This window comes from Myodes glareolus, chromosome 1, assembly GCF_982192425.1.
Source record: "Myodes glareolus chromosome 1, mMyoGla1.1, whole genome shotgun sequence".
NCBI lineage: Eukaryota > Metazoa > Chordata > Mammalia > Rodentia > Cricetidae > Myodes > Myodes glareolus.
In genome coordinates, this window is record NC_142026.1 from 127,052,005 (window position 1) to 127,173,900 (window position 121,896).

The 121,896-nt window shown below is 41.8% G+C and overlaps 2 protein-coding genes and 1 long non-coding RNA gene across 4 annotated transcripts in view; 1 reads left to right on the top strand and 2 right to left on the bottom strand.

Moving 5' to 3' along the window:
• LOC125390609 (retinoic acid early-inducible protein 1-epsilon-like) overlaps positions 1 to 4,623 on the bottom strand; it is a 15,578-nt gene extending 10,955 nt beyond the window's left edge. Inside the window, exon 1 of the mRNA XM_048419673.3 lies at positions 4,498 to 4,623. Within this exon, the coding sequence (XP_048275630.3) occupies positions 4,498 to 4,579 (82 nt within the window). The 5' untranslated portion in view covers positions 4,580 to 4,623. The remainder of the gene's footprint in view (positions 1 to 4,497) is intronic.
• A 43,870-nt stretch (positions 4,624 to 48,493) lies between these two features.
• LOC148123571 (UL16-binding protein 1-like) lies at positions 48,494 to 55,342 on the bottom strand. The gene is made up of 4 exons (XM_087899981.1): positions 55,243 to 55,342; positions 50,112 to 50,366; positions 49,490 to 49,790; positions 48,494 to 48,665 (listed from the first exon to the last, which is right to left on the bottom strand). Exons 1-4 carry the CDS (start codon positions 55,340 to 55,342, stop codon positions 48,494 to 48,496), a joined length of 828 nt encoding a protein of 275 aa, XP_087756107.1.
• An 8,216-nt stretch (positions 55,343 to 63,558) lies between these two features.
• Positions 63,559 to 116,264, top strand: LOC146895797 (uncharacterized). Of its 2 annotated transcripts, none has more exons than XR_015739368.1 (3): positions 63,559 to 63,704; positions 81,215 to 81,368; positions 112,562 to 116,264. It is a non-coding gene; the product is annotated as an uncharacterized LOC146895797 (long non-coding RNA). The 2 variants fall into 2 exon arrangements; XR_015739367.1 differs by lacking the exon at positions 112,562 to 116,264 and adding an exon at positions 81,845 to 82,570.
• The last annotated feature ends 5,632 nt before the right edge of the window (positions 116,265 to 121,896 follow it).

Here is a 121,896-nt window from a genome sequence, read left to right on the forward strand (position 1 = left end):
AGCAACAGCTGCTAAAAGATATTTGTTTATAAATGCTGCTGAACTAATCCAAGATAGATATTTTGAAAATACCTTGACTTCAGAATTTGGATCTAAGGATATGATACTTTGGAAAGGAGGTTCTTCTTTTGTTTTCACAGAGGATGAGACCCTGTGGATTGCTTCTATCCCAATATGGTATGATAGACCACGCCCTCCTGAAAGGTTTCTGTGAACACCCTCAAAAAATTATTTCACTCAACTGCCGACTGAGATGAACCTGGCAGACAGGTTATACCATGAAAGACCTGATTAACTGCGCCCATATACAGCAGGAAGAAGTTTGGAGAGAAATAACTACGCCCATATTCCCAAATATTGTTTATAAATGTTCTTTTACATTAAAAGGGGGATATGATATAGATATGAATAATTTCATTGGTATGGATTTTAAGGTCAATTTTGTTATATGTATATATATTTCTGATCTTGATTGATGTATTGTGATTGTATAGTTCATTTAAAAATGCAATGTATAATTAAAAATATAGGTTGTTAATGGATAATCATCGATAATAGTCAAGCTTGTAGTAATGTTAGTTTGATTTTGTAGATGTGCATAGATATATTTCAGAGAGACATTCTTCATATCTTTCAAAGACTACAGAACATAGCATTTAATGTTTTAATAACTTAGGACAATGAGACATGTCTGCTCCTGGCAGCACCAATCTACTTCAAGAGGAAGATGGGCATCGAAGAGGCTCCTTATGGAGTTGGTTAGCCATTTGGGCAGGAAACTGCTCTTGCCTGGACTGTTATATAAACTGGACACAGAGAACCCGCAGAGAGAGGACTGCTGAACTTGCCTAAAGGTGAGATGATCTTTCGGGGTTCCTGATTCATGAAAGAGTCTGCGAGACATTCTGCAGGACACAGCAGATAGTGATTGAATTGCCTTTGAAATTTCCTGCTTCATGGAAATGTCTCTGGATATTATGGGCCTGAAGGCCGAAGATGGGTGCCCCAACGATACAGAGGAACTTTGGGTGACTGTCCAGGCAGCGAGATGTCTCTGTCATTTCTAGAGTTTTGGAAGTTGCTTACTTCATGCTTACTTAGGTAATATATCCTTCTGGAGTCTTTGATGGAGTTAAAGAATGGATAGTCGTAGTTATAGTTTTCCATTATTATGATAAAGATATAGTTATAAATATTGTGACTGTAATTCTTGCTTGATAACTGTTTTGTTATGTGTAATTTTACTATGTTAAAATGAAAGCCTTTCTTTTTTGTTTAAACAGAAAAAGGGGAAATGATGGAGGAGGGTTATCTGTCTATTGTGTTATTTTCATTGGTCAATAAAGAGACTGCCTTGGCCCCTTGATAGGACAGAAAATTAGGTAGGCGGAGTAAACAGAACAAAATGCTGGGAAGAGGGCTATGAGCCAGACGCCATGGAGCCAGCCACCAGGTCAGACATGCTGAATCTTTCCTGGTAAGCCACACCTCGTGGTGCTACCACGAGATTGTTAGAAATGGGTTAATATCAAGATATGAGAGTTAGTCAGTAACTAACTCTCTAGAGATAATGGGCCAGGCAGTGCTTAAATGAATACAATTTGTGTGTTGTTATTTCTGGGACTAAGCTAGCCATGCGGGAGCCGGGTGAGGCGAAAAGCAGGCCTGCCCGCAGCCCCTTACTACACACACACACATACAAACACACACACATACACACAAACACACACACATACACACACAAACACACACACATACACACAAACACACACACATACACACACACAAACACACATACACACAAACACACACACATACACACACACAAACACATACACACACAAACACACACATATACACATACACACAAACACACACACATACACACACACAAACACAGACAAACACACACACAAACACACACACACATATACAGAAACACACACACACATACACACACACATACACACACACACACACACCACTGTGGCCACAACTACCACCACCACCAATAGCAACAACAAAATAACAGGAATCAACAATCATAGGTAACTAATATCTCCAATATCAAAGATGTCAATTCCCCAATTAAAAGACACAAATTAATTTAATGGATGTGAAAACAGGATTTATTCTTCTGCTGTACCCAAGAAATATGCCTCAACATCAAGCATCAAGCAAAGACGTTAACTCATGGTAAGTGGTTAGAAAAGATATTATAAGAAAATGGACCTAAAACGTTAGTGGGTATAACTATTTTAATATCTAACAAAATAGGTTTCAAACCAAAACTAATCAAAAGAGATAGACACTAAGTTTTCATCAAAGGCAAAATCCACCAAGATAACATTTCAATTCTTAACATTTATGCCCCAAACATAAGGGCACTCAAGTTTGTAAAAGAAACACCACTACAGTTTAAATCACAAATTGACCTTCACACACTGATAATGGGAGACTCCAATACCACAAACTTTTACCAATGGCAGGTCAAACAGATCTAGAGATGTCAAACAGACATAGAGATGCTGGAGCTAACAGACGCTATCAACCAAATGGACCTACCAGAAATTACAGAACATTTCACCCAAACACAAAGGAATGAACCTTCTTCACTGGACCTCTTGAAACTTTCACCAAAATTAACCACATACTTGGACATAAATTGAGTCTCAACAGATGTAAGAAAATTGAAATAACTCCCTGTATCTTATCAGACCATCACAGATTAAAGTGAGTTATCATCAAAAACAGAAACAAGACAAAACTTGGAAACCCAGTTAGAAAACTGAACTGCTCTCTACTGGATCACAATCCTAGACCTGGAAGGAGTGGGGAGGGACTTGAATTTCCCACAGGGCAGGAAACCCTGACTGCTCTTAGGACTGGAGAGGGAGGAGGAGAGGGAGGAGGGGGAGTGGGAGGGTATTGGGAGGAGGGGAGGAAGAGGAAATTTTTATAAAGAAAATATAAAAAATAAAAATAAATAAAAATAAAAAACCTACTGCTGTTAAAAAAAAAAAGTGGGCCAAGGCAGAAATAAGAAAGAATTTAAAGACTTCCTAGAATCCAATGAAAGTGAATACATGCCCAAATGCACAGGACAAAATAAAAGAAGTAAAAAGAGAAAAGGTCATAGCACCAAAGGCCTACATAAAGAAATTGGGGAGATCCCAAAACAGCAATTTAACAGTACACCAGAAAGTTCTAGAACATAAAGAAGCAAACTCACCCAAGAAAAGTAAACTACAAGAAAAAGACAAACTGGGAGCTCAAATCAATAAAACAGAGACAAAGAGAACAATATAAAGAATCAATGAAAGAAAGAGTTGGCTCTTTGAGAAAATCAGCAAGATAGACAAACTTTATCCAAACTAAAAGTCAAAGAAGGAATTTCCAAACTAACAAAATTAGAAATGAAAAGGGGGACATAACAACAAACACCAGAGAAATCCAGAGAATCGTAGAGGTATACTTAAAAAACTGTGCTCCACCAAGTTGGAAAATCTAAAAGAAATGATTAACCTTCTCCATAGGGACCACTTACCAAAGTTAAATCAAGATCAGATAAACAATTTAAATAGACCTACAACCTCTAGTGAAAGAGAAGCAATCTCTAAAAGTCTCCTAAACAAACAAACAAGCAAGCAAGCAAAAAAGTTCAGGGTCATGTTGTTTTAGTTCAGAATTCTACCAGTCTTTTCAAGAAGAGTTAGAGCAATAATCTTCAAATTATTCCACAAAATAGAAACAAAAGGAACATTGCCCAATTCATTTTATCCTGATACTCAAATCATATAAAAACCCAGCAAAGAAAATCACAGACGAATGCCCCTTTGAACATAGATGCAAAAATACCTAATAAAATATTTGTAGACTGAATTCAAGAGCACAACAAAAATATCATCCACCACAATCAAGTAGGCTTCATACTAGAGATGCAGGAATGATTCAATATACAAAAATAAATAATTGTAATCCACTGTATAAACAAAGTGAATGAAAAATGTCATGTACTTGATCATCTCATTAGAGACAGGAAAAACTCTGACAAAATCCAACACCCCTTCATGAGAACAGTCCTGGACAGTTTAGAAATATAAGGGACTAAGCTAAACATAATCAAAGCAATAAAAAAGCTGGTTGCATGTGCTGTGATCTTTTATTAAAGCACACCGAGAAGTTCAAAAGCAAAGAGCCCAGAGAATGCCTGAGAGTTAGTTTGGGGACAGAAGGAAAGGGCTAGGGGGAGGGCAAGAAGGAACTTTGGGACTCTATAAGGAGTCTTGAGCTGAGGAAACCCTGTCTTCCCACACTGTGCCTCTGTGATTCCCCTCCCAATCTGATCCTGGAACTCACTGGCTAGCCCAAAACACAGTTAACTCGCTGCCACCCCGTTCTCCAATGTCGGAAGGAACCCAGAAACTCACAAACTACATGCGCCCCTCAGCCAAGTTAAACTCTAGGCGCTGTTCCCATTGAATCCCCAGAACTCACCACCCAGTTCTGCACACAGACAGAAAGGCAGCAGAGTGAGAAGCAGGATCAGGTGGAGCTTGGTGGCTGCCGCCAGCTCCATGGTTTCTTCCCTAGACTCAGGTGCGATGCAATGCGAACTCTCTGGAACGCTGTGATGAAGTGAGCTGTCTCGACAAAGGCTCAGTCACTCTCTTCTGATTGCCCCGCCCACAGGAAGTTTTCGAAACTTCTGGCAGTGAGGTATTTCTCTTCTTAGGGGTGGCCAAATCAAGTTCTTGGTTTCCACTTTCTGAGTCACTCCACAGTCTGTGTTGGCTGGTCCTATGCCCTTGTCTGCTGCAGTGTAACCCCTCCCTTGGTTCAAGTCAGGAGTGCTGGGGGTGGAGCAGCAAGAGGGCCTGGGGTGAGGTGAGGAACTAGCAGCAGGGGCTCCAGGCTTCTGAGTTCCTAACACCCAGATTCCTCAAAGAGCTCACTCAGCAGCCATGTCCTGGGGGACCCTCTGCAGTAAACCTGGACAGAAGGCAAAGAAAGTGGCCACTTGGGGTGCATCCAGAAATGGAAGTAACCCAGGCCAAACAAGTTTTGTCTTTGTGGGGGTTTCCCCGAACCCCTCCCCCTGCACCTTATGTTCATGCCTCTTGCCCCTGGCCTAGGAATCCTTTCTACTCCTCTCTGGCTGCAGCAATGCACCTTCCTGCCCCCTCCCTGCTCCCATCTCCTCTCTCTCTCTAACTGCATCTCCTCCTTCAGATTCCCTAGAGAAACAGAAGTTAGAAAATGAACCTCTCTATATAAAGGAGATTTATTGGTAATTTATTAATAAATCTCTATTTAAGGAGATTTATTGGAAAAGAAGATTTATTCAGCTAATCCAACAATGGCTGGCTGTGAATGCTAAATACTAGAACCCGGCAGTTGCTCAGTTCTCAAGGCTGAATGTCTCAGCTGGTCTCCAGTGTGTGCTGGATTCCTGTAGAACCAGGCTCTAGTGCTAGAGAAGGGACTGATGTGCTGGCAAGGTGAAGGCGAGCAGGCAAAGAGCCAACGCCTCCCTCTTCTATGTCCCTCTATAAACTTCCCGCATAAGGTAGATTCCAGGTAAAGGTGAGTCTTTGTGCCTCAGGAATCGAATTAAAGACATGTATCTTCCTGTTTCAAAGGTCCCGACTCACCCACCTGAAACCAAGCAAAACATCTCTTACAGGTGTACCCTCCATTTCTGAATTGTACTTCATTCCAGATATAGCCAAGCGGACAGAAAATGGCCACCACATCACTCTGGACTTTTCTTTCTGTATATCCTTTAAAACACGTAACAGGTTTGTTCCCCTCTGAAATCAGGGTTGTTAGTCCTCCTAACTGCAGGCTGTGCTTTCCTAGTCAGTTCTGTGACCCCTGTGATATTGCATAGGAAAGTCTGAAGTCACTACTGGGTTTCCACAGGTTTTGAGGTACACCTAGTTTTTTGAGGCAGGGTCTCCCTCTGAAGTTGGGAAGTTACGGATTTGGCTACACTGGCCAGTCTCCAAGACCAAGATCATCCTATGTCCAGGATTACAGGCACAAACCATCTCTTCTGGAGGTTTTGTGTTTGTTCTAGAGAGTGAAATTCAAGTCCTGGTGCTTACATTGCTGAGATTTTGTAAATGAAAGCAACATCTTAGCTGCTCTTAGTGGCACACGCCTTTTATCCCAGCCTTGGGAAGCAGAGGCGGGCAGCAGATCTCTGTTGATTTAAAGGCCAGGCAGAATTATATGGTGAGAAACTTTCTTAAAAACTAAACAACAATAGCAAAGAACACTTTCATAGAAAACATTACCAGTAGGGCAGAAATTGCGAAACTGTGGACACTTGGTACTTCTGCTTATTTTCCTGTGTGGGTGGTGAAGGCAGGGCTGGGTGCTCACGGACAGAGGTAGTACCCACAAACTCTGCGCTTGTGTCTGTGCACGGGATGCCAGAGAACTATCAAGACTCTAGTTCTCTAGCTGGTTTCCATCTTTTGTTTGGGGAGTTCACTGACACAGGGATTGCCAAGCAGGAAGTCTAGGCTGGCTCACCTGTGAGTCCCAAGAATCCACTTGTTGTCTGTACCTCAGCACTTCTGAGATGGCCAGCATGCTCTACCACCCCTCCCTCTACAACTTGGGTCCTAAGGCTCAAACTTGGGTCTTGATGCCTACAGGACAAGCACTGTATGACTCAACTATCTCTCCACACTGCAGCATTCTTTTATGTTGCATTTGTTTAACTGTCTGAAGCTCTGTTACTTTACCCGTCTAAAAATCTTGATTGGTCTCTAATAGAGAGCTTGCAGAACAGAGACCCTGTCTTTCCCCATAGACTACCTGAGTTTCCAGTGCCCCTTCTCCCCTACCTTCAATATACCCCCACCAATTGACTCCACAAGCTTTAGGGTAGGCCGTTACAGACATCGCAGAGGGATGGTTGTTGACGTCCTACAAAAAAAGCTTTTGGTATAGCTGACATCATTCTTGCCCGCAGCCTGAATTGGAGTTGAAGAACACAGGATGTGAATCAGGAGGGGTGGGCTAACATCTCAGCTGTTCTTTGGGGGTGACTTCCCCATTTGTGTCTCAGGTTGCTCATCTGGGACTTTCCTAACTCTTCCCTTTCCCTGCAGACTCTTATTTCTGCAGTTCCTTAGACTTGGCTCTTACTCAGATCTTTAGGAGTCTGGCTTCACCTGAAGGTCTTGACTGAGAACAGGTCCAGTGGAGTCAGCAGTGAGAACTGGGAGTGCAAACCTGGACTCGGGGTCCAAGGCTGAACTGCACATGGCACATCCCAGTGCTCAGGAGTGTCATGTCCTTAGAGACCTCACAGGTCCCTCCTAACACAGGCTGCTGCTACATCTAGCACAGCAGGACAGGGTGAGGATCCAGGCAGCCACCTAGAGACACTCATGTTGCTGTCTTCTAAGCACAGTGCCTACTGCTCAGTCTGAGACAGAGAGTTTGAAGTCTCATGCTACCTCCAGAATGACAGCAAACATCTTTTCTATGGGCAAATATTTCATTTTTGTTTTTGTTTTTATTTGTTTTGTTTGTTTTTTTTCTTTGATCCTTTAGGGAGCCTGCGACCCAGCTCCCAAATAAATCACATGGAAAAGTAGTCTTAGTTATGAGTTTCTGGCCTTAGCTTGACTTATTTCTAGACAGCTTTACTTAAATTATCCTCTCTACCTTTCGTGTCTGAATTTTTATCTTCCCTATTTCTGAATACCTTTTTTTTTCTTTTTTACTTCTTACTCTGTGGCTTGCTGTGTAGCTGGGTGGCTGTCCCTTTGCATCCTCTTCTCTTCCTTTCCTTATTGTGTGATCTTTTCTTCCCATATTTCCTCTCCTCTTTGTTCTCACTGCCTGCCAGCCCTGCCTATCCTTTCTCCTGCCTCACTATTGGCCGTTTTGCTCTTTATTAGACCAATCAGGTGTTTGAGACAGGGACAATAACACAGCATCATCGAGTCAACAAATGAAGCACAAAAGTATGCAACTCATCTTTACATTATTAAACAAATGCTCCACAGCATAAACAAATGTGACACATCTTAAAATAAATACTACACAGCAGGCAGCCAAGTCATGTGTCATTACTCAAGAAACATTCATGTTAGGAGCTTCAGGCATGTGTGTTTTCTCTCTGTCTGCTGCATTCCATGTCTTCCAGGCAGAGAGAGACAGAATAGAAAGATCCATCGAAACCATAACTGTTGTGGTTTGAATAGGTATGGTTCAAATAGACACATGTGTTTGAATGCTTGGCCCATACATGACTTTGTTAGAAAAGATGTGGCCTTGTTGGAGGAAGTGTTTTGGAGGTGGATTTTGAGTTATTTGTAGCATGAATTCTAATTGGTATTAATAATAACTGAGAATCAGATATTAAGGGGGAAAAACTGAGAGATCAGAGAGGCAGTGTGGCCAGCCATTAGAGATACCTTTTACCTATACCTTTTACCTATTTATCAATGCTCAGACAGAAGGAGCAATCCTGTCTTCAGACTGCCTCCTCAGATTTCATCCTCAGACTGCAAGAGCAATCTGCAGACTGCAACACTCTCAAGCAAACCCCAGACTGCCTGAGCTCCTGTCTTTTTCTGCCTTTTATCCTTCTCTCCACCCAGACATGTCACTCCTGTCTCCACCTCCCTAGTGCTGGGATTAAAGGAGTGTGAGCTCTGTTTTAAACAGATTCAATGTTGTGTAACCCAGGGTGGCCTTGAACTAATAAAGATCCATCTGCCTGTCTCTGGAGTCCCAGGATTAAAAATGTGCGCCACCACTCCCTGGCGTAGCTCTGCACTGATTTCCAGGCAAGCTTTATTTGTTAAAATATAAACAAAATATCACTACAGTTCTTAGAGGGTCAATTTTGCTATGTGCAACTCGGTTTCTTCCTGCTATCTGTGGATCAAGATGTAGAAATCTCAGTTCTCCAACACTAACTACCTGCAAGTTGCCATGTCGTGCCATGATGGTAATTGACAAACCCTCTGAAACTGTGGGCCAATAAAATATCCTCTCTAAGCGTTGCTCTAATCATGGTAGTCACAGCAACAGAAGTCCTAACAGTCTCAAAGTTGGTTCAGCTACTGAATTGAAGTCTTTTTCTGCTGTCAAAGAGATCTCCAACTGCCTTTGAACTTGTGTGTTCCCTGGGAGGTGGATAAAGTCACTCAAGACAGGTTTTCAGACTAGAGAGCATCAGGCAAGAAAAAGAGAGTCCTCTGTTAAGATACTGAGCTAGCTGGGTCCTTGGTGGTCAGTTGAGGACAATGGCAGGTGACAGAACACACCATGCAGAGAGAGCTTGAGTGTGGAGCTTATTGAGAAGAGGATTTTGGGAGGGTAGGATGAGGGGGAGAAAGGAGAGACACAGATAGATAGATAGATAGATAGATAGATAGATAGATAGATAGATAGGCAGAAAGCAAGGGAGGAAAGAAAGGAGAGGGAGAGGCAGAGATCTGCTTCAGAAGATAGGTGGGGAGAGAGAGAGAGCGAGAGAGAGAGAGAGCAAGAGAGGTCAGGAGTGGGCAGAACTTATCTCTTAAAGGGATATTTGCACCTGCCTACAGTTAAGGAACTACTTGCCATACATAGAGGGGTGTCAGCTTCCCCGAAGGGTAAAGGCAGAGTGTGCCTAGATACTAACATCCTCATTGTGCTCAGCTAACATTTTAATAGCACTTACAGCAATGGTCTCTCTTAAAACTGCCATGCTTCTCTGGACACACATGGCTTTGGGGCTGACCTGACTTGGGTTGGAAGTAATGAATAGACAGCAGAGACCTGTTCATAAAAGCTGGGATATATAGGATGTGACCTAAGGTTTGCTTCTTTCTTTCTTTCTTCCTTCCTTCCTTCCTTCCTTCCTTCCTTCCTTCCTTCCTTCCTTTCTTTCTTTCTTTCTTTCTTTCTTTCTTTCTTTCTTTCTTTTCTGCTTTGTTTCTTACTTAATTTCCCTAAACAATTCCATATAACTTGGGACCCTTCTCAGAGGAGGCTATGGGCCTGCACAGTTCTCTCACCTTTGACTCTTTATTTACCTGGTGGCTCCCCTCATTCTAGCCATGGGTTACCTGAATACTGTAAGATTACACTATGGTATGCAGTAAGCCTTGTGTCAACAGAGCAAGTTTAGTGTCTGTTCATGCGTCTCTGGCAAGGCTTATGAATTTTATTTACATAACCAAGTGGTTTAACTTGAGAGAAAAAAATTGTGTATATCTGATTACTTTGTTAAAGGCCTGTTTACTCATTGGATTTTCTCAACAAATGGGAATCCTGCCATAAACATGCTATGTTAGAAATGTGTGTATCTACAATATTGGTATTTGTTGAATAGTAATAAATCCATAATCCTACATCAGTTTCTTTGGCTACAATTTATCAAGGAATTCCAATTATTTTTGATAAGTGGCCACTGGCCAATATGGCTTTTTTTATATCAATATTTGTTACTAATTTTAACTCTCAGATCTTATATTACATATCACAAATATACATATATACATGTGTGCACACATGCACACGCATGTATAGTGTGTGTGCACACATACATGTATGTGATGTGCGTATGCAGGTTAGGGAATGACTGAAGAAGGTGTGTGTATATATATATCTTGTGTGTGCATGTATGTGATTTGTGTGTGTATCCTTGTATGTGATGTCATGTGTGTCCATGTATGTGATGTATGTGTGTAGGTCACGGAATGGCGATAGAAAGATTAAGGAATCTACAAATAGAAGCTTCACTCAGCACAGAGGTAGCGATTGTTTCAGATGCAGTTGTCCAGAGAAGATATTAAGGAGCCAGCTGGAGAGCTGCAGACTAACAGGGCTTAGCCTGGTTCAGGGTTGAATGGCTGCAGGGGGTGAAGTCAGGACCATGGGATGGGGAGGGGAGGGGAGGGACAGAGTCAGGATGTCTAGAGTACATGGGTAGGAACAGAAGCATGTGATAACACTGAGCTGAAGCACAGGAGACAATCAGTTTCTCCTTGTTTGTCTCTTGATACACACATGGGAATCTATGGTGAGGTTGGTGGTGAACATCAACATTGTGTTAGGTTGTGTTGTGGAATAAAATTTTAACTACATAAAGATATGTTACATTTGTTTATGTTGGGAAATATTATTAAATATGTGAACGTGTGTTACATTTGCTTATGCTACATTGGTTTAAGAATGTAAAGATGTGTTGCTCTTTCACCTTGCCTGCCTAAGGCAACTTACTAGTCTAATAAAAAGTTGAATATCCAATTGCATGGCAGAAGAGGGATTAGCAGGATGGTGAGCAGAGAGAATAACTAGGAGGAGAAATTAAGGTTCAGAGAAGAGAAGAGAAGATGAGGGGAAAAGAGAGGGACTCACTGAGAGTCAGAAGTCAGGCAACCACCAGCTAGCCAGATGTGGAGAAAGCAGCAAAATAAGATATACAGAAAGAAAGAAAGAAAGAAAGAAAGAAAGAAAGAAAGAGAGAGAGAGAGAGAGAGAGAGAGAGAGAGAGAGAGAGAGAAAGGAAGGAAGGAAGGAAGGAAGGAAGGAAGGAAGGAAGGAGATGGAGGGAGGGAGGGAGGGAAGGAGGGAGGGAGGGAAGGAGGGAGGGAGGGAGGGAGGAAGAGAGAAAGGTAAAAAGCACCAAGGCAAAGTATAGATGAAGAGAAACAAGGTGTTTTAAGTTAAAAGGCTAGCAAGAAACAGGCATAAGATCTTGTAAAGTACTCATAACTAATAACACGTTTCTGTATCATAATTTGGGAGCTGGTTGGTGCCCCCCAAAAAACCTGTTACAAGTGTGCTCTTTTTGTGGGTTCAGGTGAGGGTGTTGGTCCTCCTTCAGTTTGGGATGTTTGAAAATATCTCAGGTCTGACTTTTCAGATGTTGTCCTATTTAGAGTTTCTATTGCTGTGAATAAACACTGTGACCGAAAACATGTTGCAGAGGAAAGAGTTTATTTGGTTTACACTCTAATATTATATCCATCAGAGAAGGAAACTAGAATAGAAACTGAAAGAGGGCAGGAACCTGGATGCAAGAGCTGATGCACAGGCCATGAAAGTGTGCAGCTTACTGACTTACTCACCATGACGTGTTCTGTTGCTTTCTTATAGAGCCCAGGGCCACCCAACCAGGAATGGGTCTGCCAACAATGGCCTGGGCTGGGCTCTCTGCCATCAACCACTAATTAAGAAAATGCCCTATAACTAGATCATATAGAGACATTTTCTTAATTGAGGCTCCCTCCTTGCAGTTACTTCTGGCTTTGTCAAGTTGACATAAAACTATCCACCACAGATATGATTTTGATATATCCTCCTTCTCATGTTTCTAATTGATTCTGATACGTACATAAGTGACATCTTTTCACTTTTAGACATACAACATCTATCTGACTTTTATTGATACTAAAAGGAAGGTATGGCTATTTGCACAGGAGATGCTCAATCATCATCTTTTTGCATGTAAAATGGAGCCACCTTGGGCAAGACCCAGCCTGAAAGCCATCATTTCACACCAAAAGGAGTATCTAAGAGCAGAGCAAAACCTGATATCCCCAAGGTCATACAATCTAAGAATGAGAAAGAGAACAAAGCAAGATGGAGCCACTGGTGACAATGACCTGTTCCACCTTGATGAAGTGATAAAGGAGGCATGGAGACATCCAACCTTAATCTGTCACAACATGCTTGTTCAGATGTGAAATGGCACAGATGATCAATACCATCAGACAGTTTTATTTCTGGCTGTGAAGCAGAAGAGAAGTACCAGAGGCAGCTGTTGACAATGACTTCAGATTAGATTACAGACGAGGGAGCTGAGGAGCTGCGTGGAGAATCACCTAGTGATGAAAAGGGGGTGTCAATTACAGTGGGCTCCTGCACATCTGCATCCCACTCTACTTCATTTCACAAGGACACTTCTCCCCACTCATAGACTCTAACTCAGCTTTCTAGGGATTTTTCCCCCTTTTGATATATTTACTTCAAACCATTCTTCCATTTTCTCCTTCAAATGAAAATGAGGCTTTGAAATATATTTTTCAAAAGACTGAATAAAACCAAAACAGGTGAAAAGTCAGCCAAATACTATACTTCTGGTTCAGTTGGCATTTTAGTTTACTTTTAATGTGTTTTTGTGGTTCTTTTGAGAAAAGGTTATTCATTGTGGCTTGAGCTTGCTTGGAACTTCCTGTGTACCACAGGCTCTTATCTCAGCTTCTCAAGTTCTGTGATTACACATGTGTGCAACCATACCCTGAGTTCACAGTGCTATAAAAGTGTTATCTTGAAATAATTATACTTACTCAAAAACACAGAACTTTGTATTGACTGATATTAGATGTAATTTTTTTTTACTAAGCAGGATTGTAGGGAATTTTTGAAATAATAGAAAATAAGAGTCTTGGCCATCTTCTTTATCATTCTCTGTGTTTGCTCTAGACTGCATATGACAAAAATCTAACCATGATAGTGCTGAGAATGAGCTTCGCTTTTCTTCAGTAAACAGGTCATTTCAGTTCCAAAGGACACAAATATTAGCTTCATAGTTCTCTGTGCACAAAGGTCTAGCAAAGGACATTGATCAAATTAGACTAGGGTTTTATTTTTTTGATTAATTGGCTGTTTGATTTGTCAGGATCTCACCATGTATTCCAGGGTGGCCTTGAGATTGGTAATACTTTTGCCCTATACTTCTGAGTGTTGGAATTCTAGGTATGTACTGCTGTGCCACCTCTTAAATAATCTTTCTCTATTCTGTTTTTGTCTTAAAGACTATCATAAGCCTATAGTTACTAATGCACAGAGTATGACACAGGAACAATATTTGCTGCTCTTCTACAATAAGCTTTTTATCTGGACAGAAGCCCATGCAATAACATTTGTAAAAGGCGCAGTGGGTTGCATTCCCACCGCCCGGCTCACAGCTAGCTTTACCTGAAATAATTACACGGAAACTGTATTCTTTTAAACACTGCCTGGCCCATTAGTTATAACCTCTTATCAGCTAGCTCTTACATATTGATTCAACCCATTTCTTTTAATGTGTATTGCCACTTGACTGTGGCTTACCGGTATGAGTCTAACCAGGGTACATCTTGGAGCGGAGAGCTATGGCGACTGCCTGCCTCTGTTCTGTTCTGTCTACTCCACCCACCAAAGGGCTGGCCTATCAAAAAGGCCAAGGCAGTTTCTTTATTAACCAATGAAAGTAACACAGACAGTTAACCCTCCTCCATCAAACAATGATGATGATGATGATGATGATGATAATGAATGACAATAATAATTCCTCATCTTCCTCTTTCTTACTTTGAGATCAGGTCTCCTTCTGTAGCTTGAACTGACCTCAAACTCACTATGTAATCAAAGATAGACTTTTATTTCTTATTCTCTATAATAGTCAAGTTTGTAGTCATACTAGTTAGGTTTTCTAGATATATAGAGATATATTTCAATTGGAAAGGTATTCTTCAGATCTTTCAGAGGCCTTCAGAATATGGCATTTAAAATGTTTGATGAACTTAGGACTTTTCATGTCATGAGACACATCTGCTCCTAGCAGCACCAATCTACTTCAAGAGGGTGATGGGCATCAAAGAGGCTCTTTATGGAATTTGCTAGCCATTTGGGCAAGAAACTGCTCTTGCCTGGACTGCTTGATGTTGTATTATATGAACTGGACATGCAGAACTCACAGAAAAATGACTGCTGAACTTGCCTAAAGGTGAGATTGTCCTTCAGAGTTCTTGCTTCATGAAAGAGTCTGACAGATATTGGGCAGGACATAGAAAAAAAGTGACTGATAAACTGACAATATAGGTGGAACTGTCTTTGAAATTTCCTGCTTCATGGAAAAGTCTGAATACTATGGACTTGTAGGCTGAAGATGGATGTCCCAATGATACAGAAGAACTTTGGATGACTGTCCAGGCAGCAAGATATGTCTCTGTCAATTCTAGAGTTTTGGAAGATGCTTACAATGTACTTCCTGTTTACTTAGGTAATATTATATCCTTCTGGAGTCTTTGATGGAGTTAAAGAATTTATAGTTATAATTATAGTTTCCTTAGTTATGATAAAAGCTAAAGTAGATGTAAATTTTGCAACTGTAATTCTTGCTTGATTACTGTTTTGTTATATGCAATTTTTACTATGTTAAAGTTAACACCTTCCTTTTTATTTAAACAGAAAAGAGGGATGTGTTGTGGGATTCCCCTCTGTATGCTGTGAATACTATTGGTTAATAAAGGACTGTCTTGGGCCTGCACAGGGCAGAATAGAGGTAGGCAGGGAAAACTAAACTGAATGCTGGGAGAAAGAAGGTGGAGTCAGTTAGAAGCTATGTAGCCACCACTGGGAACAGACAAGCTGGAACCTTGCTTGTAAGCTACAGACACATGGTGATACACAGATTAATAGAGATGGGTTAAATTAAGATGTAAGAGATCACCAGTAAGAAGCTAGAGCTAATGGGCCAAGCAATTATTTAATTAATACAGTTCCTGTGTGGTTATTTCAGAGCTGAGCAGCTGGGAACAAACAAGCAGGCTCCTATTACAATCCTCCTGCCTCCACTTCCCAAGTGCTGGGATCCTAGCTATATGCCCCAATATTAATCAGACACTATACCAGAAATTTAAAATGAATTGCACTAATAGAATCTTGTCTAAATTATATGGTATTGCAATAGAAATGTTAGAGCAAGGAACAGAGTCTTGTAGATCTTTAAATGACTACCATCAAATATGAATTCTAAATTCCAAATAGTCTATATTCTGAGAAGTTTTTATATGCCTCCTCCTCTAGGTCCTCACTGCTTATACTAGCATGACCATGTTTTTAGAGAAAGAAAACTGAATTTTAAATGTTTGAGGACAAATTAGGTAAACTGAGTTGAGAAATGTCTTTATTAAGCATCTCCTGGGTGTCTTCCTAGTGGACAGAACTGTCGAGCAGTGTCCCCATGGACACTCTGCTGTGCCATAGCACACCACAACTTGTGGTCACTCCTTGTCCTAGGGTCAGTGACTAGGGTTATGACTTCGTGGCTAAAGAGCTGATGGTACCAACATGGTAACATGAGTCAAATCTCTAGAACAAGTAAAAATGGAAGAACTGACTCCACACACTCTTGTTCCTTTGCTGTGACGTGAATAGGTTCCAAACACGAGAAGTTTTCTAGAACAATTGCAATGCCCAGGACGCATACTGGGAGAGGATTTCATGCCATATATGTGGGTCACTTCCTGAGCCTAAGTTCAATGGGCCTTGCCAGGTGCCAATGGCCTGTCTGTTCCTCGCCTCCTGTAGTGGTTAACTTTTTCACAGTGATGGGGACACTATAATGACTGGGTCAATGACTCTTCAGATGACAAATTTTTCTTTTATGCAAACTGAATGGTAGCTAGAAACTGTGTAACCCTGAGGTTGTGATTCTGATCTTGGGGCAGTACTTTCCATTTCTGTCTACAGTTATATCTCATTGCATCCTCTCTGCTGGGCAGGTGCCTGGCATATACTACTCTCCATGAGAATCCACATGTGTCTTCAAGCTGAGGCTTGTGTTGTGGTATTTAGTGACTCAGCACAGTCAGCTTGTGGTTCCTCCTTGTCAGTATTAACTGTATGCAAAAGAATTTGAATACAGATGTAAATCTCACTAAGCCACTATGAATACATTCCTAGCTCACTTTCCCCTTAAATCAAAATAAAAATATCAACAGCCCTTCAACTGCATGCTTCATGGAGGGAAGAGAGACAGAAAGAGTAAAATGGGGGAGTCCTAGAGATTGTGTGAAAATACCTTTCCAAATGCTTCTGAAATGAGAACACAGAAAGTATCACGGTGGTGGCCCGTGCACGTGAGGCATTCGGGAGCTTGTTTCATTCAGTTATCACTGTCTGCACAGAAGACAGTTGGGGGAACTGATAACCAGACTGTCAATGGGTCAGTATTGGGGGCTGGGAAGATGGCTCAGTGGGTAAGGCCAATTCTATGGAAGCATGAACACCAGAATTCGCATCCCCAATACCCAGTGGGACACCTGTTCCATGTCCTCAGCAGACCAACCCTACCAAGAACCAGAGAGAGATCCCAGCCTGCTCCTTACCTCCTTGGGGATGAGGTTTCACAACTATTCCAGCAATTAAAAGTAAGATGATGGCAATGACTGCTACCATGAGGACAATTCTTCCTCATATTGAGGCTTGGTGGTAGTTGGACGCTGTGTGGCAAATGCAGATGTAAGCAGGGTCATACCTGCGGCCCTTGATGGTGATCCTTTAAAAAAAAATAAGGAAAATTCTGGATAAAGCTAAAACACACCTCTGTCAGCATCTTTTTTTTCCCCCCCAGGAAGCCAAAGGAACTCACACTAATTATAAGGTCCTGGGGAGAGAGAGGAGTAGAGTTGGGTGTACAATGTCCTTTCAGAGTTTATTTCATTACCAAAGAAAGCAAATGTGTATTAAGCCATCACAATGTGACATAATTACCGTGTGCAGAATTTTCTGTATATTGTCATGACTGGTGATGTTTAATTATTTCAGTGAAAGATAACAAACACTTTTAAAGGAATGTGGACCTGGTGGAAGGACAGATACAAATGAGGAAGAAAAGGCTGGAAGTTTACATGAATGATTACAGATTTGGGGTCCGTTAGTAGCCCATGTTGTAGCTCATTAGTAGGGAATGAGAAACACTGGGAGATAAGATGAGATAGAGGAATCCTCATGGTCATCACTGGATTTCAGACAGGAAGACCACCAGGAAATCTCCCACCCAGTCTATCAAATGTGATGGAGTTGCCCCCTGATAATCTAGATAATGCCTACTTTGACTTTCCTTCTGGTGCCTTAAGAGTTCCTTCTAGCAACTGCAGTCTGCTGTGGAGATTATCTTGAGGTCTTTCATTAGTTGTTCATCATTCATGATATCTCTGGCTTCAAGACTAATCTGTTTAAAGCTCATATTCATTGTGTTGAAGATGAAGGAGTACTCTCCACTGATGTTAAATCTCCAGGAGGCAACAACACTTTGGCCGTGTTCATACTGAGAAAGCATGGTGGCCTGTAAAGTGGGCTGACCTGCAAACCACACACAACACCATCCTGCTTCATTCTCATAGACCCATCACTTCTCCAAAGGTCAGGACTTTCCCACTGGCTTATGAGCCAGGATCATTTCCACATGACTTGCCCTTTGTTACCCATTGGGTACCACATGCTTCCAAGGCTGAACCAGTGCTCAGCTCTCTCACACAGACACACTCTCCACCTCATTCCCACACATGCTCTGCCCTTCCTCTCTCTTGCCACCTGTCTCTGCCTCAGTACTCAATCCCACACTTACCACTGGTCTTGGTCATCTCTTGCATGGAGTTAGCCAACATCTTCCTGAGCTCTTGCCCCAAGTATTCCAGCTTTTGCATCTGTCCACACAGGAGTGACATCTGCCACCTTCCCCAGGTCTCTCAAAGCTGTGGCTCTGTTGTTGTTATCATACTGCAGGAAAAGCTCTCCATCCAAGGAGCACTGCCCTTCACACCAGGACTGTCCAGGTGTGGTATGAGCCTTCATAATGAAGAGAACAACTAAGAGAGTGTGTATCTGTGAGAGAAACAAGATGAGGTACAAAAAGGGAGCAGAAAGTCACAGGACTCATGGTTCTGTGAAACTAGATGACACCCATAATCCATCTGAAGGGCATGAGGGCAGGGAGGGAAACCTCTAGTCAAGATGTACACCAGCTTCTGGAACCTCATTTCCATGCCATTCTTGACTGTCTGAGGGTTGTAGGACTCTCAACTGCACACTGTGTCACCAGAGGATTTATCTCACAACTGCTTTTAGTGACTTTTATCATTTGTTGAGGAATAAAATATATCAGATAGTATCTTTCCTAGGACTGAAAATCTATTACTACACAAGGAAAAGAGGTTTCATAGAACACGTGGTAAATTCAACATGGAACCTGGAGTTCCTGGACTATGCTGTAACTTGTCATGGTAGGGGAGCTGTCACCTGTGAGCACAGCACTCACCGTGTTCCCACTGGGCCGCTTTACACATCAATGTTGGGAATCAGATTCTCACATGTTAAACCACACCCCTAACTCATTCTCAAGAAGAGATCTCTGTCTGACCTGCTCTAAGCCCTGATCTCTCTCCCCATCCTCAGGCCGTTGCTCCCCAGCACACTTATGGCCCCTGGTCCCCCAGACTTTCCCTAGCAGCAACAGAAGACACCACACCCTCGAGCTGTTCTGTTCAGCAGACTGCACAAAACAAGCAGGCAAGACCTAGTGAGGATGAACATGTGTACACTCCTGTGTGTGTGTGAGCACTGAAATATAAAATAAACAGTATGTTTAAAGAATATTTTCAAGAAGTTTGCAATATAATTAAACTAAAAAATTTAAAAGATGTTAAAAAGTCCCTCTTTCCCTCCACCCTCCCCAAAACTTCTCCTGTGAGGTGGGCTGCTGCAGGTTGAGGATATCCTTTCCTGTCCCCTTCAACCAGATTCCTTGTCCTTCTCCTCTCTGTGTTTTCTTCCACCTGTTTCTTCCCCTGTCCCCAACTCTCTCTCTCTCTCTCTCCCTCTCCTTTGCCTTCCTGTTATTTTTAATACTCGAATTTTTTCTTGAATGGCTGGTATTCTTTCTCACTCAATGCACCCTGCTGAAGTAGAGAACTGGCTTTGTAATTTTGAACTAAAGTTCACAAACTTGGCACGTTAATGGATCATACAGAATAAGAATCAGTTATCGGTAAGAAAAATCCACTTAGAAGTTTGGTAAAAGGAAACTGTTTTGCTACAGCAGGAATAGGGAATTATGAAGGTGATTTAAAGAAAGCATGCCTGAAACAATAACTTCAAAATATGCATATATAGATGCTCAATATGCAGATTCCCAAGGATGAAAACTACACTAGGGCTGAGTTGTGGTGGTTTGAATAAGAATAGCTGCAATAGTATCTTTTATTTGAATGCTTGGTCATCAGGGAGTATCATTTCCTAAGAGGAATTAGGGTTGTGGTCTTGTTTGAGTGAGTGTGGTATTACTGGGGGAAGTATGTTATTGGCGGTGGAATTTGACATTTTAGAAAGCCCATTACAAGTCCAGATACCTTTTGATCTGGATGTAGAACTCTCAGCTACCATATCTGACTGTGTACCAGCATGCTCCTCACCATGATGATAATAAACTATACTTCTGAAAGCAAGCCCCAATTAAAGGCTTTTTTTAAATAAGAAGTACCATGGTTATGGTGTCTCTTCACAGCAATAAAACTCTGAGCAAAACCATGTTTCTCCATTAAGTTGCATTTGGTAGAGCATTTACCATAGCAACAGAATGAAACCAGAACAACACACTCCAGATTTCCTTAATACTGCAGATTGTTTTCTGGGCCTGGTCAGAAGCTAGATCACACTACAGGACACAGAAAATCTAGGCTGGTTAAATCTGGCTGTAGAAGAATGAGGATCAAAAAACTCAGAGAAGTGCATGTGCTAGACTGGATGGAGCAGCAAACATTTCCAGGGGAAGTGTGCAGAGTCCATGTTGTCTGTGGATGCTGGAGCATCCCTGTTGAGAAGTACAGTGAGAAGGACCAGGGAGAAGGGCACCAGCATTGCTGCAAGCTCAGGGATGATGATGATGTTTTGAGGCTGGGGTAGGGTTCGGAAATGGTATTCCCGAATTACAGTAAATATGGTACAGAAAAATCCCATCATGTAGAATGGTCATGTGGCAGTAACAACAAGCACAGTGGTCCATTGATGACCCACTGTAGGTACCCAGGTCTTTTTCCCTTTTCTTCCTTGGCATTTTGCAGGGCTGTTTGATCTCTGGCCCCTGGAGATTCTGCAGTAGCACTGGCTTGAGGGTAGCTTAGAAAGAACTTGGCTGTCTTTGTTATGGTAATTCCACCTGTAAACAAGGCTGCAGCTGCTGGCCCTACACGCCTCCCTCCCACATAGCTGATTCTGCCTGAGGCGCTGGGAATGTATCAATCTATTCTACTGCTCCTGATGGGAGGGGGCCTTGCCTCCTTGTATAAATACCCGACTTGAGTTTAATAAAGGGCTTTTTTACTCTCTGGCAAGCGAGCAGGTCTCCTGTGTCTTTGTCTACTTAAACCCTTAGGACAATCGTCCATTCTCGTGGCCCTGGTTCAGGAAAGCGCTCCTGGATTAGGCCTGGGTATCCACAGAAAAGTGCAGAAGCTAACAACCCACCTTGAAGCCTCACTGCTGAAGGGAGTCATGGCTAACAGAACACAAAAATTCTAAATATAGAGAGATGATTACCAAACCCAGATATGGTTGGGTTTTAATAGTTAAAGACAAGACAGATGATCAAAAAACTGAAAGCTGCTGTCCTATGAAAACCCCAACTCCTGTGCCCACTGTTTAAACTAAACAATTGGGGAAGTGGTTAAGGGCGCTTGTTCTTGTAGCTGATACAGGTTTGATTCTCAGCAATCACACATGGTGACTCACCACTGCCTGTAACTTGAGTTCCAGGGGATCAAATGTCCTCTTTTGCCCTCCAAATGCACCAGGAACACATGTGGTGCAGAAACATACATGCAGTCAAAACAAAATAAATCTTAAAAACAATTAAAACTAAACTACCTCAAAGATAGATTTAGATTGCCTTTCTGGGGGACAGATCAGATCCCATGAGAGCTACCATTCAGGCCTGCATCGAGTGCAGGTATTTTTTCTGCATTACTTCATTACTCAGGGATGAACTCCTAGATGCCCCTGTGAGTGTCTAGTGTGGTTATTTGAACGAACCTGTCCTTTGGAGAGCAGGATGTTGGAATACTTGAAACCCAGTTGGCAGCAGCTGTTTGAGTAGGTTCAGGAGATAAGGCCTGGCTGAAGGAAGTACTTCACTAGGGGTGTGGCTTTAAAACTCATTTCCATTTCCTCATCTCTGGGCCTTGCTTGAGGTTTGAGATGTGTGTTCTCAGCTAGCCTTGGTGTCTGTCACATGGCTCTCATGCCAGCACTTGAAAGGCAGAGGAAGGTGGATCTTTATGAGTCAGCCTGTTTTATATAGCAAGTTGTATGATAGCCGTAAGCATATAGTGAGACTTTATTTCAGAAACCCAAACCAAATCATATCAAACCAAAAAAAAAAAAATATGTGGGCTGTAAGTTTGCTGCTCTAGTCACCCTGATTTCCTGCTGCCATGCTTCTCTGGTGTGAGATAAGCCCTTGTCCCTCTGAAACTACACTCTTCCCCAAACCCTTCCTTCAGTTTGTTACTGTGGCCTTGGTGTTTATCACAGTACAGAAAAGTGACGAACACCACTACTTTGTAAGTACAGAAGTCTTCATAGGACAGACGGTCTCTGTTACACCTGCCCAGCTCTGCTCTTGGAGCTTGAAAGTAGCCAGAGACAATATATCCATGAAGATCATGGCTGGACCTGCCCCTAGGGCCGTCTGACCCAGGACAATCTGTCAGACTGAGGTTTCAGTGCTAGGAATTGGCCCTGGGTGGAGTTCATGGCAGTGTCTAATTGGAGAATCGTCTTGCTAGGGCAGAAGTCAGCCTGACCCACCTGCATAGAAAACACATTCCATTTCACTGTGGTTGGCTCCTGGCATGGTCCTGGACCCTGGCAGAGAGCAGCCTGTGGACCTGGGCTATCAGAAGATCCATCAGGCCTCAGGCAGACATCATGAGGTGAGCTCTTTCCCACTAGGTTTTTAAGTGGTCAGGTCACAGTCAGACAGGATGTCCCAACAAGTTACTTGTGCGTTAAGAGCTGCCTAACAGGGAGAGATAAGGACATGTCTGACAGAACATTTCCTGTTCCCCAGATGGTTGTGGAAATCTTATCTCATATAGATAAAGTGACTGAGGTAAATTTTCAAGTAAGTTGCAATGCTCCCACAGAAAGCACCACAAGTCTCAAGGAATGTCCTCTATGGCCATGAGATCCAAAGAATCCCACAGCAATGAAGAGAGGAAGTTCGATAGCAAAGAGGTTCAGGAGTGGTCGAGAGCTTGTGAGGAATCCCCCTGGAAGATTGTCTTCAGAGTATTTATTGCCTTAAGTCCATGGGAGCTGTCCCAGTCTGTTGATGAAGTCTGGCACTGTGCCCATCACCCTAGTCCTCCTGACTCCGTTTAGGCTTCCTGTGGACCCCAGTAGGGCTGAATACTGATGGCGTCACCAGTGATTCCCCTCTGGCATCTTGCCCTCCTCATTCTTGCCAGCCAGCACCTCTCTAGCTCCACCCCTGAGCATGGTAGGGTGGGGTGAGGGACCATGCACTTCATGGAGCAGTGCCGCATTCCAGAGGGCCCAGGAGGACTGCTACTGTGTGATTCAATAGCCTGGGGTCCAGTCCCTCCCCCAATACACGCACACTACTCACGCCCCTCCAGCGAGATCATAGCAACTCACCCGCCAGCAGCATTGACCACAGACAGATCAGTAGAACTGAAAAGCACACAGGTAGGATAGAAAGACAGTGCTGGGCAGCTGCATTCTTTGTCAAACCCTGAGCAACAGGTTTAGTAACTGGAGCTGCAAAGAAAAGCAATGACAGTGTCCCTTTGCAGAGCACCCACACAATTCACAAAGGGCTGGTAATTGACACCTTAGGCATGGCTCAGTTTGAACTGACCACTGTGGTTCCTCCAGGGAGGCAGAGACTATGATCTGAATGGTGCAGCATTACCGTTGTTGTTCAATCCCCAGGCTCCAAAATCTCCTGCTCCCACCCAGGCAATCAACCACAGCTCCGCCCTCTGGGAGACTTGGTAACTGGAGCTGCATCCTATTGGAAGTTACTTTAGTCGTGTGACCTGACAACAGAATGCTCCCAGGAACTTGGGAGTCTTTTCTGAGAATATATTTACCCATATGTTTAAGGATAAGTGTTTAGAGATTGTTGTTAGAGATTATGCTGGTTTAGTAAATTAGTGGTTGTGGATTCTCCTCCAGTAATCATGAGTTCAGCACTGATTAGTTAGCTAGGTTCTCAGTACCAGGCATGATGTCCCTCTTGCTGAGCAGGTCTTAAGTTCAGTGACAGAGCTGCTGGTTACCACCAAGGTATGTGTGCCAGTTCTGTACCTATAAGAGTTACTGTGGCATTCTGCTCATTGATGTGGGACTGTTGGATGCCCCCCTCCTTTGGAAGCTTGCATGGTACCTTTTGGAACAATGAAATGTAGTCCCTCAGGGAGGTGAGTTCAGGTCAGTTCTAGTTCAGTGGCCCCTGGACCCTGTTTCTAAAGTGCATGGCATCTTCAGCAATAAGGACTTACTTTCCACCTCTATTGTATGTAGAAGGGCAACAGAAATAGGCTGCATGTTTTGGGAGTTTTTAGTAGCCCTGATCAACAACTCAGAAGAGGGCTTCTCTTGTCTAGTATTAAGATTTTGTTAGGTAGTCTTTTGAAGGGCGTGCCATCAGCCTCCATGAAAAAAAGTTTATTAAAAGTATGTATGTATGTATAGTTATTTACATTTACATAAATAACATACAGTTATTTACTGGTTTACATTTGTTATTTTTTAGGTAAATAGTTAATAGTAAGACTCCTTGTGGCCTTTCCAGCTATCACGCTGTTATTTTCCCTCCCTTCCTCCTTCTTTAGTATTTATCTCCCTCCACCTCCAACTTCATTTTCTATATTACCCTATCACCTCAATTGTATCAATTCTGATAATCCCCTTTACCTTCCTCCTGCCTTCTTCTGCACTGCCCTCCCTTTCCCTCTCTGAGCCCCTCTTTTCTTTTCCCTATCATATTCTCTAATACTTAGAAAATATTCTTAAGCTCACAATCAAGAGTAATTTTTCCCACTCTCATCCATATTATACTTTTGGGATCCTCGGAGTCTGCAGCCCTTCTTCGACATGGACCCTCACTAGATAGATCCTGAGACTCATTATCTGTCTCATGTTTTATCACGGTGACAATCAAGGGAATCTGGAGTTCCTAGACAAACAAGCCTTTTCAGTCACCTCCTCACACTAAAATAGGAGATTATATCTATATTAACATCCTCCCACAGGACAAAGGGCCACTAGAACCTGTCTGCATTGGCCCCCGTCAAGCTCTCACAAGTCCAGCAGCAGTCAGCTACAAGGCCTGCCACTGTGGATCCATCTGTCCAGAGTTAAGAAGCTCTGTCCGCAGAATCTCCACTGCTCTGTTCTTTTGAGCCTTTTGCAGATCTGTTTCCTCTTCCAGTGAGACCTAATTCCCCCAGTGGGTTCTGGGGCTTACACTCAGTTGTCTTGTGTCTTAGTTAGGGTTTCTATTGCAATGATGAAACACCATGAACAAAGCAATGTCCAGTTCATACATTGTACCATCAAGCAGTCCAGGCAAGAGCAGTTTCTTGCCCAAATGGCTAACAAACTCCAGAAACATCCTCTACAATGCCCATCATACTCTTGAAGTAGATTGGTACTGCCAGGAACAGATGTGTCTCATTGTCAAGAAAAGTATAAGTTCTTAAAATATTAATAATTTTTATATAAGCATTTATTATTTTACATCTCTTTTTAACCATATTTTTACTTGTGTATGGAAGACTCTTTTAGAAAGCTAATTTTTAATGTCTGTTTTAAGTAAATAACATTTACACACAAGAACACACAATTAGCTTTAGATTTACTGATTTTGCTCAGGAGAAATGCAAATTTTTATTTTATTTATTTTATTTTCATTTAAATTTTTATTATTATTATATGCATATGGGTACGGTTTAGTCTGAATATATGTGGGTGCATCATGAACCTCCTGGTTGCCCCTGGAGGCCAAAAAAGGTGTCAGAACCACTGGAACTGGAATTACAGGTGATTGTGAATACCATACTGGGTTGGTAATTGAATGTGGACCTTCTGGAAGAGTATCCAAAGTACTTAATCACTGAGACATCTCTCCAGCCTACCCATAGTTTGTTTATTGTTTATATTTTAAAAAATCTCAATATTTCATTCTTACTTAGGTTATCCAGAAGAATCTTACCTGGGTCAGCACACAGTACATTTTGACTTCAATTTCTAGCATTCCTAAGAGATCTATGCACAGCCTCTGATGCTTACCCATTTTTGAGATTCAGCAATGAACTCCTTACTTATTTGAAAACTGCATCAGTGTAGTTATTCAAATGACTGGGAGGTTTGATTCATGGGGTCTGACTCAGAACATGAATGAGAGAATTGTTTAAAATGTATTTTCGGAGTGTGTGTGTAAACAGACACTGCACTTTAGTTTCCTGGCTGCCCAGGCATAAATAATCACACAGAAACTACATTAATTACAATGCTGGCCAATAGCTTAAGTGGTATAGGAGGTACTTCTGTTTATGTGTTGCTATCATTGGTTAATGAATAACGAAACTGCCGTGGCCTAGTTGATAGGGCGGAACTTAGGTAGGTGGAGAAGACAGAACTGACTTCTGGGAGGAAGAAAGCAGAGTCAGAGAGAAGCCATGGATCCTTTGCCTGAGACAGACACTGGTTAGAATCTTTGCCAGTAAGCCACTACCACATGGCTATACACAGATTAATAGAGATGGGTTAAACTGAGATGCAAGAGTTAGCCAATAAGAAGTTAGAGCTAATGGCCAAGCAGTGTTTTAATTAATACAGTTTCTATGTGGTTATTTTGGGTGTAAGCTAGCCGGGTGGCTGGGACGAACAAACTGGCCCCTCCTTCTTACACTTAAACATATTGCTAGCTAGCTTTTACATCTTAAATTAACCCATTTCTATTCATCTGTTTGTCACCACAAGGCTGTGGCCTATGGACAAGGCATTGGCATCTTTCTCCATTGGCAGCAACATGGCGTCTTCGTGAGTCTGCCTTCTTTCTCCCAACATTCAGTTTAGCTTTCCCCACCTAGATCTATTCTGCCCTGCCATAGGTCAAAGCAACTTTTTTTCTTAACCGATGGTAATAAAACATATTCACAGCATACAGAGGGGAATACCACATCATCTCCCCTTTTCCATTTCAATAAAAACAAAAGTTTTAATTTAACATAACAAAATGATATATAACAAAACAGATATCAAGTAAGAATTACAGTTACACTATATTGTCTGTTTCTCTCTGGCAAAATTAAAGAAAATATTTTATAAAGAAAATATTTTATCTTTGTGAGTCTAAAGTTTCATATCTAATCTATCTTTTATCATAACTAAGGAAAACTATAATTGTAACTATCTGTATTCAACTCCATCAAAGACTCCAGAAGGAGATAATATTATCTAAGTAAACAGGAAGTACCTTGTAAGCAGCTTTGAAAACTCTAGAATTAACAGAGATATCTCGCTGCCTAGACAGGCACTTACAGTTCTTTCGTAACTTTGGGGTATCCATCTTTAACCTATAGGCCCAAAGTCTTTTTCAGATAATCAGGAAATTTGAAAGACTGTCTGACCTATATTGGCAGTTTGTCAGTTACTTTCTTCTGTGTCCTGCAGAATGTTTGGCAGACTCTTTCATGAAGCAGGAACCCTGAAGGACTGCCTCACCATTTTTAGGTTAGTTCAGCAGTCATTTTTCTGTGGGTCCTGCATGTCCAGTTTATATAGCACATCATCAAGCAGTCCAGGAAAAAAACAGTTTCTTGCCCAATGGCTAGTCTTTTCACATTGAAAGCAAATTTCAAAGCATGTTTCTTCAATGCCTATCAGCCTCACTGAAGTAATTGATGTTGCCAGAAGCAGACATGTCTCACTGTTGAGAAAAGTCTAAGTTCTTCAAACCTTTTTTAAAATTATTTATTTATTTATTTATTTATTAAAAATTTCCACCTCTTCCCCACCTCCCTTTTTCTTCCCCCTCCCCACCTCCCCCTCTCCACCTCCCTCTCCCTCTCTAGTCTTAAGAGCAGTCAGGGTTCCCTGCCATGTAGGAAGTCCAAGTTCCTCCCTCTTCCATACAGGTCTATAAAGGTGAGCATCCAAACAAACCAGGCTCCCACAAAGTCAGTCCATGCAGTAGAATCAAAACCCAGTGCCATTGTCCTTGGCTTCTCAGTCAGCCTTCATTGGCAGCCACGTTCAGAGTGCCCATTTTGATCACATGCTCCATCACTCCCAGTCCAGCTGGCCTTGGTGAGCTCCCATTAGATCAGTCCCACCATCTCAGTGGGTGGACATACCCCTCGTGATCCTGACTTCCTTGCTCATGTTCTCCCTCCTTCTGCTCCTCATTTGGACCTTGGAAGCTAAGTCCAGTACTCCAATGTGGGTCTCTGTCTCTATCTCCATCCTTCGCCAGATGAAGGTTCTATGGTGATATACAAAATATTCATCAGTATGGCTATGGAACAAGGCCAGTTCAGGCACCCTCTCCTCTGCTGCCCAGGGAACAATCTGGGGATCTCTCCTTGGACCTGGGAACCCCTCTAGAATCAAGTCTCTTGCAAACCCTAAACCTTTCAAAAGCCATGTTCTGTCGGTCTTTGAAGTGCTGAAGATTATTTATCTAACTGAAATATATCTTTGTATACCCAGAAAAACTAACTGTTACTACAAATTTGACTATTATAAATGACTATCTATTAACTTATAATTTTAATTATACATTACATTTTTAAACGAGCTGCACAAGCATGATACCTTAATCAAGAGCAGAAATACATATACACAGTGTACCAAAATCAACCTAAAATTTGTATCAATAGACCAAGATCTTACCAATGCAAATTATTCACTTTTCAATGAAAACAAACATTTATAAAGAATCATTTGAGAATTTTGGCATAGTTTCCTCCAAACTGCTTTCTGCTGTTTGTTAGACCAAGTATTTGGGGGGTTTATGGAGACCTTTGGGGGTTGTCTTGATCTAACAAACCACATTAGCCTGGAAGTAATCCACAGGTTCTTATCCTCTGTGCAAATAGAAGCAGAATCTCTTCCAGTGTAACATATCTTTAGACACTGCCTCCTTTTTTTGGGGGGGGGCTCAAATTTTGAAGTCAAGCTATCTTTAAATATATATAAGTTGGTTTAGCTTAGCAGCCTGTATAATGAAATGTCTCTCTGTAGTTAGCTCATTAACAGTTAAAAAACTTCAAGAAAACACAATAATATACATAATCCAGACCCTCTGTGTATTTTCCACATTACTTTTACTTTCTCTTTAAAGATGTTGTTTTATTTTCTTAAACTATTTTTCTTTTTATTACTGTCCATACTCTTTTCCATCTCTCTCCCAAGCCTCCATACATTTTTAAAACACACTGTCTTGTTAAGAGCTCTTTTATGTCTGAATCTGTTCTATTGTGTATCTGAAACCCTTTTCTGACTAGGAACACTTTTAAAAATGGTAAGCAGTGTGGTTGCTGCAGCATTGGATGCTGGCTGTGTCTTTCTTAGCTTTTCAATATGGCAGGGTTATGTTTACCACCTGCTCTGGGACCCATGCTCACTGACCCAGTTCCAAGGATGCAGCGGGTCTGTGTCACTGCCATTAAGCAGCTTGCCACATGTTGATCACAAACTCCATTCAAGTGCTCCAAAACAAGACCTCCTGAAAGACCCAGAGCTGTTTATGCTGCCAGTATGAACCAGGAAGCCATCTCTTAAAGAAGCTGTGCCTCTGCTGGCCACCAGCAAAAAAAGATTATCTAAAAATAATGCAGCTATCATGAAACTGTGTTTGGCTCCTGTTTTTGTGAGGCTAGAAGTGCTTGCTTTTTTTCTTAAGCTTTTTTTAGGATCCATGCCCCAGACGGTGGGCACCATTTTATAAACGAAGACTGCTGATTCATTTCCTGGCCTCCTGGACTCAAATAATCACACAGAAAATCTATTAATTGCAACACTGTTTAGCCTATAACTTAGGCATATTCCTAGCTAGCGCAAACATTTTAAATCAGCCTATTTCTATTCATCTGTGTATCACCATGAGACTGTGGCCTACCAGTAAGTTTCCAGTGATTTTCTCTTTCAGCAGCTACATGACATCTCCCTGATTCTGCCTTCTTTCTCCCCACATTCAGTTTAGTTTTCTCCACCTAGCTCTATTTGGCCCTGCTATAGGCCAAAGCAGCTTCTTTATTAAACAATGGTAATAGAACATATTACAGCACACAGAGGGAAGCCCCACATCACGTGTAGAAAGAACATGTGACAGCTAGAGTGGGTGCTGCACCGTCAGGACTGGCCAACCTGTGTGCCTGTGTGCTCTCTGCCAAAAACGATTACCTCTGGCACATGGACAAACAGACAGAGAGACGGGCATGCACTCAAACTTTCACAATACATCATTTGTCTTTGTGAGTTGCGCTGTCTAGCAATTCTCTTGGGCCTCAGAGACGTTCACTGTGTAACAAGGAGGAATATGGGAAGAGAATGGGCCTCGTCCTTGCCAGAAATCCCACATTTCAATCAACTCCCTTCAGTCATGACACACATACCCAGAACAGAGTTCTTGGCATCTGCATGGGAACCACTACTGTATCTGTCCACCCCTGGGGAATTCTGCCTGCACAAGTATGTGCACAATATGTGTGCACAACTGCCTCTTTTCATGTTCACCTTCATCTGAGTAGTATAACATTTTATAGGTGCTTCTCTAGCAGGAAATTCAGTTTGTTGAGGTGAGAAAATGATTTTTTTCATTTTTCCCTAGATCATACATGATGTGGGATTTCCCACTGTATGCTGTGATTACCATTGATAAATAAAAAAACTGCTTTGGGCCTATAGTACAGATATAGGGGAACAGAGCTAGGTGGGAAAAACTAAGCTGAATTCTGGGAGAAATGAGGAAGAGTCAGACAGAAGCCATGGATCCACCACCAGAGTCAGACATGCTATAACTTTGCTGGTAAGCCACTGGTGCATGGTGATACACAGATTAATGGAGATGGGTTAAAGAAATATGAAAGAGTTAGCTAATAAGAAGCTAGAACCAGTGGGCCCAAGCAGTGATTTAATTAATAAAGTTTCTGTGTGCTTATTTTCGAGCCCAAACTGCCAGGTGGCTGGAAGGACAAAGTGGCCTTCCTCCAACAGATAGTGTTCATGCTTCTCCTGAATCTCTAAAATTGTAAAATATATTACAATTGTAATATATTATTATGCATAATAATATATACTAATAAATCGATAAATACATTATGTATTAGTATAATAATACAAATTATATAAAATGGTGTAATGTATTATAGTTGGTTTCTCTATCAGAAATTTCAGTTTGTTGAGGTAAGAAAATGATTTTTCCATCTTTCCCTACATCATAGTGTTCATGTGTCTCCTGAGTCTCCCAGTGTCAAATCATTAGTTTCAAATACATTTGTCTCTGGGCTGTCACCTCTGTGTTTTCTTAACTTTACCTAGTCTACATTTGAAATGACAATATCAACACGACTTTTAGATTTAGAAAATGCTGTCTAAGCTTCCACCAATGTGCGTCTGTGGTTACATTATTGTCACCCTAACATAGAAGGCTCCTGTCACTTTGTTCCTCTGCTCTTTTCCCACCCAGGAAGAAGTGAGTTCTCATGGCGTGTCAGGTCAGTTAGAGCCAGAATATCAGGTTCCTGATGGAGGAGGGTCATCTGTCTATTGTTACTTTCATTGGTTAATAAAGAGACTGCCTTGGCCTTTTTGATAGGACAGCCCTTAGATAAGAGGATAGACAGAACAGAATTGTGGGAGAAAGAAAGCAGAGGCAGGCAGTCGCTATGACTCTCCTCTCCGAGACGGATGCAGGTTAGAATCCTCCCGGTGGGTGCTACACAGATTATTAGAAATGGGTTAGATCAATAAGTAAGAGTTAGCCAATAAGAGGCTACAGATAATTGGCCAGGCAGTGCTTAAAAGAATACAGTTTCCGTGTAATTATTTCGGGTAAAGCTAGCTGGGCGGGTGGCGGGAAGCGGCCCGCCATTCTTTTTACAGGTTCCAAGAAATGTTCAACTTGAAAACTTTTCTCCATTGCAGAAATTTCCTGCTCATCTATTTATTGGAAGCCTGGGTTACTAGAATTGGTGCAAGACACCTGGTAAGATACTCTACACTGTTGCTATAGGATTAAGGTTTTCATTGTGATTTTAAAACCCGGTGTTTATTTTTTCTCATGTTGAAACATTTTCTAGTTTTCCTACTTTTTTTTTACTCAACATACAGCTATACAGAAGCTTGCTGTTCAACACTTAAATGTTGGAGTATTTCCCACACATCTTCCTGTTAATTGACTTCACATTTCCTACTGTTATAGCTAGATAGCATGATTTTTATAATGTCTAGCCTTTATATATTTTTTGGTATATATGATGACTTTAAAGAAGATGCTTCTTGCTAGGCATGGTGGCACATGTCTTTAAATCTACTATTTGGGAAGCAGAGACAGGTGTATCTCTGTGAGTTCAAGACACCCTGGTGAGTGAATGTAAGCTCACCGAAAAGTCCCATCAACATTACGGTCCATGCCATGATTGGTCTTACAGTTAATGGCACAAATTCTGAAGACACTGTCAGAAGTAGTTTTTGTTGCGTTTAAGAAACCATAGATCATGTCCAGCAGAGGTCACAAAGGCAGTCGCTCTGGATCACAGGAGATCAAGTTATAGATAAGGAAGTTAAGGAGCAGCATGGGGAAGTACCAAAGGACAAAAATGTCATGTTGATTCCAGTGGCCTCCTGCACATTTAAGTACAGCATCCTAGTCTACTTCATAGACTTTTTTTTTTAAAAAAAAAGTTTCTTTTTTCTTCTTTTTGTATTTATTTCAGGCCTTCCTGCAAATTTGAGTTCGTATGACTTCCAATGGGAATGAAATTGTGAAGGGTACTGAGAAAGACACCGTGAATAAATGTCAACTCTTGAGCAAGGCCAGCCAAATATTTCTGTAGTCCTGGCTTCTCTGGTCTTTAACTACTTTTGCTCTCCTTTGAGACAGTGCTTCACTCCATAGCCCAAGCTGACCTAAAACTCACTATATGTCTCAAACTGGCCTCCAACTTGGGGCAATTCTCCTGCCTCAACTTCCAAGGGGAGGTCATGAGTCACCATACTAGCAGCCTTAGAAAGTTTTATGTCACAAAAATAATTACACTGACAAAAAAAAGGGGGGGGCAAAAGAAAACAGAACTTTATGTTAACTGATGGCGGATGCCTAAGTGGAAAATCTAAAACCCATAACAAAAATCATATCTTTATCATTATTCTGTGTTTACTCTAGATTGTATAAGGGAAAAGCTAACAATGACAGTCACCCTTTGTGTAACCTGATTGAACAAACCAAAACCAGGTGACCTCAGTTCCAAAGGTCAAAAGCACCCGAATAGCAGTTCTATATGCACCAATGCCTAACAAAGGGATTGATCAAGTTAAATCAAATGCTGTTGTTTGTTTGCTGCTGTATATTGTCAGAATCTCAGTGTGTAGCTGGCTGTCTTTGATCTTGGTGCTCCTAAAGGCCCATCCTTTCGAGTGTGGGGATTATAGGTCTGCACTGCGATGCCAGCTCCTCCAATAGTCTTTGAGTATTCCATTGTTGAATTTTAATGTATATATTAAGCTATTCAGGTTATGAATGTACAGAGTCGGTTACATGTATAATATTTTAATCCTTACATATGCCCATGCTACAGTTATTGTTCTTATTATTGTGTTGCTTTTTAAAGTAAGAGTTTTATGTCACCCAGAGTGGTGTCACATTCGTTATGTAATTAAGGATGACTTTGAATTTCTGGTGCTCCTGCTCCTACTTCCCAAGCACTGGGATTATAGACTTGTGCCCCCTAACCATGGAATGCAAATGCCATTGCATTCTTGTGAAAAAGAACGAACACAGTGGGAATTCACTTCTCTCCTTTCACTGTGAGTCCCTGCAATCTAACCTAGGTCGTCAGGGGTACATGACCAGTACCTTTGCCTCCTGAACCTTCATCCTAGCTTAATACTTGAAACTTTAATGAATTTTTTTTGGATTTATTTTTATTTTATTTTATGTGCATTAGTGTTTTGTCTGTCTGTATGTTTGTACAACCCATGTATGCTGATGCCCTTGGAGGCCAAATGAGGCATGGAATCCCCTGGAACTGGAGTTACCAATGCTTGTTACTTACTGTGTGGGTGATGGGCACAGCTAACACGTGGGTCATGATTTATCTGCAAGAGGAAAGAGTTCTTAACCTTTGGATCACTGTTACAGTCCAACCTGGGAATACCTCTACCTCTTGCCTTGGAAGTGAAGTACCTCAACCGCTGCCTCTGCTTCTGCCTCTGCCCTGGCAAGGGAACATTTTCCAGTGGAAATATAATAGCTTTGCTTCACTTGGCAAAAGTCATTGGAACACTGCTCAGCTAGGCTCTAGAGAAAGGAAGTCCTTATGACAAACCTCATTCAGGAAATTTATTGGAAGGGAAAAATCCAGGAGAGTGGGTACCTCTGCTAGGGTGAAAAGCAGTGGCAAACTAAACAGGATACAGGGCTTATACAAGTTTTCTTGGGGACGTATCTTTCCAGGGTGAAGATTCCAGTGTGGAGATTGGTAGGATTATGAGTCCTGAGGTTGGAACAAGCTCAGAGATTGTTGGAATTTCAAATCCTAAGCTTGGTGGGATTCTGTGGTCAGACTCTGGCCCAAGATCAGTGATTGACTGGATTTTGTGCTCCAGGATTAGTTGTATTCTGTGCTCGGGGATTGGTTGGAATTTGAGTTTAGGGATTGGTGGGATTCTGTGGACTAATCTTGGGGCAAGTCTAGGGGTTTGGTGGGATTTCAAGTCCTGAATTTGCTTAGGGTAAAGGTGTGGTTCCTTGGCTCTGGTCTCAGGGCCAGATTGCTCTTTCACTGGCCTTTTTTACCCTACAGATAGCATGTGTGTTCCTGGGACTGAACATCTACTGGACACACAGGGAAAGGAGGTGTCATAGAACACATGGTAAATTCAATATGGAGCCTGGAGTTAAGGAAAGGCTTCCTGGACTATGCTGTAACTTGTCATGGGAGGGGAGCTGTCACTTGTGAGCACAGTACTCACCGTGTTCCTACTTGACCACTTCACACATCAATGTTGGGCATCAGATGCCAGATTCTTCCTGTTAAGTTGGGAGAGTAACCCCAGTCCCTGGCATCCATCCCAACCCCCTGACCAGGGAGTTGCATTGGTCTGGATTCCAAATCCCAGCATGCCAGGTCCTAATTCCTGGAGTCGGGGTGGGGGGGTAGTGGGTCAGGACCACTCCCGCAGGATATTTAAGTGTGCTCCCAGAGGAAGAACACGTGATTTCCGGTTTGCATGTGCTCCCCACTTTTCTTTCTCCCCACCATGCACTTGGCCACCTGAGGGCGCTGTATTTAAGAAAACAATGGACATTTTAATTCGGTTTAATATGACCTAATTGAATTTCTTTACACTGTCGGGGCAGCTAGTCTTAGGATATTTTTCCTAACACTTCTATGTTAAATCACTTCTCTAACTCATTTTCAATAAGACATTTTTGTCTGTGACCTTCTCGAAGCCCTGATCTCTCTTCTTTTCCTCAAGCATTTCCCAACACACTTATGGCCCCTGTTCTCAAAGACTTTCCCTAGCAGCACCAGAAGACACGATATCCTAGAGCTGTTCTTTTCAGCAGACTGCACAAACAAGCAGGCAAAGCCTAGTGAGGATGAACATGTGTACTCTCCTGTGGGTGTGAGCACTACAATCTAAAATAAATAATATTTAAAAGGATCTTTTAGCAAGTTTGCAAAATAGTTATAAAAAAATGAAAAGGGGGATGTTAATGAGACAAACTCTTTCTCTTCTCCCTCCCAGACCTAATCCTAAGAGGTGGACTGCTGGAGGGTGGGACCTACTTTGGTTTCTGTGGCCAAGAGGGCACAAGATTGGTATGATGCAACCTCAGGCCCCAGGAAGGGAGAGTTAAAGCCCTTTCCTGGGTAAAATGGTGTGGAAGTTCATGCTGGGTAGAGCCTGGAGGTGAGCTCAATGTTTTTTCAGGAAATCAAGTGGGAAATGAAACTTGGCTTCATGACAAATCTCAGACCTCAGGATCCTGAGGAAAGGGACTGCTGTATATTAAAGCCAGCCTGGGTTACAGAAAGTGATTCTGCCACAATAAATAAATAAACACATAAATAAATGAAATGAAAATTAAACATGCAGCGTGTGTACCAGTGCATGTGCTGTGGTCTGCTGGAAGATGGGAAAGGAGGGTAAGGGCTGAGTGACCAGGGAAAGCTGGAGAGGCTGTGATCTGAGTTTGGGGAGGGTTAGATGGCTTGTAGAGGGGAGTAGGGTGGAATAGTCTGCTGTCCTGCCCTGCTTTCCTCTAGACCCTGTGTGTTCTACAGCAATACCTTTTCCTCTTTGTGGTCTGGAAAGGGAAAGGGTAGGGCGCTATTTTGAAAGTGCCATGGCCCAGAGACATGCTGGAGAGAACCCTAGACTTGGGACAGGGCACTACATAGAGCCATTATGGCCAACCAGAATTCAGGGTCCTCCATGCTGGGTCCCAATATCCAGGCTTCCCTGGTCAGATCACCTGCCAGGCACCCTCACAGGCCGACCAGTAGAAGAACCAAGTGGAGCTGCAGAGCCTGGGTGCTGTGAGTGAGCTTGGTAACTCCTGCTCAGGCCATGGCTCCTTTCTTCAGGCCCCGCAGGAAGGAGCCCGGGTTGATTTAAGCAGCAAAAAAATAAAAGCCTGCTTGCTCAAACTGAAACAGCTCTTGTTCACTCAGAGTTTCCAGTTTTGCTCCAGGGCAAACCCAAACAGACCACTCCCCAGCCTCACAGCCTAAACTATTACCATTCCAATCTTCAGTTTTTCTAAGTCTGTCCGAGGTCACTCACCTGGATCCATGTGGCTCTGGTCCTCATCTGGTGAGACCCTGGTCCTCTTTCATCCCACATGGCCATGGTCCCCTCCCTGCACTCACCCTCAGGGTTGAGGCAGGAGAAATGGGTGAAGAATACTGAAAGCCAAGTGGAGATTCCTGTTGCCAACTGTGTGGACTCCTCCCACATTCTTCCTCTTCACCCTGCCTCCAGCTTAACCAGTCTTTACAGGAGAAATGTGTCTTGGCACAACTATTGTTTGTTGCCTCTAAGTCACTCTAGTGGCCTTGCTTCACCAGGGAACTTAGAGAAAAATCACAGCTTCCATTTTTGTGATTGAATGCCCCCCCGCCCCACATCTCCCCAGGAAAGCCCTGATTAAACACAGTTATCTCCTATGTCCTTTAAGTTTCTTACTAGAGCTGTCCTGATTCTTTTCAAGTAATTGCTTATGTGCCATTTAGTCTTCAGGTCTTGCTGCTGGCTATGACTATGATGTGATGTATTTGTCTTCCACTTTTGGATAATATTTTGTGCTCTGTGTATTTACATGGTAAATTCCCCAAAGATTATAAGAGACTATGTCAGTTTTGTTCTGCTTTTAATTCAAAGGACTTTAACAAAACTAACAATTTTGTTATTATAAATTTGACTTTATATACACTTGACCTAACACAAATCTCATAAAACAATGTCACCAGATAATTTATTTGTTGTGTTGAGTGCAGGTGCCCTCCACACCCTAAGAGAATCCACAAGAACTGGAGTTACAGGCAATCCTGAAACACAAGCGGTTGCTGAGAATTAACTGAACCCTGGTGCTCTGCAAGTTCAGCCAGTGCTCTTTAGCCAGTGAGTCATCTCTCTAGCCCCTAAATTACAGCTGAAATTAATTAACTGATAACAGTATGAAATTTAATAACATTCTCCAACTAAATAAAAATTAATAATCAGGATGGTTATGCTAACTGTATAGACTCAAACTAAGATTATGTCATCTGTCTTTTGAGTTTTCTGTTAGAATGCTTGTGAACTTTGAGTCTTAATTTGGCTGTGTGACTTCTTTTGCAAGTTTTGTTTTTCAAGATGTAATTTCTTGGAAGTAATGGTTGTTATGAAATTAGCTCTGTAGACCAGGCTGACATCAAAACTCTGAGATCTGCCTGCCTCTACCTTTCAAGTGCTATGGTTAAAGGTGTGTACCCTCACACATGTCTATTTGTAAATTCTTTATAATGAAGTTTTAGTAAGCTTACATCTGTTCATAAAAGACAAAAAGCGATCAGATGTGGCCTGTGCCAAGGGCTTTGTGACTTTATAGGAAAATCCTAAACCACATCAAGAATTTTGAAAATGAAAGTATGACAGAAAGTAATGCGGAAATATAGAGAAAGAGATCAGAAAACACACACACAAACACAAAACCAGGGCACAAGCACAAAAATGTGTGAAAGTTTACTTTGAAAAGCATAGGGGGTTGAATGTGGTAGTTTATGCCGTTAACCCCAGCACTTGAGAGAAAAGCAGGCAGATCTTTGTGAATCTGTAGCAGCCTGGTCTACACAGAAAATTCCAGGTCAACCAGAGACACAAGGAGAGAGAGTCTGCTTTTCAAAAAACAAAACAAACAACAGCATAAAATGAGAACAAATTAAAGAAAAAGAAAGGTAGAGGTTAAAAAACAAATACCCTGTTGGTGAAGACCATTGCTTTTGTTTTCACTGAGTTTGTTAGACTCTTAACTACTTAAGAAATGGAGTCTAAACTAGAGTCAAGCTAATTTTGCTCAAGGTTTAAGTGTCCTAAGAGAACTGAACTCCAAAGGATGATCTGTTCTTCAATACTAGTGTAACTGTCCTTCTGTTCCTTCAGTCCACACTTGGAAGCTGATGTGGGTGAGATAGTGGGGCTAATAGTCAAGATTTTGTCCCTTGTTCCCAGGTCCTCTAGGTCTCAGGTGAGCAGGGAACCCCTCTAAAACACCTATGGTACTGATGAGCTATCAGTAAGAGCAGGAGTTATCACAGAGGGAAATGGTTTCAATGCTTGCAAGGAAGCCACACAGACAGTAATATCCTAACCCGTTCCAGCAGAGAGGGCTGTCAAGTGAGGAAAACTAATGGAGGCAATGGTGTTTGCCTAAATCCCCAAATAACAAATAAGGGACCTCAATTGATTATATCAAAAAGGTGCTAATTTGTGGCACCTACATTGTCTTAAACATATCACAGGCATATTAGTCAAGTTCTCTAGAGTAACAGAACTTATAGAATGAACATTTCTCTCTATATATAAGGGGATTTTTTAGAATGACCTACAGGCTGTGGTTCAGCTGTTCAAACAATGGCTGCCTATTTATGGAAAGTCCAAGAATCCAATAATTGTCCAGCCCATGAGGCCGAGTTTCTTAGCTGCTCTTCAGTATATGTCAGATCCTGAAGAAGTGGGCTCTAATGCCAGTGAAGGAATGGACTTGTTAGCAAGGATGGTAGGAAGCAGGCAAGGATACAGCTTTCTTCTTTCATGTTGTTTTATATAGACTGCCACCAGAAGATGTGGCCTTGATTAGAGATATGTCTTTCCACCTCATAGAAAGTGTGGCTCAGATTAGATGTGGGCCTTCTCACCTCAAAATAGCTAGATAAGATGTTTGTTTCCCCCCTCAAAAATCTAGATTAGATGTGAATCTTCCCACTTCAAATGATCCAGTTAACCAAGGAATCCCTCATACGGGATTCAGCCATTTTTGTGGTTTGGTTAATTCAGAATGTACTCAGGTTGATTACCAAGAATAGCCATCAGAAGACCATCCCTTTTCAGCTTGACACACAATCATATCTTATTTAGTCATGCGTAACTTCTAAATGGAACAATAGTGAGGTCATAATTATGCATAACATAATATAGCTATCATTCATACAATCACAAATACCTTATTAATTTAGAATTCGGGGCAATGTCCCTTGAGGGACATTCTCTTTGTATCTCAAACTTAAATATGACAAGCATTGATATTCTCTTAATTGATGTTGTGTCACATGATAGAGATATCAAGGGAATAAAACACAAATATCTGTATCAAAACATTCTTAGAAAAATATGAAGGAACACTCACGTCAATTATGTTCAGCTGGAATCTCCAGCTCACGTCCACTCCTCTCTTTCCAAACCCTACCCTCTCAGAAAAACCATTAAACAGTGGCTCCTCCTCTGAGGCTGCCAGCTCCACAATCCCTGCCCAAAGCTTGTGGAGGACACACCATCATCATCACCCATGCAGCGCATACAGGGTATTTAAGTCCCTTCCTTCAGAAAGGCCATGTGATTTCTCTCCTGCTCTGTTCCCCTGCTTCATCCCTGGGGCTGGAGCATCACCCTGGAGTGCTTTGCTCAAATATACCTGGTGTTTTACTTTTAAATTCAGGTTTATCTGGCTTACTGCATCAGTAGAAAAACTTATTACTGGGGTCTGGAAACCTTTCTAATTATAATTCTGTTTCTGCAACTGGCCATGTTCCTTAGTGGGTATTTATAACTACTTTCCTCTACAAGCCTTCTGAATTTCCTTTACCCCCAGCAGCCACCTCAGCAGGTCTTCCTGGAGGAGGGACCCATACCTTCATCCCTTTCCATTCTGCCAGGATTAGGCTGTTGTTATTTCCATTTGATTTTAATCACAGAACATGGTAGCAGCAAGAGATGCCCTAAAGGATCTCCTGCACTCCAGAAATAATCTTTCTTACCTCTACTGTGGAGAAGCAGTGCAATTTTCTCTTGGTTATCTAGAGCAATCATCTCTCCTTACACTGTTATTCCTTTCTTAGCCTGTAGCCTTAAGGGAATCAGAAGCTAAAAGTGGCCAGAGGGGAGTCTATGCTTTCAGTTGAATGGAATGTTTGTTTTGGCTCCTGGCATGAGCATTCCCAGTATGAAACTGAAACTTCTAGGCCAGCAGAACTTACGATTGTAGGAGCAGAAAGCAAAAATTTCCCAAGTACATCAATAAGGGTGATAGTGAGTGGAACTATTCCCTTTTCTGCCCCTTGGTACCTGAACCCATGGATCCTGGCTATGGGAGAAACTGTACCATAAATTGGTAGCTGATTCAAAGCATAGACCACCTTCTGGAGATCCTACCCCAGCCCTCCAGGCTGCTGCCATCTAGTTGGCACTATAGCTGTGTCTTTAAAAGGCAATTCCATCCTTTTATTAGACCAGCTGCTTCAGGATGGTGAGAAACATGGTAAGACTGTCAGGGTCGTTGGGAAGTCCCCAAAAGGCCTTGATGCAATCAGCAAGCGTTTATTATATCATAAGAATGTGGGGTTGCACACCTATACAAAATGGTGACGACCTCAAGACGGACATGTAAGCTCCCTTTAAAAACACAGCTATAGGAATTTTAAAGGCAATTGGACCAATCTATTTAGGATTGGTTTCCACGAGTGGTAATTATATTAGTACATTTGTAATTGGCTAGGGCTAGTGGGGTAGTCTAAGGCTATAGTTTTTCCATTCTTAGACAAGTTCAAGGCTTTGTCCTTATTCAGTTATCACGTGTGTCAGGAGGAGGGGTGCTGACCCAGGTGTACACACATGCCTCATCCAGTGTCAGGACATTGGTGATTGGTTGCCCTCTGTTTGTGGTTGGCATAGATCTTAACTGACCCACTCAAAGACAACTGGATTCCATGATTGTCGGTCTTCTGTTGTACTTTTCTATCTGTGAATTGACTTTCTTGGTCAGAAACAATACTGTGTGGAATAACATAATGACGAATAAGGCATTTCTGTAAGTCCACAGATGGTCATTTTGACAGAAGCATTGCATGCAGGAAAGGCAAATTCATAACCAGAATATTCATCTACTCCATCAAGGACAAAGCACTGTCTGTTCCGTAGATGCAGTGCTCTAATGAAGTCAGCCTGCCACCAGATTGCTGGCTGGTCACCCTGGGGAATGGTGACCAGTTTGGGTCTCTGCTGTTAAATCAGAGTGTAGGACAGCACCATTGAGGGACAATAGGAAAGCATTTCCCCAGATTCAGCACATAGAAATCTGAATCAGTAGGGCCAGGTGGCATCTTGACCGGACATCTGAACTTGGGAATGTGTAAGCATCGCAAGTTGTGTTACTAGCTTTGAAGACATGAAACATACAAGATTGACACCTGGTATCCATAGGAAATTCCAGTCCAGACAGAGCTTTCTTATCAAATGCTGTCTCAAAAACAACAGCAACAAAACCAACCACAGTACACGAGACATACCATTCCTTCAGATTCTTAAGGGTATTTATTTAGTAGTCGTCACCCTAACACATAAGAAGTGCCTGTCTCACTGCTGTCTTGAGTGCCACCACTACCCAGCAAGTTATATTTTCTAGTGCTAACAATTGGTAAATGTTTTCAGATGCTTATTGGTCATTTGCATATCATGTTAAGGTAAATATCCTTTCAAGACCTTTTCATACTTTTGTTGTACTATTTGCTTTATGTTGTTAGCTTGAGATCTCAAGAGATAAAGACATTGCATAATGGCAAAGGATACACTTCACAGCTGCATGTCACAGTTGTAAGTATTTGCTCATTTACTATCAGAGCAATAAAGCAAATGTTTATAACTGAAGGGAGAAATCCATAGCAGCATGGTAACTGAGGAAATTCCTTGCTTTCGTTAATTTTATTTATTTAGTTAGTTTTCTTTGATACAGTTCAAGGTCAACTTTGAACTCACAGAGATCCACCTGCCCCTGCTTCTCTAGTGCTGGGATTAAAGCTGTGTGCCACCACACCTGGCTCAATTCCTCACTTTCAATAATGGATAAAAGATACAGAATCAGTAAGGAAATAGGACTTGGACCTCTGCTGTAGACCGTTCAGGCCCCAAAGAACGCAGAGAACAATATACCACCTGTATTATTTTTCAAATGTATGTAGAATATTTCCTAGGATAGACCTTACTAAAGTAAAGTATACAATGCACAAATAAAGTTAAGAGTAATAAATATAAAATATCTTCTCCAGTAAAAAACGGACCAAACCAGAAATCAATAAACAGAAATAAAATAGAGAAAGCCCTAAGAACAAAATTAAACATCACATTTAAAAATCTGTCATTTCTGCCACTGAACAGCTTTATTGGAATTGCATTGTTTTGTCTCAAAATGAGAAGCCCATCCAAGACCCTATAGGTGCAGGTACTCACTGCCCCTGGTGAGGAGAAGAGGCAATGGCTCAGAAAAAGAGCATTAGAGCAGCACTCATGGGGATCTGGGAGGAGAGGAAAGGAGGGCCCTTTATTTCTCAAGCAGTAGATATAATGAATGACACTCTATGAGTTTATAATTGTAAGTAGTTTTTTTCATACATTTTATTACTTAAAACCACTGTTTTACTTATTTTTTCATTTATTGTTTATATTTTTGAATCACAGTTTCTTTAAACAACCCTGGCTGTCCTGGAACTCACTCTGTAGGCCAGGCTGGCCTCGAACTCATAAAGATCCCCCTGCCTCTGTCTCCCGAGTGCTGGGATTAAAGATGTGCAACATCATTACTTTGCTTAAAATCGTTTTCAAATTTACACATATTCTGAGCGTGTTCTTTACCTCCACTCCTCCCTACCCACCCAATTTTAAGTTATTTTTCAGAAAACAACCCAAAATGTTAATGCAGCTACAAATGCCCCAAATCCTAGAAAACAAAATGCAATATATCCTAAAAAGAAAAAAAAATAAAACAAAGACAAAAAGGAAAAACCACCCAACTGTAACTAAATAAAAGTATCCACATACAAAAGCTGTTGCATCCTTTCTTTGTTGGTCAACTACTCCTGATCATGTGATCTGCTCTAGAGTGCTTGATATATCCAGTGTCATTTCCATTAGAGAAAACCAATTATCCCTCTCTCAACAGATAAACATGACAGGTTTATTGTCAATCCTTCTCCTAGTGGCTAGGTTTACATTCATTCATTCATTCACTTATATATTCATTCACTCACTTTTTAAAATTGTAGCAAATGAAACAAAAACTACTGCAACAAAGTAAGACAATACAGACAAAGAGAAAGAAAATAGCCCAAGAGAGAGCACAAGAGCCAAAGACAACCTTGTTTCCATGGCCTGGAATCTCATAGAAACACTGAACAGAAAGCCATGAACTGGTGCAGACCGGTGCAGGCCCTGTGCATGCTTCTTCAGTCCCTGTGAGTTCCTGTGGGCTTTGCTCATGCTGATGTAGAAGACCTTGTTTTCTTGGTGTTGGTGTCCTCCATACCTCCCTGGCTCTTATGCTCTTTCTATCTACACTTTCCAGAGGGTTTCCTGAGCTCTAAGAGTGGGGTTTATTGGAGATATCCAATTTAGGGCTGAGTGTTCCAAGGGCCTTCATTTTCTGCATAGTGTCTGGCTGTAGGTTTTTATTTTTAAATACCTTATTTTTATTCATTGAGATCATCACACCTGCACACATGTATTTTGGTCATATTTATGACCAACAGGTTCCTCTTACTCCTCATCACTTCCCAATTTTGTGTCTCTGTAAAAAACAAAACAAAACAAAAAACAAAACAAAAAAACCCCTTTATTTTAGGGGCTTGAGATGTGACTCAGTGATTAAGAGCACTGGCTGCTCTTCCATAGGACCTGGGTTGAAACCTACATGGTGGCTCACAGCTGTCTATAACCCCAGTTTTAGGGGATCAGATGCCTCTTCTGCCTTCTGCCAGCAATGCACATACAGAGTGCACATTCCAATGTGCAGGAAAACATCACAAACAATTGATAGTAGTAAACAATGGAGATGAACACATATAAAATAATAATAAACCTTTAAAGAAAGAAAAAATAAGTACTGTAAACACTGACTTGGGCATTCTTTTCTTCATGATGGTTCCTGAGTCATGGGGGCAGGGAATATGATGTAGATGACCCATTCATGGAATCATTGTTGTCAAGCAGAGACGTAATTCAACTTTATCTTTCAATTGGAGGCAGAGTGTTCAGGTAGGAGATGTTTTTTTGACAGAGGGTAAGACACCAACATTTTGCTGGATGTCTGTAAATCTAACTATGTCTCATCATCAGAGAAGGTAATGGGGGCTTCAGTTTATGCAAAAGGTCTTATCTCAGTCAGTTCTCTGTTGTTAAATACCTTTGAGTTACCTCTAGAAACTGGGACCTACTTATACTTTTAACTTTTTTAACATTTATAATTTTTTCTAATATCTAGGGCTGACAAGGTGCAAAGGAAATCATTTTAACACATTTAATCTTTCTAAAATTACCATTTAAAAATTGTGTAAAATCTCCTTGGTCAGTGTTGGACAGAAGGGAAAGTCCTTCTGTCCAGGCTGTGTTCTGACAGCAATTCCCCTGTCATGCCCTGGGGTGGTTTTTCATTTTTTTCCCCCCAGAGAATGGTGGGTTTTGAGCTTTTCAATTATTCGGACTATTTGCTGACAAGAAGACATACATCATAAAGAGAAAAGAGTGGAACTTTCTCTTTTCCTTCAGGTTCTGCTCATGGGACATTTTCCCTCCCCAGGGCTGCTTAGAACAGACATGGAGTGGAGGGAATGCTCACCTGGGGAACTATTTCCTCTTCACATGTGCACTGCACTAGATGCAGAGGGGCCTGAATGAGAAGCCTGGCCTCTCCTCACCTCCACACAGAGACCAATCCTGACCATGAGCAGGAGTCAAACATTGCACAAAGAAAATGCCCCCATTCCTGGAGTGGGACACGTGATGAGTTCTTGTTTGTGCTGGTGTTTTGTTTGTCTTTGTCTCTCTAGGTGACTTGGCAGGACCAAAAAAGATTTGGTCCCCAATAGGAGCGGCTCAGGTCTTAAGCCAGGGGATTCTCACAGCAAAGAAAGCCACAGAGAACCAGAACTGACAGGAAACACACAAACAGAAATACAGACACGCAAAACCACACAAACACACACAGAGTGAAGACAACCAGAGGTGACCGCCACACCTGGACAGACTAGGGATCCAGTGACACCTCACAGATTCCTGACACTGGACCAGTGACCTTGTCAGACCTCTCCTATGTGTTCAAAGAGAAGGCGCTTTAACCAGACTTAACTCTAGAGGTGACAGACAGGTGACATTCTAATTTGTTTCCTTCTGGGGTGGAGACATCGGGCTCCTCTGAAGCATTAGGTAGTAATTGATCAAAGGCAGCCCTGGCCCTGGAGCTCAGGTTGCACATCCCCTAAGACAATAGCTCTCAACCTTCCTTAATGGTGTGACCCTTTACACAGTTCTTCATGTTGTGATGACCCCCAACCATAAAATTATTGTTATTGCTCCTTCATAGCTGCAATTTTGCTGCTGTTATAATTATGATGTAAATATCTAATACGCAGGGCATCTGGTGTGTAACCCCTTTGAAAGGGCCCTTCAACCCCCAAAGGGAGTTGTGATCCACAGATTGAGAACCACAGCCCTAGGGGTTCCTTGATCAACACAGCCTTCCCTGCTCCCAGGATTTCTGAGATCTCTGGTGTCTTGAGATCTTGCTCTGGAATCTTGATGGAATCTGATGGGGTACTCACCAAAGAAAACTGCCCAGATATGGATTCAGGTTAATCGTAACTCTTTATTAGCTGGTCAGCAACTATACTGGGTGATTGGGTTCCCAGTGTAGTGCCGAGGATTTCCTCAGACACAGCTTTTAAGCACAAAAACCATGTGCTGGGTCAACACATTTCTGTTAACAAGAACAGTTAACCAGAAAAAGAAAAAGCCAAAAAGCAAGGTTAGTACATTCAGAGACTTTCCCTTAACTGTGGACTTGGATAGATTAGACCACTGTTTTTGTTTTGGCAGGGAGTGTTATCTATGTGCTGAATTTTTTAATATTTATTTATTTATTTATTATGTATACAATATTCTGTCTGCATGTATGCTTACAGGCCAGAAGAGGGCACCAGACCTCATTACAGATGGTTGTGAGCCACCATGTGGTTGCCGGGAATTGAACTCAGGACCTTTGGAAGAGCAGGCAATGCTCTTAACCACTGAGCCATCTCTTCAGCCCCTATGTGCTGAGTTTTACAGCCTGAATGGCACTTCCATCATGGAGTCAGTTGTTCTAAGGTCTGGGGCCCTGGTACAGTTACCAGTGATTTCTACTAAACATCTGGTCCTCAGTTTCCATTTACTACGATTAGTTGTTAGAGGTTTCCTTTAGTGATACCTGAGATAGTTGATTATTGCCAGCTATATATGCAAGAGTAAAAACTTCACACTTCCACTAAGGAGATTATCCTTATCTGGTTATCCTGTTTCCTATGCTTGGGATGGGTTCATAACCACATTCTTTTCCAGATCTCAACTTCCATGTTAAGAGCAAATCCCACCAGGGAGCACAAGAGAAACAGTACAAGGTGCTAAGAAAGGGGTCGAGTGAAGAGAACAGAGTGAAGACCGTGAAATGCTGTGTGTGCAGCATCCTGATTCATCTGGTGGAGGCTGATGGAAGGGAGAGTGGTGGCACCAGATGAACTCTCACTTCTCTGGAGCATCTTCAACCTGCAGCAAGGAAACACATTTTTTGAAGGGTCTGAGGGGAGCCTGGGTCAGTTCTTCTGGGTGCCCTGTACCAGTCATCACCACCCACAGCCACCCTCACTGAGGGTCATTCAGTTTCCTCCTCCATCACCCCTGGGCTCTCCATCCTGGATCCCCTACTGTCTTCCTCCTTCTTCCCCATGTCCCAGAGCCCCAGACCCTGCTGCAGACCTGGAGATCAGAATAAAGTGGTGATGACCAGCTCTGCTTCCTGACTCGGGGCCTGATGGGAGGGGCTGGAGGAGAAGGGAGGAGCCCTATCCAAAGAGGGCCCTGGGTCCCGGTTTTCCAGGCCTTGAGTGGGGTTCCAGACATCATTTCCCTTTTTTTCTAAAACTCTCAAAATTTGACAGTGGCATTACAGCTGTGGGTGTGACTGTCCCTGCTCCATCTTGTCCATCTGAGCAACCCAGATGGGAACAGTGGACTTCAACAGCATCTCAGTTCACCGGTCTCCAGTGGCGACACCGCTACAGGGATTCTAGAGGCTGCTGCTGCTTGATTCACTTCTATTCTATGTGTATGAGTGTGAACCTGCACATCTGTAAGTGCGCTGTATGAATGCCTGGGGCCTGTGCAGAAGAACGGGCTGGATCCCCTGGACCTAGAGCTGTATGATTGTGATTGCCTTGTGGGTTCTGGAAACAGAATCTGTGTCTGATGCATGAGCAGCAGGTGTTCTTGTCACTGGGCCATATCTTCATTTATATCTTTTTAATTTTATCTGTGGCGTGGAATCCTCTTCCTTCTACACATTGAATGGGGCTATCATGTTCTTCTGTGTTCCTGTCTCCACACCTGCATCATGGGATCCTTCTGATTGGAAGCCTGCTCTGAACAGACACCTGCTGTGTTCCCTCCCCTTTGCTGCTGCTCTGTGACATGATTCCTGTCCTGTCAAGGCTGAGGATGTACAAGCTACTGCTAGCAGGTGACATGAATTCCAGATCTCCTGCCTCCTTTCCAGTAAGATCCTAGAGTTAAGGGACAAGAGCCAGATCCCAGGAATTCACTCTTGCTTCCCCACTTCTCCATCTTTTGTCCTTTACACCACTCCCAGTACTGTACTCGATACCTGTCACCGCAAATATCGTAGGAGAAATAGGAGAAAGCTCATGAGGATTATCAGAAGGACAGAGATGTTGGACTTTCTGGCCATGGACGAAGGCTGGTCCACATCTGGTGCAGCAGTTGGCAAGGCTGAAGTGGAAACACAATTGAGTCTTTGTCCAGACCTCAACTCTAAGCTTCTGGGTTCTCAGGTCATTCAGCATCCCACAGCATTTCACCCCCTCCCCCTGTCGCTATGCAACAACTATTTGGGTGGGTCCTAAGTGGGAGGGGAGAGAGGGCATATTCCCCAACCTCAAATGACTCACGGAACCATGATAGGGGAAGCAGGGTTATAGTGGGGCCTCATCTTTCCTCTGTCAGGAGAGGAGCTACCTGTGAAGATGGTGTCAGGGAAGAAGAAAGATCAGGGGAGATGAAAAGCAGCAGTGAGTCTAGAATGGGGAAAAGGTCAGGAAACACAAGGGTGCTTGCAGTGGGACAATGGTCTATACCAACAATTTTATTTTAACAAAATGCTGATTGACCAGTAGCCAGGCAGGAAGAATAGGCAGGGCAACGAGAACAGGAGAATTCTGGGAAGAGGAGAGATTCAATCTGCAGTCATCACGCAGCTGCAGAGGAAGCAAGATGAGAGGGCCTGGTTGATATGAGGTACCGAACCATGTGGCTAGTGCAGACAAGAATAATGGGTTAATGTATGATGTAGGAAAGAGTTAATAAGAAGCCTGAGTTAATAGGCCAACCAGTTTATAATTAATGTTGACCTCTGTGTGTTTCTTTGGGACTGAATGACTGCCGGACCAGGTAGGACAGAAAATTTAGTCAACAGATGCTCAGACTGACAGTGAGAACCACAGTGAGTAAAGAACGAATGAAATAGAGAAGGGGAGAAAGGAAATGAATGATTAGATTATTACACAGACACAGACACACACACACAGACACACACACACACACACACACACACACACACACACACACATTCCCTCATCTCCAGAAAGTTTCCTCCCCTTCTTCCTGGTTATCTATAGACTTCAGCTTTTCTTCCCAGTATGACTTGAACTCCTCAAGCCAGGACCTGCAGTCCCCCTGTGATGTCTTGTATAAGAATTCTGTCAAAAACTTGTTTTCTTTCAACATTGTTTCCATCCAGCTGGATCCAGGATCAACTTCAGTCCACTTTTCAGTGTTTAAGTCAAGGTGCAACATTTTCCGTCCATTGAGGTCAATGTCACAGGATTCTTTGACATGTTCACCTCCTTCACTCCTACAACATATGGTGGCCTGCAGAGTGAAGGGCTCTGTGCCCATTGGAAAGAGATTAGCCTATGCCTTGATGAATCCTGTCCCTTCCCTTCCCATCCTCTGATCATGCTCTACCCTTCACATATTAGCCTTGCTCCTGGAACTCTTAGGGACTACCAGTGATTCATTTTTTTTTCTCCATAAAAATAATGAATGTTTCTAAACTGTCACAAATCCAGTTATTTCCTTCAGGAGTCATCTGATTGCTCTTTTATTTAATTTGTAGAGTAGGGATAGAACCTAGGGCCTCATGCATACTGGGCAAGCACTCTATCACTGAGCTAATCCCCAGCCCTGTGGGGTCATTTGAAACTCACCTCTCATTGCATTATTCTCCAGCTTCATCTGAGTGTCCTGATCTATGAACAAGTCAACTCCATCTTTCAGTGTGTCAATCTGTGTCTCCCAGGTCTTTGTAGCATCCAGTCTGTTTCCCAGACGACCAACAGCATGGCAGTTGTTACTGTCACAGGAAATAAAAGTATCTTCATTCAATTGACCTTGGACTTTGTGCCACCATGGTCCAGACCCTGACTTGCCAACAGTGAAACTGTAGCAAAGAGAAGCAGCATCTGTGAAGGAAACATGCAATGAGGTCAGGGATGTGGATCAGGGGCTCGTGGACAGTGTCTTCCAGTGGATCAAGAAAGTCCTTTGGAAACATGTCTTTAAAAAACAAAGAGAGAAATAAGTAAATAAAATTAAATACCAATCTAAATTTGCACTGTGCTAAAAATTTTAGCCATTCTTTCTTGTTTGAAGATGCAGGGGTTAAGATGTGGCCAAACCCTGCTCTCCACTAGGAAAATTCTCTTATCTGTTATCACATGATCATGTTAGGGGTGGACCCTGTCAGTTATGACAGGAAAATTTAGGATGTCTTCTCAGGATCTGTTCATTCTGTAGAATCTCCAGAAGCTGCTCATGTAGACTGTGTGGAGACAGGATGGTGCGTGAGGCTGGTGGGGCAGAGTGGAGCAGGCTGAGGATAGGACAGAGGTTGCATGGACACCATTTTTACTCATCTGTACTCAGCTCACAGACTTGAACATCTGTGCTGGTTAGCTCTAACTGCCAGTTTGATACAGCCTAGACTGGGAAGGGAGTGTGTATTGAGGGACTGTTTTGAATGTTAATGATGTAGAAATGCCCAACCACTGTGGGCATTACCATTCCCTGGGCAGGTGGTCTCTGGCTGGATAAGAAAACTAGCTATGCAGGAGTTAGAGAATCAGACGGCAAGCAGCATCCTTCATGGTTTCTGCTGAGCCTCTCTGGCTGTGAAGTCAGTTCCTTGTTCATAGATAATCCTGTGTGTTATAGCAAGTGAGCCTGCCTCTGAGTACCTGCCCTGACTTCCCTCAGTGACAGACTATGGCTTAGAAATGGAGTCAAATAAATCAGTTTCTTCCTTACATTGCTTTGGTCGAGTGTTTATCACAGCAACATAATGAAACCAGAAAAATACACTCCAGATCCCCTGGACATACTGCAGTGCTCCAGGGAAGCCTTCCTGGACTGGTCAGAGGCTAGCACACACTACAGTATAAAGAAAACCTAGGCTGGTTAAATCTGATAGTAGAAGAGCGATATAAAAAAATCTCAGAGAAGTGCATGTGCACTTCTCTGCATGCATCCATATGGATGGAACAGCAAACATTTCCAGGGGAAGTGTGCAGAGTCCATGCTGTCTATGGATGCTGGACCATCCCTGCTGAGAAGCACAGGGAGAAGGGCACCAGCATTGTTGGAAGCTCAGGGATGATGATGATGACTCAAGGCTGGGGTGGGGTTAGATATGGTATTCCTGAATCCTAATAACATGGTACAAAAAATTCCATTAGGTGGAGAGGTCAGGCGGCAGTAACATCAAGGACAGTGACCCATTGATGAGTTAGGGGGACCCACCTTGAAGCCTGACTGCTTAAGGGGGTCATGGCTCACAGAACAGAAAAATCCTAAATATAGATAGTTGTTTAGTCAAACCAGATGTGTGTTTAGTTTTAATAACTAAAGATTAAACAGATGATAAAGAAGGTGAAAGGTGCTGTCCCATGAAAATCCCAACTCCCATGTCCATTGTTAAAACTGAACCACTGGGGCTAGGGAGGTGGTGCAGTGGTTAAGGCCACTTGTTGCTCTAGTAGAGGATCCAGGTTTCATTCTCAACAACCACACATGGTGACTCACCACTGCCTGCAACTCCAGTTTCAGGGGACCCATTGCCCCTTTTTATCCTCTAAGGGCACTAAGTACATATGTGGTGCACATACTTACATGAAGTCAAAATATAAATCTGTAAGACAATTTAACCAGACCACCTCAAAGACAGACCCAGATTGCCCTCCTACAGGGACAGATCAGGTTCCAGCAACAGTGACCTTTCAGCCTGGCAGCATGAGTGGTCATTTTTTCTCCATTGCTACTGCTCTGTCACTCAGGTATCAACCCTGAGATGTTACTGTGAATGTCTAATGTGGTTATTTGAATGATCCTGTCCTCCATAGAATAGGGTGTTTAATACTCAGTCCCCAGGTGGCGGCAGCTGTTTGGATAGGAGGTAAGCCTTGTTAAATGAAGCAGGTTGCTGGGGGTGTGGCCTTGAAGCCAATTCCCATTTCTTCAACTCTGGACCTTGCTTGAGGTTTAAGATGTGGGCTCTCAGTTGGGCATGGTGTCAACTGCCTCTTCTCCCAGCACTTAATAGGCAGGAGTGGGTTGATCTTTATTAGTCTGAGGCCACCCTGTTCTACATAGCAAGTTCTAGGACAGTTGCAATTATAATGTGAGACCAAAACCAAACAAAACAAAAAAATATGTGAGTTCTCAGCTCGCTGATTCAGCTACCATGCATGCCTCCTGCCATGCTTCTCTGCTGTGAATGATCAACTCTTGTCCTCTGAAAATATAAGGCTCCCTAAACCCTTCCTTCTGTGTGCTACTTTGGGCATGGTAACTAATACAGCTATCTGGTCAATCATGATGTCTTTGCAGGTCAGATGGTCTCAGTTATACCTGCTTATCTCTGCTCCTCTGGCTTGAAAGCAGCCAGAGACAATACATTTATGGAGAGCATTGTTGTGGAATAACCATTTTGTACACTATGAAGATGTGTTGTTGCCAAGGTGCCTTCTTGTTGCTTTAATGAAAAGCTAAACTTCTGTTAGCTAAGCAGGAGGTATTGGTGGGACAGCTAGACACAGAGGACTCTGGGAAGAAGAAAGGCAGGGTTTCAAGAAGACACCAGGACTCAGAGGAAGCAACACGGGCAGGGTCAGAGCAAAGGCAAAGTCACGAGGCAGGAAGTAAGTTAACAGAAGTGGGTTGATTTAAGTTATAAGAGCTAGTTAGGACAAGCCTAAGCTATTGGCCAAGCTTTTGTAAAGTAGAAAGAAATCTCAGGGTGGTTTTTTAGGACTCTGGCAGGTGGGACAGAAAAATACAATGACAGAGCATGACTGGACCCGCCCATAAGGACCTACGGCCCAGGACCCAGGGTTGTCTTAAGCTAATGGATGTTAGAATACCCAGTTCAGTCCCTAGGCAGCATCATTTTCAGGTAGGGAGTGCTGAATTACATGAGACCACAACAATTGACCATAACAAGCAAAAAAACAAAAGGCAACATGGGTATGTTTCTCTCTCTCTGATCTTGATTATAAATGTGATGGTTTAAGTTCTTACTTATTTTTTTTTTCATAATGGAGTATAGCGTGGAATTAGATGCCAAGAAAAGCCTTTCTCCCCCAAGTTGCTTTTGGTCACGGTTTTTGTCATAGCGACAGAAATGAAACCAGGCAGAAACTGGTCCCAGAGAAGTGGGGCTATTTCTGTGATAACCTGACAGTGCTGCTTGGGGGAGAAATGGGGGCGGGAGTCTCGGGAATTTTGGGCTGGAAACTTACTGAACGTTCTTTCAGAGTTTAATGGGCCATTCTTGTGGGTCCTTAGAAAATAAGAATTCTGACATTAATGTGGATAGTGGAAGACCAGTTCCAGAGGTTTCTGGTGGGAGCAAGGGCTTTGCTAAGAAGCTGGATGGTGCTATTAGTGTGATGTTTATGCTAAGAATCACTGTTGCATGATCAAGCTAGGGTTGAAGAATCATCTGTGATTGATAAGAGATCAGTACCACTGAGGGACAATAGGTTAGAGAACAAAGAGCCTTGTGCACACAGACAAATAAGCACTGGAGACCCCTGGGAAGTTTAACGCACAGCTTACCTGTTCAACGGAGTGAGGTGCAGGACTGCTCTTTCTGGGCCTTTAGGAATGGTATCATTTTGCAACCTGGTTGATCCTTCACTGTCTGATGAGACAGGCTCCCAGAATCTATGTTTTTTTACTTAACTTATCCAGGACCTTTCCCCCTAAATCTTGAGCATGCTTTTAGAGCATAAAACTCGCTTTTAAGAGTGATGTCCCTTGTGCTTTACAACAGCCCAAGTGGCTTCTGTGTCTCCTTAGGACCAGGACAATCCCTACACCCACAGGCATCACGTTTACCTCAGTCAAACTCCCTAGAGCCTTGATCATGGACACTATCTAACAAACATCACACTAAGCCCCATCCCAATTCTTAGTGAAGTTGTTACTCCCACCAGGAACCTCTGGAACTGTCCTTATATTATCCACATTAATTTCAAAATTCTTATTTTCAAGGACCCGCAAGAATGGTCCATTGAACTCTGAAAGTTTCCAGTCAACAGTACCCGCTCCTGTAAAAGACCAAATGTACTTTGTAAGGAATCTCAATGTAAACATGTCTTAAATGTGCACTTGGGGCTGAGTTAATTGTTAACTGAATACTTGTATTTTTTTAAAAAATGTGCTGTGCTTAAATATGGCTAAAGTAAAATGATCTGGGCCAAACTCTTGAAGTCCTGATCCAGCACCGGTTACAACAAAATTGGACTGAGCCGAGCTTCACTCTTGGCTCTTCCTGAATCATTTTTAGCCTGCCTGCTGGAAAGTCTGCCGGGGAATCACCACAAATAGGAAAACATTTCCCTGGGTCAGCACATAGGAATCCAGATCAGTGGGACCAGCTGAACTTGTAGTGGGTGAGGACGTAGTTCACAGAGAGCACAAAGCCTGGGTAACAGGAGAAGGTCTGCTGACTTCCTAGAGACATAGCTCCGTGAGCCTTTCGCATCCAGTCACGGCACTGCTTATTGATTTCTGTCTGCCATCTTGACCTCCCATTTCCTCTAGCTCCCACTCTGCAGTAACTAAGTTCTGTTACTCTTTGGCTCCTCTACAAGTCCTGGGACTGAGTTGGGTGTGATGGAGAACAAGTTTGCGGACTCAGAAGGAGCCCGCAGAAATGGAGGGTGGCTGAAGAGGGCCAGGAGCGGTTCGACAGAGAAGACCAGCTCTCTTAGTCACTGTGGCTCTAAGTCTGTATCTCTCCTACTCACATAACCCAGTCCGATCCCAGGAACTCACCTGAGTGGAGAGGTGCACGTTGACAGCCCTGCAGGACCGGGAGGAACAGATGCAATGTCACAGCAAAAGGAATGCGCTTGGGGACTGCAACCCAGATCATGGATCTTTATTCCGTTCCCAGCTGGTAGCAACCACAGTTTGAGCTTTTGAGAGAGCTGAGAGGAAGCCTAAGCAATTCGGACAGATGACTGCAGATTTCTCCAGAAACCCGCTTCTTCGCGAAACTCGATGGTTCTTTTCTATTCAAGGTCAGCGGCAAACAGAGGTTGAGACTGTGGACACCTAACTGGCCCAGGTATCCCCATGTCCTCCCAGGTTTTGGAGGTCCCTTCCCAGAACTTATCCACACCTGAAGAAACAGGAGTGGAAGACTAAAGCTAATGCCGTAGCTGGGGTCACTTAAAGCCTGAGGAGCATGTGAGGATACGCAGGTGATGACTGAGCAGGATGTCTCTCCGCCCAGTCTGGCAGAGGGCAGAGTTTTTGTTTCCCTCGGTTGCCAAGACCTTTTTCACCACCCCTCCTCGCCCAAACCTGCAATATTCACTCTCAGAAGAAAGACAAATCTGGCTTGTTTTATTTCTGGTTTTTAAAACCAGAACCTGCTCGGAACCTGCCCACTACGGTGGGATGCCTGCCAGCTGCCCCAGGGATCCACCTAGCTCCCTTCTCCAGCACTCACTTCCAAGTGCACAGCACCTACCTGGTGGCTTATAATTTAATTTAAGTTTTGGAATGTGAGTTCTGGGAACCAAGCTCACTCAGGTCCTCATGCTTGCAAGGCAAACACTTCAATAACTAAACTGTCCACACCCCAGCCTAGAGCAACTTCTTAAGATTTCCTCTTCAGTGATTTTTCCAACCACAGCATCCTTCCAGTCATTCATGCATCCACCCAGCTAACAGTTTGGTGCTGGTTAAACAACCGCAAGTGAGTGTTTGAGTGTGGTGTTGAGAAGGAGTAAAATGATCACACCGTATGGAATCTGAGAAGTTTCAGGGTTTGGTGGGCGACCTTGTTGTATGATTTTTCTCATTACCATTCAGAGATTTTCAATTCTACCAAGTCGCCATGGACAGAAGAGTGTTGCAGCTCTAATTAGCCTGAACTGGCTCATATGATGTCCCAGAATATGAGACTAATTACTAAGTCACTTGCATAAATGAAAACCGCCAGGTCACTTGCATAATCTCCTTAACCCCATTCATTCCAGCAGGAAAGTTTCACCCTTTGACACGTGAGGATTGAGCAGGGAAAATTTTTAAAATGCTACATGCATTTTAACTGCTTAAATTTCTGAAAGCCATATCTGTAGCCCACACTCATTGAAATCATCTCTGGGGCTGACTCCATGACCATCTGCAGACTGGTGTGAGTCTGGCAGCCAGAGGAAAGACAGGAGTGCACAGGGTCCACCCTGTTCTCAGCGGGCTCTCATTCGGAGTCCTATCTAATGTATTCCTGCTCTTGTTCTCCCAGGGACCTGCCTGTTTCACCAGCTTGTTTCAGGCTCAGACTGCTAAGTCCTCCCTGGGTGGAAACACTCAGGCAAACTACTGTTGCCACCATCCTCAGGAGTCCCCCAGAGAGCTCTGCTGAGGTGAAGCCAGAGTCTTGACTTCACCACAGAAAAGAATTGCAGGATGAGTGAGTCTGGAGCAGAATCAGAGTTGCTTAAAGGAGATTCAGAACACGAGAGTCAGAAGAAAAAGGCTCCTGGGAGCGAAGCCATATCTGAGGATGTGGACGTGGTCTTCTGAAGACAAGCCACTAGTGAGTACAAGGGTTGCCAAGTATGCAAGGATGCACTTCACGGGTGACTAAGGGACTTTTTTTTTTTTTTTCAAATGTGTTCAATATATCTTTTGTGGGTTCACTGATGGAAACCAAGCTGGTGAGTAAAAGCCTAGATCAAAGATAGGGCAGGGCAAGAGCTTTTTTAGTTTTTAATATAAACCAAGTTTTAGTTTTGTGAGAGTCCCAGAAATACTGCTAAGTGAATCAGGCCACATCGGAAGGTCCTATGAGCTTGGGCTCTCAGCTTGGCTCACTGCCAGCCTAACATTTTAATTTGAAAGTGTCTCTGTATGAAAGAAATATTGTCCCTGTGTCAGCAACCTTCACAGGAAGTTGGGATTGTGATGGGCTCCTGACTCTGGAGAGAATCCCCAAACACATTCTTCCCGCTTCCTGGAGACTTTTTAGGGTTTGTTTATTTGGTTTTTTCTCTCTATGCTCTGTCCTCCAGAGAGACATTTTAGGTTTGGGCTTTTTTTTGAGACGTTTTAGGTTTTTGTTGTTGTTGTTATTGTTGTTTTTTCTTTCTCTCTATGCTGTGTCCTCTGGAGCTGTTCCTGCTCAGGGATGAATCCAAGGCCATGTCCACAGTCTATGGATAGGAATGTCTTCTCCATAGACAGATCACCAGGCAGCCTTTAGCCCTGATCACCTCACACTTGAGACTTGGGGGCCATGAGTTTCCTGCTGTTCTCCTTCCCAGACTCCAAATTGTGCTCCTGGATCAAGATCCATGCAGAACTGTCTGGGCTTGGATCTAAGGAGTTCAGGGTGCAGCTGTTCTGGGTCCCTGAGTAGAGCAGGGCCCAGGGCTCACAGTTCAGGCCTCTTCACTTTTCCAGAGCCTGAGGACTGGGAACTTGAGGTTAGTTAGTGGCTGCTGATCCTCCCTTTGTAGTGACTGTGGGGAGAGGATGTGGGTGCTTTGAGAGGCTGGGGAGGGTGGGGAGTCTAGTCTGCTTTTTTCAACTAATGGGGAAATATGGTTCAGTGGATGGGCACACAGTAGATCTCGGGTTCTTCCTAGTCCTCATCTCAGGCTAAGAGCTCCCCAAAATCCAGAGACTTGAGCCCTCTACTCCTTACATTTCTCCCACTTGTTATGTGGTGGCTGACACAGGACACACTTGTCATCCTTTGTAGGATGACAGCGATGACCACAGTTGTGAAATGGATGATTCTGTATCTTAGCTATCGTGAATACTGCAGCAGTAAACATGGTGTGCAAACATCTGTGCAGGACTTAGAGAATATGTATATGTATATATATGCGCTCAGGAGTGGTATATCTGGGCTATAGTTTCAGTTGCTTGAGAACCCTACATCCTGATTTCCATAGTGGCCGAGTCAGTTATCATCCAACAGCACCTAACGGGGCTCCTCCTTCCTCACAGCCTGCTAGGGCTTGTTATTGTTTATTTTCTCAATGACAACTGATTTGACCAGAGTGGGTGGTACTGTCAAGTAATTAATTTGCATTTTCCTGAAGACTGAGAATGCTGAATGTCTTTTCGGATGTTTATTGCTCTATTGTGGTTCTTCTTTTCGGATCTGTCTATTCAGTCCATTGTTTCATTTATTGATTAGAAGGTGTGTGTGTGTGTGTGTGTGTGTGTGTGTGTGTGTGTGTGTGTGGTTTCTGTAGCTCTGTACACATTCAGACTTCAGCCTCTTGTCTGTGCTGTAGCTGACAAGAACCCCTATTCTGTGACTTTCTCTACATCTGCTGGTTGTGTCCTTTGCTGTGGGGAAGCTTGTCAATTTCAAGCACTCTCATTTTGTCATCCCTACGTGGGGAATACACCTTAGGGGGCAGTCCTTATTCCTGTGGTATATGAGACTTTCTCATAAGCTCCTTGTCTATACCTATATCTTATTCTGTTTACATTTTTCCTCTGGCAATTTCAAAGTTTCCGGTGTTATCTTAAGGTCTTTTGTCCATTTTAAATTGATTTCTGTAAAGTGTGAGGTTCTGTCCTTTGTCTTAATGTGTAGAGTCTCTTTGTCAACCCATGTGTGGCATAGAATGTGGGCAAGTTTGCCTTCTTAAAAATAAGTTTTAAAAACTGTGGTAAATACAGCTCAGATATTATATAAAAGGATATTTTTCTATTGTATATATGTGACAGATTTAGCCCTTTATACTATTATTAGAGTTTCTTTTCCACAGTGTTGTGTGGATGGCAGAGGCAACCCTGTATAAACCATGCAAAAAAAAAATCCCACTGTAACTATCTTTAAGCATACAGCAAATATTCTTTGGTATTTATTTTTGCAATAAAGCAGCTTTCCCTGGTTGATATACCATGCATTAGTTACATTTCTGGTTGCTGCAACAAACTACTGGACAAAAGCAACTTAATGAAGGTGGAGTTTATTTGGCCTCCCACTTTCAGGGGACAGTCCACTAGGTAGTCATGGGGGCCAGTATAGACGAACTTTCAAGTCAAGAATGTCAGCTCACAAATAACGACACATTAGACTTATTGCTAATCATGACAGCCTGGCCTATAGCTTAAGCATTTTCCTTACTAGCTCTTATAACTTAAGTTTATCCATATTTTTAATCTACATTCTTTTACGTGGTTTGGTTACCTTTACTCTGTACTGCCCATCTTTCTTCCTCTGCATCTGGCTAGCGACTCTGCTTTTCTTCCTCTCTGTCCCAACAGTCCCGCCTAAGTTCTACCTGCTGCTCATTCAGCTCTTTATTAAATCACCCGCAGTGACACATCTTCACACAGTGTAAAGGAATATTCCACAGCAGGCAAGAACCAGCGGTGTCTGCTGACAATGCACCCATAGCCAGGAGGTGGTGAAAGGGAGAAACACCTGTGCTTGGCTCCCTTTCTGCTTTTTATCCAGTCTGGGACCCCAGCCCAGGAGATGGTGTTTCAGACATTTAGGATGGATCTTCTCACCTAATCTACTCCCAAGCAGACATGTCTTGAGAGGAGCCTTCTAGGGGCCTCTTCAACTTGCCTATAAACATGAAACATCACATACTAAGTACCTCCTTAATTTTTAATCTTTTGTTTTTTTCATATCAAGAGTGTCTTGAAAACTGTTGGGCCCGGGTCTACCCTTGCTCCTGGGGTGCATCTTGAGGACAGTTTCTGGTCAGCTAGCTAAACATCTTGTTTCTGTGCTCCCTCTGCCCTAGCCTGGTGATTAGCTGAAGGGCATTGTTTCATCTTTGGTATGGTAATTTCCCACCTGCCTAGGAGGAAATCCTTATGCAGCAGCCAGGTCCCACCTACCTGGAAGAAAATCCTTATGCAGCAGCCAGCTCCCACCTTCCTGGGAGGAAATCCTTTTGCAACAGCCAGGTATAATAGTTTTTCCCCTCTTGTGTGTTTCTTTCAATCTCCAGGCCTTTGCCCGAACTCGTGATAGGTACAGAGGCATGCGAACACAGACTCGGGTGTTACAGAAAACCATGTTTACAGATTAGTGTTTTAAAGATTCAACCTAAGAGTTTAAGCTATTTAATTGATGGATTCCATAATTTATATCTATTGTACTCACTAAAATACTCATCCCTGACACCTTATTATCTCCTTATTCTACATTTGGGGTTTTATTTACCTATCTCTGGACTCTGTTTTTAAGCAGATTTTCTTCTGCTTGAAATGTTTTGCAATCTAATGGTTGAGGAGGAAGTATGACTCATACCACTGAAGCAGTCCCCATAGCATAATTTTCAGATCACATATTCTTAGTGTATATAAATGACACTGAGTTTTTTGTTTGCTGATTTTTTTATTCTAACACTTTATACATATTTTATCACTCTCAACTTCACTTTGCTGGAATCATCAGGGTTGTCTAAATATACTGTTATGTCATGTGCAAGTAGAGTCTCCTCAACCTCTCCATTTCTGGGCTAGATGTGTTTTATTTCTTTTTATTGCCCAATACTCTAGCTAGGACTTCTACAGCTATATTGAGTTCAAGTTGTGAAAGCGGTATCTTTCTGAGTTGAACTTTTCACTTTCAACTGTTCTGTGAGCTGTGTTGTACTGTAAATCTTTTGTACATGTGTGTGTGTGTGTGTGTGTGTGTGTGTGTGTGTAAAGATATTATTCCCATAAACTTTATCAGACAGTGTGCTCAGTATGTTAAGTGTTGTCAGGGTTTCTGTCCTGCCCAGTTCCCACAATTGTTAAGTCCCAAAGAAATCACACAAAGGTCTACATTAGTTATAAAGTGATTGGCCCATTAGCTCAGGCTTCTTATTAACTCTTATAACTTACATTAGCCCATTATTCTTATCTATGTTAGCCGCATGGCTCGGTACCTTTTTCATTGAGGCAGTCACTTCTTCCTTCTTCTGTGTCTAGGCAGGACTGCAGAGAAATGGGCTTTCCTCTTCCCAGAATTCTCCTGTTCTCATTGTCCTGACTCTTCTTCCAGTCTGGTTGTCCCACCTATACTTCCTGCCTGGCTACTGGCCAATCAGTGTTTATTTAAAACATAATTGACAGAATACAGAATTTTCCTACACCAGTTAATTGTCTTTTATCAGATGTTATCAGAAAGTTTGTTAAGTTTTGAACCCGTCTCTGCACTTCTTGGTGGGATCATGAAACCTTTTCTCTCATTCTCTTCACATGGTGTATCCACATCACATTTGTGGACTTGGGCATCACTGAGCAGTCCTTATCCAAGAATGCCCAAGTTAGGACAGAGAGATTCAGGGGTAAAGAAATAAGTGTTCTCAGTAAGTTTTTTCCTTCTTCATTGATTTTTTTTCTAGTGTACCTATGTTTCCTATTTTTTGCAGATTCTTTTATTTTCTGTCTTCTGATTTCCAGAGGTTCCTCTGCACTGCATTCACTTTTAGGGTGTAAATTAAGACTGTGGACTGGAAGTCTTACTTCTTTATAAATATTTATTATTTTATATTCCCCATAAGCCATTCTTTCACTTGTGTATGGGAGACTGTTTCTCATAAAGTTATTTTTGATGTCTGTTTCAAGAAAATAACATTCACACAAAAGAAAGCAGTATCTTCAGACCTTATGATTTATCTCAGGAGAAAAGTTCATAGAGTTTTATTTTTCCTTTTTATTACTTTGTGTGTATGGGTGTTTTGTCTGAATGTATGTATGTGTACATCATGTACATGTTAGTTGACCATGAAGATCAAAAGAGAGTGTCAGATCCCCTGGCACTGTAGTTATAGGTAATTGTGAGCTCCATGTGGGTGTTTGTTATTGAATGTGGGGCCTCTGGAAGAGTATACACTGGCCTTCATTGCTGAGCCATCTCTCTAGCCTACTCATAGTTTGTTTATTGTTTACACAACAAATCGCAGTCTATCGTGATTACTCAGGTCATCAGGAGAACCTTACCTGGGCCAGCACACAGCACTTTTGTCTTCAAATTCTAGCAGACCTAAGGGATGAATGCACAGCCTCTGATGCCCATTCATCTTTGAGATTCAGCAATGAACTCCTTGATGATTTGAAAATTGCATCAATGTAGCTATGCACATCACTGAGAGGTCTGAATTTTAGGGTCTGACTTGGTACATGAGTAGGGAGCTGGAGAACCAGTGTGGTATGTAGTGTGCTCATACATCAGGTAGCAGTACTTGATTTGTTCTCAGATTTGAATGTCTGAAGCTCCCAGGTTATTCTGGCGAACCAGATGACTTATGAGTGATACTAGAAATGATTGAAACTGATATTTATGGACACATCCCTGTAGTGGCATTTCAATTGTATTTTATTAAACAAAGCTTGCCTCGGGATCATGAAGTTAAACAGTCACCCTTATCAGCCTTATAGCCAAGCAGTGGTAACACACACCTTTAATGCCAGTAGCCACACTAGTGGCCATAGAAATCAGGAGGTACTTATCTTTAATCCCAGTGGTGCACACCTTTAATGCCAGCCCTATACAGGATTATAAAACAGGAGAAGACAGTTTGCAGACATAGTCTAATTCTGAGATTCCTGGACGCAGCAATGCCATTTCGGACTGAGGTCGAGGTCAGAGCTCAATACCTCAAAAGCTGGCTGCTTTGTTTTTCAGATCTTCAAGTTGAACTCCAATTTCTCTCTCTGAGTTTTTATTAATTGTGCTTCACATCCCTGCTCTTTTTTTTCTGCTTTTTTTCCCCCCATTGGTTGGAGAGACAGAAGTGTTAAGCTGTGAAGTGGTTTGGGGGATGAAGGACTTCCTAAGAAAATGAAAGACAGCTTAAAGCATTAACAACCCGTTTGCTGTTGTCATTTTATACCCGAAGGACGATCTCACTTATTAGAAACAAAGAAGGGACTGGAAATCAAATAATGTGTGTCCTCTAAAGAGCTGACACTTTGGGCTTTAATCTGTCTGTTGGGGGAAAGTCCTCTGCTTTGATGGAAAAGTCGCTTGTTGCTTTCAGTCTTTCCTGGACACTCTCTTCAGAACAGGAGCGAGGCTGCTTAGAACAGGAAATAAGCAAATTCCTGTGGTTGAGAAAGTGAAACTTAGAAGTTTTAGAGGACTCACTCAGGCTGTAGAAGGAGACCCTGACCAGCTTCAGAGAAGATCCCAGACCTGTCCCTAGGCTGCAAGCTGTGCAGTTTCAGCTGTGCTGTCCCCTGAGTCACAGCCTGAGCTGAGGTGGGCTCTGCAGGGAGGCAGCTGCTGTGAATCCATCCTGGCTCCTGTAAGTAACTCCTCACCCTGTTAGCAATCCCAAAGAAAACCCAGTGGTCCCCCAAGGGGGAACTTTGTGCTGTTGGTACTCTGTTCTGTCAGAGGTTCCCTTCCTGGGGTGAGTGTGAATGTGTGTGTGTGTGTGTGTGTGTGTTTGTGTGTGTGTGTGTGTGTGTGTGTGTCTATGCATGTGTGCATGCTCACACATCTCCCCAGATCAAGTCTCTGGTACAACACCAGTTTTTATAAGATCCAATCGGTTTGAGCGATTATGCCTTGGTTTGATACCAGGAGACAGTCGAATAGTGTGGCAGGCTTTATCTGCATAGCTGTTGTCATCCTGGGTGTGAGGATGCTGGCTATGTGATGTCGCAGTGTGATCGGTAATGAAAAGTCCCCAGACTATCTTACAAAAGACACAGCTTTAATAAAACAGAAGGAAAAACTTACACAGAATCCCATCCGTCTGGAATTCTGGATCCAGGCCAAGTCTAGAGGGAGAGAGAAAGAGAGCGGGGCTTTCACCAGCAGGTTTATAGGTAAACTTTTGCCTAGGGCAACACGCCCCACGAAAAGGATGTGATTGGCTAAACTCCCCTGTCAGCTATGTAAAGACACTCTATAGAAATGTAGGGAAGGTTGAAATTTACAAAGTCAATCACTGATCAGGCCTGCAGTCTGGAGTGGAGGTACAGAACACAGGGAATCTGTCTCTTCTACTCCACAGCACCATTAATTGCAGATAGATTCTCAGGGATCTCTGGAGACTCAGGAGCCCCTCTCCCTCCATGAAGGGAAGGCTAACAAACCTGCTTTTGTGCAGAGATCATGTAAGGACTCAGAGCTGTTGGAGTTCAAGAGTTCAAGGTCACACCATGACTGGAAAAGAGGGTTCTCTTACATCCTTTCTTGCTCTCTTTAAGAGATTCTTGACTCTTGGGTGCGTCTGATTTAGAAAATGCTTTTACTCCTATGTCATGCTCTCATCTTCTTGGAAAAAGAATTTGATGGCTTGGTTGAGGAACTCTCCATTTGACTTCATGGGCCTCTCTTTCTTCTATGGCTTGTGGCAGTTGATGGGACAGTTTATGAGCAGCTGAAGATTTCTGTCTGGAAAGGTTTTGTAGTGAGATCCAAAGCTCCAGACTGAGAGTCTGAAAGTACTTAACCCTTTACTTAGGAGAGAAGTATGACAGGCATCGCTTACCTTGTACCCCAATATCCCATGACCCCTAAAATTTAAGATGGTTTAGAGGACAGGCAACCCAACCACTTCTGCAACAGATTCATTCTGGGGTCAGCAGCCTCTCAGGTGCGTGTGGCACAGAGGGAAGTGAGACAGAAAGAGTGGACAGGCTGTCCTGGTTGACTGTGTGAAAATACCTTTGCAGTTGTGTTTGTGATGAGTACATGGTAAGGGTCCCTCTAAAGGCCATGACAGGACTGCATGCAAGCGATGCGTTCAGAAACTTGTTATGTTCAGTTCTCATTGTCTGAGCAGAAGAAAGGATATTGAACTGGTAACCAGACAGTCAAAAGATCAGTGCTGGGGGCTGGGAGGATGGCTCAGTGGGTAAAGCCCTTGTTATGGAAAAGTGAAGACCAGAATTCACATCCCAGATACCCAGTGGGACACCTGTTCCATGTCCTCAGCAGACTAACCCTACTAAGAACCAGAGTGAGACCCCAGTCTGTTCCCTACCTCCTTGGCGACAAGATTTTCTCTTCACATTCTTGTAAATGTAAGTGGAAATAATACCAGACCAATGATGACAGGGATTACTACTGCTGTGACATCAGATTCTTTGTTATTGGGGAATGGCCTGGTAGACGAAAGCTGGGAGGAAGATGTAACCTTTGTGGTATCTGTGGCCCTTGACATTCGTCTTTAAAAAAAAATTAGGAAAACTCTGAATAAAGCTAAAAACCACACCTCCATCAACACCTTCTCTCTCCAGGAAGTCCAAGGGACTTATTTGCAATAACTATGTGCAATAACTGTTTACAATTCCTGAGTAGAGAGAGGAGTAGAGCTGTGTGGAGGATGTTCTTGCAGAGTTTATGTCATTGCCAAAGAAAACAAATGTCTATCACGCCATCAAACAATGTGACATATTTACTTTGGTTAGGACTTTCTGGATGGTGGCTCAATTGGTGCCAGAGGAAGATAGTGAAGCCTCTCAAAGTGATGTGGAGCTGGAAGGGCAGCTATAAGTGAGGCAGAAAAGGCTGGAGATTTACATGATGCATGCAGACTTGGGGCCAATTAGCAGGCCATGTAGTGTGTGGACCATTGGTTAGTAGGGAATGAGAAACATTGGGAGGTGAGATGAGATAGAGGAATCCTTGTGGTCATCACTGGATCTCAGACAGGAAGACCACCAGAAAATGATCCACCCAGTCTATTAAATGTGGTATAAATGTTTTCCGATAATTTAGGTAATATCTACTTGGCTTTTCCTTCTGGTTCTTTAAGAGTTCCTTGAGCCAGTGCCAGAAGTCTGGTGTGGAGATTATCTTGAGATCTTTTATGAACTACTCCTCATTTGTGGTACCTCCAGCGTCAAGACTAATCGGTGTCCAGCTCATATTTAGAGTATTCAAGATGAAGAAGTACTGTCCACTGATGTTAAATGTCCAGGAGGCAACAACACTTTGTCTGTGTTCATACAGAGAAAGCATGGTGGCCTGTAAAGTGGGCTGACCTGCAAACCACACAAAACACCATCCTGCTTCACTCTCATAGATCCATCACTTCTCCAAAGGTCAGGACTTTCCCACTGGCTTATGTATCATAATCCTGTCCACATGACTTGCTCTTTGTACCACAAGCTTCCAAGGTTAGACCAATGCTCAGCTCTCTCACACAGATACACTCACCATCTCATTCCCACATGTACTCTGCCCTTCCTCTCTGTTGCCACCTGTCTCTGCCTCAGTACTGATCCCACACTTACCACTGGTCTCAGTCATCCCTTGTATAGAGTTAGCCAACATCTTCCTGAGCTCTTGCCCCAAGTATTCCAGATCAAATCTGTCCACACAGGAGTGGCATCTGCAGCCTTCCACAGGTTTCCCAACGGTGTGCTTCTGTTGTCATTGTCATACTGCAGGAGAGGCTCTCCATCCACTGAGCACTGCCCTTCACACCAGGACTGCCCAGGTGTGGTACTAGCCTTCACAATGATGTCACAATTAAGAGAGTGTATATCTGTGAGAGAAACAAGGTGCAAAGAGGGAGCAGAAAGTCATAGGACTTATGGTTCTGTGACACTATATGGCATACTGAATCCCTATGAAGGGCAAAAGGGCAGGAAGAGAAACCTCTACTCAAGATGTGCACTGGTTTCTGGTTCCTTATTTCCTGCCATCTTTGACTGTCTGAGGGTGGTAGGAGCCTGAGATGCACACAGTGTCACCAGGAACATTTCACTCACAAGTACTTTTAGGGACTTTAATGAAGTACTGAAGAATAAAATATATATGATAGTATCTGTTCCTGGGACTGAAAATCTACTGAATGCACAGAAAGGAGGCATCATAAAACACGTGGTAATTTCGACATGGAGCCTGGAGTTCAGGAAAGGTCTCCTGGACTGTGTGGCAACTTGTCATGGGAGTAAATCTGCCACCTGTGAGCATAGTACTCACCATGTTCCCACTGGGCTCCTTCACACAGCAATGCTGGACATCAGATCTCAAATTCCCTCCCATTAAACCACACCCCTAACTCTTTCTCAAGAAGAGATCTCTGTCTGACCTGCTCTAAGCCCTGATCTCTCTCCTCTTCCTCAGACAGTTGTTTCCCAGCACACTTATGGCCCCTGGTCTCCCAGACTTTCCCTAGCAGCAACAGAGACACAATATCCTAGAGCTGTTCTGTTCAGCAGAATGTAAGAAAAATCCAGTTAGAAGTTTGATAAAAGGAAACTGTTTTGCCAAAGCAGGAAGAAGAATTTATGAAGGTGATTGAAAGAAAGCATCCCTGACAACATCCAAATACACACTAATAATTAATAATAATAATAATAATTATTATAAATGTCTTAGAAAGAAGTATTTAAACTCACACTTCCAGATCTGTGAAGGAAAACAATTTTATATTTTCTTACAACTGTGTCACAGCAGTATTTATTAAACAATTTTCTAAAAAACCTTGTTTCTCACCAAGCAGGCTAGACAGGCTTGCCACTGACTCCAGAGTTCTCTGCACCCCTCCTTCCTAGTACTGATAGGAAAACCACACACTCCCACACCTAGCTCTATTACAGGGTTGCTAGGAAACAAACCCATGTATTCACAGAGGTGAAGCAGCCCCTTTTCTGCTCAGCTCTCTCCCCATGTTTGGACACACTAACTTTCATTAGGCAGCGAACAGCCCTGATTTTCTGGAGACAAAGCCCATGTGTTCCAGGAGTGCTTGTAAAGGCTGGGCCATACTGCATGAAACAGGAAGTCCAGAACTTCTAAAGCTGGAAGGGAAGTGCATGGGTAAAGTCTCAGAAGAGTACATCTAAGTACATTTGTCGAAGTAGATGTGATATGAAATACGTCCACTCTCTTCCATGGAGAAACATAGATGACTCTGGATTGCCAAGCATGGAAAGGATGTTCAGGGAGAAGGGCACAGGCCTTGGCAGATGCCTACGTATGAAAACTATACAAGGTCAGGACTGTGGAGGTTTGAATAAGAATGACCTCCATAGGCTCATGTATTTGAATATTCATCAGGTGTTGGAACTTCCTAAGAGGAATTGGGAGTGTGGCCAAGTTTCAGTAGATGTGACCTTATTGGAAGAAGTATGTAATCAGGGGTGGGCGTTCAGGTTCTCTTCTTGCTGCCTTTGGATCTGGATGTAGAACGCTCAGCTACCATATCTGCCTGGGTACCACCATGGAGGATAATGAGCTAAACCTCTGAAACTGTAAGCAAGCCCCAATTAAAGACTTTCTTTTCTGAGAGTTGTCATGGTCATAGTGACTCTTCACAGCAATAAAACTCTGAGCAAGTCCATGTTTCTCACACAACTTGCTTTTGGAATGTGTTATCACAGACAAAGAATGAGACTAGAATAACACAGTCTAGATCGATTCCCTAAACATACTGTAGTACTTCAGGGATATCTTCCTGGAACTGGTCAGAGGCTAACCCACAGCACAGGTCACAGAAAATCTAAGCTGGTTATATCTGGCAGTGGGGGAGGAAAAAGTGAGGTGGGGAGGAAGTGGAAATTTTTAATAAATAAAGTAAAAAAAATAAAAAAATTAAAAAGTCATTCATTACAGTACTTACCATAAACAAATAAATGCATGTTATAATAAAAAAAGAGAGTTGGGGTCAAAAATCTCAGAGAAGTACATGTGTCAGAATGGATGGAACAACAAAGATTTCCAGGGGAAGTGTGCAGAGACCATGCTGTTTGTGGATGCTGGAGCATCCCTGCTGAGAAGCACAGTGAGGACCAGGGAGAAGGGCACCAGCATTGCTAAGCTCAGGGATGATGATGCTTTATCAAGGCTGTTGTTGGTGTTAGGAAACTGTATTCCTGAACCCTAGCAGTATGGTACAGAAAACCCCATGGGGTTGAATGGTCAGGAGAAATTAACAGCAAAGGCAATAGTTCATTGATAAGAAAGAGGTCCCACTTTAAAGTCTAACTGCTTTATGACTATGGTGGTCATAGTCAACAGAACACAAAAATCCTAAATACAGAAAGATGGTTAGCCAACCTAGATGTGGCTGGGTTTTAATAATTAAAGACAAGCTGGGTGGGGGTGGCAAATGCCTTTAATTCCAGTACTCAGTGAGGCTGAGACAGGCAGATCTCTGTGAGTTTGGGGTCATTCTTGTCTTTAAAGTAAGTTCCAGGACAGCCAGAGGTAAATAGAGAAACCCTGTGTCAAAAACCAAAAGCAAAATAAAACAAAACAGAAACCCAAAATAAGCAAAGAAAAAGAAGACAAAACATGACCAAGAAGCTAAAAGCTGTTGTCTCATGAAAACCCCAACTCCTGTGCCCATTGTTTAAACTGAACTGTTGGGGAAGTGGTTACGGGCACCTGTTCTTGTAGCTGATCCAGGTTTGATTCTCAGCAACCACACTGCCTGTAAAACTCAAGTTCCAGGGTACCCAATGTCCTCTTTGTTCTATGACAGCTGTCAGAGACCCCAGACAGCTCAGTAGAACGAAAAGGCACAGAACTAGGGAAAGATTGCGTCCGGTGGCTGCAGCCTTTGCCATGGTTCCTTCCTGAGGCCAGGCACGCACAGGTGTGACTGCAGCTGCAGAGAGAATGGGGAGTCCTCAGGACTGCCCCACAGAGAACCCTGCACAGAGATTCACAAACGTTTGGGGCATCTGTGGGTAGAGATGAGTCAGAGAGTGAGAGCACCAGTTGCTCTTTAAGGAACCAGGCTGGATCCCCAGCACTCACACAGTAGTTCACAGCCTGAGTAACTGAGGTTCCAGGGGATTCCGTGCAGGCTCCTGGACTCCATGAGCACTGCACACACACAGTGCAGAGAAACACACATGGATAAAGTGCTTATATACATGAAATAAAAATGGTTTTTCTCCCTGTTTTAGAAGAGACTTTTAGAGAGAAAAAGTTCAGATCCCTGGATAATTTTTTAATTTTGTGTTATTTTTTCCAGTGTGTTCTTCCTGGTGAGCTGTATGTTTGTGAAGGTGTGAGTCTGTGGTGTATACTTATAGGACAGAGATTAACCTCGCTGTGGTTCCACAGGTTTCATGCCCCTTGCTTTAAGACACAGGTCTTTCACTGACCTCAGCTCTCTGAGTTGGCTATGGTCCTGGCCAACTCAGAAACCAAAGTTCTTTCTACATCTGTAGCTGACATGACCTTGAACTCATTCTGGAGCCATTTCCTAAGAGGTGTCTTTTCCCTTAAGAGTTCCTTGTTGGTGACTTAGAAATTATTTGCACACATCTCTCCACTGCTGTCACATCAGGTCCTTGGAAAAGAATTTGTAAATCTGTTGTCACCTGTTATTTATTTATTTATTTAGGTGTGTTTTTGAAGATGTATTGTATGTTAGTAAAAGTACTGGTTTATAAGTTAGTTGTTTTTATAAGTTTAACATTTTACAATTTTAGACACACATCTCCAAGTTGATCTTTGTTAACCTGAGTATACCTTTATATCCTTAGAAATTTATCATTCAAAAATCTATTCTAATCTAAACTATCCTGGAGAGTTACTGTTGTCTCTTTAGTCTAAAAGAAAGATAAAATATTAAACAGAAGGCTTAGTAAGACTAAGGGGTTTTTGTTGGTTTGTTTGTTTGTTTTTCAAGACAGGATTTCTCTGCATAGCTTTGGTGCCTGTCCTGGAGCTTACTCTGTAGACCTGGCTGGCCTCGAACTCACTGAAATCTGCCTGTTTCTGCCTCCAAGTGCTGAGATTAAAGGCATGTGCCACCATTGCCCAAACAGGAAGACTGTTTACATAATAAAGGCAATATATAGCAAGCCAACAGCCAACATTGAACTAAATGGAGAGAAACTCTTAGTGATTCCATTGAAATCAGGAACAAGACAAGGTTGTCCACTTTCTATATATCTATTCAATATAGTTCTTGAGGTCCTAGCTAGAGCAATAAGACACCAAAAGGAGATCAACAGGATACAAATCAGAAAAGAAGTCAAACTCTCACTGTTTGCTGATGATATGATAGTTTACATAAACAATCCCAAAATTCTACCAAGGAACTTCTATGACTCATAAACACTATCAGTACTGTAACAGGATATAAGATTATTTCAAAAAAAATCAGTAGCCCTTCTGTACACAGATGATAAAAGGGCTGGGAAAGAAATCAGAAAATCAACACCCTTCACAATAGTCACAAATAGCATAAAATATCTCAGAGTAACTCTAGCCAACTTTATGGTAAGAGATGCCACAGCTGCCAAAAATGTGGAACTGGACTTTTTGGCAACTTTTCTTTGTTGGAGATTCTCCTCACTCTTCAGTCCAAAGAGCAGTCAGGGTTTCCTGCCCTGTGGGAAGTCCAAGGTCCTCCCCCTCCATTCAAGGTCTAGGAAGTGGCACTGGGTCTTGTTTTGTCTGCATGTACTGGCTTTCTGGTATCCTAGTCTGTTTGGATGCTCACCTTCCTAGGCCTGGAGGGAGGGGGGAGGAACTTGATCTTCCCACAGGGCAGGAAACCCTGACTACTCTTTGGACTGGAGAGGGAGGAGGAGAGGGAGATGGGGGGAGGAGAGGAAGTGGGGGGAATGGGAGGGTATGGGGAGGAGGGGAGGAAGTGGAAATTTTTATAAACAAACAAAAAGAAAATTAAAAAAAATAAATTTTATATGTTAAGATATCACTTTACCATAGAAAGATATCTACTTCCCTGCTCCCATATCCACCTTTTCTCCATCCCAACCATTCCATTCCCCCAAGCTCTCCCCAACCTCCCCTTCTCCCTTCTCTAGCCCTCTCTCTAATTTTTGCCTGTCAATCTTGTATACTTCCAATATCCAGGAGGATAACCATATGTTTTTCTTTGGGTTCACCTTCGTATTTAGCTTCTCTAGGATCCCGAATTATAGACTAAATGTCCTTTATTTATGGCTAGAATCCACTTATGAGTGAGTACATACCATATTCATCTTTTTGGGTCAGGGTTACCTCACTCCGGATAGTGTTTTCTATTTCCATCCATTTGCATGCAAAAATCAAGATGTCATTGTTTTTTACCACTGAGTAATGTTCTAACGTGTATATATACCACACTTTCTTTATTCATTCTTCCATTGAGGGGCATCTAGGTTGTTCCCAGGTTCTGGCTTTTACAAATAATGCTGCTATGAACATAGTTGAACAAATGCTTTTGTAGTATGATAGGGCATCTCTTGGATATATTCGCAAGAGTGGTATTGCTGTATCCTGGGGTAGGTTGATCCCGAATTTCCTGAGAAACCGCCACACTGATTTCCAAAGTGGCTGCACAAGTTTGCATTCCTACCAGCAGTGGATGAGAGTTACCCTTACTGCAGATCCTCTCCAGCAAAGGCTATCATTGGTGTTTTTGATTTTAGACATTCTGACAAGTGTAAGATGGTATTTCAAAGATGTTTTGATTTGCATTTCCCTGATTGCTAAGGAGGTTGAGCATGACCTTCAGTGTCTTTTGGACATTCGAACTTCTTTAGTTGAGAATTCTCTGTTCAGTTCAGTGCCCCATTTTTTAATTGAGTTAATTAGCATTTTAAAGTCTAGTTTCTTGAATTCTTCATATATTTTGGAGATGAGACCTTTGTTTGATGCAGGGTTGGTGAAGATCTTCTCCCAATCAATAGGTTGCCTTTTTGTCTTAATGACAGTGTCCTTTGCTTTACAGAAGCTTCTCAGTTATAGGAGGTCCCATTTATTCATTGTTTCTCTTATTGTCTGTGCTACTGGGGTTATATGTAGGAAATGGTCTCCTTTGCCCGTATCTTGTAGACTCCTTCCCACTTTCTCTTCTATCAGGTTCAGTGTGTTCAGATTAATATTGAGGTCTTTAATCCATTTGGACTTGAGTTTTGTGCATGGTGATAGATATGGATCTATCTTCATTCTTCTACAGGTTGACATCCAGTTATACCAGCACCATTTGTTGAAGATGCTTTCTTTCTTCCATTGTATACTTTTAGATCTTTTGTCGAAAATCAGGTATTCATAGGTTTGTGGGTTAATATCCGGGTCTTCTATTCGATTCCATTGGTCGACTTCTGTTTTTATGCCAATACCAAGCTGTTTTCATTACTGTAGCTCTGTAATAGAGTTTGAAGTCAGGGATGGTAATGCCTCCAGAAGTGCCTTTATTGTATAATATTATTTTGGCTATCCTGGGTTTTTTGATTTTCCATGTAAAGTTGATTTTTGTTCTCATAAGGTCAGTGAAGAATTTTGTTGGGATTTTAATGGGAATTGTGTTGAATTCATAGATTGCCTTCAGTAGTATTGCCATTTTTACTATGTAGATCCTTCCATTTTCTGGTGTCCTCTTAAATTTCTTTCTTCAAAGTCTTAAAGTTCTTGTCAAATAGATCGTTCACTTCCTTGGTTAGAGTTACCCCAAGATAATTTATTCTATTTGTGTCTATCATAAAAGGTGAAGTTTCTCTGATTTCCCTCTCTTCTTCTCCATCCTTTGTGTATAGGAGGGCTACTGATTTTTTTGAGTTGATCTTGTAACCTGCCACATCACTGAAAGTATTTATCAGCTGTAGGAGTTCTTTGGTAAAGTTTTTGGGGTCACTAATGTACACTATCATATCATCTGCAAATAACGAAAGTTTCACTTCTTCCTTCCCAATTCAAACCCCCTTGATCTTTTTATGTTGTCTTATTGCTATTGCTAGAACTTCAAGAACTATGTTGAAGAGATATGGTGAGAATGGTCAGCCTTGTCTTGTTCCTGATTTTAGTGGAATGGTTTTGAGTTTCTCTCCATTTAATTTGATATTAGCTCTTGTCTTGCTATATTTTGCTTTTTATTATATTAGGTATGATCCTTGTATCCCTAACCTCTCCAAAACCTTTATCATAAAGGCGTGTCGAATTTTGTCAAATGCTTTTTCCGACATCTAATGAAATGATTATATGGTTTTTTTCTTTCAGTTTACTTATATGATGGATTACATTGATAGATTTTCGTATGTTGAGTGAGCCCTGCTTCTATGGGATGAAGCATACTTGATCATAATGGATAATTTTTTAAAAAGTGTTCTTGGATTCTGTTTGCCAGAATTTTATTGAGAATTTTTGCATCAATACTCATGAGTGAGATTTGACTGTAATTCTCTTTCTTGGTTTGGTCTTTGTGTGGTTTTGGAATCAGGGTGACTGTAGCTTCATAAAAAAAGTTTGACAATGACTCTTCTGATTCTATTATGTGAAACACATTAAGGAGTATAGGTATCAGCTCTTCTTGGAAGTTCTGATAAAATTTTGCTTTAAAACCATCAGGTCCTGGGCTTTTTTTGGTTGGGAGGTTTTTTTTTTATGACAGCTTCTATTTCCCCACTACTTATAGGTCTATTTAAATTGTTCACCTGGTCTTGATTTTATTTTGGTATATGGTACTTATCTAAAAACAAGTCCATTTCTTTCACATTTTCCAACTTTGTGGCATATAAGCTTTTGTGGTAAGACCTAATGATTCTCTGAATTTCCTCAGTGTCTGTTGATATGTCCCCCTTTTCATTTCTGATTTTGTTAATTTGCATGTTCTCTTTCTGCCTTTTGATTAGTTTGGATAAACGTTTGTCAATCTTGTTGACTTTCTCAAAGAACCAGTTCTTTGTTTCATTGATTTTTTTGTATTGTTTTCTGTGTTTCTATTTTGTGCTTTCAGCCCTCTTTTTTTTTCAGCCAATTTCAGCCTTGATTATTTCCAGTCTTCTACTCCTCCTGGGTGAATCTACTACTTTTTTTTCTAGAGCTTTCAGCTGTGTTGTTAAGTCTCTAATATGAGCTTTCTCCATTTTTTTTTTTAATGTGGGCACTTAGAGCTATGAACTTGCCTCTTAGCACTGCTTTCATAGTGTCCCATAGGTTTGGATATGTTGTGTCTTTATTTTCATTGAATTCAAGTAAGACTGCAATTTCTTTCTTTATTTCTTCCCTGACCCAGGGGTGGTTCAGTAGTTGACTGTTCAGCTTTTATGAGTTTGTAAGCTTTCTGGGGGTAGAATTATTGTTAAATTCTAACTATATTCCATGGTGGTCTGATAAGACACAGGTGGTTACTAATATTTTTTTGTATCTGTGGAAGTTTGCTTTGTTACCGAGTTTGTGGTCAATTTTTGAGAAGGTTCCATGAGATGCTGAGAAGAAGGTATATTCGTTCCTATTTGGGTGGAGTGTTGTATAGATGTCTGTTAAGTCCATTTGATTTATTACCTCCATTAATTCTCTTATTTCTTTGTTAGGTTTCTGTCTGATTAACCTGTCCATTGGTGAGAGAAGAGTGTTGAAGTCTCCTACTATCAGTGTGTGTGGTTTGATGTCTGCCTTTAGTTCTAGTAATGTTTGTTTTACAGAAGTGAGTGCTTTTATATTAGGGGCATAGATATTCAGGATTGAGACATCATCCTGATAAATTGTTTCTGTTATGAGTATAAAATGTCCATCTCCATCTATTCTGATTGATTTTAGTTTGAAGTCAATTTTGTTAAAAATTAGTATAGACACACCTGCTTGTTTCTTAGGTCCATTTGATTGAAAAACCTTTCCCCAACCCTTTACTCTGAGTAGATGTCTCTCTTTGTGGTTGAGGTGTGTTTTTTGTCAACAGCAGAATGTTGGATCCTGTTTTTTTATCCAATCTCTTAGCCTGTGCCTTCTTATAGGTAAATTGAGTCCATTGATATTAAGTGATATTAATGACTAGTTGTTGATAACTCCGGTTATTTTTTGTGTGTGTGTGGTAGAGTTTTGTCTTTCCCTTCTTTGAGATGTGCTGGTGAAGGGTCACTAGATGTCGGAGTTATTGTGAGCATTGTTGAATTCCTTGGGTTGTGATTTTCCTTCTATTACTTTCTGTACGGGTGGATTTGTGGCTATGTATTGTTTAAATTTGTTTTTATTCTGGAATATTTTGTTTTCTCCATTGATGGTGAATGAAAGCTTGGCTGGGTATAGCAGTCTGGGCTTGCATCCATGGTCTCTTAGTTTCTGCAGCACATGTATCCAAGACCTTCTGGCTTTCATGGTTTCCATAGAGAAGTCAGGTATAAGTTTGATAGGCTTACCTTTTTAAGTTACTTGACCTTTTTCTTTTGCAGCTCTTAATATTCATTCTTTATTCTGTATGTTTTGTGTATTGATTATTATATGGAGAGGGGATATTTTTTGATCCAGTCTATTCAGTGTTCTGTATGCTTCTTTAACCTTCATAGGAATATCCTTCTTTAGGTTGGGAAAGTTTTCTTCTATAATTTTGTTGAATATATTTTCTGGGCCTTTGAGCTGTAATTCTTTTCCTTCTTCTACCTCTATTATTCTTAGGTTTGGTTTTTTCATGGTGTCCCAGAAATCCTGGATGTTTTGTGTTAATAATTTGTTTGATTTGCTGTTTCTTTGATCAGTGCGTTTGTTTTCTCTATAGTATCTTCATCATCTGAGAGTCTTTCTTCTATCTCTTGTATTCTGTTGGTTATGCTTGTCTCTCAAGTCTCTGTTTGTTTACCTAGATTTTCCATATCCAGTCAGCCCTCAGTTTGTGTTTTCTTCATTGCCTCCATTTCAGTTTTCAAGTCTTGTACTGTTTCCATTATCTGTTTGATTGTTTTTTCTTGGCTTTCTAGGTATCTTTTAGGGATTTATTTATTCTTCAAATTTTTTGTTATTCTTCTCATCTATTTCTTTAAGGGAATTTTTCACATCCTGTTTAAGGGACTCTATCACTTTCGTAATGTCTATTTTTTTCTACTTCTTTTGGATTAATGTGATCAAGTATTTCTGTTCTATGTTCTCTGGGTTTTGGTGTTATCATGCTGTTTTTCAGATTGTAGGAGGAATTCTTGTATTGGTGCCTGCCCATCTCTTCCTTCAAATGCTCTCCAATGTATTTTCTGGTACAGGATCAGTGCCCCTTGCTGGCCAGGGACTTTGCAGACAAAAGCCCTAGCTTGCTGCTTGCAAGCTTAGTGAAACAAAGGAACTCCTGCCAGGTTGCACTTAACACCCTGCCCCAGCCCCAAAACAGGCTGAGTTGGGGGATCTTCTGACCCCAAAGAAGGGAGTGGGTGCCTGGGAGTAAGCTGAGATGGGATAAGAAGAGAGAGGCAGTAGCCGGGGAGAGAAGCCCCTGCAGAATGACTGGAAATTAAGGGGGTTGAGGAGTGTCTGTGCTCCCTTTCTGGGGCTTCTGCCAGCCAGTCAGGAACACACTCATCCCTCCGATGGATTTTCTGGTACAGGATCAGGGCCCCTCTAGGAATATTTCTTAACATTAGCTCCCTGCCGATGCAAAAATTCCCAATGAAGCCAAATAAAAACAAGACAAATTAAAAAAAATCTCCAGGTTTAATGGGAGTTCTGCATTCTTGGGTGGCCCTGAGAGGGAACCAGGAAGCCAGGGGATCGCGACCCCCTGGGACGAAGAAAGGAAGACCACCAAAACAAAATCTTTTAAAGAAAAATCAAGCAAACAGACAAAAAATTAAGTCCTGAGGTGAACCACGATTAATAAAAACTCAGAGAGAGTAATTGGGGTTTAACCTAAAGATCTGTAAAGCATAGCATCCGACTCTTAATAATGAAGCATGAGTAATAAAGCCCGGAGAGAAAAACTGGCATTCAACCTGAAGATCCAAAAAAGCAAAGAAGCCAGTCTGGTGCAAGGAGCTACTTTTCATCCCCACTGCCCAGAACTAAAACAATCATACAGCAACTATACTATTTAAAAACAGTACTTGGCCCATTAGTTCTAGCTTTTTATTGAATAATCTCTTACATATTAATTTAGCCCATTTCTATTAATCTGTGTATTGCCACGTGATAGTGGCTTACCAGGTAAAGTTTCCAGTGTCTGTCTCAGGGGCCTCCACTGCTTCTCTCTGACTCTGCCCTTCTTTCTCCCAGCATTCAGTTTATAAGTTCTCCCTTGCTATAAAGCAGTTTCTTTATTCATTAATGGTAATCACAACATACAGAGAAAAATTCCGTATCTCCAGTCACTGACTGTTGCCTCAACCTCAGTTTGAAAATGGCAACCCTGCCTCCAAGAATCTCAGAATGAGACTGTGTCTAAGAGCTATCTCCTCCCATTTTATAATCTTCTCTAGGGCTGGGATTAAAGGCATGCACCAGTGGGATTAAAGGATGCCATACCTAGTTTTTATGGCAACTAGCATGGCTACCAGAATTAAAGTATGCTACCACTGCCTGGTCTGCAAGGCTGATCAGTGGGGCTGTTTTACTCTCTGATCTTCAGGCAAGCTTTATTTACTAAAATAGAAATAAAGTGCCACTACATCGAGGCAGTCAAGCTAGCTCTTGTTGCAGTGTTGGAGTTCCAAATGTAATTTCTCGGAACTCACTCTGCTCTACCACACCCTGGCAGTCCTACAAGCTGCAGACAGGAAGTCCTGGGTTGCAGAAAGATGACTCAGGAAAGCTATGTAACTAATGTGAAGTCAAAGGAGTCTCCTTTGGCTATATGCCAAGACCTGCCAAGATGTGTGGCAGAAAAGTCTTTTATTTTTTTAAATAAATCTCCTGACATGTGCCAAGCAAACATTACTGTACTGCAGCTTGTAAAATGACTAACATGGTTTTTATCTCCCTTTTCATGGGCTATGCATATAAAGTTGATGTTCTGAATATTTTGTTCTTTGAGATCTCAACAAAGATCTCAATAACTGTACAAAATGCTTTGTCTCAAAGGACTGAGAAGGCCCATGTTATTAGCTCTCTCACTTACAATCTCGACTCCTTGGGTGAGAGGACTGAGTTTCCTAAACCTCTGATTTCCACTTAAAGAAAACTTTTCTTATCTTCACTGAGGGTCCCACATCCCATGTTGCAGTAGCAGCTGTGGTGATTTTCCGGCAGGCTTTACAGCAGGCACAAGGGAAAAGGATCCATGAAGAGGCAAGAATGAAACTCGACTACCAATTTTATTGTAACTGCTGTTGGACCAGGACTTTTAAGTCCTCCCCAGATTATTTTACTTGAGCCAGATTTAAGCACAGCAAGATTTTTGAAAAAAGTATTCAGAGAACAGCTAACTCAGTCCCAAGGGAGCAACAATTTAAGATGTGTTTGCTTTGAGATGCATTACAAAATCCATCTGACTTCTTTCGCAAGAATAAGTACTGTTGATACAGAGATAGTTCCCAAGATTTATAGTCTGAAGGGATTGACTGAGGTAAACATAATGCCTGTAGGTATCAGGATTGATCTGACCCTAAGATAATATAGAAATCACTTAGGCTGTTGTAAAATGTGTGTGACATCATTCATAAGAGTGGGTTTTATGGTCTAAAAGCAATGCTCAAGATTTAGGGAAGTGTTACATGGGAGCAGGCAGGTTGTTCTTCCTGGCCGCCCAACTAGCTTACACCCAAAATAATCACACAGAAACTGTATTAATTAAATCACTGCTTGGCCCATTAGCTCTAACTTCTTATTGGCTAACTCTTACATTTAACCCATCTCCATTAATCTGTGTATCACCACGAGGTCATGGCCTACCAGCAAAGTTTCAGCACGTCTATCTCTGGTGGTAGCTTCATAGTGTCCCTCTGACTCTGCCCTTCTTTCTCCCAGAATTCAGTTCTGTCTTTCCTGTCTGCCTATGTTCTGCCCTATCAACAGGCCAAGGCAGTTTCTTTATTCATTAATGGTAATCACAGCACACAGAGGGGACTCCCACACCAGAGGAAAATGTCTTGAATAAGTAAAGACATAAATTCTGGGAGATAAGGTAGAACCTCTCTCATCTGAGAGCAAAGGATCACTAGGTTGTTAAAGGGCTTCGTTCCTAGATTCCAGGTAGAGCAACTTCACAGCTCATCCCTTTGAAAAGGTAAGCTATATGCCTAACGTTCCTACTTCTCCAGTGCTTCTTTGTGTGCACAAGGCTTTTTGTTCTCTACAAAAACATCACCTTTGAAAAGCTATTTGATTAAATAACAAATATTTATGTTCAGTCAGGATAACGCCCCTGTGTCTTCTTCTGAGTTTGTCAAGCTACTCAGGACTTAAAAACCTGGGTCTTAACTGAGTCAAAACTTACTTAAAAATTGATTTTTGGTCAATCTCCAAGTACTGTAATTATGTCATTTCTACCCTCCCTCTGTCCTGTAATTACATCGTTACCACCCTCCCTCTGTCCCCACCAACTCCTTGCCCTCCTTCCGTCACTTTTCTCACTTATACACGTCCATATATTTAGTAATTATCATTGCATAACACACACACACACACACACATCATTTAGTAGTGCTGGTATATCTGTAAGTTGATGATTAATCACCTGTAATTGGATAACCTTTAGGAGAACTGGTGATTGTAGAAGGTCCTTTTTCCACTCTCTCAGCAGTCTCTGGCTACCCATGGCTTGTCAAGTAGAGACAGGGCCCTACAAGATTTCCCTTATGCAAAATGGCATGTCAATTGATATTGCCATTATGCAGGTCTTCCTTAGACAGTCATTTTGTCAAGATTTCATGGGTATGGCATCCCTGTGATGTCTGGGAGACACTGGCATTGAGCATTCTGGTCCTCTGCCTCTTAAAATTCTTTTTACCACTTTCCTCCAGTATTCCCCAAGTCTTAGTTTGTAGGGTTAGGTTGGGCACACAAGGTCACCTATTCTCCACATTTCACACACTTGTAAATCTTAATAACAATCTCTGTTCACTGCAAAACAAAAGAAGCTCTTTGATGGATAGGGAGAGATGCTCTTTATTTTTCTTATCTATAAATATACCTTTCTCCCTTTTTTCCATCCTTTCTTTCTTCCTTACTTTTCTTTTTCTTTTTTGATAGGATGTCTCATTAGGTAGATCTGAATGTCCTCGAACTTGCTATGTAAACCAGGCTTCAGTGATCCTTGGACTTCTGCTTTCCGAATTCTGGGATTACGGGTATATGACAACAGCCCTGGCCATAGAGCTACACTTGCCTGTGGGAGGGCACACAGGTATGTATTTAAAATATAATAAGAATCTGTGTTGATATAAGAATATGACAGTTTTAGGTTCTCCTCCAGGGTCTATGACCTCTCCAGCTCATGTGTTCTCTTGATCAGAGAGACCTTGGGCAGAACTTAGCTTGAATTTTAACCTGCATCTATTCTGGGAAGATGAGGGAGAACATCAGAGAAGGAAGTATCTTCAATAGTTCCAAGGGAAGCTGCATTGTGGGAAAGAGCTTGTCTCATTCCAGCAACTGGGAAAATGAGTAGAAGAAAACCAAAAGAACCAAGAGGCTCCACCAAACCTCTCCAAGCAATCCTTTGACACCTCATACTCCCATGGGTTGTTTGAAGCTCAGTCTTCTCACAAAGTGCTTCCTCAGTGGACAAACTTTTCAGTAGACTCTGACATGTACAGAAACCTTAAAGATATAAACAGGAGTAAATTAATGCATATTTCCTTTTCTAACTGTAAAAACCAGAACTGCACACTCTGCTTGGTTCTACATGTGAACAGAAGGTTCTGATAGGATGAAGTGTGTGGTCAGACATGGCAATGTTGGGAGACAAAATTATACATGTGATATCCGTTCAGAATGTCAACTAAGGAGAAGGTGAGAACAAACATTATGTTTGCATTGTTCTTTGTCTCCTAGCTTCAGAGTGAGGGTGAGGGTTGTTTACCTACAGAATGTGCAGTTCTTAGTGTGTCTGAGGAGGCCAGGAATGTCACATCAAACTTTCATTTTCTCTAGCCCTGTTTCTCCTCCTGCTCTAATTTCTCAGATTTTCTGAAAGCCTCTAAGGGAAAGAGTATGGGGTGAGTTAGAGAGCATACCCCAAGGTCTGGACTGTACAGTCATCTAGAAGGAGCCTGTGAGGGTTGGAATATAGGGGTGGTGGTCTAGGATCATCAGCTCAAGTAGAAGCATCCTTCCTTCCTGGTACTGTGGTCCTCTGTCCCCTCAAGATCTGTTGTTGAATCCCCAAAACTCATGGGCTATACTCCAACACAGTGGGCTCAGAGCCAGGGTGCACTTACTGAGCTTGGTGATTGGCAGAGGTCATGGTATTCGTTCTCTAAGCCCAGCCTCAGATATGAAGGGCACTATAATAGACACCAGCTTCCCGCTGATGACATTCAGGAAAATTTCATAATCAGACTGTGATCTCAGGTTGTTCAGGTTTTGTCTGTCATATCCCTTCACTTTTTGTCTTAGAGGTTTTGCAGTTACGTCAGCAACCAGGAGTGGCTCTGAAAGGCTCAAGTCCTCTCCTAAGGCCATGGCACCTGGGCAGAAGCTGAGCCGCCTGGGCTCTGTGGCTCTGGTGTCCCCCAGGCCTCCCATTCCATGTGGTCTTTTCCCCATACAACGTGACTGCTGCCTAGGAGACCCAAAGCAGCTGAAGCATGGTAGAAAGTCAGGAATGAAGCCAGTGCTTTTTGCCTGTGCAGCAGTCACTTACCTGCAGCCAGAGAGACAGTATTAGTGACTGTTGATTGGTTTCTTCACGTCCTCCCAGTCCCTGTCCAAGTCCCCAAGCTTGGCTGGTCTTGCCTTCCACTCCCTCCCACCAACACCCCTCTCCCCACACTCTGTCCTGTTCTACTGGCCTATTCTTTACCATACCCTCATCCCTGTCTTCCATTTCTCTGTACCCTTGTGGTCCTTACCCTCTTAGCTCTCTCCTCCTTCTCAAACCTCAGCTCCATCACAGCCCCCCATTGCCTTAGTCTCCTTCTCCCACCCATCTTTCCTTAGCTACACTCTCTAATCTAACCACAACAATACCCGTGTTCCCTGTATGCTCTTGCCACCTCTGGTCTGACTCACCATGCCTTCACTTGAAGCCTTGTTTACCCTCACACATCTCTGCCTTGGATTCCAACCATAGTCTTCACCCATCCTCTACACTGACCCAACTCAGCAACCTCCCCTTCTTTTGGGCCTCCCCATCTTCTTCATTTTCCTTCTCTTTCCTGTTGTTTCACTGCCTCTACTCCACACCTTCCTCTCAACTCCTCCTCCTAGCATCCTTTTCCAATTCCTCCTGGAAGTCATGGCTGCCCTTCTCTCATCCAAATTCCTTCTCATTATATTCTTTCAATATTCCCTCTTACCCCTCCAGTTGTATACCACCTAACTCCCCTGTCCCTTTTTAACCTGTCTGGAAGAAATGTGGATATTCTTCCCTTTAATCCCAACACTGAAGAAACAGAGGCAGAATGATATCTATGAATTCAAGAGCAGCCTGGTCTCCATATTCAGTTTCAGGACATCCAGGGATACACTGGGAGACACTGGATCAACAACCCAAAGCAATGAAACAATAATAAGAATGAAATAAAGAAAAACATAGACTAAAGATTACTTGTGTCTCTCAGTCTATCAGAGTATGGAAACAGTGGACCCTAAGGAGACCAGAATTTCTCTAGGAATCTCAAGCTGGAGTGCTATGGGACAATGGTTTTGTACTTTGTAAAGTTTTGTCACTTGCACTGGTCTATTAAAATGCTGATTGGCTAGAAGCCAGGCAGGAAGTATAGATGGGCGTCCAGAACAGGAGAATTCTGGGAATAGGAAAGGCTCAGTCTGTAAGTGTCACCCAGACACAGAGACACAAGGTGAGAATGCCTCACTGATAAAAGGTACCAAGCCAACCACGTGGATAACACAGTCAAGAATTATAGGTTAATGTAAGCTATAAGAATTAGTTAAAAAGAAAGCTGAGCTAATAAGCCAACAAGTTTATGTTTAATGTAGGCCTCTGTGCATTTCCCTGGGACTGAACAGCTGTGGGACAGGACAGAAACCCCCCACTAACACTGGAGGAAGGAGAAGGCTGCAGGCAAAAGGCAACTTGTATCCTGGGAAGAGATGCCACACACTTCTAATGACCTGTCAGACCACCTTTCAGACTGTGGGTGGGTCTGAGAATAGGCCACAGGTGGACAGGACCACAGCTTGACTGAATGACTTAGATGTCCAAATCATAGTTGTTATGGATAATGGTCAGGAAAAATGCTAAACAAAGGAGATTAGATTTAGAGTTTTTGTTTGAAAAGAAAATAATGTGGAAGTACTGTGGTACAATGGTCTTGTACCCATGTAAAGATTTGTCATTTGTACTGATTTAATAAAATGCTTATTGGCCAGTAGCCAGACAGGATATATAGGTGGGGCAACCAGAATAGGAAAATCTGGGAAGAAGGAAGGCTCAGTCTGCAGTCATCACCCAGGCGCAGAAGAAGCAAGATGAGAATGCCTCAGTGATAAAAAGGTACCAAGCCACATGGCTAACACAGACAAGAAATATGGGTTAGTGTAAGAGATATGACTTAATTAATAATAATCCTGAGATAATTGGCCGAGCAGTGCTGTAATTAATTTAGGTCTGTGTGATTATTTCTGGTCTGGGTGGCTGATAAATGAATGAGCAGTCTCTGCCAACACTGGAGCATCCCTGTTGGGAAGCACAGTGAGAAGGGCCAGGGAGAATGGCACTGGCAATGCTGGAACTTCAGGGATGGTGATGATGGCTCAAGGCTGGGGTGGGGTTAGGAAACTGTGTTCCTAAATCCCAGTAAATACGGTACAGAAAAATCCCATTAGGTAGAGTGGCCAAAAGGTAGTAGCATCAAGGACAGTGGTCCATTGCTGAGTAAGGGGGGGAGCACTTTGAAGACTAACTGCTTTGATGAGTCATGGCTAAGAGAACATCAAGATTCTAAATTTAGATAGATGGTTAGACAAACCAGATGTGTCTGGATTTTAATAATTAAAGGCAAAACAGATAATCAAGAAGGTGAAAGCTGCTGTCGCATGAAAACCTCGACTCCTGTGCTCATATTTAATCTGAACCATTGGGGCTAGAGAGGTGGTACAGTGATTAAGAGCATTGTTCTTGAAGAGGATGTAGGTTTGATTCTCAGCAACCTCACATGGTGGCTCACCACTGCCTGTAACTCCAGTTCTAGGAGATCTGATGCCTTCTTTGACCTCTGATTGCACCAGGAACATATGTGGCACACATACATACATGCTGTTAAAAGAAAATAAATCTAATAAACAATTAAAGCTGAACCACCTCCAATACAGACTGAGATTATCTTTTTAGGAGGATCAATCAGATCGGAACAAAAACGACCATTCAGCCCCACAGCAAGTCCACTCACTCATTTTGTATTGCTTCATCACTGTCCTTTTACTCAGATATCAACCCTGGGATGCTATTGTGGATGTCTGCTGTAGTTATTAGAATGAACCTGTCTTTTATAGAGTAGGGTGCTTGAATACTTGGTCCCTAATGGGTGGCAATTGTTTGGATAGGTTTAGGAGGTATGACCTGGCTAAAAGAAGTATGTCACTGGAGGTGTGGCTTTGAAACCCATTCCCATTTCTTCATCTCTGGGCCTTGTTTGTGGTTTAAGATTTGGGCTCTCGGCTGGGCATGGTTTCACAGGGCTCTAATCCCAGCACTTGAGAGGCAAAGGCAGGTGACTCTTTCTTTGTCTGAGGCCAGCCTGTGCTCCACAGTAAGTTCTAGGACAACCAGTGAGACCTTGTCTCATAAACCCAAACCAAACCTTACCAGAACAAGCTGAACTAAAAATATGTGTGATCTAAGTTTGCACCTCCAGTCACAATGACTGCCTGCTGCCAATGCTCCCTGCTAGAATAGTGATGGTGGTTGTTGAGTCTCATGGTAACTGAAGTTGAGCCTTGTGGCACAAAGTTGTAATTCTAGCATTTGGTAAACTGAGGAAGAGGAGGGATTTGTGCAATTCTTATAGTGTGGGCTATGGTGTGAAATCCTGCTTAAAACAAAACAATAATAAAATAAATAAGAGGGAAAAAAGCAACAGGCGTGTGGTTGTGACTGCCTTGTCCCAGGAAGCATCTACTGTCTCGAGCTAGAGAATACTTTTGGAAGGTGAGAAATAAAGTTCAAGGACAAAGAGGTCCCAGAATGGTGAATGGAATCCACCAGAATTGTAAGGAATCATGGGAAGGCAATCTTCAGAGAGTAGCATGCCTTAGTCCAGTTGAGCTGTCTGAGACTGCCTCCCAGTGAGGTCTTGTACTGTACCTAGCACATTCTGCCCTGGCAACAGGATTTTAGTCATCCTGTGACCCCTCTTCCCCCAGACCCAGTGGTGATTAAGGTACATGTCACAAGTACTCCCTTCTGCTACCTAGGGCTCTTAATTTAAGTAGACTCTGCTCCACCACCCCCAATATAACTTTTCCCCTAAGTTCTTTAATCAACAGTATCTGTGAGAGGTAGGTCCGGGAAGAGCCAGGAGACTGGAGTGATGAAGAGGGGGACAAGATGTACCCAGGAACTTCCACCTATCCTAGGGGTATTGTGAACTTCCTGGCTTAGAGTCAGGTCTGTTCCCATTCTACCAGCAATCCTCTATTTTGACCTTGGCAACTTGGTCCCCAAATAGCCCAGTAGAACCAAAAGGCTCAGATTGTGGGAGTGATTGCAATGGAGGTTAGTTCCTTTGCCATGGTTCCTTCCTGAGACCAGGCTACCTACAGATGTCACTGGAGCTGTGGAAAAAATAGGAGATTTCTCAGAACAGTCCCTCAGAACAGTCCCTCAGGGACGGAGAGATTTGCAAAGTCCAGGGTACCAGGGCTGTGAGTTCAGTCCTTTAAGTGTTTCAATTTTGCAGGATCCTAGTTCCTGGCTTTTCATACATCTCTCCCAGGAATCCCTCTGGGCACTGTGGCTCTGGTAGTCCCTCCCTGGTGACCACATTCCCCATTGCTTGGGCATTGTGAATTGAGAGGGGGGACACTGTTGTCCTGGGCTCCCACACCACGTGGTCCCTTCACCTTACTCAACACCAGCTGCAGTAGCTGCACCTCCAGCGACACTTGGCAACAGAATCAGGAGAGATGTAGACAGAATAAGGTCGGTGCCTTTTGTTGGTTCTCTGCAGAATGCACTGGAATTTATACACACTTGTCCCTGTGAGGTTCCCACACCTACTGCAAAAAAGTTTCAATCTTGTTTTCATTCGGTGGCCTTTAATTGTTGCTTTAGCTTTTTTAAAATCAACATTTTGTTTGGTTTTTTTGGTTGTTTCTTTTTGTTTTCTTCAAGACAGGGTTTCTCTATAGCGCTGGAGCCTGTCTTTGAACTCACTTTTTTAATCCCTTGTGATTGTTATGCCTCCATATATGTATTTTCATCATATTTATGGCTAATCCTTTGCCCCCACACCTTCCAGATTGACCCTCACCATACCCTAACTTTGTAAAAAATAAATAAAAATTACCTTTTCTAGGGACTAGAGATCCGGTATGATTTAGTGGTTGACCACACTGGCTGCTCTTTCAACAAAACGAGGTTCAATTCCCTGAACCTACATGGTGACTCACAACTGTCTGTAACTTCAATTCTAGAGGATCAGATGTCTCTTCAGCCTTCTGCCAGCAATGCATATACATGGTGCACATGCTTATGTACAGGAAACCACCCATAAACAGAGGATAAAAGTAAACACTAGAGATGAATACATATAAAATAACAATAAATATATAAACTAAAGAAAGAAAAACTTGCTACTGTAAACACTGAGTAAGACATTTTTGTGATGGCTCCTAAGCCTTGGGGGCAGGATATGTCCCATTAGTGGAATCTTTGTTGTCACCTCCAGAGGTGATAGACCAGGGGAGTTTCTGGTTTGTTTCCTTTTGGGGTGGAGACGTCAGTGTCACACAAAGTCTACAATAGGTTATAAACCAATTGGCCCATTAGCTCAGTCTTCTTATTAACTAATTCTTACATCTTACAGTAACCCATAATTCTTGTCTGTGCTAGCCATGTGACTCAGCACCTTTTCCAGCGGGGCAGATTGCATCTTGTTTCTCTGTGGTCTGGGCAGGAATGAGGAGGGAGCTTCCTGCTTCCCAGAATACTCTTGTTTTCTTTGCTCCACCTCTACTTCCTGTCTAGCTTTCCCACCTATACATGTTGCCTGGCCAATCAGCGTTTTATTAAAATATGATTGACAGAATACAGACAATTTTCCCACACCATTTCACACTCTTTTTTTTTAACAAAGGAAAATATCCATAGTCCATTTTTTGGGAATGTGGGCATAGTTTTCCAGGCTACTTCCGGCTGGTTTGGGATGCTGGTAATCTTATGGGGACCTAAAGAAAATTTAGAGTTATAATCAATTCCTGACTGGAGTATCCTGTGAGGCTTTATCATCTCAGGCAGCATTATGAATCTGTTCTGGATATAGAACGCAGATATCTAGGCCATCTGTTCCTACCGGAGATTTCTCAGATGGTCTTCTTTGATCAAACTAGATATTTCTTAACTCAGAATTAATCCACAGCCTCTCATTTTCTGTGGAAACAAAAGCAAAATCTCTTCTCCAAATAACATACCTTTTTGCTTCAGTTTTGAAGCCAAGGTATTTTCAAAATACCTATCTTGGGTTAGTTCAGCAGCATTTATAAACAAATGTCTTTTAGCAGCTGTTGTTACTGCTATAAATTATAATGTAAATATCTAATATACAGGATATCTGATGTGTGACCCCTTTGAAAAGGCTTGTGAATCCCAAAAGCGATTGTGTCCCACAGATGGAGGACCAGTGCTCTAGGAGTTCTTTGACCACCACATTTTTCCCTGATCCAAGGAACACTGAGACTGCCATGGTCTTTAGTTCTTGTTCTGGAATTACATGAGATGTCCAGAAATGTTGTGGGATACTCACCAGAGAAGGTTGGTCAGATATGAGTTTAAATAAACAGAAACTCTTTATTAGCTGGTCAGCAACTACACGAGGTGTTTGGGCTTCCAGTGTAGCACCAAGCATTTCTCAGAGAGAGCTTTCAAGCACGAAAACTATGTTCTTGGTCAACACACTTTAGTTGTTGTTTAGAACAATTAGTCAGAAGTAGAACTATAGAAGCCAAAAAGCAAGGTTGGTATACTCAGAGACTTTCCCTCAACTACAGGCTTGGATGGATTAGGCTTTTGCTTTAATTTTTGTAGTTAGGGCTATCCATGTGCTCAGTTTTATGGCCTGAATGGCTCTTTCATCATGCAGTCAGTTATGGTAAGGCCGGGGTTCCTGTTACAGTTACCAGAGACTTCTACTAAACAACTGGTCCTCAATCTGCATTTACTTTGACTAACTGTTATAGGTTTCCTTTAGTGATACCCGAGATATTTGATTGTTGTCTGTGTACTTAATGTCACAGGTTTTACAAATTAATTTGGGTAAAATAGTCAGTTGTAAAGTTCTAATACTTTAATAGCATACCAAAAAATCCAAGACCGGTCAGGTGTGGTGACACTTACCTTTAAGCCTGATCCTGTGTTGGAAGAGGCAGGTGAATTACTGTGAGTTACAGACCAGCCTAGTCTACATAGTGAGACCCTGCTTCAATATGTTTCTAAGAGTGAATTTTAATCATATACTTTCCATAGTTGGGAGTTCCATGTTTTATTTTACTTTATTTGTTGTCACTGTGTGTGTGTGTCACATGTGTGTGAATGCTAGTGTATGTGTGCACAGTGTACCTGTGGAGTCAGAGGAACGTAGTGTGAGTTCACTCTTCTTTCATCCCAGATCTGGATGTGCAGAAGCTTCTCTGCGCACAGTGGAGAGCACTATTGACCCAGACCTGCATCAGGAGGATGTGGACCCTGCAGTAAAAGATTCCCAGACCTTTCAGTCTCCACTGCCATATTGTCACTGTAATGACAGTCAGCCTGCAGGACTGTGGGGCTTCCTAGTTCTCTGTCCCCAGAGTACATATGGGTATTGCTGGACTACATAGTGCATGTCACAGAGCCTAAGCTATAATAGTAATGAAACTATAAAATATTATATTTTATGTTATGAAATATATATTTCTATCATATATAGTCAAAATTAAACAATAAATACATGGTTCTGTTCTAAATAATACTACTGCCTTGTTGGCAGAGACTGCCTCTTTGTTTCCTGGCCACCTAGATCTGAAATAATCACTCAGGAACTACATTAATTACAATACTGCTTGTACTATTAGTTTATGCATATTTCTAGCTAGCTCTTACATCTAAAATTTAACCCAATCCTATTATTTTGTATTTTACCATGAGTCTCGAGGATTAACAGCAACGTCCAGCACCTGTCTCCACCTGCAGAGACATGGAGTCTCTCTGACTCTGCCTATGTTTTCCCAGCATTCTGCTTAGTTTCCCCACCTAGCCATATTCTGCCCTGTCATAGGACAAAGTACCTTCTTTATTAACTAGTGGTATTCACAGCAGTCTGAGGAAAATCACACATCACCTCTTCTTTCCTGTCTAATTTAAATGGAATGTTTAACATAGTAAAATTACATATTGCAAAATAGGTATCAAGCAAGAATTGTAGTTACAGTGTTTATATCTATTTTATCTTTATTATAACTAAGGAAAATCATAATTATAGCTATAAATTCTTCAACTCTATCAAAGATTCCAGAAAGATATACTATTACTCAAGTGTAGCAAGGGGGGCCTGTTTTGTTGGTTCCCCACGGCCTGGCTAGCTTAGCCCCAAAATAATACACAGAAACTCTATTCATTAAATCATTGCTTAGTCCATTAGCTCTAGCTTCTTACTGGCTAACTCTTAAATTAATTTAGCCCATTTCTAATAATCTGTATATTGCCACATGGCAGTTGCTTATCGGCAAAGATTCGGCATGTCTGGCACTGGCAGCTCCATGGTTTCTCTCTCTCTCTCTCTGCCTTCCTTCTCCCAGCATTCAGTCTAGTATTCCCTGCCTAGTTCTGCCCTATCAATAGGCAATGGCAATTTCTTTCTTCATTACCCAATAAAAACAACACATAGACAGGACCTCTCACACCACCTAAGTAAACAGGAAGTACATTGTAAGCAACTTCCAAAACACTGTAATTGACAGAGACAACTCGTTGCCTGGACAATCACCCAAACTTCTTCTGTAACATTCTTCTAGGCATCCATCTTTAGCTTACAGGCCCATAGTATCTGGTAGACTTTTCCATGAGCCAGGAAACTTCAAAGACAGTTCTGCCTATATTGACAGTTTGTCAGTCTCTTTTTTCTGTGTCCTGCAGAATGTCTGGAAGACTCTTTCATGAATCAGGAATCTAAAAGGACAGTCTCACCTTTAGGCAAGTTCAGAAGCCATTTTTCTGTGGTTCTTGTATGTCCAGTTCGTACAGCATACCATCAAGCAGTCCAGGCATGAGCAGTTTCTTGCCCAAATGGCTAACCGCCTCCATAAGAAGCCTCTTTGATGCCCATCACTCTCTTGAAGTAGATTGATGCTGCCAGGGGAAGATGTGTCTCACTGTCTTGAAAAGTCCTAAGTTCTTAAAACATTTTAAATGCCATATTCTGAAGGTCTTTGAAAGATTTGAAGAATCCCTATCCATCTAAAATATATCTCTCTACATCTGCAAAACCTAACTAATATGACTACAAGCTTGATTATTATAGATAACTATTAACCTATATTTCTTAATTATACATCTCAGCTTTAAATGAGCTGCACAAACACAAAACCTCAATCATGAACAGAAATGTACACATAACAAAATTGATCTTAAATTTGTAGTAAGAGACCAAGATCCATACCAATGCAAAGTATGCATCTCTAAAGCATAACCCTTTTTAGATGTAAAGAAACATTTATGAACAATATTTGGGAATTTTTGCATAGTCCTCTCTAAACTGCTTCCTACTTTTTGTTCGGCAAAGTAATTTTGTGAGTTTTGGCTTATTGCATATCTGTAATCCTTTTATGACCAGGACCACTTCTTAAAGGGCTAAGTGGCCTGGCTAGGACAAAAGCTGCTATGTCTTTTGACCTGGCCTAGTCCAACATGATGGAGGTCTGTTCACTGCTTCTGAGACTGCTGGTGGGAGCCGTCCTTACCACCTCAACTCTGGTAAAAAGTTGGCCCATGCTGCCACCAAGTAACTTGCAGCCTGCTGTCCACAAACCCAACTGAAATGCTCAGACTCCTAAAAGAGTCAGAGCTGTTTGAGCTGGTGAACCAGGAAGCTGTCATTTTTAAAGAAATCATGCAGTTTTTAGTGAACCTCTCTTAAAGGAGCCAAGGTGCTGCTTGGGACCAGCAAACAGAGCCTATCTGAAAAAAAATATATGAGACTACCAAGAAGTTATGCTTGACTCATGTTTTTGTGAGTTTTGAAGCCCTCTTTTTAAGCTTTCTTAGGTTCTATGTGGATATACATTGCCAAATGTTCGGACGCCATTCTGTTGATGGTAACTGCTTGTTTGTTCCCAGCCACTTAGATCCAAAATATACTCAGAAACTATATTAATTACAACACTGCCTGGCCTTCAGTTTATGCATATTTCTAGTTAGCTCTTATATCTTAAATTAACCCATTCCTTTTATTTTGTCTTTTACCATGGGGCTCATGATATACCAACAAGATTTCAGCATCTTTCTCCTCCAGCAGCAGCTACATGGTGTCATAGGACCAAAGCAGCTTCTTTAATAACCATTGGTATTCACAACATACTGAAGAAAATCCCATATTTCTGCCTACTACCGGGATGTTATAATTAATATCTATTACAAAATATATTCTTAACACAATTTAACTCCTAGCCAAATATCTAAGTAAGGGGAGGGGTGTAGGCCCCTGTCTCCCCTTGCTCCCTGGAATGCAAATCAAGGACTGTTTTGGCTAACCAGTTAAGATTCCTGCTAAATTCTGTGCTCTGTTCTGCTAGCCTGGTGAATTAACCATAGAGCCATGTATTACTTTGGAATGGTATTTCCCAACCTGCTCAGGAGAGCTCACAGCACCAAGGTCCCTCTCACCTGCCTGCCACTGCCCCGCACCTCTCACTCACCTGCCTGCAGAAAAGTTCACACACGACGCCAGTTCCCCCAACCCCCTCTGGCTGGGAGGGATTTCCGTTACTGGCGAAAAGGTATATTTATTTACTCTGGATAAAGCTAAATAAATTGGCATTCACCTCTTGGCGAATGACTCGGACTCTGTCTGTGTGTCTGTGTCTTGTGTTTAACCCCTAGGCCCTTGCCCAAGCTCATGGTGGTAGGGAGGGTGGTGATGCAGATCTCGGGTGATTCTATGGGGAGGGGCTTCCTAGTATGTCTCACATTGACCCAGATACTGATAAGTTATATACACAGGAGTAAAAACTTGACTCTCCCACTAAGGAGATCTGGTTTTCCTGTGTTCTCTGTCATGGATGTGCACATAACCATGTTCTTTGCAGATCTGTAGTTAAAGTAGTTCTACATTAAAGGGAGCATCAAGAAAACAGTACCTGATAATAAAAAAGGGACCACGTGAAGTACACAGGGTGAAAGACCATGAAATGCCATGTCTGCAAAATCATGATTCATCTGGTTGAGGTTGATGGAAAGGGAGATTGGCAGTACCAAATGAAATATCATGATAACTGTCTTGCTGATCAGGTGTTAAGTTCAATTACAGAGGTGCTGGATACCACCAAGGTATGTGTGCCAGTTCTGCACAGATAAGGATTATTGTGACATGCGGCTTATTGATGTGGTCCAACGGCATCAATTTATGGGTGGGACTATTGGTTGCTTCCCTTCTTTGGAAACTTGCATGGCACCTTTTGGAACAATGAAAGCTAGTCCCTCAGGGGCATGACTTTAGGTCAGTTGCAGTTCAGGGGTCTCTGGGCCCTGTTTCTAAAGTACATGGCTTCTTTAGCAATAGAGATTTGCCTTCCACCTCTGTTGGTTAGACAATAGCAACAGCAGTAGACAGTATGGTTTGGAAGTTTTCAGACAGCCCTGACCAACAACTCAAAGGAGGACTTCTCTTAGCTGATATTGAGGTTTTGTTAGATATTCTCTTGGAGGCAGCACCATCATAATCTCCACTGCTCTGTTCTTCTGAGTCTCTTGCAGATCTGTTTCCTCTTCCAGTGAGACCTAATCCCCCCAGTGGGTTCTGGGGCTGAAACTCAATGAGAAAAGTTCATTAAAAATAAATATGTATACTTATACACTGAATTACATTTGTTATATTTTTAGGTAATTAGTTAATAGTAAGACCCCTTGTGGTTTTTCCAGGTATCATATTTTTATTTTACCTCCCTACTTCCTTCTCCTGTATTTACCTTCCTCCACCTTCCCTAAGGAGACCTTATTTTCCATATTTCCCTATCATCTCAATTGTACCAATTCTAATATTCCCGCCTTCTTCTGCACTGACCTCCCTCTCCTTCTCTAAGTTCCCCTCCCCTTGTCCCTATCAGATTATCTAACTCTTAGGAGATCTTCCTAAACTCATACTTAAGACACTAGTTCTTGTCCATGTTACAGTTTTTGGGTTCTAAGAGTCTGCAGTCCTCTTTTGACATGGACCCTTACTAATCCTGAGACTTACTATCTGTCTCAGTGTTTTATCACAGTGACAATCAAGACCATCTGGAGTTCTCAGACAAACAAACCTTTTCAGTTACTGCCTCAAAATAATATGGGAGATTGGATCTACCTTACCATCCTCCCACAGGACAAACGGCCACTAGAACCTGTCTGCATTGGACCCTGTCAAGCTCTCACATGTCCAACTGCAGTCAACTACAAGGCCTGCCACTGTGGATCCTTCTGTCCACAGTTAAGATGCTCCATTCACAGACTCTCCACTGCTCTGGTCTTTTGAGTCTCTTGCAGGTCTGTTTCCAGTGAGACCTAATCCCCCCAGTGGGTTCTAGGGCTGGAGCCTAATTGTCTTGCATCTTAGTTAGGGTTTCTATTGCAGTGATGAAACACCATGATTAAAACAACTTGAGGAATGGGTTTATTTGGCTTCTGTATGCCCAGTCACAGTCCATTGAGGGAATCCAAGGCTGAAACTCAAGCAGGGCAGGAACCTGGAGACAACAGCTGATGCAGGGACCATGGAAAAGTGCAGCTTACTGTCTTGCTCTTCATGGCTTGCTCAGCCTGCTTTCTTATAGCACCCAGCAGCACAAGTCTAGGTGTGGCAATGTACACTATGGGCTTGGATATGTATCTGCTTATATGGTATATGATTGGACATGCACCCATGTATGTTTTTGAATGTGCATGTGTAAGCAGAGAACAATGTTGAACAACTTCTGCTATTTCTCTGGATCTTATTTTGAAGATGTTTCTCAGTTCAGCTATGGTGCAGAACAATTGTCCATATTCTGTCAATTATGTTTTAATAAACACTGATTGGACACTAGCCAGGCAGGAAGTATAGGCAGGACAATCAGACAGGAAGTAGAGGTAGGGCAATGAGAACAGGAGTATTCTGGGAAGAAGGAAGCCCTTTCTGCAGTCCTGCCCAGACAGAGCAGAAGGAAGATGTGACCTGTCTCTCTGAAAAAGGTACTGAGCCATGTGGCTAACATAGATAAGAATAATGGGTTAATAAAATATAGAAGAGTTAATAAGAAGCCTGAGCTAATGGACCAGTCAGTTTATAACTTATGTAGACCTCTGTGTGATTTTCTTTAGGACCTTACTGTTGTGGGAACTGGGCAGGACAGAAACCCCAACAGGCAGGCCCTCAAGTTACACAGCTAGACCGGCTGGCCCGTGACACCCCAAATTTTACCTATCTCTGCCCAACAGTGCTGAGTTACAAACCCACACTACCATGCTTGGCTTTCACATGGTACCCAAGAGCTCACCTCAGGTCCTCAAGCTAGGGCAGCAAGTGCTTTACCCACTGAATTATCTGCCCAGCCCTTGCTGTGACTTTGGCATTTCCCTAGTGATCAGGGCTGTGCAGCATCTTTAATATACATGCTGCCTACTTCTGTGTTATTCTGAAGAAATGCCTTGCCTGTTAGTATCCATTGTCTATCTAAATCAAGCAGTGCATTTTATTGGTATTGAAGTGTATGAGACTGCATATTTTGCTACAGACATTGTTGATGACACAGAATTAGATAGTAATCAGCTATTAATCAGTTTCTGTCACTATGATTCAGTACCTAATCTTCTGTCCATGGCCCCTTTGCTCTGACAGAAGATCATGGTGGGAAGTATGTGAAGGACCCTGATGGTTGGAAATAAAAGAAATGGACGACTGGTGTCCCTCTTTATCCCCAAATGCACACCCAATGGCATCATTTCCTTACTCTCAGTCCTGCCTCTTACAGGTGCTGAGCCCTCCCCAAAGCACCAACACCTGGGGCTAAACTCTTCAGTACTTTTGGAACTGAAAAACATGTCAGTTCCAAAGCACAACATTTGCTTCGAAAATGTCTTTGAGATGCCTAGTCATGCATTGTTTGTTTACTGAGAGGAGGTTTCACTATGTGGTTATGGCTAGTCTGATAGTCACCGTATAGACCAGTCCAGTCTCAATCTCACAGAACTCTGCCTACCTCTGCCTCCTTAAATAAGATAAGAAGCACTATGCCTGGCCCTCTGTTCATATGTATTCCCTCTTGCCTCTACCTTTATAACTTTGTTTTTATTTTTGCTTTTGTTATCTGTGAATTTTGTATTCAGTTTCAAATGTCATTATGAAAATACATATCAAAATGTTCAAGTTATAGTTTTTGGAGTAGTTTTACAATGTCAGATTTTATACTTAAATCTTCAGTCCATTTTAAGGATGCTTTTGTATGATGTGTTCTGTGAGGTACAGGTTTAGCCTTTTGCATGCTGTTTTCCAGTCTCCTCGGCAGCATTTATTGAAGAAATTTTTCTTCCCCCAATGCTTAATTCTGTCATCTTCATTAAAGATCTGTGTGCAGGTTTGGTACTGGGCTCCCTGTGAGAGATTCAGGCCCCAGAAAGATCTGTGATCCATAGCCCTAGCATAATCTCTGAGTATTCTGGCTCTGAGCCCAAAACCAGTGAAAGAAACACACCCTGGATTTGGGTCCTGAGTCCGTGAAAGAATCAGTTTATCTCTGAACACAGAGCCAGAGAAAACTACTCTGAGACTGAAACTAGAGCCAAAAGAACACATTTTGCCTCTAGAATCTGAGCCTGCTAAGGAAATTTTTCCTGTCCCTAAATTTGGAGTCTAACACCTATAAAGGACAAGAGAAAGAAGCAAAATTTGGCCCTGAAATCAGAGCCTTCTTTGCTCATGGTAGAAAACCAAGGAATCCCTGAGCAGGAAAATTCAACCAATCCCTGAGTAGGGAAGTAGTAAACATTAGTTTAGAGATGTACAATGACCTTTTCCAGATCATAGCCCAGATGGGGCAGCCAATCCCAAGGTTGTAGAATTGGAATAACCATGGGAGGCAGCCAATCCCAAGTCTGTAAACTTGGAATTCCCCTAACCCCTTTGGAGGCAGCCAATCCCAAATGAGTAGACTTGAAATTCTCCTCAACCCTTGGGAAGCAGTCAATCACAAGTTTGAAGACTTGGAATTCCCCTCAGTCAACAGGAGGCAGCTAATCCCAAGTGTGTACACTTGGAATTCTCCTCAAACCTTGGGAGGCAGAAAATCGCAAGCTTGAGTACTTGGAATTCCCCTCAACCCTTGGAAGGCAGAGAACCCCAAACTTGAAGACTTGGAATTCCTTTTAGCCCACAGAAGGCAGCCAATCCCAAGCCTGTAGACTTGGAATTCCCCCTCAGCCCACAGGAGGCAACCAATCCCAAGTGTGTAGACTTGTAATTCTTCTCAATCGTTGGGAGGCAACCAATCCCAAGCTTGGATACTTGGAATTCCCCTCAAACCTTGGGAGGCAGCCAACCCCAAACTTGAAGACTTGGAATTCCCCTTAGTCCACAGAAGGCAGCCAGTCCCAAGTGTGTACACTTGGAATTCCCCTCAAACTTTGGGAGGCAGCCAATCACAAGTGTGTACACTTGGAATTCCCCTCAACCCTTGGGAGGCAACCAATCCCAAACTTGATGACTTGAAATTCTCCTTAGCCCACAGAAGGCAGCCAATCCCAAGTGTATACACTTGGAATTCCCCTCAACCCTTGGGAGGCAGCCAACCCCAAACTTGAAGACTTGGAATTCCCCTTAGTCCACAGAAGGCAGCCAGTCCCAAGTGTGTACACTTGGAATTCCCCTCAAACTTTGGGAGGCAGCCAATCACAAGTGTGTACACTTGGAATTCCCCTCAACCCTTGGGAGGCAACCAATCCCAAACTTGATGACTTGAAATTCTCCTTAGCCCACAGAAGGCAGCCAATCCCAAGTGTATACACTTGGAATTCCCCTCAACCCTTGGGAGGCAGCCAACCCCAAACTTGAAGACTTGGAATTCCCCTTAGTCCACAGAAGGCAGCCAGTCCCAAGTGTGTACACTTGGAATTCCCCTCAACCCTTGGGAGGCAGCCAATTTCAATTGTGTACACTTGGAATTCCTCTCAGACCTTGGGAGAAAGCCAATCACAAGCTTGAAGACTTGGAATTCCCCTCAGCCCACAGGAGGCAGTCAGTCCCAAGAATGTAGACTTGTAATTCTACTCAAACATTGGGAGGCAGCCAATCCCAAGTGTATAGACTTGGAATTCCCCTCACCCCACAGGAGGCAGCCAATCCCAAGTTTGTAGACTTGGAATTTCTCTCACCTCACAAGAGACAGCCAATCCCAAGTGTGTAGACTTGGAATTCCCCTCACCCTATGTGGGACAGCCAGCTGCAAATGTGCTGAGGGATAATGCTTTTGTATATCAAAAATATTTGTCACTCATATTGGTTTAATAAAATGTTGATTGGCCAGTAGCTAGGCAGGAAGTGTAGGTGGGGCAACCAGACTAAAAGAATTCTGGGAAGAGGAAAGGCAGAGAGATGCAGTTCCCAGCCAAATGCAGAGGAAGCAAGATGAGAGGTCCTCACTGATAAAAGCTGAGTACCGGGTGGGACAGAAGTCTCCATATACACAAGTCTGTAGGCTTTAAGTTCCCCAAACCTTCTTTTCTATAAATCCCCTCCTCTCCATGTTCAGGGTGTCTCCTGTTCTGCTCCTGTTGCTGCTGCTCAAGACAATACACACAGAGGGACCCAAGTGTTACTATTCATGCTTCTGTAGTGGCTTGGCCTTGAAGGCCTAAACAGGATATGCACTCAGCTACAGTCACTAAGAGCACCTTCTGTGAACATCTGCTATGTTTCCTTTTAAAAGGTGGGCCATATCTACCTCCTCTCTCTCTGTCTCTGCCTCTGTCTCTGTCTCTCTCTCTCTCACTCTCTCTCTCTCCCATCTCTGCTTCTCTGCCTGTATCTCTGTCTCTTCCTCTCTCTCATTTCTACTCTTTCTTCTCTTCTGCAGCGCCTGTCCCAGGGCTGGTCTCCCCACTCCCCTTCCCTCTTTTTATGTTTCCTTTCCCCTAATAAATCTTCTCCATGTGAAATCTGTTGCATGGCATCCTTCTCCCTCATGCTGCTTCTTTTTCAATTACAACACCAAGTTAACCTACAATAAAGACACTTTGCTCTTGCATCAGATTTGGTATTGTGGTGGTAATTTGGGGAATCTGCACATTGGACATAACCCCTGCTCTGTTTCATCTTTGGTCATTACTTGGTTTTTTATCATGCTGGCTCAATAACTTTAGCTTTGGGTAGAGTTTGAAATGAAGAAATGTGTTACATGCTGCTGTATTGATTCTCAATAATCTTTGAATGCAGTCAGGGAGGTGGCTCAGCCATTAAAAACTATTGTTCTGGCAGAGGACCAGAGTTCAAGTTCCAGAATCCAAGTGGTGGCTCACAGCCATACACAGCAGTGTGGTGCCCAGACATACATGTGAACAAACACTCATATTCATACAAGAAAATACATAAATCTGAAAATTAAGAAATAAATTGACTGTCTTCAGGCTTCTATATTTCTATATGAGCTTGCTCCCTCTCCTATGGAGAATGCTTAGGGTTTCAATAGAGATGACAGAGAATCTGTAGGTCACTTTTATTAGTATAAACATTTTGACAACATTTCTTCCAATCAGTTAACAAAGTTTGTACCTGCATTTATGTGTGTCTTTTTTGGTTTCTTTTTTAACCTGTCTGCAGTTTTTCATCCTCTGATCTTTAATACTTTTGACTGAGTTTACTTGTAAGCATTTAATTCTCTTTAATGTTGCAGACAATAAAGCAGTTCTCTTAATTTTTAGATTATATGTTGTTAATGTATGTAAATGAACCTGAGTTTTTTGTTTATTGATTTTTTTCATCCTACTAGTTTATACTCAGTATGTTACTTTTAACTTCAAAGTCCTGGATTTTTCAGAGTATTCTAAATATGTTATCATGTCATATGCAATTTCTGTGTAGATGTATTTTTTTCTTATTCTCACCCAATAAGCTAGTATTTCCACTGCTATATTGAGACAAGTTGTGAAAGTGGGTATCTTCTTCAGTTCAACTTCTCACTGCTAGCTGTGTGGTTATCTGTGTTGTAGTATATGTCCGTCTGTGTGTGTGTGTGTCTGTTTGTAAGGACATTCTCCCATACCTAGTTTATTGACAGGTTTCTATCGGAAAGTGTTGTGAGTTTTGATACCTTTTTCTACATTTGTTGAGGGGCTCGTGAAACTTTTTCCCTTATTCTCTTTATTTGGTGCATCACATTTATTGAATTCGGTATCACTGAACAATACTCCTCCTTCATTGATGTTTAAGTGAGGGCAGGGAGCTCCAGGGGTAAAGGAACCAGTGACCTCATAGAATTGTTTTCTATTTCATTGACTTTCTTCTAGTGTATCTATGATTTATATTTTTATAGATTCTTGTCTTATTTTTTATATTTTCTATCTTATACTTCCAGAGGTTATTTTATACTGCATTCGTTTTTAAGAGTATTAATTAAGATTGTTGAGTAGAAACCTTACTTACTTTTAAGATAAACATTTACTATTTTACGTTTCTCTTTAACCATCCTTTCACTTGTGTGTGTAACAGGGTCTTTGGGGTACCAGTCCCTCAGATCCCTTTAGAGTCCAGTCAAGATGCCGCAGCAAGTGAGGGGAAATCAAAGAGGTTTGAGAAAAAAGAAATGAATTGGTTCACACACGTCTTCTTCTTTGCATGCCCCTTTATTATTCTCTCTTTATTGTTCTGCCCCTATTCTAATTCTCCTGTCCTAATTCTAATTACTCCTAACTTCTCTATATATAAATACTTTTTTCCCAGAGGCTTGAAGCAAAAGAAAAAGTTTCAAGAGTCACCTCTCAATGGTCATAAGCACATTCCTAGGTTAAGTGGTAAGGAACCGACCATCTACCATGGCAACACAGGACCTCAAGGTCTCAGGATCAAGACCATGATCAGTGAAAGTGTGGGCACAGTGCTCAGCGACAAACTTTGCAACGTGTGTGTTGTCAGCAGATTTGCAAGCAAAGAATAGGCGTACTTTTCTAAGGGTGCTCTGTGCAGTCCTTAGTAGATACCTGTGACTCAGACCTTGTACAAAGCTATGATGTTCTCTTTATATAAAAAGCCTTTGTCTAATTGAACTGGTTCTGAGGTGTAAAAGATCTAATTGTGTGCAGTTAGTAAAAGGAGCAAAGCAGGTTTTTAAATGTCTACAGTTCTTATGGGACAATGGATCAGGTTATGAAGCATATCCTAGTATATTTTGTAAAAATCAATCTTACACAGCTAAACAAAAAGTCATCTTTCTGTCCATCCACAGACACATGTGCACATAAGATTGAGATCTTATCATAAGATTACATGTACACATTACATGAGATTACACACTACAACACAGGTATGGGGGAGACACAGATCTGCTTTAACAAAAGTGAGCAACAGCTTCCAGAGTCAATGGTCCTGCAGACCTTGTCTGTACAGGATGAGCCTCCATCAGATAACCACTCTTCTGGTGGGTTGACAACTGAACACTAGTTGTCACCTGGTGTAATTCTTCATGGATCCTGACATGTATGGCAGAATTGTTTTTCAGAACTCTGTTTTTATGTCTGTTTCAAGTAAATAACATTTACACACAAGAAAATACAAGTATCTTTAGACCTTGTGTTTTAGCTGAGTATATTACATCAGTATTTCTGTACATGAAATAGAAAAGCAGATTTTTTAAAAATTTATTTTTATTTGAATTTTTTATTATATGCATATGTGTATTGCTTAGTCTGAATACATGTGGGTGCACCATGTACATGCTGTTTGCCCATGGAGGCCAAAATAGAGTGTCAAATCCCCCCTGGAAATGGAATTGCAGGTGATTGTGAGCACCACGCTGGGCTGAGTTAATGCTGCCTCAAATCTACCGCAGGAGACTGAAAACTGAAATAGGAAAGGATTTTTTTTTGTTAAAGGAGCATTTATCAATAATGCAACATATTGATGTCAGAAAATAATCTCTCCAGGCTCTGCCAGCCCTGCTGGAGGTACCAGATCTTCCTGTCTCACACTCAGTCTCCTTCCCCTTCCCTTCTCCCCACTTCACATTTTCTCCCAAGTCTATGTTTTCTTCTCCCAGCCCTCAGTTTTTCAAGTGCATTCCTCATTATCGCCTGAGGTTCTTTCTCATCTCATGAGTTTGATGGATATAAACATGAATCCTCTGCCACCCAGGACTCTCGTGTTCATTGTAAAGCAGAAGCTAACAAGGCCTACACATTAATGTGGATAATGAAGTGAGCATTTATGTCTAATAAATGTCCATGTAGGAGCTGGGCTGATGGATGAACTGCCCATGGCTGAAGGAGCACTGAACCATAAATGGTGCTGCCACCCGTGCTTGGAGGATGATGGACTCAAAGCACACGAGAGGGTGAAACCCTCCAGTGCATTTGGAAACTTGTTTGTCCCCAAACGTGACAGCAGGATCCACCAAAAAGAGAGCCCTGTGCTGAGGAAGATGATGAGGAAGGAAAGAGCAGACTCCAGTGAGGACATCCACAGGACACACCGCAGCCTCAGAGGCCAGAGCTCAAACCAGCACAGCAAAGTCTCAGCTCTCAGCACCAACTTCAAATGATCGAAACCGCTCTGAAAGTAGGAAATCAACTCACCCAAGGGGCCTAATTCGTGAGACGACGCCACCACCACCAACAACAACAACAAAAAATGGAAGCAAGGAAAGAAAAAAGTGGCTGCTTTGAAAGTAGAAGTTCATCAACTATGTATATTTAGAATTTCTTCCTGATGTCTGAGGATTTCTCCTTATGAAAACACTACAAGTCGCTTTCTGAAATTTGCCTGTGTTACTTGTTTTCTACAAAATACCTAGCTCTCTCTCTCTTATAAATGTGATGTGATAAACCTTTTCTAGGGAAATGCAACACACACACACACACAGAGAGAGAGAGAGAGAGAGAGAGAGAGAGAGAGAGAGAGAGAGAGAGAGAGAGAGCTCTATAGTGCCAATGGATCCTGGTGACACAGGGCAGCAGAGAAACATGTATTATTATGTATCATTTCTTTATTATTTTTGTCAGCTTTAATTTTAAAAATTGATGCATGTCTGTGTGTGAGTATATCCTCATGCATGTGGGTGTCCACTGAGGTCAGAAGGCAGCCTCAGATGCCTTAGAGCTAGAGTTTCAGACTGTCGTGTGTTGCTTGCCATGAATGCTGGGAGCTGAACTCTGTTTCTCTGGAAGAGCAGCAAGAGCTCAGGAACTCTCAGCTAACTCAGGCTCCTAACATGCATCTTCCAAAGTGGCTCTTAGCATCATATTGAACCCTGGGACAGGAGTCTCTGGTTGGGGGAGAAGAGAGGCTTTGAAGTATTTTTTTTTCTCAAGCTTTCCTTAGTGTGACAGTCAGTCAAAAACTCCTATTGCCTGCAAAATGTAGATCTGCATGGTCATAATGAAATGAACCTCTGAAACTGTAAGCAGGCCACTGTCAACTAAGTATTCTCTTTAGAAGAGTTACCATGGTCATGGTGTATCTGCAGAGCACCAGAAACCCAAACTAAGACAGAAGTTGGTGCCAGGGACTGAGGTATTGCTGTGAAGTGCCTGATCATGTGTTTTGGGGGGAAGAATTTGGACTTTGGTACTTTAGGTTATGAAAATGGTGGAATGGTTTAAGCACTGCTTTATGGTCCATACCAGTAGCAGCATGGAAGACAGTGGTGCTGAGTGTGACTTGATCAATGGTGGGGGCTCAGTCTGGAGATATCAGAGGAGAAGAATTTTACCATGCTGCCTAGAGATAATTCTTGTGATATTTTGAAGAAGAAGGTGGTTACCTTTTGCTCTTGAAGGAACAGTATGCCTAAGACTAAAGTGAAGAGATTTGGGTTAGTTCCATTGGTAAAAGAAATCTCAAAAGAGCCTAACACAGACACTGTTGTGTGGATGCTACAGGTAACGTTAATGAAGATTTAATAATGAAAAGGAACAAGGTGAGCAGGGTAAATTAGAAAATGTAAATTTTGAGGAGAAAAAGAGCACCGAGAAGTTGAATGGAACTAAGTCCTATGTTTAAAGAGATAAATGGATTAAGAAATTGAATAAGGGGAAAGGTGACCTTTGGGCAAGATTCCACCCAGCTAAATTTCTAACCTGTAGAAAGAAACTAAAGAAATGGTTAGAGCAAGTGTGGTGGAGTATGCCTTTAAGTCCTGTACTGGGAAGGCAGAGGCTGACATATCTCAGAGTTTGAGGTCAGGCTGGTCTCCAAGCAAGTTTCAAGACAGTCAAGCAGATGGTGAAAGACAAAAAGTTGATGAAGGTATAATTGAATGAGGGGAAATGTTCTAGCTCCAACAAATAGCAGAACTTGGCAGCTCCAGTCATATGATCCTGAATTTAGAGATAAGGACAGAAATGGAGTAAAGATGCTGAGGCCAGGCATGTGTCAGGAATGTCCCTGAATGGTGGCCTAGTAGAGAGCTTCTGTGTGAAGCTATTAAATTGAAGCCTGGATTGCCTTGGAGAAGAGGCCCAGTGGAGTCAGCAGTGAGAACTGGGAGTGCAAACCTGGACTCGGGGTCCAAGGCTGAACTGCACATGGCACATCCCAGTGCTCAGGAGTGTCATGTCCTAAGAGACCTCACAGGTCCCTCCTAACACAGGCTGCTGCTACATCTAGCACAGCAATACAGGGTGAGGATCCAGGCAGCCACCTAGAGACACTCAAATTGCTGTCTTCTAAGCACAGTGCCTGCTGCTCAGTCTGAGACAGTGAGTTTAAGGTCTCACCTCACCTCTAGCGTCACAATAAGCACCATTTCTGTGGGTAGCCAAGTCATGAGTCATCATCCAAGAAATATACATGGTAGGCGCTCAGACCTGTGTGTTTTCTCTCTGTCTGTGCATCTCATGTCCTCCAGGAAGAGAGAGATAGAAGAGACAGGCCCATCTGAACCGTGACTGGTGATTTGAATTGATGTGACCTAGATAGATTCAGGTGTTTGAATGCCTGGCCCATAGAGAGTAGCACTATTGTAAAATGCGACCTTGTGGAGAAAGTGTGGCCTTGATGCAGAAAGGGTGTCGCCAGAGAGATTGGCTTTGAGTTCCTAGAAGTTAAAGTTGGGCCAGTGTGACTGACTTTTCTGCTGAAGCCTTCAGATCAAACTTTAGAACTCTCAGTTCTTCTCCAACACCATGTCTGTCAGCAAGCTCCCATGTCATGCCATGATGATAAAGAACTAAACCTCTGAAACTGTAAGTCAGTCCCATTAAATGTTTTCTATTATAAGAGTAGTTGTGATCATGGTGTTTCTTTACAGCAATAAAACCCTAACTAAGATAGTCTCAAAGTTAATTCAACTAATGACCTGACGTCTTTGTATCTGTCAAAGTGATCTTCAACTGCCTCTGTACTTATGTGGCTCCTGGAAGGTAAATAAAGTCACAAAGGGCAGGCTTCCAGACTAGAGAGCATCAGGCATGAAAAGGAGAAACCTCAATGAATCTTGCTAATGTTTTAATAGTACATGTAGTAATGATCCTTCTTGAAATTGACATGCTTGCCTGGACACACATGGCTTTGGGATTGACATGACTTGGGTCACAAGTAATGAATAAACAGCAGAGACAGATTCAGAAAACCTGAGATATGTGAGATGTGATCTGAGAGTTACTTCTTTATGTTTTGCTTTATTTCTTCCTTAATTTTGCTAAACAATTCCTTATGATTTGGAACTACTCACAGATGAAGCCATGTAACTTTCCAGTCCTCTTACCTCTGACTCTTCATCAACCTGGATTGGAGGTTTTCCTCATTCTAGTTCATGTGTCAGGTGTCATTTAAATCATGTAAGGCTACACTGTAGTATGCAGTAGGCCCTTTGTCAGCAGAGAAAGCATAGGTCTGTTCATGAATCTCTGCAAGAGTTGATAAATTTAATTTACATCACCAAGTAGTTTAACTTGGTTGACAAAATTTTGTATATACCCTATTTCTTTGCCAAAGACAGGTTCATTATTGGGTTACTTTAACAATTGAAATTCTGCCATGACTATGATTAGAATGCTGAGCGAGGCTCCTACCCAGTAGTCCCAGAGCTGGAAGCAATGGTTCCTCCACCATTTTGAAAGTGGACAGAGGTTGAGCCAGCATCCAGAGCCACTGCAATCAAGCTGCTTACCATTTTAAAAGCTCGTCAAGACAGAAAAGAATTACAGATACACAATAGGACAGATTCAGACCTAAAAGACCTCTAAATGAGTAACAGTGTATTATAAATGTATGTAGCTTTGGGAGAGAGAGGAAAAATAATAGACAGTTATAAATAGAAGTAAATGATATTAGCAAAGGTAAAGTCTATAAAAAGTCAATACAGAAAGTCATAGATTAAAGGAGTAATAAAATAAAAAGTTATTTAAAATGGAATATACACAGAGAGTCTGGATTATGAATATTATTGTGTTTTTTTTAATTATTTGACTGTGAAGAAGCTAAGTACAAAGATACATTTCATTGTATGGGCTGCAAAGCTAAACTAACATATGTTTTAGAGGTATTTTGTCTTAAAAATATGAATCTAGGGATATGTTACCTTGAAAAAGAGGTTCTTCTTTTGTTTCCACAGAGGATGAGAACCTGTGGATTCATTTCAGGCTAATGTGATCTGATGGACCAAGACCCTACGTAAGGTCACTGTGAACACATCAAAAATCACATTGCCCAATAAATAGCAGGATAAAATTTGAAGAGAACTATACCTATATTCCCAAATATCATCTATAAGTGTTTGTTTACATTGAAAGAGGGATATCCTATAGAGAATTTCATTGGTATGGATCTTAGTTTATTGATACAAAATTAAGGTCAATTTTGTTTTACTATGTATACGTATATTTCTGCTCTCGATTAAGGTATTGGTTTTGTGTAGCTCTTTTGAAAATGTAATGTATAATTAAGAAATATAGATTAATATAGAGTCATGTATAATAGTCAAGCTTCTAGACATGTTAGGTTTTCTCAATATATTTTAGTTAGATAGATAATTGTCAAACTTTCAAAGACCTTTAGAATATGGCATTTAAAATGTTCTAATAACTTAGGACTTTTCATGACAATGAGACACATCTGCTCCTGGCAGCATAAGCTACTTCAAGAGGAAGACTGGCATTGAAGAGGCTCCTTATGGAGTTAGTTAGCCATTTGGACAAGAAACTGCTCTTGCCTGGACTGTTTAACTGGACATGCAGGACCCACAGAGAAATGACTGCTAAACTTGCCAAAATGAGATCTGGCTTCATGAGTCTGCCAGACATTCCACAGGACACAGAATAAAGTGACTGAAAAATTGCCAATATAGGCATTTTTTGAAATTTCCTGCTTCTTGGAAAAGTCTGCAGGATACTATGGGCCTGTAGGCTGAAGATGGTTGCCCCAATGGTACAGAAGAATGTTGGGTGACTATTCTGGCAGAGAGATGTCTCTGTCAATTCTAGGGTTTTGGAAGTTTCTTACAATGCACTTCCTGTTAACTTACATAATATTATATCTTTCTGGAGTCTTTGATGGAGTTGAAGAATTTATAGCTATAGTTTTTTTTAGTTATGATAAAAGATAAAGTAGATATAAATGTTGTCACTATAATTCTTGCTTGATACTTGTTTTGTTATATGTAATTTTACTATGTTAAAGTTAAAGCCTTCCTTTTTGTTTAAACAGAAAAGGGGAAATGGTGTTGGAAGTCCTTCTGTCTATATGTTGCTTTTATTGGATAATGAATTAATAAACTGTCTTGGCCTGTTGATAGGGCAGAACATAGGTAGGCGGGAAAAACTAAACTAAATGTTGGGAAAAAGAAGGGTGCAGCCAGGGAGAAGCCATGTAGCCCCATTGGAGACAGATCCCAGAACCTTGCCGGAAGACCACAAGCATTGCGGTAACATATAAAATAATGGATATGGGCTAAATTAAAATGTAAGAGTTAGCCAATAAGAAAGTAGAGTTGATAGGCCAAACAGTGATTTAATTAATACAGTTTCTGTATGATTATTTCACTTCTGGGTGGCTGGGATGAAAAAGAAATCTCCTTGAAACACTTATGAGTTGGAACCCCTCACAGATGAAGCCATGTGACTGTCCAGTCCTCTTATCTCTGATTCTTCATCAACCTGTACTGGAGGTTTCCCTCATTCTAGCTCATGGGTCTAGTATCACCTGAATACTGTAAGGCTAACTATAGTACGCAGTAGGCCCTGTGTCAACAGAGCAAGCATAGTGTCTGTTTACGAATCTCTGGCAGGATTGATGAATTTAATTTACATCACCAAGTAGTTTTACTTGATTGACAAAATTTTGTGTATACTCGATTACTTTGCCAAAGACCGATTTTTATTGGATTCCTTTAACACTTGAAATTCTGCTATGAATATGCTTTGTTAGAAATGTAACATTTTTAACATAATAGAACATAGGTGGATATGTTTATGTCTTTTTACAATATCAGTATTTATTGCATAATAATGAATCCACAATCCCACAGCATGTCTTTGACTATAATTTGTCAAGGAATTCCAATTGTTTTTGATAAGTGGCCACTGGGAAATATTGGTTTTTATTCCAATAATAATTACTAATTTTAAGACTCAGATCTTATATTGTGTATTACACAGTTTTAGTGTGTATGCACGTACTTGAATGTATATGATATTTGTGTATAGGGTAAAGAATGACAAAAGAAGAATACATATACATACCATCATGTTTGTATATGTATGTGATGTGTGTATGTATCCATGTATGTGATATATCTGTGAATGTTATGTAATTCCAGGAGAAACTATATTTGTATATATGTATATATATATATGTGTGTGTGTGTATGTATGTATGTATGTATAAAACATGTGTGCAGGTATGTGATGTGTGTGTGTCTATGTATGTGTTGTGCATGTGCAGGCAATGAAATTGAAGAAGTTATATATATTTTGTGTGTGCATGTATGTAATGTGTGTGTGTTTTCATGTATGTGAAGTATGTGTGTATGTTATGGAATTTCTGTATATATATCATGTGTGTGTATATATGATGTGTGTGTGTATACCCATGTACTTGATGTATGTGTGTAGGTTATGGAATGTACATAGAAGGACTGAGGAATCTACACATAGAAGCTTTAATAACTCGGAGATATAGATTGTTTAAGATGCACTTGTCTAGAAAGGATAGTAAGAAACCAGCTGGAAAGCTATAGACAAACAGGGCTTAGCCAGGTTAAGGGTTAAATGAAACTGCAGGGTTGAAGTATGTAGACAGAGGATTCAGTCCCGCTTGGTCCCACAGTCCTTCAGTCCCAACAAAACACACAGAGACTTATATTAATTATAAATGGCTTAACCTATTAGCTCCGGTTTATTGTTAACTAGTTCTTAACATTTAAATTAACCCATAATTCTTTTCTATGTTAGCCAGGGTGGCTTGATACCTTTTCTTAGTGAGGCATTTTTATTTTACTTTCTGTGTGTCAGGGTGGTGACTTCAGATGGTGTGGACTTCCCCTCTGTATGCTGTGAATATGGTTTATTACCATTGTTTAGTAAAGAAGCTGCATTGCCACATGTCAAGGAAGACTATAGTATGGCAGAAAGTTCAAGCAGAGATAGATGAGGAAAGAAAGTTGAGTAAGGGAGACGCCATGTAACTACTACTGAAGGAGAAAGATGCCAGAACCTTACTTGCAAGCCACAGTCTCGTGGTGACATACAGATTAAAGAAATGTGTTAATTTATGATAAAATCTAGCTAGGAATATGCCTGAGCCATTGGCTAAAGAGTGTTGTAATTAGTATAGTTTCTGTGTGATTGTTTGGGTCTAGACAACTGGAAAGTGAAAGCACAGTCTCCATCAACAGAAGTGCAGGACCATGGGATGAGGGAGGCAAGGTGAGTGACAAAGTCAGGATAAATAGACTACATGGATAGGAACAGAAGCATGTGCTAACACGGAGCTGAAACACAGGGAGTTATCAGTTCTCTCCTGTTTGGTCTCAGCACATGAGAATCTGTTGTGAAGGTGGCGGTGGGTATTAGCAGTGTTGTGTTAGGTTGTATTTTGGAATATTATTTTAATTATGTAAAGATGTGTTACATTTGTTTATGCTGGGGAATATTAGCTTACTCATGTGAACATGTGTTACATTTGTTTGTGCTGCCTTTACTAACAATGTAAATATGTGTTACATATGTTTATACTGCCTTTCCTAACAATGTAGAGATGTTAGCAAATCATTTGCTAATGATGTAAAGATGTGTTGCTGTTTACAACAACTGTTTATTAGTGTTTATTAGTGCTGTTTATTAGTGTTGCCTGACTAATGCAACTGATTGATCTAATAAAAGGCCAAAGGGTCAATAGCTAGGCAGAAGAGAGATAGGTGGGATGGTGGGCAGAGAGGATAACTAGAAGGAGAAATTAAGACTCAGAGAAGAGGAGAGCAGAGAAGGAGGGAGAAATAGAGAGACTCACTTGGAGTCAGAAGCCAAGTAGATGCAAGGTAGCCAGACATGGAGACAGTAGTAAAGTAAGATACACAGAAAGAAAGAAAAGTAAAAAGTCCCAAGGAAAAACATAGATAAAGAGAAACAGTTAATTTAAATTATAAGAGCTAGCAAGAAACAAATATAAGATAAAGTCAAAGTCTTCATAACTAAAATAAGTCTCCAAGTCATATACTGGGAACCGGTTGGGGCTCCCCTCTTCCCCCAAAAAAGACTGTTACAGATGTGATCTTTTTGTGGGTCCAGGTGAAGGTGTTGTTTCTACTTCAGTTTGGAATATTTGAAAATATCTCAGGTCTGATTTTTCAGATGTTGTCCTATTTAGAGTTTCTATGACTGTGATATGATTAAACACCGTGACCAAAAGCATGTTTCAGAGGAAAGAGTTTACTTGGTTAACACTCTAATATTATATCCATCAGTGAAGGAAATTAGAATAGAAACTGAAAGAGGGCAGGAACCTGGAGGCAAGGCTGATGCACAGGCCATGGAAGGGTGCAGCTTACTGACTTGCTCCCTATAACATTCTCTTTTGCTTTCTTTTAGAGCCCAGGGCCACCCATGCAGGCATGGGTCTGCCAACAATGGGCTGGGCTGGGTCCTCCACCATCAACCAATAATTAAGTAAACACCCTACAGTTGGATCATATAGAGACATTTTCTCAAATGAGGTCCTTTCCTTACAGATAATTCTAGCTTGTGTCAAGTTGATATAAAACTATTCAGCACAATTATGATCTTAATGTCACCATTCTCGTGTGTCTAATTGATTTTGATACGTTCATGAGTGATGTCTTTCACTTTTAGGAATAGGCATTTATCTAGCTTTTCCTTATGGGTGGTGCCTGACAGAAAGCACAGGAGATGACCAAGCATCACCTTGTTGCTTATAAAATGGAGCCACATTGGGAAATACCCAGTCTGAAAGCCATGGATTTTACACAATAAGGAATATCTTAGAGCAGGCAGGGTGCAGCCTGATCTCCACAAGGTCATAGTCTAAGAATGAGAAAGAGAACAAAGAAAGGTGGAGTCAAATCACTATGTAATCAAAGATGGCCTTTTATTCCAGATCCTCCTGCCTCTACTTTCCAAGTTTAGGTATTCTAGTTATATGCTCCTGTGTTCATCAGACTCTACTCCAGAAATTTCAAAAATATTGCACTAATAGCATTTTGTCTAAACCATATAGAACTGCAAAAGAAATATTAGAGCATTTTTAGGTCTTTAATGGTTACCATCAGGCATAAATTCTAAGTTCCAAACAGTCTAAATTCTGAAAAGTTCTTTTATGCTCCCTTTTCTAGATTTGCACTCCTGTTACTCACATGACCATGTTCTTTGGTAAAGAAAACTGAACTTGAAATGCTTGAGAACAAAATAGGTAAACTGAGTTGAGAAATGTCTCTATTAAGGACTTTTTGATGCCTTCCAACTGAGCAGCACTGTGGAGCAGTGTCCTTATGGTCACCCTGCTGTGCCATAGCTCACACGATTGTAGCCACTCCTTGTCTAAGGTCAGTGAGACAGCTCGGTGGCTAAAGAGCTGATGGTACAAACATGGTAACCTGAGCTCAGTCGCTGGACAACAAGTGAGGATGGAAGGACTGACTCCACAAATCTTGGTCTTCTGTGGTAATGTGAATAGGCTCAAAACACGAGAAGTTTTCTGGAGCAAATGCAATACTCAAGAAGCTTACTAGGAGAAGATTTCTTGCAACTATGTTGTTGACTTCTTGACCATAAGTTCAATGGGCCTTGCCAGGTGCCAATGGCCTGCCTGTTCTTTACCTCCTGTAGTGTTTAACTTTTTTTACAGTGATAGAGACACCAATAATGACTGGATCAATGATTCCTTAGATGATAAATCTTTCCTATGTAAAAATTGATCTTGGGGCAGTACTTTCCATTTCTGTCTACAGCTATATCTCATTGTATCCTTTCTGCTGTACAGGAGTCTGCCATATACTACTCTCCATGCTAATCCACATGCCTCTTCAAGATGTTCATGTGTTGTGGTATTTAGTGAGTTACCACAGTCAACGTGTGGTTCCTGCATGTCAGTATCAACTCTATATGAAAGAGTTTGATCTCAGAGCCAAATCCCACTAAGCCACTATGAATCTATTCCTAGTTGACTTTCCCTTTAAATAAAAATTTAAACAGTGACACAACTGTATGTTGTAAGGAGAGGAGAGAGACAGAATGAGTAAGATGGGGTGTCCTAATACATTGTGTGAAAATAATTTGACAGAAGTCTCTGGAGTGAGTACCTGGCAAGTGTCATGGTGGTGGCACATGAGCTCATGTGAGAGGTGATGTATGCTGTGAATATGTTTTGTTGCCATTGGTTAATGTAGAACCTGCTTTCTTCAATTGGCTTAACAGAGTAAAGCCAGGCTAAAATAGATATCTAGAGAGAGTATGTAGAATCAGAGAGAAGCCATGTAGCTGCCTGCAGGAGACAGATACCCCAGAATCTTGCCAGTAAGGCACAGACACGTGGCAATACACAAATTAATGGAGAAGGTTTGGTTTATGATATAAGAGCTAGCTAAAAATAAGCTTAAGCTTTTGCTCAAACACTGTTGCAAATCAGCTTCTCTGTGATTATTTCAAGTCAGGGCAGTTAGGAAATAAACTAACAGAGTCTACCAACAATTAGCCCCCAAAGTGTGACTGATTAAATCTACATAAAACCTGAAAAGGCTTGGAAAGGAATCTTAGACACAAAAGAACAGAGTTAATCATGGCTTTTTGGTAGCAGCATTTTCCTGGGTGGGCTCTGTTTTCTAGAAGCAAGCAGAGACATGATTCCTTTATGAGAGGTCTTCCTGATTCAGCAGTGCTGAAAAAATAAATCCCATGTGATTTTGATGCATTAGCTTCCTGTGCCATGCTGCCAGCATGAATTCTGGCCCTTAAGGAAGACAGAGTACTTGAATGGGTTTGTGGGCAGCATGGACCAACTGGTTGCCAGAGGTGAGGTGGTGAGCATGGCTCCCACCCAGCAGTCTCGAAGGCAGTGACCTGACCTCCTCCATGTTGGCTTGGGTTGAACCAAAAGGCAAATAGCATTAGTCCTAGCCACACCATTTTGCATTTTAGAAGTGGACCTAGTCAGAAAAGGATTGCAGATACACAATAAAGACAAATTCAGAAGAAAAAGACCTCTAAATGGGTGGCAGTATGTTCAAAAACTATATGTAATCTTGGGAGAGAAAAGTAAAAGAGTATAGAGAATTATAAAAAGAAGTAAATGATTTTTTAAGAAAAAAAACAAAGTCTTTAAAGAGACAGAGTAAACTTGTAGAAAAAATAATTTCTTAAAAATAAGCCATGTGGGTGTTTTTTAAACATAAAGTAAAGAAAACCAGCATACAAACCACAAACCACAGTCCCAGAGAACTTAGACAACAATGAGAATCCCAAGAGAGACTTACATAAAGCTAAACTACATGGGAAATAGAAAAAGTCAAGATCTCCTGAGTAAATTGGGAGCATGGGAACCTTGGGGAAGGGTTGAAGGGGGAGAGGAGAGGCAGGGAGGGGAGCTGAGAAAAATGTAGAGCTCAATAAAAATCAATTAAAAAATAAGCCATGTAATTATGGAATATACATAGAGAGTCTGGATTATGACATACTATTGTCTTTTCTTTGAATTTTTTGACTGCGGAGAGACATTTGATTCTAGGGACTGCTAAGTTAAACCAACATATATACTTTAAAGGTATCTTGACTTCAAAATTTGGGTATAAGGATATGTTGTTTTGGAAAAGAGGTTTTTCTTTTATTTATACAGAGAATGAGAACCTGTGGGTTCCTTCCAGACTAATGTAGTTTGTTGTACAAAGACCCCAGAGGATGGCTGTGATTATCCCTAAAAACACTTCACCCAACAAAAAGTTGGAAGCAGTTTAGAAAGAACTATGCCCAAATTTCCAAATATTGTTTATAAATGTTTATTTACATTTAAAGAGGAATATGCTATAAAAATAAATACTTTCCATTGATATGCTTCTTGGTCTACTGATACAAATTCTAGGTCAGTTTTGTTCTATGTATATTTCTGCTCTTGATTAAGGTATTGTGTCTGTGAATCTTATTTAAAAACGTAATGGATAATTAAGAAATAAAGGTTAATACATAGGCATCTATAATAGTCAATTTTGTAGTGATGTCAGTTAGGTTTTCTATACATACAGAGATGGATTTCAGATGAATAAGTATTCTTCAAACCTTTCAAAGACTAACAGTATATGGCATTTAAAATGTTTTAAGGAGTTAAGACGTTTTATGACAGTGAGGCACATCTGCTCCTGGCAGCAACAGTCTACTTCAAGAGGATGATGGGCATCAAAGAGGCTTCCTTATGGAATTTGTTAGCCATTTGGGCCAAAAAAAAAACCCTGCTCTTGCCTGATTTTCTTGACTGAACTTGCAAGACCTACAGAAAAATGACTGCTGAAGCTGCCTAAAGAGGGTGAGGCATTCCTTCGAGGTTCCTACTTCATGAAAGAGTCTGCCAGACATTCTGCCAGATACAGAAGAAAGTAACTGACAAACTGCCAATACAAGTGAAGCTGTCTTTGAAATTTTCTGCTTCATGGAAAAGTCTGCCTAATACTATGGAGAGTAGGCTGAATATGGGTGCCTGAAATGTTGCAAAAGAGCTTTGGGTGACTGTCCAGGCAGTGAGATGTCTCTGTCAATTCTAGAGTTTTGAAACTTGCTTACAATACACTTCCTGTTGTCTTAGGAAATATTACATCCTTCTGGAGTCTCTAATGGAGCTGAAAAATAGATAGTTATAATTATAGTTTTTGTTAGTCATGATGAAAGACAGAGTAGATATATTGTCACTATGATTCTTGATTGATACTTGTTTGGTTATATGTAATCTAGCTATCTTAAAGCTAAAAACCTTCCTTTTGTTTAGACAGAAAAGGGAAGGTGATGTATGATCTGAATGTATTTTATTGTCATTGGTTAATAAAGAAGCTGCTTCCAGCCAGTGGCTTAAAAAAGTAAAGCCAAGCTGAAAGAGATATATAGAGAAAGTAAGCAAAGTAAGATAGAAGTCATGTAGCCACCCCCAGGAGACAGAATCACTGGAAACTTGCCAATAAGCCACAGTCATGTGGTGATACACAGATTAATGGAGATGGGTTACTTCAGGATTTAACAGCTAGCTAAAAATCTGCTCAAGCTACTGACCAAACAGTATTACAAATACTATAGTTTCTATGTGATTATTTTGAGTAGCGGAGTGGGGAAAACAACTAGTGATCTCTGCCAACAGTGAGACATTCTGAAGTTTGTTTCATCCAGTTCCTAGTGTCTGAGCAGAACATAGTATATTGAATATATATGGATATATTGAATATGTATGGATATATATATATATATATATATATATATATCGTATATTGAATATATATGGACCATCAAAAACATCAGTGTTGGTGCCTGGCAAGATTGCTTAGCTGTCGCGACCGCCTCGACCAGCAAGAAAGATGAAACACTTGACTCTTCTTTCTGTGGTTTATTCAGGAACCTTGAACAATCTTCTGACCCTGGGGAAAGCCAGCCCACAGCTTAAATAGCCTCTGGTTAGTCAACCCCAGCATGCTCCGTGGGAAATGCAGATAGGTCCAGATATGCGGAAGCAAGCTAGATCTTTAGCCTTAGCCATATATGGAGTTGTTTGTGACCAAGAGCACTCACCATCGGGGGGGGGGGGGTGGAAGGTGGAAACCAGCTCCATCTTTAAGGTGCAGCACTACGCAGCTCTCTACAGTTCCCCCTTTTTGTTTTAGATACCACAGGCAAGAGTAGAGGCCTCATCTCTGAATATAGAAAGACATTGGGACCTTGTGCTGATTCTCATTCAGGCGTCACCCACTCGAAGAGTATCAGACCAGTCCGATACCTTTTTTCAGATGTGGGATCTAGGGTATCAACCCACATGCAATCATACCTGCTCTTCTCTGGGCTCAAAGCAGCTGACCCCGAGTGCAGTGCTTAGCCTTGCATCTTGAGTGTAACAATTTGGCCTTTTGCCAACCATGCATGGGGGTTCTGTCCTGCTTCAATGGCCATAAAGGCTTGAATAATCATGGCTGCTTTGCATTGTTGAGAAAACCTGATCTCGAATATACACCACAGGCAAACCAGGGAGACCAACACCAAGAGTCCTGCTAAAGTTCCCATGCCTGCCCACTCCTTTGGATGATTCATGGCAGCAGTAATTCATGATAACAATCCTGTGGCTAGTCCTGCATCCACTCGGGTAGAGTTCACGGTGACGATGGCTACCCTCAGCTGCTCCATCATGGTATCAAATTCTCCAGTCCCGTTACCTAGGAGATAACTAGACAACTGTTTAGAAAATTTGCAGCATGGGTAACGTTCTCATATTTTATGCTAGTCACACAAAATCCAGCATATTTTCATTGACAGCCTAACTGAGCCATTTGCCAGAGGACATCGATTTGTTCCTGTACTAAATCAATTCTTTGATTAACCACCATTAGTCCTCCTTTCAGTTGTCCATTGATTCCTTTCTGAACATCCAAAGCCAATGCAATGTTGGCTGAAAGGTTATTCAAAGTCTGTGCAGTCTTCACAGTATGGCTCATGGCAATTGCCGCAGTGGCAGCTCCAGTCGCCAATGAAATAGCAGTAACAAAGTCATGGCATGGGGAGCATCAATAGGCACAGGCACCCAGCGAGGCATACAAGTGACAATCATGATGCTCCTCATGTTGAACTCTTCTAGTCAAACGCTCTGGCACCTACACCGGATCTTGTTGGTCCTGTGGGAAAACACAAACGGAACCTCATGCCTATGTCAGCATGGGATTGGGTCCGTGCCAGAACCCTGTCAGGATGTCCTTCCACTTGACCATCCCTTTAGCAGGGCAATGGGGCTCCTGATGTCTATCAGCTGCAGAACGACCTTGAGCGTCCAAATTTTTAAAATTTATAGTAAATAAAGCAAGGGAAAGTCTCTCTTTCAGGATATGGCTGTGGCCTATTCCCCTTTTTGTTTTTGTAGGCATTCTAAAGTGCGATGAGCACGCTCTACAATTCCTTGTTCTTGAGGATTGTATGGCAATCCATGAATAAGTTGTACCTCCATTTGTAGACAAAAGGAGGCAAACATATGACCTGTGTAAGCTGGTCCATTGTCAGTCTTTAATTGTTGAGGTTTGCCCCCAGGCAGCCCAAGCTTCCAGGCAATAGGCAATGACTTTGCGTGCCTTTTCTCCAGTCAGAGGCATGGTGTGTATTACGCCTGAACAGGTGTCCACAGATACATGTACATACTTTATATTTCCAAACTCAGATATATGTGTCACATCCATTCACCAGATTTTTAGAGGGAGTAGACCCCGTGGATTTACTCCAATACTGGGTGGATGTTGATGAGTCACACATTGAGAGCAATCTAAAATCACTTGTCGAGCATCTGCTCGAGAGACATGAAATTTCTGTTGTAACGCTTTAACATTAACATGAAAAGTCTTGTGAAAAGTCCTCGCCTTCTCCAAGGTAGAACTCATGAATATACATTCCATCCTAGTCCACTGATCAACTATATCATTTCCTTCACTCAAGGGTCCTGGCAGACCTGTATGGGCTTTAACATGCTGGATGTAAAAACAGTTTCTTCTCTGCCAAATTAAATGTTGCAGTTGCTGAAACAAAAGTCAAACTGGACTGTAGCTTTTAATAGGTCCAGCTACTTCTAAAATTTTAAGGGCATTAGCAACATAAGCGGAATCTGATGTTAGATTAAATTCAAAAGGACAAACCTTAAAGTCTTCAACTACAATTTTCAACTCTACAATCTGAGGGGAGTCAGGTTGAAACTGATGCAGCTCAGGTTCTTCTTTATCTATCATATACATGCCACAGCCTGTCTTAGATCTGTCTATAAACACATTTGGGGCCATGGAAATAGGCTGTGATGATGTCATTTTAGGAAATATCACAGGACGCTCTTTAAAAAATCTCAACAATGGATGTTTGGGATAGTGGTTATCTATGGTGCCATGAAAACCTCATTGTAAAATGGCCCAATCATCTATCGTAGCACACAAAATCTTAACCTGATGGCTGGAATAAGGCAATATAATGGTGGTAGGGGCAGTCCCAAAATATTGTAAACACTGTTGAATCTCAGTCAGGGCTAAGGTTGCCACAGCAGTAGGATAATGCTCAAGAGATTTGGCTGAGGATATCTTGGGATAAATCCAAAACAGTGGCCCATTTTGCCATAACAGCCCTGTAGGCTGGTGATATGAAGGAAGAATGCACAAAACAATGTCTTGGCCCTTTTGAATCCTTTGTAGAAAGGCATCTTGTAATCTATTTTCCACCTTCTTCAATGCCTCTCGGGCCTCCTTTGTCAGATGCCTCGGAGAATGCAAAGCATAATCTCCATTAAAAACATTATATAAGGGTTTTAACTCATAATTTGGTAACTTCAAATAACATTTAATCCAATTTATATTGCCTAACAACTTTTGAAAATCATTCAGGATTCTTAAATTATCTTTTCTCAATTCTACCTTTTGTGGAATAATTTGCTTCTCACAAATTCGTGCTTCTAGATAATTGACAATTTTATCCTTCTGTACCTTTTCGGGGCTATAAACAATCCCTTCTTTTTAAGCAGTTTAACTAATTCCACATAGGCCTGGTCCAGCATTTGTTCACCCTTTGCAACCAACAATATGTGATCTATATAATGGATGGATCTTAAGGTAGGAAATTTCTTTCTTAATGGTGCAATTTTAAATTCTTAGAATGAAGCTGAGTATAGTGTTCATGGGAGATGGAAGCTGGGAGGGAGATGTACCATTTCCAATATCTGAGGCCTATGGTGTTGATCCTTAAAAAAAAATAGAAAAATCTGGATATAGCTCAAAACACACTCCCCATCAGCATCTTCTCTCCCCAGGCAGCCTGAGGCACTCATGTGTAGTAATTGTTTATAATTCCTGAGTAGAGGAGAAATAGAGTTATGTGTACCATATCCTTGCAGATTTTATTTCATTCACAAATCAAACAATTGTCTACAGAACCATTAAACAACGGGACATATATACTGTGGTTGGAATATAACAAATTTTTTCAAAGTGATTTAGAGCTGGTGGAAGGGCAGCTATAAGTGAGGCAGAAAAGGCTGGAAATTTACAGTGGGGAATGCCAACTTGGGGCCCGTTAACAGGTCTTGTCATGTCTGGGCCATTGGATAATAGGGAATGAGAAACACTGGGAGGTGAGATGGGAAAAGACATCCTAGTGGTCATTATTTGCTTCCCAGGCAGAAAGTCTATCAAGAACTCACTCAGTCTGCCAGATCTTCCATTCTGAACATATGCTGATGTTCACATAGGGAAACCACCAGATTTTCAAGAGAACTTCCATGTCTTACCCACCATATGGATATTTTCTTGTGATAATCCACCTAACTACTTACTTGGCATTTTCATCCAGTACGGTAAGAATTTCTTGAGGAAACAACCAGAACCTCCAATAGAGAGCATTGCTAGATGTTTTGCTAGTTCAGTGTTATTCTCCAATTTGTCTATGATACCTATGGGGTTATCATGAATCATTGCCCATTTCTTGTTCTTTGGATTAAAGCTAAAGAAATACTGTCCATCAGTGGTGAAATTCCAGTAGTCATCAACGGATTGTCCTTCTTTATACTGAATACCATGGTGACATGCAAGATGTGAGCACTAGCAAATGACACACAAACCATCACCTTCTATCCTCTATAGAAGTATCACCTCCTCCAAGGTCAAGGCTTTCTCCTTATGTTTTAGGGAACTGAATTCTTTCCTGCCTGCCTTGTCATTTCTTACCCATTGGGTAACAAGTACTTCCAGCCTGGACCAGTATTCAGCTCTTTCATGCAATACAACCACAGTCCCTTTCCCACTTGGGCTCTGTCCTTCCTGGATCTGATTAGCACCTTCTATCTTTGTGTCCTGTCCTATACTTACCCCTGTCTGGTCTGCCTCTTCTTCCATGGTAAATAGCTGGTTCCTCAACTCTTCTCCAATGCCTTTTAGTTTGGTACAAATCTACACATTCCTCAGGAGCATTTCCCTCCTCTTTTTTAAATGTGTCATTATTATACGGATGGAGAGGCACTCCATCCACTGAGCACTGTTCTTCAGACAAGGGCTCTCTAGGTGTGGAACGAGTCTTCACAATTAAGTTACAAATAAGAATGTGTGTATCTATGAGAGAAACATGCAGGAGAGGTACAAAGTGGGAGCAGGAAGCCATAGCAACCATAGCTCTGTGGCACCCAGAATCTGTCTAAAGGGCAAAAGAGCAGGAGAAGAAACCTCTGTTCCAGATGTCCACAAGCTTCAAGATCCTCATTTCTGTGCCATCCTTGACTATGCAAGGGGGTAGGACCCTCAAGTGCACACAGTGTCACCAGAGGATTTGTCTCAAAAGTACTTTTAGTAACTTTAATTAAGTGTGAGAAATAAAATAACAGATAGTATTTGTGTTCCTGGTACTGAAAAGCTACTGAACACACAGGGAAAGGAGGCATCATAGAACACCCGGCAAATTCAATATGGAGACTGGGAATTCAGGAAAAGTT

Coding starts and splice junctions, on each gene's coding strand:
- LOC148123571 (XM_087899981.1), bottom strand. CDS start 55,342: ATGATCTGGGTTGCAGTCCCCAAGCGCATTCCTTTTGCTGTGACATTG. Junction 50,367..55,242: donor ACGTGCACCTCTCCACTCAG/GTGAGTTCCTGG, acceptor TTTCCTTCACAG/ATGCTGCTTCTCTTTGCTAC. Junction 49,791..50,111: donor GGAGAATAATGCAATGAGAG/GTGAGTTTCAAA, acceptor CAATGGGCACAG/AGCCCTTCACTCTGCAGGCC.